The 119684-nt window shown below is 55.3% G+C and overlaps 3 protein-coding genes across 3 annotated transcripts; 2 read left to right on the forward strand and 1 right to left on the reverse strand.

Annotated features, from left to right (window-relative positions):
• Nucleotides 1-21768: 21768 nt before the first annotated feature.
• ARHGEF18 (Rho/Rac guanine nucleotide exchange factor 18) lies at nt 21769-89387 on the forward strand (the record flags this gene model as incomplete). The annotated part of the gene is made up of 30 exons (XM_080715451.1): nt 21769-21844; nt 27260-27384; nt 31964-32202; nt 33205-33355; nt 36371-36485; nt 37579-37636; nt 37883-37927; nt 39074-39151; nt 40559-40661; nt 40804-40945; nt 69801-69939; nt 71947-72059; nt 72199-72339; nt 72993-73243; nt 74314-74439; nt 75673-75790; nt 76345-76593; nt 77237-77313; nt 79255-79433; nt 80930-81021; nt 83050-83232; nt 83965-84099; nt 85806-85981; nt 86167-86346; nt 86591-86647; nt 86725-86772; nt 86851-87288; nt 87682-88003; nt 89022-89147; nt 89224-89387. 30 exons carry the CDS (start codon nt 21769-21771, stop codon nt 89385-89387), a joined length of 4446 nt encoding a protein of 1481 aa, XP_080571577.1.
• A 3309-nt stretch (nt 89388-92696) lies between these two features.
• Nucleotides 92697-101739, reverse strand: PEX11G (peroxisomal biogenesis factor 11 gamma; the record flags this gene model as incomplete). Its single annotated transcript, XM_080715452.1, has 5 exons — nt 92697-92940; nt 94117-94179; nt 96210-96388; nt 98092-98280; nt 101680-101739. 5 exons carry the CDS (start codon nt 101737-101739, stop codon nt 92697-92699), a joined length of 735 nt encoding a protein of 244 aa, XP_080571578.1.
• Nucleotides 101740-106289: 4550 nt separating this feature from the next.
• On the forward strand, nt 106290-111581 carry SAXO5 (stabilizer of axonemal microtubules 5; the record flags this gene model as incomplete). Its single annotated transcript, XM_080715453.1, has 8 exons — nt 106290-106842; nt 107886-107989; nt 108075-108175; nt 108394-108506; nt 108583-108692; nt 109642-109843; nt 111029-111114; nt 111354-111581. 8 exons carry the CDS (start codon nt 106290-106292, stop codon nt 111579-111581), a joined length of 1497 nt encoding a protein of 498 aa, XP_080571579.1.
• Nucleotides 111582-119684: the final 8103 nt, after the last annotated feature.

Consider the following 119684-nt stretch of genomic DNA (forward strand, 5'->3'; position numbering starts at 1 on the left):
CAGCTACTTAGGCCCTTTGCAACTCAGTGAGACCCTGTTTCAAAAGTAAAGAATAAAAAAATAGGGCTGGGGTGTAGCTCAGAGGTAGAATGCCCCTGGGTTCCACCCCCAGTACCACAAAGAAAAAGAAAGATAGAAAGAAAGAAAGAAACAAAGAATAAAGAAAACAAGGAACTTGGCGAGGCTAGGCCAGGAGGTGTGTGAGGACACCTTTAGAAGGGTGATCTCAAGCCAGGGTATGTGCCCTGGTCACTTCCTCTCTGGCTGTGGACAATGCTGGAGAGTCCCCTAAATTACAGTCTCCAGAGGTATTATGTCTGTCTTGCTTAAGCTATTTATTGGAGGATGATTAACAGGGCACAAGGTAATTTTAATAAGCGAGTAAATTTCCAGTGCCTATAAAATTGTTCATGAAGATTTGGAGATTTCCCAGAAATTTGGGAGTGATTGGTCTGGGAGGGAAAAGTGGCCGGAGAGGGGCTGTCTGGGGGCCTCAGCACCATGCTCCCTCCGCAGAGGTCTGCCTCCCGGTGCCTTCTGTCTCTTCCTGCCAGCTTCTTTTGTGTGTGTGCGGTGCCGGGGAAGGCACCCAGGAGCATTCTACCTCTGAGCCACACCCAGCCCTATTTTACTATTCCTATTTTGAAACAGGGTCTCGCTAGGTTGACGAGAGTCTCAGTACTTGCCGAAGCTGGCCTCAAACCTGTGATCCTCCCGTCTCAGCCTCCCAAGTACTGGGATGACGGGTGCCACCACCCGGGACTCAAGCTCTACTTCTGTTGGGCTTAAGTAGGGCCTGGGGAGGCAGGTGCCACCGCCCGGGGGTGTTCTGTAGCAGGCCTCTGGTCCCATCGCTCTGGATGAACCTGCAATTTTTTTTTTTCCAGAAGTAAGGATGGAACCCGGGGGCGCTCTACCTGCAAGCTACATCTCAGCCCGATTTTTTATTCTTTCTTCTGAAACAGGGTTTCACTGAGTTGCAAAGGGCCTCAGTAAGTAGCTGAGGCTGGCCGCGAACTGCCATCCTCCTGTCTAAGCTTCTCGAATGTTGGGATAACAAGCATCGCCACCACACCTGGCTGCATTTTGTTTCATTAGAGCAAGAAAGCAAATGTACTTGGGAGGCGGAGGCAGGAGGATGGCGCAGGTTCGAAGCCAGCCTCAGCTACGTAGTGAGGCTCTCAGCAACTCAGTGAGATCCTGTTTCCAAATAAAATAGAAAATAGGTCGGGGGTGTAGCCCGGAGGTAGAGGCCCCTGGGTTCCACCCCAGTACCACAAAAAAAAAAAAAAAAAAAAGTGCGTTTTGGTCCCTGTGTTGCTATGGCAACCTGACAACACACCAGTTCCGGAGCAGAGGGGGAGCAGAGGGGAGAAGTCTCCATGCGGAATTCCCTCGTAGACTGGGGCAAAAGCCCAAATATCTTGGTCTCGCCATCCCAGGCTGAGGCAGAAGGACGAAGTCTGAGGCCAGCCTGGGCCGCCTGGCTCTCCAGCTTAGGAGCAGGGCATCTGTGGACAGGCCGTCTCTTCTGGCTTCTGTTTTGTTGTATTTCAGGCTGTGGCTTTAAATACAACAGGCAAAATCATCCCTGAGCTTGTTCTTGGAACATGGGGCAGGGAGGGGGCAATAAAGAACAGCAGGGAGCAGGAGTGGCAGGAACAAAACAAAACAGCGGGCTCTGATAGCAGTAGTAACAGGACTGACTACCCGAAGGCCTAGGAAGAGCCCTGTGGCATGCCACTAGAGACTTGCTAGGCTGCGTCCCTCTCCAGAAGAGAGGGCAGATCTGGCACCCTCCTGTACCCGCCTTTTCACCAACACTGCCACCAGTTTTGGAAAATGAAAACCCCAATAAACTTAAAAGAATAGGATTGGTTTTTTTTTGTACTGGGGATTGAAGCCAGGGGCATCCTACCTCTGAGATACACCCTCAGCCGTTATTTCAACTTTCTTTTATTTTGAAACAGGGTCCCAATCGCAGGGCAGACTGCAGATGTCACGAGAGGACTGGCCGCTAGCTCCACCCCAAGATCTCGTCTAAATAAATACCCTCGCTTCCTCCCTGCCACATGACTCTGCCGACCGACCATGGTCTCTGCTGCTCGGTCTCTGGTCCCTTCCCCCATGGTCAGCAGACCTCGCCTGAAGATGCCGATTTAATTAAAAAGGTCTTTAATTAAAAAAAACAACAGGGTCTCACTAGGTTTCTGGGCGTCTTGCTAATTTGCTGAGGCTGGCCTTGAACCTGTGGTCCTCCTGTCTTAGCCTCCCAAGTACTGAGACTGCCGGCGTGCGCCACCATGCCCAGCCAGGGATATAATCTTTGATAGCACAGTTCTGCTACTAGGAAATAAGACTGAGGAAAATAATCCGACATTTAGCTTATTCAACTAATATTGATGAGCGTCGGCTGTGCCCACGCGACCCAGCCATCTTGGTCTCTGCCACTGTTCTGGGTTTACCGTGAACATCCCGTCTTGGGAGGGACAGTAGGGCGAGCCAGGTGAGCTGCGGCTGGAGGCTGCAGTGGACGGCACGCAGCCCTGCACAGCGTGTCGACAGCCCAGTGGGCCGTCGGAACTGCAGACGGCGGCTCCGCCTGGCTGCGCTGAGTTCCCAGAGAGCTCACACTGCAATGGTAGCGGGCGTTGGTTCTTTGCTCAGTTGTAGCAGAGCCATTCTAGAACATTAGACATTGCAGCCGGGCGCGGTGGACACGCTGCAAGCCCAGCACTCGGGAGGCTGAGACCGGAGGATGGCGGGTCACACGCAGCCTCAGCTACTTAGTGAGGCCCTCTGCAACTCAGGGAGACCCTGTTTCAAAAAAAATTTAGAATAAAAAATAGGGCTGGGGGTGTGGAGAAGTGACATCTTGACAGGTGTCCGCAGCCCTCCCCCGTGGGAGCCGAAGACGCTAGCCAGGGACCCTCGCTCACAGGGCGGGGCGGGCGGCACCGTCTCCTCCCGGAGTGGCTGAGTGCAGCTGACTATTTATTTGCTCTTGTTAACGAGGCTATAATTCCATAAAATCTGCCTGTAATATCTGATGGGAAATGGCCGTCTCTTGTTACAGAGTAGCTGGAGTGGAAGCCGCGGGGCTGGCTCGGAGGGAGGTAGGGAGGCTCTGAGCACCCAGCCTCGGGTTCCAATCCCAGCTCTGCAGAGAGGCTGCCAGCAGCCCGGGGTGAGGGAGACAGGGCAGCGTCCGATACTGTTGCTCTGCATGGACATTTCCACAGGGAAAAACCAATTAGCACAGAACTGGGAGCTAAGTGTGTGCCTGGCTCCATCCACCAACAGCCTGGCACCTCTCCGGCAGCTGTTGACCTTGTTGGGAACTTTCGGGATGCCCCCAAACTCACTTTGAGGGTCCCAGGGAAGAAAGGGGAGTGTATATACGAGCTGGCCCCAGAAACCCCGCTGTGGACTAAAACACACAGATAACTCTGCAGAAATATTCTTCAGTGCCAGGCACGGTGGCACATAACTGTCATCCCAGTACCAGGGAGGCTGAAACGGGAAGATCACAGAATGGAGGTCAGCCTCAGCAATTTAGCAAGACCTTCAGCAACCTAGGGAGACCTTGTTTCAAAAATAAGAAACAAAGCCAGGCGTGGTGGCGCACAGTTGTCATCCCAGCATTTGGGAGGCAGAGACCGGAGGATCGTGGTTTGCAGACAGCCTCAGCTAGTTAGTGAGACCCTGTTTCAAAATAAAAGGATTAAAAAATAGGGGCTATAACTTGGAGGTACAATGGACCTGGGTTCTATCCCCTGTGCTGAAAAATAAATAAATAAATAAGGCTCAGGAGTAGTACCAAAAATAAATAAATATAAATAAAAAGGGCTGGAGTTTTAGCTCAGAAGTGGGATGAATCTGGTTTCCAACCCAAGTACCACAAAAATAAATAAGTTGGGTGTTGGTGGCTCCTGCAGGTTTGAGGCCAGCCTCAGTAATTTAGCAACACCCTCAGCAACTTTTTTTTTTCCAAAAAGAAAAAAGGTAACCGGGCATGGCGGCGCACGCTTGTCATCCCCACACTCGGGAGCCAGAGACAGGAGCATCGCGCAGGTTCAAAGGCACCCTCGCTGGCTTAGGAGACCCTGTTTCCATATAAAAATATAAAAATAAGTCTGGGAGTGTAGCCCGGAGGTAGAAGGGTTTCCAGGAACCCCAGTACCACCAAAAAAAGAAAACAGGTATAGTTTTGGGGAGATGTCGTTCAGGGGTAGAATGCCTCTGGGTTCGATTCCACTTCAAAAGCAAACAAAGCTGGGCGTGGTGCAGCTTGTCATCCCAGCATTTGGGAGGCTGAAGCAGGAGGATCACGGTTCACAGACAGCCTCAGCGACTTAGTGAGGCCTTTGCAATTCAGTGAGACCCTGTTTCAAAATAAAGAATAAAAATAGGGCTGGGGGTGTAGCTCGGAGGTAGAATGCCCCTGGGTTCCATCCCCGGTACCACAAAAAAGCAAATAAATAAGTAAACAAATAAATAAATAAATGATAGCTGGGGGGGGGTTAACTCAGAAGTACAATGGCCCTAAATTCAATCCTTAGTACCCAGCATAAAACAAAAAGAGAAGCCAGACATGGTAGTGCACACTTGTAATCCAGTACTTGGGAGGCTAAGATAGGAGGATCACAGGTTTGAGGCTGGCCTCACAATGTTGTCCCAACTGCCCCCTTTATATAGTTCCAGAACATTCTGTTACCCCAAAAGGAAGCCCCACACCCACTAAGTAGTTGTCCCCATTCCACCCTCTTTGAAAACCAGCAATGCCTTTGTCTCTACGGGTTTGCCTATCCTGGTTATTTCCCGTGAAGGAAGCCAGACGAGAGGTGACTCTTACCATATGTGACCTTCATCTTTCACTGAGCAGGTTCAATCCCCTTGACCGCCATAAAAATAAACATATCCAACTTTATACGCTTTTGCGGAACATCTAGATAAACCTTAGCTGCACAGCATATTTAGTCCTCGGTGTATACATTTCTACATCACAGATAAATACAGTGTCAGACACGCTATCATAACCTAAGGCAACAGTGGTCAGGACGGGCTTTGGTGGATAGCGCGCTGGACAAGGCCAACAGGTCAGCGGGCAGACAAGATGTCCCCCTGCTGTCCGCTCAGCCCGTGCGAAGATGCAGACCCGGAAGGGCTGCCAATCACCCGAATGCTACCTCCAAGGGGCTCCAGAGGGCACCTGGCGCGCTCCCCCCGGGGCACTGCACACTGCTTCCCTCCCCGGGATCAGCCGGTCCAGAGCCCGCCCCCCCCCCAGCCTCCCTGTTGGGTTCTGTTCTGGGACGGCCCCGCCCACAGGCTTTGTCCCAGGAGAAGAACTTTCCCCCTCTCTACCGCCTTCCTCTGACCGTCAAGAGCCCCCCAGGCTTGGCCCGCTGTTTTCTTCTGTGGCCCTCTTGGGTCAGGCTCTCGTCTGCAGTGGGCCTCGGTCTCCCTGGGGAACCCTGTGGGACACTGGTCCGCAGGTCAATGTAACGCAGCCATCGGTATTATCGGCCCCCACACCCATCCTGCTTGTCCCGGCCCAGAGCCGGGTGCGCTCCTCGGCTCCCAGTATTGCCATCTCCCCCGGGCCCAGAGCCGGGTGCGCTCCTCGGCTCCCAGTATTGCCATCATCTCCCCTTCATGGCGCTCACGGGCTTGGCTCAGTGTCTTTGGGTCAACCCAGCTCCTGCTCCCCGAGCCACTGGCTTGGGCCAACACAGATGCCAGCTTGCTGAAGCCTCGGGCCTTCAAGGCCCTCTCGGGATCTCCCTATAGAGAGCGGTTGCCATGGGAAAGCAGGGTAGCTGGTGCAGCACGACCCGTCACCCCTTGTTTGGCCCTGCCGGCTGGGGCCACTGTGGCAGCCGAGAGCGGTCCTCACGGAGGCAAACTGGGTACTGGTCGGCCATTGGGACAGAGTTAGCGTCTTTGCACATCCAGTCCCGCAGCAAAAGCCAAGGGGTCTGCTTTCTCTGCGGCGTTCAAGCCACACCTGCTTGTGGTCTAGTGTCGGGGCCCACTCGGCAGGACCGAGGTGGCACCCAGGCTTGTTGCCAGCGTGGACTCAAGATGGCGCCTGGGCTTGCAGCCAAGTCACGAGGCTCACGAGGCTGGCGGTGCCCTGAGCCTGCGCAGTGAGCCCTATCAGGTGCCTTACGGATGATTAGTGACGCAGCGCCTCGTGCTACCACCTGCCCGCCCAGGAGAAGGTTAAAAAGCGCGCATGCCCTAGCGGGCGGAAAGAAGAGGGTTGGTGGACAGGAAGAGCAGTTCCTTGGCGGACTGCTCCGGGCTCCGAGCTGGGACGGACATGTTCACAAAGCCACCACTGTGACCGGTGTGTGCTGCAGCAGAGACGTAGAGTGCCACGGAGGAGGGTTGGTGGAGTGATGAGGGAGAGGATAGAAGACTGATGTTGTTTTTACCTGAGAGGGCGTTGAGAGAGCTAAGAGGGTTGGTGGAGTGATGGGGGAGAAGATGGAGAAGATCTACGGGAACTGTACAAGAACCTGGGGTAATAAAACTGCTTGAGGAAGATCGTGTAAGAGTCGTCACTGCGCACGACAGTCTAGTGTGGATGGAGTCTCCCTCCACATCCCTGGCCCCTCGTCACACCTGGATGCCCCTGCTCCATCCAGGTCCTTGCCTCCCTCAGAGACCAGACCCAAAGAGCGATCGAGCTTATTCCACTCCTAGTAGGCCTTGGCATCAACTCTGGAGTGGCACAGGGATAGGAAGTCTAATATCCTCCTCTTAGGGCTGCAAAAACCTATCTCTAGAACTAGCTGATGGGTGAGTGACTCCGCAGACCTGCAGCACCAGGTTGACTCTCTGGCAGGAGGTGTTCTTCAAAATTGATGAGCTGAGCCGGGCGTGGGGGCGCACGCTTGTAATCCCAGCGCTTGGGAGGCTGAGACAGGAGGATCGCGCGGGTTCAAAGCCAGCCTCAGCTACTTAGTGGGGCCCGCAGCAACTTAGTGAGACCCTGTTTCCAAATAAAGTATAAAATAGGTCTGGGAGTATAGCCTGGAGGTAGAAAAGCCCCTGGGTTCCACCCTCAGTACCACCAAAAACAAAAACAAATAAAGTATAAAATAGGTCAGGGGCATAGCCTGGAGGTAGAAGCCCCAGTGTTCCATCCCCAGGACCACAAAAAAAAAAAAAAAAGGACAAGCACTGGACATGATTGCGGTGGCCAGAGAGGAAGTATGCCTCACACTTCAGGGAGAACAGATCAGGTCAGGTGCAAGAAAGTGCTGGACACTTAACAGGAAGGACATCCGGCCTGAGGGAGCGAGCCACGGGGGGCGCCAAGGAAGGAAAGCCTGTGCTGGCCCTCGCCCGCATGGAGCCTGTGGTCAGCATGGAGCCTGTGGTCAGCATGGAGCCTGTGGTCAGCATGGAGCCTGTGGTCAGCATGGAGCCTGTGCTGGCCCTCGCCCCTCATGGAGCCTGTGGTCAGCATGGAGCCTGTGGTCAGCATGGAGCCTGTGCTGGCCCTCGCCCCTCATGGAGCCTGTGGTCAGCATGGAGCCTGTGGTCAGCATGGAGCCTGTGGTCAGCATGGAGCCTGTGGTCAGCGCTCCTTTCTCACTCTGGCTCTTCAGCTCCAGGCTATCAAACTGCAAATGAGGCTGGGCTACCAACCGCTCTTCACAGTGAGCCTCAGGGCCCTGAGCCAAGCTGCCTCCCAGGAGCCTGACTGTCCCAGGAGGAAGAGAAAGAGGCCCTCACAGGTCTGCATCCCCGTCCAGCTGGCGGAGCTGCAGAAGACAGCGCCTCGACCCTGTTCCCGACAGGGAATAAAATGGGATAGCAAGGAGCCTTCCTGAGAGAGGTAGGCCGCGACATCTTTTGCTTTGCGTGTGTGTGGTACTGAGGACGGAACCCAGGGACACTTGACCTCCAAGCTATATCCCAGCCCTATTTTTTATTCTTTTATTTATTTACTTTTTTGTGGTACTAGGGATTGAACCCAGGGGTGTTCTACCTTCAAGTTGTACCCCCAGCCCTATTTTTGTTATTTATTTTGAAACAGGGTCTAAGTTGTAGAGGGCCTCACTAGGTAGTGAGGCTGGTTGACAACCTTTGACTCTGCTGTCTCAAACTCCCACGTATTAGGAAGGATGACAAGCGTGCGCCGCCTCGCCCAGCTCTTTATTCTTTTATTTTTGAAACAGGGCCTCACTAAGTAGCTGAAGCTGACTGAGAACCTGCACGATCCTCCTATCTCAGCCTGTCGAGTGCTGAGATTACAAGTGTGTGCCAAGACATCTAGCTCCCAACTTTTTACTTTACCAAACTTAGATAAACTTATTTGTTAAAAATTTATAAGAGTTGGGCGTGGTTCACACGCTTGTCATCCCCGCACTTGGGAGGCTGAGACAGGAGGATCGTGCAGGTTCGAAGCCAGCCTCAGCTACTTAGTGAGGCTCTCAGCAACTTAATGAGACCCTGTTTCCCAATAAAGTATAAAATAGGTCTGGGAGTATAGCCCGGAGGTAGAAAAGCCCCTGGGTTCCACCCTCAGTGCCATAAAAAAAAAAAAAGAAAGAAAGAAAAGAAGATTTATAAGTCACAGCCGGGCATGGTGGAGCACACTTGTAATCTCAGCATTCGGGAGGCTGAGACGGGATGATCACAGTTCGCGGCCAGCCTCAGCTACTTAGTGAGGCCCTTTGCAACTCAGTGAGACCCTATTTCAAAATAAAGAATAAAAAATAGGTCTGGGAGTGTAGCCCGTGGGAGTGTATACCGGAGGTAGAAGGGCTTCCAGGAACCCCAGTACCACCAAAAAAAAAAAAAAAAAAAAGGAGCTTAAGTCAAACTATCCCCTTGGTAGAAAAGACCTAACGCTATTCTCACACTGAGATGGCCCTGGCTACTGATGAAGACGCTGTTGTGCACATGTGGGTTCCACAGAGGGTGGTGCGGCCGCTGCAGAGCTGGGCAGCAGCTCCTGGACAGCCTCGGTGCAGACCTGCCCAGCCACCCACCAGGATCAGCAGCCGGCCACTGACAGAGAGCCGGAAGAACTGAAAGCCAGGAGCCAGGTGGGGCGGCTGCCCGAAATTACAGCACTTGGGAGACAGAGACTCGAGGCCGGCCTCAGCAGCTTAGCAAGACCCTGCTTCAAAACAAAAAACAATTTTTGAAAGGGCTAGGGGTAAGCCGGGCGTGTGGCGCACACTTGTAATCCTAGTACTTGGGAGGCTGAGACAGGAGGATCGCAGGCTTGCAGCCAGCCTCAGCAACTTGGGAGGCCCTCTGCGACTTAGTGAGAGCCTGTTTCAAGATAAAGAATAAAAATAGCCGGGCGTGGTGGCACGCGCTTGTAATCCTCGTGCTTGGGAGGCGGAGACAGGAGGATCGCGCAGGTTCGAAGCCAGCCGCGCACACTGGCTTAGGAGACCCTGTTTCCAAATAAAAATATAAAATAGGTCTCGGAGTGTAGCCCGGAGGTAGAAGGGCTTCCAGGAACCCCAGTACCACCAAAAAAAAAAAAAAGAAAAGAAAAGAAAAAAAGAAGAATAAAAATAGGGCTGGGGGTATAGCTCGGAGGTCGAATGCCCCTGGGTTTCATAGCCATACCACAAAAATTAAACAAATTATTAATTTAATTTAATTAAAGGGCTGGGGGTGTAGCTCGGAGAAAGGAGGCCCTAGGTTCAATCCCCAGTATCACAAAAAAAAAAAAAAAAAAAGGAAAAACCATCCCTCCCTCGCCAGTTCTCGAGTCTGTCTGAGCCCTGGCGCACGTTCGAACCCTGGAGAATCTGAAGGTCAGATGTGAGATCACATCCTCTCTCCACCCGCCAGGTCAGCAGAGGCTGATAGCACGCCCCTGCTGAGTCAGTTCCCACACACACACCAGCCTCCCTCGTTCTAAAGGAAGACCCCACCCCAATAAGTTGTATGAATATAATGCACCAATAAAAAAAAAATAAGAAAATAAAATAAAATAAAGGAAGACCCCGATTTCCCTCACCGGGACCCACAGAGGGTGTCCTGTGAATGAAACCCAAGAATTTTTTTAACCCTGAAAACACAAAGCACCCGAGGAGAACAGCCTCGCCCTCGCCACTGCATATACTTGAAGTGGGGTCATGGGTTTTGTTTCGTTTTTTAAATTTATTTATTTAGTGGTACCAGGGCTTGAACCCAGGGCCCTCTACCTTGAAGCTGCCCTTAGCCCTCTTTTCTTTTCTTTTTTAAAATTTCAATAGATGGCTGGGTGTGGTGACACACGGTTGTAATCCCCCCCCAAAAAAAAAGAAAAAGAAAAAAAAGATTGCAAGTTTGAGGAGAGAAGAGGAGGAGGAGGAAGAGGAGAGCCTCCCTTCCATGGCGATGACCCCTGGTCTGCCTGGACACCCTGCCCTTCCTCCCGGGTTCCCAGAAGCCCTGGCACGGGTCCCCCAGAGGAAAAGGATGCTCGTCAGCCGGGCACCCTCGGCCCTCCAGGCAGCTCCTGGGGTGGGGACCTTCTCCCAGCCCCCTCCTCTCCAGGCTGGAAAATGCCAGGCTCCGGGAAAACACACATGGCCGGAATTGAGGCGGGGTGCAACTCCAGGCACTGCGGGAATTGAGGCCACGGCTGAACCAACTGCTGACCGCCACAGGCCTGGGGACCCCGGAGGAGAGTCTGAGTCCTCGCTGCCCACACCCCACGTCCCGCTTGAATCCCCCCTGTGTGTGCAGGCTCCCAGCCTTCCAGGATGGCAAGCCAGCCACACTCCTCACGCCCAGCCAGAGGGAGCCCCGGGCCGCTGCACAGAGCTCCCGAGGCTCCCTACGACCCTGCGGATAAAGACTAAAGCGCTCCCTGGAGGGACCCGGCACACGGCGGCCTCGGCTCTCCCCATGGCTCCCCTTGCTGCAGGCAGGGAGACTCACCTGTAGCCCTGTGCCTGTCCCCGGGGCCTGCCCCTCAACTCACCTGCCAGGCGTCTGCTGGGTCCCAAGCGGGGGCTCCCGCCTGGAGCAGCTCTGCGCCCAGCTCTCCTGTCTCCTCTGTGGAATCCTCGTCTGGTCCTGTGTCTGGCGCAGACATGCTCAGCAAATCACGTGCTAGGGATGTAGCCCGGGGCCTCTCCCACACCGGGTGAGCACTGTACCTCCGAGTTGCACACCCAGCCCTTTCAGTGTCCTGGTTAATGTTAAGCTGGGCGTGGTGATGCACACCCGCGACCCCAGCACTAGGGAGGCTGAGAGAGGAGGACCACAGGTTCATGGTCAGCTCGGCAACTTTGTGAGATTCTGTTTCCAAATAAAAATAAATAAAAGATGCTGGGGGTATGGTTCAGAGGTAGACTGTCCCTGGGTTCAATCCTAGTGCCGACGAATAAAACCAAAGGGGCTGGGATGTCTGCCTCAGTGGTAGAGGCCCCTGGGTTCAATCCCAGTACAAGGAAGCAAATAATATAAATAAAATGAGCCGGGCGTGGTGGGCACGCTTGTCATCCCCGCGCTTGGGAGGCAGAGACAGGAGGACCGCACAGGTTCGAAGCCAGCCTCAGATACTGAGTGAGGCTCTCAGCAACTCAGTGAGACCCTGTTTCCAAATAAAATGTAAAATAGGTCTTGGAGTATAGCCTGAAGGTAGAAAAGCCCCTGGGTTCCACGCCCAGTACCACAAAAAAAAAATGATTTTCCTAAGCTAATTTCTATATATGATATTTTACTGTGGTTACAAGAGCATATAATGTTTTTTGCAGTACTGGGGATGGAACCCAGGGACATTCTACCTCTGAGCTGCACCCCCAGACCTATTTTTACTCTTTATTTTGAAACAGGGTCTCACTGAATTGCAAAGGGCCTCACTAAGTAGCTGAGATTGTGTGCAAACCACGATCCTCCTGTCTCAGCCTCCCAAATGCTGAGATTACAAGCATGCGCCACCACGGCCAGCTAGCATATATATTTTTACTTATTTATTTGTTTTTTTGGTGGTACTGGGGTTCCTGGAAGCCCTTCTACCTCCGGGCTACACTCCCAGACCTATTTTATTATTTTTGGAAACAGGGTGTCTTAAGCCAGCGTGGCTGGCTTCGAACCTGCGCGATCCTCCTGTCTCAGCCTCCCAAGCGCAGGGATGACAAGCGTGCGCCACCACGCCCGGTTTAGCATATAATTTTTTTAAATAGGTATATCTGTTTTTGTCATTTATGGTTTCTAGATTTCCTTTCTTCAGTTTTGAGGGGTGTGTGTGTGTGTGTGTGTGTGTGTGTGTGTATGTATGTGTGTCTGGGGATGGGAATGGGGATGGGGATGGGGATGGGAATGGGGATGGGATGGAACCCAGGGGCATTCAACCTCTGAGCTACATCCCCAGCTCTACTTTTTATTCTTTATTTTTATTTCTTTATTTAGAAACAGGGTCTCTTGCCGGGCATGGTGGCACATGCCTGTAATCCCCACGCTTGGGAGGCAGAGACAGGAGGATCGCGCAGGTTCGAAGCCAGCCACGCTGGCTTAAGACACCCTGTCTCCACATAAAAAAGTATAAAAAAAATAGGTCTGGGAGTGTAGCCCATGGAAGTGTAGCTGGAGGTAGAAGGGCTTCCAGGAACCCTAGTACCACCAAAAATAATAATAATAATAATAATAATAATAATAATAATAATAATAGAAACAGGGTCTCACTAACTTGCAGTGGGCCTAAGTAGCTGAGGCTGTCCGCGAACCGCGATCCTCAGTCCTCGGTTGCGCCACCACGCCTGGCTCTATTTTTTTTTTTTTTTTCTGAAACAGGGTCTCGCTAGGTTGATGGGATTCTCACTAGTTGCTGAGGCTGTCCTTGAACCTGCCACCCTCCTGGCCCAGCCTCCCAAGTACTGGGATTACAGGTGTGCACCACCACGCCCGGCTCTGTCTTCATTTAACAAAACAAACATCATCAATCAGCTCTTAAATTGTGAAAACCGCCAGGCAGGTCCCTCCTCGTCTCTATACCGGGCCTTTTCCGCATCTGATCTTCAGCCTACCTGGACATTTTGGGTCGTTTTCTCGGCAGTACAGAACATTTCGCTTCCGCCGGCTCTTTCCAATGGGAGGAGGGTGGACCGGGGTCCTCGGCAGCTCAGCACTCACTGGTCCCCGCGCTCACCCGCCTCTCTCTTGCCTTTCTCGCCCTTCTTTTCTTTCTTCTCTTTATCCCCTCCCCAGGTTTCCCACGGACAGTCTACCACCAAGATATACTCCCAGCCCTATTTTGTTTTTAGTTTGAAATAGGGTCTCCCTAAAATTCTGAGACTGACCTCAGAATCTAGTCTCAGCCTCCCATACTGAGGTTATTTTTCTCTCTGGTTTTAGCACCAGGAAGGTAGAAGCCACGAGAAATACCTGCCCCCCTCTTGTGGCCACATGGGTGACTGCAGCTACGGTCAGAAAAGGCCCACCTTTAAATGCCGTTGTAAGGGATTGGGCCGGGCGCTCCACCACAGCACTGCAGGCTTTCTCTTTCTTTTTATTATTTTATTTTATTATTTCATGTGTGTGGAGGGGAAATGCTAGGGATTGAACTCGGGCATTCTACCTCCAAGCTACACCCCTAACCTGATTCTTTTTCAGTACTGGGGATAAAATCCAGGGGCATCAAATCCGAGTTAAAGCCCCAGCCCTGTTTTTTATTCTCTATTTTGAAAGCGCCTCACTAAGTGGCTGAGGCAGTCCTTGAACCTCCATCCTCTCATCTCGGCCTCCCAAATGCTAGGATGACAAGCTCGTGCCCCCACACCCAGATTTATTTTTTATTGTGAACAGGGTCTCACTAGTTACCCGGGCTGTGCCATCACACCAGCTCTCCCTTAAAACTTTTAAAGCCAGATGGGTTCAAAGTGGCCCCGCTTGACCACGCTCCACAAAGCCGGAATCCAGGGTCACGCAGCCACCCATAAGCCACGTTTTCAGCCGTGTGACTTGGGAGAGCCAAATGGCCAAGCCCCCCCCCCACTGTCCATCAGTGAGGTGTGACCCCTAGCTGCCTGTGGTGGCGCTATAACACCTGGGAGGCTGAGACCGAGGGCCGCAGGTTCAAAGCCGGCCTCGCATCTTAGCAAGGCTCTCAGCAACCTAGCGAGGCTCTCTCCAGCTGAAAAATAAAAGAGGGCCGCGGGTGGAGTTCAGAGGTAGAGTGCCCCTGGACTCGATGCCCAGCGCCACATTCAAATTTTACGCGCCACACATTTGCCACCCACACAAGCACAGAGGCGGTGGGGCGGGCAGAGGTGCGTCCCTGCAGGAGAAGGGTGAGGGAGAGCCAGGTGTGCAAGGCCCAGGGTTTGAGGTCTGGATAGGTCCGCCGTGGTCGATGGGACACAGGGACAGAAGCCGGGAAGTGCGGCAGCACTCGCAGGCCGCCCTGTGTCTGTCCCCCAGCCTGGCTCCGCCTCACTGGCCTCCCTGTTGCTGGGACCTCCGGAGCCCAGTCCTGCCTCCCAGCCTTCTACTGGGTGAGCCTGCCGCCCAGGCTGCCCGTCCCCGGGCTCCTGACTCACACACTCTGAGCTTCTGAGCACGCAGGTCTCAGCTCCAGCAGCCTCCCCGACCTTCTGGCTGAGGACAGCCTCCCCCACCAGCCTCCTACGCCTCTCAGCTCTGCACTTCCTGCCCTGGCAGCTGGCGCTGTCTGAGGTCACCTCCCGGCTGCTTCCTGGTTCGCAGTCGGCCTCCCCCACTGCACCCTGGGTTCCTCCAGGTCATCTGTCTCGTTCACTAAAAAGCGCGGCATGCAGTAGGTGCTCCATAAATGTGCATTGCACATGTCAAGGAAAATTATCAGTCGGGCACAAAATGTGTGCTTGCAAATCCACATGCGTCTGCGTCTCCCGTGTCCTGTGCGTCTCATTCGGGCGTCTGTGCGAGTCCCGGGCAGGCCCCTGGGGACGCGTGTGAGGTTCTGGGTCACCAGAGTGTTTCTGTTGAGGGTTTTTCAGGACTGAGTGTGACTTTGAGGGAGTCACGTGACAGTCGGCGTGTGAATCGGTGTCTCTGGGTGCCCAGCGTGTATGCATGTGTGTGTGTGTGTGCATGTGTGTGCATGAGTGTGTGTGTGTGTGTGCATGTGTGTGTCCTCAAGTTCATCCTGCCTCCAGTGTGCCTGTGTTTGGGGTCTTTGGGTCTCTCCCCTGTAGTCTCTACAGTCTCACATCTCCTGGGTCCTACGGGACTGTTGCACTCGTAGGTATCTGCGGTGCCCCATATATGTGTACAAGGTGCATGCTCCCACGTGCACCTCCATGAGCCCCGGCCTGTGTGTGGCCGTGGCTCACAGGCCCACCTGCCCACGTACCTGCTGTGCTGTGCTGTGCTGTGCTGGTAAGGGGCAAGGTGTCGATTCACAGCCTTTTCTGCCCATCCCCGTGGTGTAAACACTGTCGCCACGGCCCATTCCAGCCGCCTGGAGCGTCTCCACACGTACCACACCACAACGTGGTACACCCATCGCACAGGTCCAGTGAGTGCATGACCTCGAGAGCCAGATAACCCCAGGGAGGGTGGTGTGGTGGTGCACACTTGTAATCCCCGTACTTTGGAGGCTGCGACAGGAGGATCACGCAGATTCAAAGCCAGCCTCCGCTGGCTTAAGAGACCCTGTTTCCAAATTGAAAATATATATATATATATATTTTTTAGGGGTCTGGGAGTATAACCTGGAGGTAGAAGTCCCCTGGGTTCCATCCCCAGTACCACCACCAAAAAAAAAAAAAAATTCAGACTGGGGGTATAGCTTAGAGGCAGAATGCCCCTGGGTTTAATCCCCAGTACCACCAAGCTGGGCGTGGTGGCGCATGCTTGTAATCCCCATGCTTGGGAGGCTGAGACAGGAGGATCGCGTGGGTTCGAAGCCAGCCTCAGCTACTTAGTGAGGCTCTCAGCAACTTAGTGAGACCCTGTTTCCAAATAAAATATAAAAAAAAAGGTCTGGGAGTATAGCCCAGAGGTAGAAAGCCTCTGGGTTCCACCCCCAGTACCACTAATAATAATAATAATAACCCCCAGTGTACCACAAAGTATACATTTTTAATTATTTATCAGCAGGCCCTGCAGATCTGTGACTATTCCTAGTCCTCAAAAGTCCCCACATAAGCCAGGCGTGGTGGCGCACACTTGTAATCCCCGCGCTTGGGAGGCAGAGACAGGAGGATCGCACAGGTTTGAAGCCAGCCGCGTACGCTGGCTTAGAAGACCCTGTTTCCAAATAAAAATGTAAAAATAGGTCTGTTTGTGTAGCCCGGAGGTAAAAGGTCTTCCAGGAACCCCAGTACCACCAAAAAAAAAAAAAAAAAAGTCCCCACATGCCAGCGAGTCTGGGGGTTCGAGGGCTGGCACCTCTATGCCCCCTCTCTGGCTGTCACCTATGTGCCGGCTGAGGCCCCCGCAGCCTGCTCCTCTCTGGCAGTTAGTTCCGCAGGAAGCTGGGGTGGGGTGAGCGCTTCTAGCCTCCGCCCCCCAGTTCTACACCTGCAGGCACAGGCGGAGGGTGGGGGCAGGGCGCCCACTCTTCTTAAACCCTGGGGTTGGCTGCGGCTGGGCTGGGGACAGAGGAGGCTGGCGGTTGAGAAAGAGGAAGTAGGGGGCAGTTGGATCACCCTGAGGTTGGCCCCAGGCTCGGCCAGCCACCGCACCCCCGCGGCTGGCTTGAACCCCTGGCCGGGGTGCTAGAGACGGCAGGCGCCAGGCCGGAAACCACTTCAGCAAGAACCAGGTTCCATCTGGTGAGTAGCCATCCCAGAAAACGAGGGACCCTGGGGATGGAGCGCCTGTGGGCCTGCTGCAGGTCAGCAGGCAGACGCACGGCCCACCTACTTCCTGAGAGGCTGAGGGGGCCCTCTGCCCACGCTGGAGCCGCGGAGGTCTGTGGTGGTTAGAGATGGCCCCGGGCACTGGGTGCTGTGAGGACCCTAGGTAAAAAAGGAGGCTGGGGTCCCTTGTGGCCACGGACTGCGTGGAAACAGAAGGCAAGGAGTGAAGGGGGACCGAGGAGCCCTCGGCCAAAGCCACCAGGCTGCAGAGCCAGGAAGCACTTCACCCTAGTACTTGGGAGGCTGAGGCAGGAGGATCACAAGTTCGAGGCCAGCCTGGGAAACTCAGTGAGCGCCTCAGCATTACTGCTCAAAAATACAAAGGACGGGATAGCTAGAGACCGGGCTTAGAGAGCCGGGGTATCAAGGCCCCGCTTCAAAAGCAAAAAGGGCTGGGGGTGTCGCTCCCTGGTCCAATCCCTAGTACCAAAAATAACTAATAATAAACTGCAGGTTCTTGGGTGTCCAAGGTCCTTCCTGAACTAGGCTGGGGGGTGCAGTTTGCAAAACAAACACCCACTGAGGCGGCCTGAGGTCCAGAGCCCCCCTCCTCGGCTCCGAGGTCAGCCCGCCGCTCCCAGGCCCACCTTGGGCCTCGCCCTGCCGGGTGGGGCGAGGCCTGGGGTCTGTGCTGACACACCCAGGTCTCAGCTTCCTCCTCTCCCCAGTGCTGGGCCAGGCGCTCTGGGGTCCCAGAAGGCGGCCCTGGAGCCCGAGCGGAGGGTCGGAGCTGCCCCAGGAGCGGGCGGGCGCAGGCTGCCGGTGCAGGCTTCTCCCCGAGCCACAGCCGGGAGCGGGTGCCAGCGCCCGCCGCCTTCGGCACACTGAGCCTCGGTGCTGCGACTGCTGCCCGCGTGCCTGGGCGGGCGCCCCACTCCTAACACGGGCTGCACGCGCGTCACTGGCATGGCTGTTACACTGACGTGGGTTCACATCCTGGCTCCCTGCTTCTCTGAGCCCCGGGCAAGTGGCTCGCCCTCTCTGGGCTGCCAGGCTCTCAACCAAACACTGTCCGAAGGTCCTGCCTGGGAGATCGCCGCACGGAGCCCGGCAGCTCGGACAACGTTGCCAACTTCGTTTTTTTTTTTTTTTTTTTTTTTTTTTGCGGGTTTTTAAATGGAACCCAGGGGCATTTGACCTCCAAGCTACACCCCCTTCCCTATATTATCTTTTTTTTTTTTTTTTTTTTTCTGGTACTGGGGTTCCTGGAAGCCCTTCTACCTCTGGGCTACACTCCCAGACCTATTTTATACTTTTTTATTTTTGGAAACAGGGTCTCTTACGCCAGCGTGGCTGGCTTCGCACCTGCGCGATCCTCCAGTCTCTGCCTCCCAAGCGCGGGGATGACAAGCGTGCCCACCACGCCCGGCCTCTATTTTTTATTCTTTATTTTGAAACAGGGCCTCACTAAGTTGCAGAGGGCCTCACTAAGTAGTAGCTGAGGCTGTCCGCGAACCGCGATCCTCCAGTCTCAGCCTCCCAAATGCTGGGATTACAAGCGTGCGCCACCACGCCTGGCTTTTTCAATTTTGTCTTTTATACTTTGTTCTTGTGCCAAAACCTTCTTCCTGAGCCATTCCCACCCATGCAACGTGTGTGTGTGTGTGTGTGTGTGTGTGTGTGTGTGTGTGTGTCCAGAAACCATCTGGGCTGTACCTTAAAAGAAAGACCCATACCCATGTGTGGTGGCACACATTTGTAATCCCAGCATTTGGGAGGCTGAGAGCGGAGGATCACAGGTATGAAGACAGCCTCCGCTACTTAGTGAGTGAGGCCCTCTGCAACTCAATGAGACCCTGTGTAGCTCAGAGGTAGAATGCCGCTGGGTTCTATCTCCAGTACCGCAAAAAAAAAAAAAAAAAAAAAAAAAGGAGGAGGAGGAGGAGGAGAAGGAAGAGGAGGAGGACGACGAGGAGAAAAGTCCCATGCCAGATCCCAAACTCTAATCGAGTTTCTTCCCCCTTACCCCTGTTTCCTTCCCTGGGGCTTTGTTTACCAACAGTCAACTGAGCTCTGGAAATACTGCAAACCACAAAACACTCTGAGAGACAGTGACAGCACTGGCACACTGGAATAATCTCTGTTGTGGTCTATCCATAATCATTCTATTTTGTCATGAATTCGGTCACTGATCCTTTATTGTCTAATTTCTAGATTAAACCTCACTGGATCCGGGCATGGTGGTGCATGCTTGTAATGCCAGTACTTGGGAGGCTGAGACAGGAGGATCGCAGGTTCAAGGCTAGCCTTAGCAACCTAGCAAGGTCTCCACTACTGAGTGAGACCCTGTTTTAAAATAAGGAAGAGCGCCTGGCGTGGTGGCGCACCCTTGTAATCCCCACGCTGCTTGGGAGGCGGTGACAGGAGGATCGCGCAGGTTTGAAGCCAGCTGCGCTGGCTTAGGAGACCCTGTTTCCAAATTTAAAAAAATTATATATATATGAACCCCAGTACCACCAAAATTAAAAATAAAAAAATTAGGGCTGCCCCAATATGATGTATGAATATAACGCACCAAAAATAATTTTTAAAAATTAGGGCTGAGGGTGTAGCTCAGAGGTAGAATGCCCCTGGGTCCCACCCTCAGTGCCATAAAAACATTCTCATCAGGGTGTATGGACAGGGAAGGGAGCTGCCCGCAGTCCCGGGTGTCCTGAGGGTCTTGGCATGTCCGGAGGACAGGGGACCACTGTCCTCTGGGGTGGCTCCTTCCAGCCCTTCTCTCTAAACAAGAGCAACAGCAGCGTTTCGCTCCAGTTTTTTTCTTTTTCTCTTTTGGTTTGTCTTGTAGTTCTGGGAATGGAATGCAGGGGCGCTCTGCCTCTGAGCTACAGCTCAGCCCTTTTATTTTTGGTTTGAAACAGGCTCTTGCTAGGCTGCTGAGGTTGCCTTAGAACCAGGGATCCTCCTGTCTCAGCCTCCCAAGTGCTTGGGTTACAGGCGTGCACCACCATACTCAGCCGAGTCCGTTTATTGGGTTTTTTAACTTTATTTTTCGGTACTGGCGATTGAACCCAAAAGCATTATACCTCTCAGCTTCAGTCCTAGCCCTTTTTATTTTTAATTTTGAAGCAAGGTCTTGCTAATGCTGAGGGTGTTACTAAGTTGTCGGGCTTGGCCTTGAACCTATGATCCTCTGTCTCGGCCTCCTAAGTTCTGGGATCTCTGTTTCTGAGTCTGCCCCCCTCTCCCTCCCTCCCTCCCTCTCTCTCTCTCTCTCTCTCTCTCTCTCTCCCCCTCCCTCCATCTATCTACCCCCCCCCCCGCCCCAGGGATGGAACCCAGGAACATTCAGCCTCCGAGCTACACTCCCTGCCCTATTTTTTATTCTTTATGTCTCATTAAGTTGCAAAGGGCCTCACCAAGTAATAATGAGGCTGTCGGCAAATCACGATCCTCCCGTCTCAGCCTCCGGAATTCTGGGGTTACAAGCGGCACGTGCCCACCACACCTGGCTTCTTTCTCTGTATATTTCTTTTTTGACCTCTCCTTCCTTCTTTCTTTTTGGCACTACAGATTGGACCCAGGGACACCCTCACTGAGCCACACCCTATTCCTTCATTTTTAACTTGGAAACGGTCTCAGTAGGTTTCTGAGAGTATCCTTAACTGAGCGATCCTCCTGCCTCAGCCTCCCAAGAACTGGCGTTGCAGGTGTGAGCCACCATGCCAGCTTCAACTGTTTGATTGTTTGTTTATTTATTTATTTATTTATTTTGTGGCACTGGGGGTGGAACCCAGGGGCTTTCTACCTCCAGGCTATACTCCCAGACCTATTTTATATCTTATTTGGAAACAGGGTCTCACTAAGTTGTCGAGAGCTTCTCTAGGTAGAGAGGCTGGCTTCGAACCTGTGATCCTCCTGTCTCAGCCTCCCAAGCGCAGGGATTACAAGCGTGCGCCACCACGCCCGGCTTCAACACTTTATTTTAAAAGGAGCTTTGTGTGAGACGCTCCGTGGTTTCGCCCCAGTGTGGGTTCACTGACCCGTTCAGGACTTTTAAGGCAGGCCAGGCGGCCCCAGGCGCTCACAGGGCCATGAACCTGCCGGCTCCGCTTCTCACCACCAGGGGGCAGCACGATCCGGAAATCCAGACAGATCCGAAAACCCCTCACAGACCAGAAACCCCCGCCGCAGACAGCCCCGTGGATGGAACCAGGACAGCACCCGCATAATCCCAGGATTTGGGAGGCTGAGACAGGAGGACCGCAGGTTCAAGGACAGCCTCAGCTAGTAGTGAGACTCAGCAACCTAGCCTCAGCTAGTGAGGCCCTTTGCAACTTAGTGAGACCCTGTTTAAAAATAAAGAATAAAAAAATAGGGCTAGGGGTGTAGCTCGGAGGTAGAATGCCCCTGGGTTCCATTCCCAGTACTGCAAAAAAATAAATAAAAATAAAAATAGATTTGGGCGTGGTAGTGCACGCTTGTAATCCCAGTACTTGGGAGGCCGAGACAGGAGGATCACAGGGGCAAGGACAGCCTCGACAACATAGCCAATAACCTAGTGAGACCCTGTTTCAAACTAAAAACATAAAAATAAAAAATAGGGCTGGGAGTATGGTTCAGAGGTAGAACGCCCCTGGCCTCAATCCCTCATACCAAAAAATAGGGCTGGGGTTGTAGATCAGAGGTAGAACGCCCTGGGTTCAATCCCCGGCACCACCAAGTGTCCCGGGGACACTGAGGCACACGCAGAGGGTGGCGCAGACGCGCACACCCAGGCCCCGCAGGGCAGGCGCTACTTGCTGTCAGCTGGGAACGTCTGGTCTGGCAGGGCCGGGGCTGGGTGCTAGGGGCCGGCCCTCCCCCAGCTGGAAGGCCAGCCCCTTCCCAGCCCCCCACCATCAGGCTGGCGGCAGTCCCCGCCCTCGCTGGCAGCGCGGGCCTGGCAGGGGTTCCCACTTCCCCGCCCGCGGACCATGCACATCCCTGCCGCACGAAGCCCATGGCCGACTCTGCGCTCAACCACTCCTGGCCGGCCCTCTCCAAACTGTGGCTGAAGCGCTGGGCCTTCAAGAGAGGTAAGGGCGGCGAGATGGCCAGGGCACCACCCCCAGGCAGGGACCCTGCCTGCCATCACCCGCCAGCTCTCACGGCCGAGCCAGCCCCAGGTTCCTGGGCCCGTCCCCCACACACCCCACATGGCCGGCAGGCTGGGGGCTCCCCTTCTCAGAGAAATCGCCTCCCGGCCTCGCAGAAACTGGTCTCGGGGGAAGAGCCCCCCCTCTCCCCCGCCTCTGAACCCCTCCAGCAGCCGGTGACCCTAGGACCCAGATGCTGCAGGACAAGAGGCTCCGAAAGCGAACGGGATCCAGTCCTGGGCACGCTGCGCCCGCCAGGCCCCTGTCCTGGAGTCTTAGCACTAAGGGGCGAGGGCAGAAAGGACGGTTCTGGGGGTGCGCCTGCGGGGCGCTGGCCGCCTCTGCGCTGGAGAGGCCCTGGCATTAAACATACCCCAGTGCTGGGCGGAACTGTTCTAGGTTTTTATTTTCTTTTTTCGTGGTTCTGAGGTTCGTTGAACCTAGGTGCGTTCTACTTCTGAGCACCCTCATCCCTATTTTATTTTATTTTACTTTATTTTTGCGGTACTGGGGAGGAACCCAGAGGCATTCTACCTCCGAGCTACACCCTCAGCCCTATTTCTTATTCTTTATTTCTGAAACAGGGTCTCACTGAGTTGCAAAGGGCATCACTAAGTAGTGGCTGAGGCTGTCCGAAACTGCGATCCTCCTGTCTCAGCCTCCCAAATGCTGGGATTACAAGCCTGCACCACCACACCCGGCTCCCTAACTTATTTTTTTTTCTAACTTATTTTTTATTTGGAAACAGGGTCTCACTAAGTTGCTGAGGCTGGCTTCAAACGTGCAGCCCACGTGCGTGCGTTCGCCTCCCTGCTGGGAGGACAGGAGTGCGCCACCACACCCAGCTCATCTCTTTTCTGTTTTTGTGGTGGGGGTGCTGAGGATTGAACCTGGGGATATTCTACCTCCAAGCTGCACCCCAGCCCATTTTCCTTTTTATTTTGAAACAGGGTCTCACTGAGTTTCTGAGAGTCTCACTTGCAATTCTCCTGTCTCAGCCTCTCAAGGAATGGGATTACAGGCATATGTCACCACACCCAGCTCCTCCTAAAATTTAGAAAAAAAGTTCTCCTTTACAAAAATAGATTGAAATAGCCGGGCGTGGTGGCGCACGCTTGTCATCCCCGCGCTTGGGAAGCTGAGACCGGAGGATCGCACAGGTTCGAAGCCAGCCGCGGGCGCTGGCTTAGGAGACCCTGTTTCCAAATAAAAAGTATAAAAATAGGTCTGGGAGTGTAGCCTGGAGGTAGAAGGGCTTCCAGGAACCTCAGTATCACCAAAAAATAATTGAAATAAAGAAAATAAAAAGTGTTGGGATTATAGCTCAGAAATACAATGCCCCTGGGTTTAACCTCCAGTAAAAAGCAAAAAAACAAAAAATGATAGCTAGCTGATGTCTAGGCCCCCGGAGGCCCCCCGAGGATCGTGTGATGGGAACTGCCCATGCGCTTTTAGCCTCCACCACCCGTAGGAGCCCCTCCTGGCCAGGCCACTTTGCCCAGCTTCACCCAACCCTAGCCACCATCGCCTGCATGAGCCAGGTCCTTGTTCAGGGCAGCATGAGTTTCTGTGAAGGCGGGGTCAGGATGAGGGTTAGGGTTAGGGTTAGGGTGGGCTCAGGGAGCAGGTGAGCGTCAGGGACCCAGAGGCTGTGCCTGGGGTGGCCAGGGAACAGGGGCGCAAAGAAGAGTAGGCACGAGGATGGATGGTCCTGCCTGTGGTTGGCTTTTCATGAAGTTGGACTCAGAGAGGGTGAGTGACTTGCTTATGGGTCACACAGCTAGAGTGCACCAGAGGGGCTGGAGTTTGAAACTGATTCTGCTGTGGGGCCGCCTTGCAGAGAGGGTGGGTTCTGACCAGCAAGCAAAGCTGCCAGGGTGGGCAGCCCAAGCACCTGGGAGGGTTAAGCCATCAGCACACAGCAATCTGAAGAATGAGTGCGTTGGCCGTGGCTGACCAGGGTGTCCGTCTAGGGCTGGGGCCGTGGAGTCCAGCCATCCTGGCTCTTGTGGTTTACTGGCTGGCAGCCTGCAGGAGCGAGCAGTGAGGTCTGGGCGATGCTGGAGGGGGAGGAGGAGGAGGCTGCCTAGGACCTGAACGCAGGCTGATGCCTCGTCTGAGAAGGGGGGTGGGGTGAGAGCGGGGGCTGGCCTGGCTGGCCCTAATCCCTTCCTGCTGAGGACCCCACCTCGGGGCACCCCATAGGACTTCCTCGGGGACCGCGGGGTGGGCTGTGAGGCCCTGGCACGGCTTGGCAGCGCCAGTGAACCCTCGGCGGCTCCCTGGGCTGGCCCGCCCTCCCCTCACCTGCTCCTGCGCCCACCCTCATGGCCACACTCGCTCACTCCCAGGTGAGCCTGCGTAACGAGAGCGGCCTGCGTGCTGCCTGCCTGCCTGCTTGCCCGGCTTCTCGGCCCAACTCCTGCCCTTCTTCCTTCCACATCCCTCCCTCCTGCAGCCCCTCAGAGTATCACCTTCTGAATGCAAAGCAGCGCTGCCTCTGGACAAAGCCACCACCTTCCCACCCAGCTGCCTGCCACTCGTCCACACAGCCAGCCAGCCACTTATCTATCCCTCCATCCCCTTGCCACCCGTCCATCTTCCATCCACTTACCCACCCATCCACTTACTGTCATCTAACCAGCCAGCCAGCCATTCAAGCATTCACCTAACAATCCATCTACCCACCCATCCATCCGTCCATCCTACTGCCATACAGCCGATGCTCTGTCTACCCACCCATCTGCCCATCCCCACTTGCCCATCCATCCATCACCCAGCTAGTCAATCATCCAGCCATCCAGCCATCCACCCATGCATGCTTCCATCCACCTAACCAACTATCCTGTTCCTCCATTCACCCATCCAACTAGCTAGTTATCTATCTATCCAATGATGGCCAATTAACTGTCTAATTATTCAACCATTCATCCATTTAACCATTCATCCATCCATCAGCATCTAATTATCCATTCACCCATCCACTCATCCATCTAAAGCACCATCTATCCACCCAGCCAACCAGCCAACCAACCAGCTGACCAGCAGCCCATCTACCCAGCCAGATAGGCATCCATCCACTTACCATCTGCTCATTCACCCATCATCCATCCATCCATGCATTTTTCTACCCATCTATCTATTCATCAAAAAACTTGGAGGGCTGCCGGGCGTGGTGGCGCACGCTTGTAATCCCCGCGCTTGGGAGGCAGAGACAGGAGGATGGCGCAGGTTCGAAGCCAGCTGCGCGCGCTGGCTTAGGAGACCCTGTTTCAAAAATATAAAAAATAGGTCTGGGAGTGTAGCCCGGAGGTAGAAGGGCTTCCAGGAACCCCAGTACCACAAAAAAAAAAAAACCTTGGAGGGCTGGCATGGTGGCACACCACGCTTGGGAGGCTGAGACAGGAGGATCGCATGTGTTCGAAGCCAGCCTCAGCTACTTAGTGAGGCTCTCAGCAACTTAGTGAGACCCTGTTTCCAAATAAAATATAAAATAGGTCTGGGAGTATAGCCCAGAGGTAGAAAAGCCCCTGGGTTCCACCCCCAGTACCACACACACACACAGTTGGGAAGAGAAGGAGAATGCTAAGTGTGTAGGGACAGCCCGCTCTGCTGGCCTCAGTGGCCACGGGCACGGTGAGCCCATCATGAACCTTCCAGCTCATGCACTTTAGAGAGAGAGACCAGAGCACTGTAAGAAAATTCCCAGCCCCGCAGTAGAAACTGGGACTGTCCCTAGCAAACTAGGGGGTGAGCTCCAGCAGACACAGGAGCTGGGGTTATACAGGGAGCCGGGCCTGAGCTGCTCCCTTCCACACTTCCACAGGCATCCCTCATCTCTGCCCACTGCAGGCAGGCTCTTCCTGAGAAGGGGTTGGTCAGTCCACACGCGACTCCGCCATTCCTCCAAGCCCTTTTTCAAACTTCGTCTACCTCTTCTAGTCTCAACTCAAGTAATTTCTATCCATTTCTACCTGGCCACCCACCCTGTATCCATCCACCCACCATTCTGTAGACACATACACACATCTTTCCATCTACCTATCCATCATCCAGCCAGCCTTCCTCCCTCATGCATCCCTCCATCTCTCCATCCATGCACCCTTCTATATATGTACGTACATTAATCTTACCATCCGTCCACCCACCCATCCTTTTATCCAACAATCCATGCACCCTTCTGTCCATCTTCCTTCCTTCCCATTGGCCCACCCATCTGCCCACCTATCCACCCATCCGCCTTGGTTTTTGGGGGATGACACCAGGGATGGGATGAAAGGGAGCCCATTTATCCATGCAATGGCACGCATGCTCAGGAGAGGCACAAGAGACTCTGGGAGATGGGGACAGACTGAGACCTGCAGGACGTCTTAAGGTCTTCATGGCAGGGGGTGCTGGGCGGGAGTGGAAGGTGTCTCGGAAGTGGCTTCTGCAGTCAGGGGCCAGGCACAGAGGCACGTCCTAGGATACAGCAAGAGCTGACAGAGATTCCTCTTGCAGGTGGCAGGGAGCCTCCACGTGACCTCCGATAGCCGAGGGGTGACCTTCTTTAGCTGGGAAGGAAGGAAACACCTGTCCCCACAGAAAAGGCCCCAGTCCAAGGCCCAGGACTCAGCTGGAACAGCTCTGCTAATATTTGGTGGGGTGGGACAAGGAAGGTGGACAAGAATGGCCGACACCGTGGGCCACGTCTGACACATCACAGGCTCCTCTTCCTCATCAATGCCCTAAAAGGTGGGCACTTGCCATAGCCACCTCCAGGTGGGGAAAGCGAGGCTTGGAGGGGTCCTTACTCCAAACTAGTGCCGTCTTTATTGGTGGGTCCTGCAGGACCAGTTGGGTTGACCTGAAAGGCATTGTCTCCTCTACCCTGGGCGCCTGTGCCTGGCCCCGTCCCCAAAACTCTGGAACCTTCAGGACTCCAAGGTTAGAGGGGGATGAGACTACGGGGAGAAGAGGTTGAATATTACACCGTGGCCATTAAGAACTGGTTCCGGTTCGTGGATTTATTGGCACTATTGAATGAGAACTTCGTGCCAGAACTGGGAAAACAAATCGCTTTCATCTCAGGAATTAGCCTGGATCGACTGGTGATGGCTGCTGGAAATAGTGTGCTGGGGGAATTCCAAGGTAGAGCCTCGTGCTTGACTAGCAATGTCTGCCATGGGCTCAGGATGGGGAGGAGGTAGCACGCATGTTGGCTTCAAGGTGATTGTACAAAGACCTTTGCCAAGACCTCAGCCCCCTGCCCCAGCAGCCCGTTGTCTGGGGCAAGCAGTGGCAGGTGCAGAACTTGGGTCCGGGCTTCCTCTGCCCTCCACTTGGCCCTGACACTGGTCTCTCCTGTCTCCACAGGCTCTGAGCCCAAGCCATGTGCCCAGACCTTTGACTCTGCAGCTGCAGCCCTGGCCTCCAAAGGCAGCCGTGGCCCCTGGAGACCTGAGAACACAGACTTCCCCTGTACCATGGAGGATGAGCAGGCAGGTGTCCGCGGCTGGGAGGGGCAGGAGCTGATGCAGCAGAGGTGGCGAGAGCACTCTGGGCAGCTCTGGGCACTTCTGTATGTCGTCCTGAGCCATGTCAAAGTGCAGTGGAGTAGTCCTTAAAGTGTAGTACAGATGAGGAAATTGGAATCCTTTGTGAAGAAGAGAAAGGAGATGGCAGGTGGATGGATGGATGGATGGTTGAGTGGGTGGATGGATGGATGAATAAACAGTGGATGGATGGATAGGTGGGTGGATAAATGGATGAGTAGATCAATGGGTGGTTGGGTACATAGATGGATTAGTCAGTGGATGGATGGATGATTAAATGGACTAGTGGGCGGATGGATGGATGGAAGGATGGATGGATGGGTGAATGAACAGATGATGAGTGGATGGATGGGTGGATGGATGACTGGGTAGCAGGATGGGTGGGTGTATGGAAGGGTATATGGATGGGTGGATTAATAGAAAAACAGGTGATGGAGGGCAGGAAAGAAGGCTGTGGCTAAAACCAAATGCAACTTAGGAAGGCAGGCCAACTTGTTTAAGTTCTCATAGGGCCAGGTCAGAATTCAAGCTGCAGCTGGCTGCAGCTGGCACCAGTACCTCTACCCTTCTACTCTGGTACTTACTGTAAGTGCTCAGCCCAGACCCGTGAACGAGGCTCAGCCTCTGGCCTCCAGGGAAGACCCCGAGGGCTTCAGGCCCCTGGACAGAGCATGGCACCCATGGGGCCCCACGCTGTGTGGCTGGGCGGGGGCTGAGGTGGCAGCAAATGTCCTTCCGACACCCTGCAGCCTGCTTCTGAGGAAGTCCCACCCTCGTGGGCCCCGAGACCGGAGTGTGATCCTGAACAGGAGGGTCTCACGGACATGCTCAGAGTCAGCTCTGCCAGAGAGAGGGGGCGGCCACGCGGTGTGAGCCGGCTCCTCAGGAGCTGTCCGGCACCACCTAAGAGACACACAGTGGATACCTACTGACATTTTAAGAATGAAAGTGAAGCATCAGGAGTGGTGGCATACACCTGCCATGACAGCGCTTAGGAGGCCGAGACAGGGGGATTGCAGGTTCAAGGCTAGCCCCAGCAACTTAGACTCTCAGCCACCAAGCCAAACTCTGTTTCAAAACAAAAATTATTTATTTTTATTTCTTTATTTATTTTGCAGAACCGGAGATGGAAGCCAGGGGTATTCTACCTCCGAGCTACACCCCCAGCTCAATTTTTTATTCTATATTTTGAAACAGGTTCTCACTGAACTGCAAAAGGCCTCAATAAGTAGCTGAGGCTGTCCCCAAACCGCAATCCTCCCATCTCAGCCTCTTAAAAGCTAGTACTACAAGCGTGCACCATCATATCCAGCTCAAAACAAAATACTTTTAAAAAGGACAGGGGTGTAGCTTGAAGGTAGAATGGCCCAGTACCCCCCACGTACACACACTAGCAAAGCTGTGATTGATAGAAAACTGCATACGGCTAGCCCTTTTGAAGAACAGGAGCTCCTGGAAGGCTCTGCCTTCTGGGTGTGGCTTGGGGTAGCCCATCCCCCAGGCTCCCCAGGGCCCTCAGGGCGCCTACCATATCTGTGGGGTGTCAGGCCCAAGGTAGTGTTTACTCAGATGCCTAGAAAAGCTACCCTGGCTGGCCCTGCCTTTCCTAACTCGGGAAATAGGGCAGAGAATGGGTCCAGGCTCTAAGCCAAGGGGCCCTCCCTCTGTGTACCTGCCGGAGGTGGGCAGGGACTGTCTGCACCCCCGCCCCAGCTCTGGCCCGGCCCCTGCCTCTGCCTCCAGGGAGGGAGGCCAGACACGGGAAAAGGAGGGAGGCCCGGGCCAGCCTAGAGGCTGTCCTGATGTGTTTATATTACCAGAGGATGAAAACCAGAGACGGGAGCCTTGGGGCAGCGGGAAGAGGCGGCAGTCGGCAAGAGCTTGTCCAGGCACCAGCGTTAGGGACGGTGATCTGGGGAAAGGCCAGCTCTGAGCAGAGCCCCAGAGCCGTGGCATTTTGAAAACACTGGAAGAAGATAAAAAGACAGGGAGGGGGGGCCAGAGTCAGGGGCAACGGCAGGGGCACCCAGGAAGGACCAAGAAGGTGGGCTGTGGAAAGCAGCGCGGCAGGTCCTCGCCACGTCACACACGGCTGGGCGCCCCAGCTCTGCGGGCTGAGTCGGGAGGATTCAGCAAGCAGTGAGCCGCTCAGCAGCCTCGGAGGCCCTACTTCAAAGTCAAACTAAAACAGGGCTGGGCGTGGCTGAGAGACTGCCTCTGGGCTCCATCCCCAGTGCCACACACACCAAAACGAAGTATACTGCGACGATCAAAGTCTACTTAGGCAAATAAAGTATTTGCTATTCATCTAAACTTTGAATGGAACTGGGGTCCACATTTTCTCTGGCAATGTTGCCACGAGGCTCTTAGAATTCTAGAAAGGGCCGTCCCGGCGTGGCGAGCTTCAAGCCACCCACTGGCAGTCCACCAAGGCTGCCCGAGGCACTCAGGGGCCCGATCTCAGCATTGGCCTCTGTGGGGAATGGGAGTGGTCTGCCCTCCCAGCCCACCAGTCTAAATGGGCTAGGTGGAGAAGAGCGTTCCAAGGACGTGGAAAAGCAGAGGCTCCGGTAGGAAAGAATGGCAAACAGCTTAACTGGGAAGCAGAGAAAGAAATGGAAAATTAAAAAAGACAAAAGCAAGGAAGCCGGGCGTGGTGGTGCATGCACACTTGAATCCCGCGCTTGGGAGGCTAAGACGGGGGATCCAGGTTCGCAGCCAGCCTCAGCGACTTAGTGAGGCCCTCCAAAACTTAACGAGACCCTGCTTTGTTGTTGTTGTTGTTGTTGTTGTTGTTGTTGGGTTGTTTGTTTGTTTGTTTTTAGTGGTACTAGGGGTGGAACCCAGGGGTTTTTCTACCTCCGGGCTACACTCCCAGACCTATTTTATACTTTGTTTGGAAACAGGGTCTCACTAAGTTGCTGAGAACCTCACTAAGCAGCTGAGGCTGGCCTCAAACCTGTGCGACCCTCCTGTCTCAGCCTCCCAATAGGACTCTTTTAAAATAAGAAATAGCCGGGCGTGTTGGCGCACACTTGTCATCCCAGCATTCGGGAGGCTGAAACCGGAGGATCGCGGTTCGCGGACAGCCTCAGCTACTTAGTGAGGCCCTCTGCAACTTACTGAGACCCGGTTTCAAAATAAAGAATAAAAATGGGGCTCGGAGGTCAAATGCCCCTGGGTTCCATCCCCAGACCCGCAAAATAAATAAATTAATTAATTAAATAAAATAAAACTAAGTTCACATATAAAAAATAAAATAAGAAATAAAAATAGGGCTGGGAGTAGAGCTCAGAGGTTCCATCCCCAGTACTGGAGAAAAAAAAAAAAAAAGACAGAGGTAAGAGCGTACAACCTGCACAGGAGCCGCCAGAGCTGAGCCTGGCTCTGCCCTGCGCTGGCTGAAAGGCCCGAGTTCTGTCCTCTCAACCTCCATCTCGGGGTCCGGGACGCGGGGTGCCGGCGCCCCCTGCCGGACGCGCGGTGGAATTAGCGAGCGCAGGTTCGGGTCCCGGCGGGCGGTTTCCGCGCAGGGCGCATCTGGGCATCTTCAGTGGCCCCGTCCTGGCACCGGCCGCCTCCTGGGTGGGTTGCAGATGAGGAGGCAGCAGAGGGAGGCCGGAGGCGGCGAGCCTCGGGACGTGTCGTGCCTGGCCGAGGCTCACTGTCCTGCCCGGGAAGGTAGGACGGAGTCTCAGTTCTGCGTTGGCGGAGGGGCCCGCGCTGGGTAAAGTGGGCCGGCCAAACTGGGATCCTTACCAGGTCAAAATCCCCCCCCAATCCAAACTGCTACCACAGCCAGACTTCAGCGCACATGGTGGTGGCGTGGCGGCTCACGCTTGTAATCCTAGTACATGGGAGTCTGAGACTGAAGGATCGCAGGTTCAAGGACAGCCTCAGAAATTTAGGGAGCTGCTCAGCCAACCTAGTGAGACCCTGATTCCAAGTCAGAAATAAGATCGAAGCCGGGCGTGGTGGCGCACACTTGTCATCCCAGCATTTGGGAGGCTGAGGCAGGAGGATACCGTTTAGCGGCCAGCCTCTGCTACTACTTAGCGAGGCCCTTTGCAACTCAGTGAGACCCTGTTTCAAAATAAAAGAATAAAAAATAGGGCTGGGGGTGTAGCTCGGAGGTAGAATGCCCCTGGGTTCCATCCCCAGTACCAAAAATAAAAGAAGAAAGAAAGAAAGAAAGAAAGAAAGAAAGAAAGAAAGATTAGGAGATGTAGCTCAGAGGTAGAATGCTCCAGCTTCAATCTCCAGTACCACAAAAAAAAGAAAAGAAAAGAAAAGAAAAGATAGAAAGAAAAAGAAGAGAAAAAAAAAACCCAAACCCTTTAGAGGAGCGGCAAGGCTCTGCCAACTGAAGGCTGCACCCTGGCCAGGGGGATGGTCCAGTCAGATACCGGTGAGCTCTGAAGGCCCAGGTGGGGGACCAGCTGGGCCTGGCGGGGAGGGGGCAGCCAGGAGACCCAGCGGCCCAGCCCTGCCCCCGGCGACACCCTCTCCTCCCTCCACCCTGCAGGAGGACGGGCTCCCTGTGCAACTCATCGAGAGTGCGGAGGACCTCAGCCTGGACCTGGGGGCCCTCCAAGGCAGCGAGTATTTCCAGGACCTGGGCCTCGGGGCCCCTTCCCACGGCCAGCCTGGGGGGGCCTCGGAAAGCGCCCTCCCCAGCAAAGAAGATGGAAGCCACTCCAGCCTGGAGGGGGCCCGGAGACACAGCTGGGAGAGGTCCCGGAGCTGCTCAGACAGCTGGCAGAGGTCAGCCCCGGCCTCCTCCTGCCGCCGCTCACCTCTGAGATGGCCCCGGGGCCCAGGCGGGGATGGGGAAGCCTGGACACACCGTCCCGGACATGCAGCTGCACTGTCCAGCCACAAGGCCACCGGACGTCCACTTTGTCAGTTGCAGCCCAAACACACGCTTGAGCGGACACACATGCATGTATGATTGCCCATGTGCTACCTTAAAGCCCGTGTTATACAAATCACACGCATGGAGGTCAAAATGTGTTTGATATACACAAACTGGAGAATTATGCTGCACCCCGTAGGCACCCAGCCAGGCCCAGTGCCCACGCCTATAATATCGGTATTCAAGAGGCTGAGACAGGAGAATCACAGGTTCAAGGCCAGCCTGGGCAACTTACAGAGGCTTTCAGCAACTCAGCAAGACCTTGTTTCGAAACAAACAAATATAAATAATTAAAAAGGGGCTGAGGGTGTAGTTGGAGGTAGAATGCCCCTGGTTCAATGCAGTACCCCAAAAAAGTACACTTTCCTGAGCACACTGTGTACACACCCACAGATTTGCACATTCACCCGGGCACACCCATGTCTGTAAGCTGGAAGGGGTATGGTCTGCACACCACTTGCACACTTACCACAAGGTCACATGCGCTTGTGAATAAAACGTGGATGTGTGTTCAGCTCCGTGCACCCCACAGTAATAGCCGCAAATTGTGGAAGAGGAGCTTTGGCCACGCCCCACCCCTGTCCCCCCAGTCCCGTCCACATCACCCCCAGCAAAAACCTAGACTGGAAAAAGGGGTCTGCAGCGTGAACCTGGCCTCAGCACGTCTAACCAGGCTCAGGCTTCCCACCCTGCAGGCACAGACCCTCCACATCTGGAGGTCCAGACCTTTCTCTATAGCCTGCCCACCCCTCCCTGACCTGGAAAGGCCCCTGCAGGTCTCCTTGAGCCCCCAGATGCCTGGGTAGTGGTCAGCAAGACCCGCCGCAGCCCTGACACCCTCTTCCCACTAGGCTCAGCTTCGATACCTCCGTGACAGACGAGGGACCCTGTCTCACTCGGACGCTGGCTAGCCTAGCTCTGAACCTGCCCGGAGAGGGGACCAAGACTTGGACCAAAGCGTGTGTGTCTGGAGATGAGACTCCTGCAGAACACCCAGGCAAGGTGGGTGTAACCCGTATCCACCCCAAAAACTGCACCTCTGGACCCAGAGGCCAGCGCTGTGGGTGATGGGGAAGTGCCTTACCCGAAGCCAGTGGGACTCGCATGTAATGGGGGCAGAGACTGGATTGTCCCTAAAGGTGTGCTGAGACCCTCTGGTAGGACTGGGGGCATTGGATAAAAAGAAGGGGGCAGTTAGCCAGACATGATGGTGCACGCCTGTAATCCCGGTACTTGCGAGGCTGACGCAGGAGGATTGCAGGTTCAAGGCCAGCCTCAGCAACTTAGAGGGACCCTCAGCAACTTAGGGAAACTGTTTCAAATAAAAAGTAAAAAGGGCTGGGAGAAGCAGGCATGTTGGTGTGCACCTGTTATCCCAGTACTTAGGAGGCTGAGACCAGAGGATCACAGGTTCAAGGACAGTCTTGGCAAGTAGTGAGACTCTCATCAACCTAGTGAGACTCTGTTTCAAAATAAAATAAAATAGCCAGGCGTGGTGGCACAAGTTTGTAATACCTGCGCTTGGGAGGCGGAGACAGGAGGATCACGCAGATTCGAAGCCAGCCTCGCTGGCTTAAGAGACCCTGTTTCCAAATAAAAATATAAAATAGGTCTGAGAGTGTAGCCCGGAGGAGGGTTCCATCCCCGGTACCACCAAAAATAAATAAATAAATAATAAAATAAAATAAAATAGTGAGGGTATAGCTCAGGGGTAGAATGCCTCTGAGTTTAGTCCCCAGTGCCATAAGTAAATAAACAGGGCAGAGAGGGCCAAAAGGAAGGATCCTCTTGGGTTCAACCCTCATTACCAAAAAAAAAAAAAAAAAAAAAAAAAAACGACCTTTTTTTAAAATAAGGGGTAAAAGCACAGAGGTGGTTGCTGAGTGAGTTTATTTTCTGAAAAGAGTCTACGGCCGCCCACAAAGGCACCTCTGAGCCCTGAGGGAATGGCACAGCACCTCAGACTGGGAATGTTGCACCCGAAAGAGCGTTGTTTGGGCTCCGGCTCTGGAGGCCCACGTCGAGGGCCAGCATCTGCGGAATTCCTCCTCGCTGGCAGAGCCCCTGGGCAGTTCAGGCCCCAGGGGTGAGGTGTGGGGCGTGGACGAGGAGCTCCTGGTCCGGCTCTTTATAAAGCCACCAGGACTGAATCATGGGGGCACCCATCTTTTTTTTTTTTTGTACTGGAAATTGAACCTAGGAGCATTCTACCCCTGAGATACATCCAGCCCTTTTTAAAATTTTTATTTATTAATTTATTATTTTTGTGGTGCTAGGGATTGAACCCAGGGGTATTCTACTTCCAAGCTACACCCCAGCCCGGTTTATTCTTTATTTTGAAGCAGGGTCTCACTGAGTTGCAAAGGGCCTCACTAAGTAGCTGAGGCTGACTGAACAGATCCTCCTGTCTCTGCCTCCCAAGTACTGGGATTACAAGTGTGTGCCACCAAGCCAGCTCCCAGTCCTGTGTGTGTGTGTGTGTGTGTGTGGTGTGTGTGTGTGTGTGTGTGTGTGTGTGTGTGCTATACTGTGGATTAAACCCAGGGGCATTCTACCTCCGAGCTACACCCCCAGATCCAGCCCTATTTTATTCTTTATTTTCAAACAGGATCTCACTAAGTTGTGGAGGGCCCCACAAGTTGCTGAGGCTGGCTGCGAACTTTCAATCCTCCTGTCCCTGTCTCCCAAGTCCCAGGATAACAAGCATGCGTCACACACCCAGATATTTATTTATTTATTTATTATTTATTTATTTATTTGTTTGTTTATTTATTTATTTATTTTTGGTGGTACTGGGGCTCCTGGAAGCCCTTCTACCTCCGGGCTACACTCCCAGACCTATTTTTACATTTTTATTTGGAAACAGGGTCTCCTAAGCCAGAGCATGGGGCTGGCTTTGAACCTGCGCGATTCTCCTGTCTCTGCCTCCCAAGCGCGGGGATTACAAGCGTGCGCCACCACGCCCGGCTCAGATTTTTATTTTTGTTTTGAAATAGGATCTCACTGGGCTAATGAGTCTCACTACTTGCTGAGGCTGTCCTTGAACCTGTGATCCTCCTGTTTCATCCTCCCAAGTACTGAGATGACAAGTGTGTACCACCATACCCAACCACTCCCAGCCTTATTTCATTTTTTATCTTGAAATAAAGTCTCAATAAGTTGCCAATGCTGGCCTCAAACCTGTGATCCTCCTGTCTCGGCCCACCTAAATATGGGATTACGGTGTGCGCCACCACGCCTGGCCAGTTTCTACCCTCTTAATAACCTCACGCTGGGGCTAAACTCCAGCATGACTTTCAGAGAAAACAAATCAGTCAGACCCTAGCTCCATTCCAGAACAGTGACATCCCCACCCACGCCCACCCCGTGGCCGGCATCCCTGGAGACGAGAATCTTGTCATAAATGCAACCACTGAGCCGAGCGTGGAGGCGCACGCTTGTCATCCCAGCATTCGGGAGGCTGAGACCGGAGGATCGCGGTTCTCGGACAGCCTCAGCTACTTAGTGAGCCCCTCCGCAACTCAGTGAGCCCCTGTTTCAAAATAAAGAATAAAAAATAGGGCAGGGGATGTAGCTTGGAGGTCGAATGTCCCTGGGTTCCATCAGACCTGCAAAAAATGAATAAATAAAAGCAGCCACTGGTGGAAGGGGGTGTCTTCCTCACATCTCCAGCGGGCTTGGAGGACCTTTGGGCTGCCGCCTGCAGCAGGCTGGGGTCTGCAGCTGGGGAGGGGCCTCCACCCTGAGATTCTAGCTCACAGCTAGGGGAGGCATGCTTGCGGCTTGCCCAGGGGTGTCTTGGGAGTCTGAGGCTCCAGCCCGCAGCTGGGAATCCTGGACCTGGTTACGAAGGGCGAGGACGGCCAGCACCAACTAAAGCTGGGGCTGGGCTCAGCGTGTCCCTGAGTTCTGTGGCGTGGCCTGAGCCATGAGCACTTGGGGACCCTCTGTCCAGGGGCAGAGCTACCTACAGCCTGAGCTATCTCCCCAAGCTCAGGGAAAGTTTACTCCCCGCAGGAATGTGGCAACCCCGGTCAGAGGGTGAGGTCCCGGTCAGTACCTCTGTCCTGCGATGACATTGGCTCCCTGGAACTTGCTCAGGGATTGGCGGTGCCCGCTTCACCCACGCAAGGTAACCCAGCCCACAAGTTTCCTTCATTCAAACCAAGCTCCGGGGAGAAGGCAGGAAAGAGGGTCCTATGCACGGAGCCCATCAGGGCTTCAGGAAGGGAAAGGGGCTGGTGTCGGAGCTTAGGGTCCTCTGGACAGAATGCTGGAAAACCTTCAGGGAAGAAGGAAGGAAGGAAGGAAGGAAGGAAGGAAGGAAGGAGGGAGGGAGGGAGGAAGGGAAGGAGGGAGGGAAGGGGAAAAAGAAAAGAAAAGGGGAGGGAGGACGACCTTGCTAAGTTGCTGAGCGTCCTGCCAAGCTGCTAAGAGTTTCCTTGAACTTGCAATCCTCCTGTCTCAGCCTCCCAAGTATAGAATTACAGGTGAGTACCACCAGTCTCAGCTTCCTGTTTTGTTTTTAACCTTTCTCTTTGTCTCTGAATTTCTGTCCAAAGAGCTTGCCTCTCTCCAATTCAGTCCAGCCTCCTGTCCTAACCCAAGTCTAGGCAGGTACAGTAGCACACACCTTTAATCCTAGTACTTGGGAGGCTGAGACAGGAGAATTGCAGGTTTGAAACCAGCCCTGGCAACTCAGCGAGGCCCTTAGCAACCTAGTGATACCTTATTTCCAGTTCTTTAGAGGATGTAGCTTGGAGATCAAATGCCCCTGGGTTCCATCCCCAGAACCTGAAAAAAAAAAAAGGTATGATAAACCTGGAGCGGTGTACATGCCTGGAGTCCCAGTACTCCGGAGGCTGAGACAGGACGATCACAGGTTCACCACCAGCCTCAGAAACTTACCAAGACCCTCAGCAACTTAGTGAGACCCTGTTTCAAACTAAAAAATAAAAAGGGCTGGGGGGGACTCAGAGTTCAACCCCCAGTCCCCCCACCTCCGGAAAGGGACAGTGGCGTATCTCCTTAGTGCCTGGAGAGTCGGCTGAGCTCGCAGGGGTAAAGGCTTAGCATGCTGTAAGGATTGGTAAGGCTGGGCACGCTGCCCCAGCCCTGTCCTCTCCCGCCCCTCCCGGGAGTGGCAGGTGCACTGCGCAGTCCTGCGGGGCGGGGGCTGCCATGCACAGCTGGACCCTCGTCCTGTGCTCCTGGGTACCTCCCAGGTCTGGAGCCGCCCATGCTGGAGTGCCTGGAAAAGGAGCACGTGGAGCCGGACCACGTGTGAGTGTCCACCCTCCGCGGGGCTGCCTGGGGCCCGAGGTGGGCACAAGTGGCCAGGGCCCCGCTGACCCGCGTGGTTCCCCATATCCCGGAGCTTCTCCCCACCCACCCTCTCCCCAGGGGAGGGCCCCAGGCTGTGGCCTTAGGAGGAGGCACAGGCTCCCTGCTGGGGGTGGGCAATGGGCTCACACTGGGGAGCTGGTCTGCGACCAGCAGCGGCCACCATCTTGATCCTGCCCACCCCAGGCTGATGGTTCAGCAAGTGCTCCAGGAACTTCGACAGTATCACGGGTGAGTGGCGCAGGCGTGGGGGACGATTGAGGGGCGGATAGGAGGGGACAGGCACCACGACACCAGCTGGAGAGACAGGGAAGCTGAGCGCACGGCCCACGGCCTGCACCTGAACCCAGTGTTCCCGAGGCTGAGACAGGAGAGTCACAGTTTCCAGGCCGGCCTCAGCAACTTAGTGAGACTGTGTTTCAAACTAAAAAATAAAAAGGGAAGCGGGGCATGGTGGCGCACGCTTGTAATACCAGCATTTGGGAGGCTGAGATGGGAGGATGGCGGTTGGAGGACAGCCTCAGCTACTTAGTGAGGCTCTTTACAACTCAGTTAGACCCTGTTTCAAAATAAAGAATAAAAAATAGGGCTGGGGGTGTAGCTCAGAAGTAGAATGCCCTGGGTTCAATCCCCAGAAAAAAAAAAACTAAAATAAAAAAAAAAATAGCTGGGCATGGTGGCGCACGCTTGTAATCCCAGCATTCAGGAGGCTGAGACCAGAGGATCGTGGTTCACGGACAGCCTCAGCTACTTAGTGAGGCCCTCCGCAACTTAGTGAGACCCTGTTTCAAAATAAAGAATAAGAGCCGGGTGTGGTGGCGCACGCTTGTCATCCCCGAGCTTGGGAGGCTGAGACAGGAGGATCGCGCAGGTTCGAAGCCAGCCTCAGCTACTTAGTGAGGCTTTCAGCAACTTAGTGAGACCCTGTTTCCAAATAAACTATAAAAAAGGTCTGGGAGTATATCCTGGAGGTAGAAAGCCTCTGGGTTCCACCCCCAGTACCACCAAAAAAAAAAAAAAAACAGGGTCTCACTAAGTTGCTGAGAGCCTCACTAAGTAGCTGAGGCTGGCTTTGAACCCGTGCGATCCTCCTGTCTCAGCCTCCCAAGCATGGGGATTACAAGCGTGCGCCACCACGCCAGGCTTTCAAAAAATTTCTTAAAAAGAAGACCAGGAACAATGGACAAGAGTGAGGACAGGAGGGAGGCTGGTCAGGGAGCCCAAGTTAGGAGACGGCCAGCCTCAGCTGTGAGCCATGGCGTCCGCGTGCAAGGACTCACGGGAGCTCTGGGACCCGAGGGGCACCCGCACGCAGCCTGGGCCGGGGAGGAATGGGAGAAGGCCTGCGGCCAGACACTGTCCCCTCTGATCCTGCAGGGCCCGGCGGAGGGCTCGCCTGTCCACCAGCCCAGGAGGAACCCACTCAAACCTCACCTGGTTCGAGTTCCTGTCTGAGTAAGTTCTCGGCGCTTCTGTAGGTGGGGACAAGGGAGGAGGGTGGGTGTCTCTGTGCTGGGTCCCCTAAGCACAACGTCCCCTAGAGCAACGGGGCCGGTTATGGTGGCCCACACCCGTAATATCAGTACTCGGGATGCTGAGACAGGAGGATTGCAGGTTTGAGACCAGCCTCATCAATTCCGCGAGACCCCTTCCCCATTTAAAAATAAAAATAAAGGCCGGGCGTGGTGGCGCACGCTTGTAATCCCCGCGCTTGGGAGGCAGAGACAGGAGGATCGTGCAGGTTCGAAGCCAGCCGCGCACGCTGGCTTAGGAGACCCTGTTTCTAAATAAAAAAATATAAAATAGGTCTGGGAGTGTAGCCCGGAGGTAGAAGGGCTTCCAGGAACCCCAGTACCACCAAAAAAATTAAAAAATCAATAAATAAATATAAAAGTAAAATAGGGCCGGTAGGGCTGGGGATGTAGCTCAAAGGTAGAAGGCCCCTGGGTTCAGTCCCCAGGACCAAACACACACACACACACACACACACACACACACACACACACACACACACACCAATGGTGCTGGAGCTGGCCAGCAAAAGTACGGGTTCCGAAGAGAGGCATGAGGTTGAAAGAATTCAATTCTAAGAATTTAAAGACTTTAATTCCAGCATGGAAGGACCGCCAGTCCACTCCCGGGTCGACATCTGGCCGATCCCGGGTATTTATACAGTTTCAGGTCAATCAGTGCCCTCGCGCCGTCACCACCTGATCTTCTCGCAGACCTTTTACTTTGAACTTTCCATGACCCCAAACCTTGTTGACTCTGGGCGAAGGACAGTCAGCTGAGTCAGAAATATTCTTTAGGGGAAAACCTTAGTGGCTCCCCACAGACCAGTCTCAAAAACTTAGCAAGACTCAACAACACAGAGAGAACTTATTCCAAAATAAAAATTAGAAAGGGCTGTGGGTGCAGCTTGAAGGTAGGATGCCCCTGAGTTTAAGCCCTAGTACCAAAATAAAGAAGAGATTTATTATTTTGTGTGTGTGGTACCAGGGATGGATCCCAGAGGCATTCTACCTCCAAACTCCACTCCCAGCCTATTTTTTTATTCTTTATTTTCAAACAGGGTCTCACTGAGTTGCAAGGGACCTCACTAAGTAGCTGAGCTGAGGCTGTTCACAAACCGTGGTCCTCCTGTCTCAGCCTCCCGAATGCTGAGATTACAAGTGTGCGCCACCATGCCCGGCTAGAACCTCAGGCTTGAGACCAGGGCATCCCTGTGTGAACGCAGACCCCTGAGCGTCTGCAACTGTGCAGACACCCTCAGGTGGTGTTGAGTGAATGAGGGAGCCTCAGAAGGCTCCAGGGACCCCCGGCACGGCCGCACCCTCTGACCCACCTCCCCTCCTGCCCCAGGAGCGAAGGCAGCGCCGGTAAGGGGGACAAGACGGAGAAGAGCGCCCGGGTGAAGCGCAGCCTCAGCTCCCTCCGCAGCCGGGTCACCAGGCAGAAAGAGAAGGTAAGGGCAGGCTGGGCACGGGCTTCCTGGTCCTCCAGCCCCGTCGAGCGACTCTGACCCAGGAGTCCTGCGACTGGAGCGCAGGGTGGGGCATCAAAGGTCCCCACAGAGGGCATCCTGTGACCCGCTCCATCCCGTCTAGGGGAGGAGCCCGGCGCATCTAAAGGACAAGGCTCAGGAGCCCCGGGAGAGGCGGGAGTGTGCCAGCGGGCACCAGCTGGTGCGAGGGACCTTCCTGGGCCACTCGAACTGCCCCCTCTGCAGCAAGCCTTTTCTGAGCTCTGGTGAGTCCTGCAGCCGCCACCCCACGAGGGCAGCGTGCTCCTCTCCTCCCCAGCATCGCTTCTTCCACTCCACACGTCCTCCTGGCCCCGTTCTGCCCTCCGCCGATGATGGCCGGTCCTGGTAGCTCCCTGGAAAGGGTCTAGGGTCCATCACCAAGGACAGGGACCCTTGGATTATCTCAGAACTGGCAAAATTCGACAGCACGGTGGCACATGCCTGTCATCCCAGTACTTGCGAGGCTGAGACAGGAGGATCGCGGTTCAGGGCCAGCTTCAGCTACTTAGTGAGGCCCTGCTCAACTTAGTGAGACCCTGTCTCAAAATAAACAATTTTAAAATAGGGCTGGGGGTGTAGCTCAGAGGTAGAATGCCCCTGGGTTCCATCCCTAGTACCGAAAAAGAAAAAGAAAGGGCTGGGGACGTAGCCCAGTGGTAGAGCACTTGCCCAACATGTGCAAGGCCCTGGGTTCCATCCCCAGCAGCACACAGGAGAAAAAGATGAGGTGGCTGGGATGTAGCTCAGTGGTAGCGTGCCCCTGGGTCCAATGCCAGGCCCAGAAGGAAAGAGACACGGAGTGGAAGAGGGAAAGACGTGTGTGCAGTTTGTAGTGAGAGTGTAAAGCAGCGCCTGCTGCAGGCTAGAGGTTTCTGGACGGCACAGTATTGACATGTGAGCCGGCAGCTCCTCGCCGTGAGGGCTGCCCTGCATTGTAGATGCCGCCGGCATTCCTGGCCCTGCCCATTAGCCAGCCAGATGGGGCGGATCCCGGGGAGACTCAGCGGGCTCGGAGGAGGACCCCAGCAGCACCTCCATGTGGCCAGCGCTGCGGCTTCTACATTTCTTGGCTTCCTTTGCTCCAGACGCGGTGTTTTCCTTCTTCTTCCTTGCCCTCTCTCCCGGGAGTGCTGTTTTGCTGGCCAAGTGCCTGTGGGTGTCCTCTGGTGGCCACTGCCATCAGGGGTGCCCCGCTTTTGACGTTTCTCTCCACTGGTGGCCTCTAACCAGCTTTGCAAGGTCTCCCGCACAGTGACAGCTGTAGGGTCGTAAGAGCCCTAATTTTATTATTTTATTTTATTTTGGTGGTACTAGGGATGGAACCCAGAGGCTTTCTACCTCTGGGCTACACTCCCAGACCTATTTTATACTTTATTTGGAAACAGGGTCTCACTAAGTAGCCGAGGCTGGCTTCGAACCTGTGCGATCCTCCTGTCTCAGCCTCCCAAGCGCGGGGATTACAAGCGTGCGCCACCACGCCCGGCTTTTATTTTGTTTTGTACTGGGGTTTGAACCCAGGGGCATTCTCCTCCAAGCTACACCTCCAGCCCTTTTTATTTTTTATCTTGAAACAGGGTCTTGCTGGGGTAGTGAGAGTAACGCTAGGTTGCTAACGCTGTCCTCGCACCTTCCGCAGCCTCCCCAGTACTGATTACAGTGTGCGCTCAGGGCCTGGCTGGAGACCCTTAGTGTTGAGCAGCAGGTGGCTTCCTGTGTCTGTGCTCTCCTGCAGGGGCCGAGGCATGTCCGGCCTGTGTGAGGCATCGGATTCAAGGGGATGGGGTGCTGGCAGGAGGGTGGCAAACCCAGAAGACGCATGCGCAGGGCAGGTGCTCTTATTTGGACAGATGCAGCCAACCCTCTCCCTGCTTACTCACACTGCCGGCTTTCCTGCTCGCCAGTCTTTCTGCTTTTTTGTTTTTTGTTTGTTGTTTGTTGTTGTTGTTCCTCAGAAATATCCAGAGTCAGCCAGGTGAGGTGGTGCACGCTTGTCATCCCAGCCTCCTGGAGGCTGAGACCGGAGGATCACGGTTCACAGCCAGCCCCAGCTACTTAGTGAGGCCCTTTGCAACTCAGTGAGACCTGGTTTCCAAATAAAGAATAAAAAATAGGGCTGGGTGGCGCTTGGAGGTAGAATGCCCCTGGGTTCCATCCCCAGTTGTGCAAAAAAGGAAAAAAGAAAAAAAGAAGAAAAAGAGAAATATCCTGGGATCAGCCAGGCATGGTGGTGCATGCTTGTAATCCCAGCATTTGGGAGGCTGAGACAGGAATATTGTGGTTCGTGGACAGCCTCGGCTACCATTTAGGCCCTTTGCAATTCAGTGAGACCCTGTTTCAAAATACAGAATAAGCCGGGCGTGGTGGCGGACATTTGTAATCCCCGTGCTTGGGAGGCGGAGACAGGAGGATTGCGCAGGTTTGAAGCCAGTGGCTGGCTTAAGAGACCCTGTTTCCAAATTTTAAAAAAGTATAAAATAGGTCTGGGAGTGTAGCCCAGAAGTAGAAGGGTTTCCAGAAAACCCAGTACCACCAAGAAATTAGATGATAGATAGATAGAGAGAGAGAGAGAGAGAGAGAGAGAGAGATAGATAGATAGATAGATAGATAGAAAGAAAGAATAAAAAGAGGGCTGGGGTGTAGCTCAAAGGTAGAATGCCCCTGGGTTCCGTCCCCATCACCACACAACAAAAACCACAGACAACCCTGTGCCTGACCACAGCACCCTCCACACCTGGCTCAGGAGGCCTGGGCCAGCAAAACACGCACTCATTTCCAGCAGGGGCTCCAGGGACGCCGCCTGGACTTACACCCATCCTCAGAAGTATTGGGCGCCGGTCTTTTCTGGTGTCCAGTAGGGAAAGAGACCTGGCAGTATGCTCAAGAGAACACACAAGGAGTTAGGCTCCAGGGAGGTGTGTCTCCAGGGTGGCCCTGGGACTGGCCCAGAGATCAGCCTCATGGACTAAACACCCGCGCACAAAGTCTTCTTCCTGGCCTTGGCCTTTAGTGAGACCCGACCTGGCCCTCCGCCCTTCTCACCCACCACTCAGGCACCCCACATTCCACGACTCGGGACTCCCCAGCCCTTTTATTTCTTCTCTTTCTTTTTAAACAGAATCTCGCTAAGTTGCTGAGGCAGGCCATGAACCTGCAACCCTCCTGCCTCGGCCTCCCAAGTACTGGGAGGACAGGCATGTGGCCCCACGCCCAGATCTGGGAGGTTTGTCTGTCTGTCCTTCCTTCCTTTCGTGGTACTGGAGATTGAACCCAGGGGCATTCTATCCCTAAGCTATACCCCTAGCCCTTTTTAAATTCTTTTTATTGGAAACAGGGTCTCACTAAGTTGCAAGGGGACTCAGAAGTTGCTGAGGCTGGCCACGAACCTGCGATCCTCCTGTCTCAGCCTCCCAAGTACTGGGATTACAAGCAGGCACCACCACGCCCATCCTGGGACAGGTTTTCTGATGAAGTCTATCTGTGCATTTCCAGAATTTCCAATTCCTTAGACAATCTCCCTCTCTTGACCCCGAAGATTGGACTTAAACTGAGGGCTAGTTACTTGGGGACCGTGCCCCATTTCCACTGTGTGTGTGTGTGTGTGTGTGTGTGTGTGTGTGTGTGTGTGTGTGTGTGTGTGTTGTGGATTTGGTTTGAGTTCTTGGGCTGGTTGACCAGCCTGGACTTTGAATGAGCACTGCTTGGTTTCCTGCCCCGCCTGAGGGGTGGGTGGGGACTTGGATGGGACAAATAGCTTCAGGGCTGGGACCTGGAATCCCCTGAGGGGTGCTAGGACTGCAGCAGCTTCTGGCATGCCTACAGGTGTCTAATAACACCTGCACATGGGGGGTCTGGCAGGTGTTTCAGCCTCTGAACACCTGTTTACAGGTTTCTGAAAGCAACTATTTTGTACTGGAGGCGTCTGGTATGTGTTTGGGGTAATGGGAGTTTTCCATGTCGGGTCTCTGCTGGTTTCTAGGTGTTCAAAATCTCTTTGAGGGTATCTGACTGGTGTCTAGGATGCTTTTGGAACATTTGGCATGTTCTTCAGATTTTTGAATGTTAGTTTGGGGGTTTCTGATAGGTCTAGGTGGGGCCTCTGACATATTTGAAGGACACCGGAAGCCTGTTTTGAGTCTTTGGTGGCACCTATCTGGAATTCTGGGGTATCTGATGGCACCTCCTGGGGTCCCTATTGCTGCACCCACAGTCATCACGACCCCGCTGTCCCCCAGGACTCCCTCCCCAAGCCTGCTAGTCACGTAGGACCTCACTGACCCCACAGAAGGCCTTCCAGACCCCACTGCTCTCCCTTCAAAGTCCTCCCAACCCTGTTTGCCCTTTAAGGGTCCCCACCCCACTGATATCCAGGCCCAATAATAACCTCCAGCAGCCCCGCTTTCCCCTTCTCCAGGATTCTCTCCCTAGCCCCTACCTAGCGCCAATAATCATCACTATAAGACGCCCCCAGGGCCGATGATCTTCTCTCAGGAATCCCCAACCCCGGTACTCCCCACAGGAGCCCCCAGACCCACAGAAGCCCAGGCTACCGTGAGCACTCCTACAAACAGAGCCCTTCGACTCCGCTGACCCGCCCTTGGCTCGCCCTTGCCCTCATCACAAGGACCCTTCCACTCGAGTCCCCGCAGAGCCAACGCCAAGTCCGCCCCGCCGGGGCGCTCAGGGCTCAGCCTTAACCAAGTCCCTGCCGCCCCGGGGCTCTGAGCGCTCTAGGCCACGCCCTCCGGACACGCCCACCCCGCCTCAGACACGCCCCGTCGACCACGCCCCCTCAGACACACCTCCATTGGCTACGCCCCTCGCACACGCCCTCTTCCGGGCCCGCCTCTGGGCGGAGCCGCGCGTGCGCCGTGCGCCGCACGCTGCCCCCCGCTTCCGGCTCCCAGCTGCGGGCGATCGTGGATCCGAGGAGGCGGCGGCCGCGAGAGGGGCTGAGGAGAGGGCGGAAAGCGGCCGCGGGAGCTGGACCCAGGTGAGGCGGCGGGGCAGTCCGCGGAGAGCCGGGCTCGAGAGAGAGGCCTCGGCCCCCCGGGTGCAGACCCCGGGGCTGCCTCGGCGGGCCGCGGCGGCTCCTCCAGGCAGGTGGACGGGCGCCCGGCTCCGGCGGCCCCTCCCGCGCGTGGGGGCCGGGGCGGCGAAAGCTGGGTGCGGACCGTGCCCACCGGCCCGTCCGAGCGCAGCCGGCCTCGGGGCGCTGCACCCTGCTCCAGGCGAGGAGAGAAAGGCCACTGGGCCGCGGCCGCCGGCCCTGGCTGGGCGCGCCCGGGGCAGGACCGGGGATGGAGCGATACCCGCGAGGTGGCCAGCCCTCGAGGCTCCCGGGGAACCCTGCAGCCCGAGCAGGTGTCCTCCGCCCGCGAGCGAGCAGTGCTGAGCCACGCCAAGGGGTGTGTTTTGGTCCGTTCTCCTCCTTCTTTCCAGATTGTTTCTTGGCCGGACAACTCAGGCGGGTGCAACGCGCTTTTCGGTGGGGACTGGGATGAGAAGCCATTTCTGGGTGCTTGCGTGGTTTGCCGTAGCCCGCACCTTTTGCCTGTTGTTCTGTTGAAGCGATGGCTGGCAAGCAAGGGGGAAAGTTTCTCAGTCTTACCACGGAAGCAGAACTTTAGAGCATAACTTTTCCCTTTTGGCCTTGTTCTCAGAGAGATGCAACTCTAGTCTGTGCCCTTGCAGGGTCCCTTCTCTTCTCAGGCAGAATTTTCACCGTTGTGTGGAGACCAGGGCACTTTGGGGATGGTCTTTGCAGGTATCCGGGTGAATGATTAATCCTGGAACTTTTTTTTTTTTTTTTTTTTTTTTTGCGGGTTTGGGACTTTAAGGAGAACTTCCAAGAGCATACATAGGTTCTGGTCTGACGGCCACCACCTGCTGACCTTAATCTCCCAGTCTTTAAAATGGGAATAAGAATTGGTAGAGGATTGAGTGGATAAGTATGTGTAAGGTGCAGAGTGCCTTTGGGGAATGCTCAATTAAATGCTATATAGCTTATGCGGATGTATTTTTAGGTTGACATTCCAAGTAATACAGGGTCCCGAAAGCTCGAGCATTTTGGTCCTTGTGTGGACATGGACTGGCTTAGGGTTCATTCTTACCAGTCGTGCGCTCTTTCTAGGGGGGGAGAGAAGATATTCCAGAGTGAACAGGCGCAGACGGTTAGAAGGCATAATTAGTTTTGGGGTTTATGTAGTGTATTTACTTTGAAATGGCACGGCTTGAAAAATGGAAAAGAGCCGGGCATGGTGGCACAGGCCTGTGATCCCAGTGTTTGGGAGGCTGAGACCGGAGGATCACGGTTCGCGGCCAGCCTCAGCTACTTAGTGAGGCCCTCTGCAACTCAGTGCAACCCTGTTTCAAAATAAAGAATAAAAAATAGGGCTGGGGGGTAGCTCGGAGGTAGAATGCCCTGGGTTCCATCCCCAGTACCACAAAAAAGAAAGGAAAAATGGAAAAGAGATTCCGTAATTCCCTTGTTAAGCTGGCTCGGGATGCTCCGGCTCTGCCAGTGGAAGCGGTACGGAGGTTGCTTCCCGCAGAATAACGGGTGCTATGATTTTCATTCTTGTCACACGGTAAGAGTGAGGGCCCAGGCCACCACTGAGTTGCCAGCAGCCTGGGACTTGGGCTGCATGACCAGCTGTGCCTCCCTGGTGTTTACCTACCACGCGTTTAGCATAGTTCTGGTCTTGAGTCAAGGTCTCCGCGGTTCTCATGTCCTGGCTTATGTTTCTCCTTCAAACTCCACCTGTGACTTTTCAAACACTCTCACTTCTCGCTTTTTTGAACTAATTAATTTACTTTTGTGTTGCTGGGGATTGAACCTCTGAACTACATCTCCAGCCCTATTTTATTCTTTATTTTGAAACAGGTCTCACCAAGTTGCTGAAGCTGGCTGGGAACCTATGATCCTCCTGTCTCAGCCTCCCAAGTACTGGGATTACAAGTGAGCACCACCACTCCCGGCTTTGCTTTTTTGGTTTTTTTGTTTGGTGTTTGTTGGTTGGTTGGTTTGTCTTTGGTACTGGAGATCAAACCTAGGGTTATTCTACCTCTGACTATAACCTGTAGCTCTATTTATTATTTTATTTTATTAATTATTTATTTTATTAATTATTTTTATTTTATTTTATTATTTTTGTAGTCCTAGAGGTAGAACCCAGAGGCATTCTACCTCTGAGATACATTCCTAACCCTATTTTATTTATGTATTTATTTATTTTTCCTGTGGCACTGGGGACAGAATCCAGGGGCATTCTATCTCTGAGCTACACTCCCAGCCCTATTTTTTATTCTTTATTTTGAAACAGGGTCTCACTAATTTGTGAAGGGCCTAAGTAGCTGAGGCTATTGGGAACCCAGGATCCTCCTGTCTCAGCCTCCCGAATACCGGAATTACAAACTGAGCCAACATACCAGCCTTATTCTTTTATTTAGAAACAGTGTTCCATTAAATTGTTGAGGGCCTCACCAAACTGCAGAGGCTGGCCAAGAACCTGCAATCTTCCTGTCTCCGCCTCCCAGGTGTGTACCACCACACCTGGTTTATTTTTTATTTTGAAACCAGTTCTCAATGGGTTGCTGAGGTATCTGCTCAGTTGCTAAGGCTGTCCTGGAACCTTCAATCTTCCTGTCTCCGCCTCTCAAGTCCAGGGTCTCACCAAATTGATAGTTTATAAGTAAATTAAAGCCCAGTCGGGCCTGGTATGGTGGTGCATGCTTGTATTCCCAGTACTTGAGAGGCTGAGTCAGAAGAATGCCCCTGGGTTCCATCCCCAGTACTGGGGGGCCGGGGGGAGTCCAGTCAGTCACTGTTACATGTTAAGTAAACCTCACCCCCTCCCAAAGTTATCAAAAACTGCTACATTTCAGAAACCCTTTTCACCAAGTGCAAAACAATTACAGTCTGGGCTTTGGAGCTGCCTGTAGGAATTTTTTTTTTTTTTGGGGGGGGGTTGTTTTAGAATGCAACTGCTGACTGGGAGGGAGGAAAACTCATTAAAATAATGTCTTCCAGCCAGGCATGTTGGCCCACACTTGTAATCTTTGTACTTGGGAGGCTGAGACAGGAGGCGGGTCACAGCAGACAGCCTCAGCTACTTAGTGAGGCCTTCTGCAACTTAGTGAGACTGTTTCAAAATAAAGAATAAAGCCAGGGTGGTGCATGCTTGTAATCCCAGCACTTGGGAGGCTGAGACAGGAGAATCATAGGTTCAAGGCTAGCCTCAGCAACTTAATGAGACACTCCAGCTAGAGGTATAGCTCCGATGCAGAATGCCCCTGGTCCAATCCCCAGTACCACAGTAGATAAATTAATTAGAGAATAAAAAGGGCTGAGGATGGAACTTGGAGGCAGAATGCCCCTGGTTCAGTCCCCAGTACCTGATGATGACGTGGTGGTGGTGATGTCACTCTCCTCTGCAACTATGATCATTCTTTTGCTTTTCAGATCAAATTTCAGCTTACTTGCTTGCCTCTGCTTTTGTATGGATAGATTCAGAGTTTCAACTAATTACAAAGTTGTAATTGGCTATTAATTCAAAGTAGCCTGCTTAATGACACTGTTTTGTTTATTTGTGGTACTGGGGATTGAACCCAGCAGAAGTGCACCTCCAAGCTGCACCCTCGGCCCTTTGTTCATTTGTTTGAGTTTGTTGTTATTTTGAAACAGGGTCTCTCTGAGTTGCTGAGGCTGTCCTCAAACCTATGGTCCTCCTACTCATTCTCCCAAGTACTGGGGCAGGTGCCACCATGCCTGGCTATGATCATATGTTGAGAAAAATGTTCCAAACGTTTCACTGTCGGAGAATACACATTTAACATATTTTGGATAGTTGCAGCTTAAACTTATATCGCTGGTTTTAAATTTTAATTAATTAATTTACTTTGGTACTGGGGATTGAACCCAGGGGTATTCAGCCTCCAAGCTGCACCCTCAGCTCTATTTTTTTTTTAAACAGAGTCTCACTGGGTTGATGAGAGTCGCACTAAATTGCTGAGCCGACCTCAAACATTGAACCTCCTGCCTCAGCCTCCCAAGCACTGAGATTACAGTGTGCACCACCACACCCGGCTTCTTCCTGTTTTTCTTTCTAGTTTTCCACAGATGAAAGAAAACGTGACCCTTGATTTTCTGAGTCTGGCTGAAGAGGCTCTTATACACTGCTGCTGGGGAAAGCAGTCTGGGAGTTCCTCAAAAGATTAAACATAATATTAGCCGGGTGTGGTGGCACACACTTGAATCCCAGCATTCGGGAGGCTGAGACCTGGAGGAAGTGAGGCCCTCTGCAACTCAGTGAGACCCAGTTTCAAAATAAAAAATAAAAAATAGGGCAGGGGCCGGGTGTGGTGGCGCACGCTTTGTAATCCCCGTGCGCTTGGGAGGTGGAGACAGGAGGATCGCGCTGGTTTGGAGCCAGCCATGCTGGCTTAAAAGACCCTGTTTCCACATAAAAATGTTTAAAAATAGGTCTGGGAGTGTAGCCCATGGGAGTGTAGCCCGGAGGTAGAAGGGCTTCCAGGAACCCCAGTATCACCAAAAAAAAAAAATAGGGCAGGGGGTGTAGCTCGGAGGTCGAATGCCCCGGGGTTCCATCCCCAGACCCAGGAAAAAAAAATTAAACATAATATTAACATACAACCCAGGTGTGGTGGCAAACGCTTGTGATCCCAGCATTTGGGAGGCTGGGACCAGAGGATCGAGGATGGACATCCTCAGCTACTTAGTGAGGTCCTTAGCAACTCAGTGAGACCCTGCTTCAAAAAAATAAAAAGACGAAAAAATAGGGCTGGGGGTATAGCTCGGAGGTAAAATGCCCCTGGGTTCCATCCCCAGTACCGCAAAAAAAATTTAGTTAATTAATTTAATTAACATACAGTCCAATGATTTCAGTCGCAGGTACATGTGTAAGAGAAGTAGCCCACAAAAAAAACTCATAACTCTTGACTGAATGACCCTTGTAAACTAACAGAACTTCAAGTTGAACGTACACTGAAGGCCAGGCCTGGGCCCACGCCTGCAATTCTGGTACTTGGGAGGCTCACAGGAGGCTCACAGGTTCGCCGCCAGCCTCAGCAACTTAGCAAGGCCTTGTGCAATTTAAAGAGACAGTTCTATAATGAATGAAGTAGGACTGGGACTGCAGCTCAGAGGCAGCCGTTTGTTTTTTGGTACTGTTTTGGTTTTGTTTCTTATTTGGAGAGCATTCTGGGCCTCAGCCAGGTGTTTTCCCTGCTGGGATTTGGGTCTGCCCTCTGTCCTGTGGTGGTTAGGTGTCATCTACACTTTTCTTTGGGGCTAGAGATTGAACCCAGGTGCATTCTACCTCCAAGCTACACCCAGTCCCTTTTATTTTGAAACGGGGGGGGGGGGGCTCACTGAATTGCTGAGACTGGCCCTGAACCTACAGATCATCCTGTCTCCAGCTTTCAGTTTGGGGATTCCAGGGATTCTAGGTGTGTGCCCGCATGTCCTGCTTTGACCTCTAGTCCCCTGACAGTTGTTGATTCTTTCCCAATTCTGTCTCTGGGGAGACCGTGACAGGGCTTGGTGGGGGAGGGGTTCTTAGGCTGGTTCCTTTGCTGTTTAGAGGTGTGGGGATACAGTTCAACCCCGAACAAGTATTTGAGTCCATTGTAGAATAAATAGAAATAAACCAGGTGCTTGGGAGGTTGCAGTAGGAGGATTGCAGGTTTAAGGAGAGCCTCTGCAGTGAACAAGACCCTGTTTCAAAATTTAAAAATAAGCCAAATGGGCAGATGTGCTGGCGCATGCCTGCCACCCTAGTACTTGGGAGGCTGAGACAGGAGGATCGCAGGATCGCAGGTTCGTGGCCAGCCTCAGCTACTTAGTGAGGCCCTCTGCAACTTAGTGAGACCTTGTTTCAAAATAAAGAATAAAAAACAGGGCTGGGGATGTGGCTTGGAGGTAGAAGACCTCTGGGTTCAATCCCGAATGCCATATAACAACAACAACAACAACAACAACAACAAGCTGGCCGTGGTGGTGCACGTCTATAATCCCAGCATTCTGTAATCCTTGCATTTGGGAGGCTGAGACTGGCGGATCATGGTTCACAGACAGCCTCAGCTACTTAGGCCCTCCTCAACTTAGTGAGACCCTGTCCCAAAATAAAGAATAAAAAATAGGGCAGGGGGTGTAGCTCATAGGTCAAATACCCCTGGGTTCCATCCCCAGACCCGCAAAAAATAACAACAACAACAATAAAAATAAAATAAAAAGGGCTGAGAGTGTAACTCAGCGGTAGAATGCCCCTGAATTGAATCTCTAGGACCAAAAGAAAAATGGTGTAAATTGAGAGAGCAAACAAACTGTACCAGCCCAGCTCACAGTCTGACCTTGAGACATGGGGTGTGTATTTAACTATATTCAAGCTCACACCCCTGCAGTTATAAAAGGAATACTAATGAAGGTCTTTGCAAAGTTCTGGAATTTTTCTAATGGAGCTGACTGATGGCTCACATTAATAACTGCAGCAGGCATTGTACGATGGCTGGCAGGAGGCGGGAGATGCATGGGGACCCACCTGTGCGCTGTGTGACTCTCCACAGTGTCCCCACCCGCTCACTCACATTCTAAGCTTGAGGAACAGACCTTCCCGTCTAGAACAAGCCAGTTAGACACGGGAAAGCAAAGATGAGCAGGCTTTGCCTAAGATGCCAGAGAGTCAATGTTTTAGGCTGTGTAGACCATGCAGCTGCTCTGGGGTCCAAGGAGCCCCAGACAACATGTACATAAGTAGGTGTGTGTGGCTGTGTTATAATAAAACTTTATTCACAACACAAGTGGTGGGCCCATAGGCCGTAGTTTGTCAACCCTTGCAGTATGTATGGGGAGGATACTCCGAATTGAACCTAGCTCTCCAAGCTACGCCCCAATCCTATTTTATTTTTCACTTTGAAATATCTCACTAGGTTCCTGGGGAGGTCCTGCTATGGTGCTGCGGCTGTTCTTGTGGTACTGGGGATTGAACTCAAGGGCATTCTACCTCTGAGCTGCACCTCCCTACTTTATTTTTAATTAATTTATTTATTAATTTGTTTTGTGGTACTAGGGTTTCTGAAAACCCTTCTACCTCCGGGCTACACTCCTGGATACCTATTTTTTATATTTTAATTTGGAAACAGGGTCTCTTAAACCAGCAAGGTTGGCTTCGAACCTTCGCAATCCTCCTGTCTCCGCCTCCCAAACTCGGGGATTACAAGCATGCGCACCACGCCCAGTTATTTTTATTTTTTTAAAACAAAGTTTGGAAGCCAGGTATGGTGGCGCTTGCTTGTAATCCCAGCGCTTGGAAGGCTGAGACAGTAGGATCACACAGGTTCAAAGCCAGCCTCAGCTACTTAGTGAGGCTCTCAGCAACTTAGTGAATGAGACCCTGTTTCCTAATAAAGTATAAAAATAGGTCTGGGAGTATAGCTCGGAGGTAGAAAAGCCCCTGGGTTCCACCCTCAGTACCACAAAAACAAAAAAAAAGAAAAGAAAAAAAAGAGTTTGGCTAAGTTGATGAGTCTCACTACTTGCGGAGGCTGTCCTGGAACCTGCTATCTTCCTGTCTCAGCCTCTCAAGGACTGGGATTGCAGGCCTGCACCACCATGCTGGGTTTTGCAGTGTTTTTCATGGTTCTGTGTCTAGGGTTGTGGGTATGCAACTTTGCAGATTCACTGAGGCCACAGGTTGGGGGCAGGCTCTCCCTCCAGGGTCCCCCCTTTTTTTCTGTGGTACTGGGGAATGAAGCCGGGAGGATTCTACCTCTGAGCTATACCCCAGCCCTGTTGTTGCTGCTGTTTTAAGCAGGGTCTCGCCCAGGTGTTGAAATGCTCCCTGAGTGGCTGAGGCGGTCCTCAAACGCCAGTCCTCAAACCGCAGTCCTCCTGTCTCAGCCTCCCAGGTGCTGGGACCCAGGAACCCTCTTTAAGCTGAGTTTTGTAGGGGCATGACGATCTCCAGGGCTTTGGCAAATCTGGGAGGGGACTCAGCTTAGAGTTAGGGTTGGAAGGGATGGAGAATTGTTGGCCTTGGCATCCTAGGGCAAGGTCAGAGTAGAAACACCACAGGCCTTCCCAAGTTCTCCTTTCCAGAAATGGAGTGTCCTTGAGTTACTTCCCAGCGCATTCAAGGCAAACAGGTTTTTTCTGGCATTCTGCATGCGTTCTGTGCCCTGCCTCCCCTCACCTCCACATTTTATCTTTTTTTTTTCTTTTCTGCAGTACTGGGAATGGAACCTAGGGGCATGCTACCTCCCGAGCTACACCCCAAGCCCTATTTTTTATTTTTTATTCTTTATTTTGAAACAGGGTCTCACTGAGTTGTAAAGGGCTTCACTAAGTAGCTGAGACTGTCTGTGAACTGTGATCCTCCTGTCTCAGACTCCCGAATGCTGGGATTACAAGTGTGCGCCACCGCACCCATCCTCCACATTTTATCTGCTGGAAGAAAACATGCCATGTGCCCTCCTTACCACACTTACCCTGTGTGCTCTCCTATCCTGCCTTCCCACACAGAGGTTATCGTTTTATTTTCAATAAGGCCAGAAGGGTTTCCTGGAAGTTTGCAGGCGTATAATAGCTACCCTGAATTAATCTTTGTGAAGCAGTTGTTTTCATTAAAATATTTCCAGCCACATCATTTTGATGTGTGTGTGTGTGTGTGTGTGTGTGCGCGCGCGCGCGCGCGCGCAGGTCTGGGAATAGATCCCAGAGGCATTCAACCTCCGAGCTACACCCCCTGCCCTATTTTTTATTCTTTTATTTTGAGACAGGGCCTCACTAAGTAGCTGAGGCTGTCCTCAAACTGTGATACTCCAGTCTCAGCCTCCTGAATGCTGGGATTACAAGCGTGCCACGCCCGGCTTCTGTTCCCTGTTTTGAAACGGTCTCACTGAGTTGCTGCGAAGGGCCTCAGTAAGTAGGCTGTCCTCAAGTACGAACCGCGATCCTCCTGTCTTAGCCTCCCACGTGCTGGGATGACAAACGTGCGCCACCGCTCCTGACATCATTTTGATTTCTGCCCAGTCCTTTTGATGTCATTATTTAAAGATGCCCCAACCTGGGCGCACACCTGTAACTCCAGTATTTAGGAGGCTAAGACAGGAGGATTGGAGATTTGAGGACAACCCCATGGTAATTTAGGCCCTGTTTCAAAATCTAATGAAAAGGACTGGTAGTGTGGCCTATGATAGAGCGCCCTCTGATTCCATCCTCAGGGGGACACACGTGCACATACATAGCAATTTGAACTATTTTTAAGTGTGCAGTTCAGTAACAATAAGCAAGCTGGGTATGGTGGTGCATGCCTGTAATCCCAGTCCTTGGGATGCTGAGGTAGGAGGATCATAGGTTCAAGGCCAGGCTTAGCAATTTATCAAGACCCTCAGCTACTTAGGGAGACCCTGTTTCAAAAAAAAAGGAACTGGGGGTGTAGGTCAGAGGTAGAATGCCCTTGGGTTCAATCCCTAGTAACACACGCACACACGCACGCACAAACACCAAAAAGTGGCAGTGAGCATCTTTACGATGCTAAGCAGCTATCCCACCACCTGTCTCCAACTGAAACCCCGCCCCTGTTCAGCGCCGACTCCGCAGCCATCCCCAGCGCCTGGCCCCCAGCCACGGCATCTCTGGGGCTCTACCCTGGCCACCCGCAGTGTGTGCCCTGCTGTGTCACCTCATGTCACTCAGCACCCGTCTTCAAGGTTCCTTGATGTGGTAGCCAGTGCCAGGGTGTCCTTTTTTTGTGTGTGTGTGTGGTTCTGGGGTTCCTGGAAGCCCTTCTACCTCCGGGCTACACTCCCAGACCTATTTTATATCTTTATTTGGAAACAAGGTCTCACTAAGTAGCCGAGGCTGGCTTCCAACCTGCACATCCTCCTGTCTCAGCCTCCCAAGGGGATTACAAGCGTGCGCCACCACGCCCGGCTCAGGGTGTCCTTTTTAAGGCTGAATAATATTTCAGCCTTTATAGTAATATTCCGGGGTGTGTGTGAATGTATTGTGTGTCCCCCTTGGTTTAGCCATTTATCTGTTGGCGGACACTCGGGTTGTTCGCACTTTGGGGCTGTTGTGAATGAGGCAATGTGAGTGGGAGTACAGATACCTGTGCAAGTCCAGACTTCGATTCTGCATGTATGCTCAGAAGTAGAATTGCTGGGTCACAGGGCCACTCTCTCCAGCAGAGACTTGAGGAGCTGCCAGATTGTTTTCCACAGCGGCTGGAACATTTCCCACCACTGCTCTGTGACCCTAGTGTCTCTACATCCCCACTGAGAGTGTGTGTGTGTGTGTGTGTGTGCGCGCGCGCGTGCATGCACGCATGTTACTGGGGACCAAACCCAGTAGCATTCTACCCCAAGTTACAGCCCCAGCCCTATTTTAGCTTTTAATTTGTAATGGGATCTGGCCAAGTTGCTGAGGGTCTTGTTAAATTGCTGAGGCTGGCTGTGAACCTGCCCTGCGGTCCTCCTGTCTCAGCCTCCCGAGTACTGGAATTGCAAGCATGCACCACCGCGCCCAGTGCCTTAGCCAGATTTTGAATCTGAGTGTTTGTATTTTGAGTAGAAGGAGGTCTCTGCACTACATTCCTCTGACACCTGGGATTCTGCAAGAACTAGAAAGTGAGTCACAGGTGGACGTGACTCTCAGTGTCGCGCTGTGTGACAGGGCCAGGGTCTCACCACGCGGGCCCAGGGCTGGGAAGGAAGTGAGACCTGCACGCACAGTCACTCAGCTGACGCGCCCCGTCCTGGGGCACCCGCAGAGTGGGGTTTAAGAGACAGGCTGCAGCTGTGCACCTCAGGAGAGTGGACTTGGAATCCAGCTGGCATGCCCCACACTACCTGGGGGCAGGAGGAAACGCACGCGAGGTCTTCCTGAGCCTCTGGCTGCGGCCAGGACTAGGTGAGTGAAGTCCCTGCAGCTGCTCAGCAGCACACAGCACCAAGTTGATGGGGTCCCGCAGGTCCTCTGTGCCGACCAGACGCTTGCTCAGCATGCCACTGAGACGGACACCGGTGTAAAGAGTGTCCTCGCCTAAACTGGATGCAAAGCCTGTAATCCCAGGACTCGGGAGGCCAAGACAGGAGGCTCACGGGTTTGAAGGCAGCCTCAGCAATTCAGAGAGGCCGTGTTTCAAAATTAAAAAGTAGGAAGGACTGGGGGTATATCTTGGAGGGTTCATTCCCCAGTGCCAACAAATAAAGAGGAAGCAAACAATTATGTAGCTATAGGATGGGAGAATCAAGCCTACTCAGAGTTTATGAGAAAACGTCTGCTGGAATTTAGTCGATAGTAAAAAAGAACTGCACTCCCTGAGCCTGGGGCTGCGGCCGCTCGCCCAGGTGAGTGGCTGCTGTGACCCGGCTGCGCTGGGCCCTCAGGGCAGTCGCGCAGCTCCTTACTTCTGCCCCTGCGGCTCCGGTAGGCCTCCTCCTGGCCCCAGAGTCTCGTCCACTGCTGGGACTCAGAGTCCACACCCCCCCCACCACCGTCGGCCCAGCTCCCGCCTCACTCTGCCTCTCCCTCTACCGCTCCCCACGCCGCAGCCCTGCTCTCTAGAAGCCACGCTCTGCCGCCGCCCAGCATGAACCTTTCTGCGGCTTTTGCTTCAAGGAGAAACTCTCCACCCAAGGTTCTCTAAGGCCCAGGACAGAACCTCCCAGAGGAAGGCTCTCCACCTGGTGCAGACCCGGCCCCTCCTCCCAGCAGACACTGCGCGGTGGCCTCTGGACAGGCCCATCTGCAGGAAAATTCCTCCCGAGTGAGCGTAAACATGCCGCATTGTGTACGCAGGCTTGCTAGCGTTTCTCTGTAACCCCAGATCGATAGTGTGATGGCCAGATTGCGGCCCTGGTCCAGGGCTCTGGCTGCAGGGACGCAGCCCGTCCAGGCCCCGAGCGCTCAGCTGCAGTTGTGCGCTTTGCTGCAGAGCCTGGCTCTTGTGCGCAGAGCGAGGGTGCCATCTCGTGTCCCTGGGCCAGGTGGCAGCGATGTTCCTCACAGAGAAAATGGGGACGTTCCAGAAGCTTCTGGGTCATGAGTGGTAGTACTGTTATCCACCAGTTCAGTGTGGGATGGATCAACAGCTATATTAAATAAGGCATCTTTCAACAAAAACACATGTCAAGCAGGGTCATGTATTGACTGGTTGACAGAAAACACGGTGAGCTGGGCACGGTGCCTGCCCTGTGGATTCAACCCTGCGCCCTCCACCCTGGCCCTGTGTGGGGTGTCCCGGCCGGCGGCTCCTCAGTGGCAGGTCCTTCCTGCCTCTCCCTGGCCAAGACCCTCCTGTGGCCCCACCAGGAAGGGAAAGCGCTTTGCCTGGTGGCTCTGAGATGCCACGCCGCCCAGCCTGCCGAGCACCCACCCATCCTCCACGGGCCCCACCCGCCACCTCTGCCCTTACCCTCTCCCTCCTCTGGAATGCCCTCCCTTTCCTTGTTTTCTCCTTACAACCTCCTAAGCATCCTTCAAAGCCCAGTGCAGATGACCTCATCACCCCACCCCCAGAGGACCTAGATACTCCCAGCTCCCATCCCAGGAACGATCATGATTTCTGGCCAGCACAGAACCCCTTGGTCACCAGCTCCTCTGCCTGGGACCAATTTCACCAGGTACACCATCCCTCCCGGAGTTGCGTTTTAATTTTCCTTTTTTTTTTTTTTTTTTTTTTTCTTTTTATGTGGTACTAGGGATGAACCCAGGGGCCTTCTACCTCTGGGCTACACTCCCAGACCTATTTTTATATTTTACTTGGAAACAGGGTCTCACTAAGTTGCTGAGGCTGGCTTTGGTTTGTTTTTTGTTTTGTTTTTTAATTTATTTTTATTGGTGCATTGTAATCATACATCACATTGGAATACAAGACTTGAGAGGATATACAAGCACAAAACATCCAATCAGCCCTCATCCAGTCCCCATCCCATTCCCTCCCCCTCCCTGGATCCCATGCTTATTTGGTGATTAACTTTGACACATGTGTTTATGTACCTCCTGCTTTTTAAAGAGGCCCCATCCTCCCCTTTTCCATACCCTCTGATTGGTCACCTTAATTGCTTCACTATAGGGCCCTTTCTATAGCTCGACCTCTTCCTGTTGCCCCTTTCCTCCTAGTTATTGCTGATTAGGGGAAGCATCTGATTTTTATTTTCTGCGATATTTCTCTGTGCATGCCGTGTTGCAAGTACCGATCCCACTCTTGATGGCCCCAGTAGTGGCCTGGCTACCCAGTGGACTGATCCAGACCTCGCTGGCTCAAGCAGCGGCCTTGTCTCATGGGAGGCCCCGATTCTGGTCTCTCTGGCCCCGACACCGGCCTAACCCCTCAGCTGGCTCCGATCCCAGCCTCAAGGCAGCCTCCGATCCCGGCCTCGGAGGCCTCAGTAGTGGCCATGCCTCATGGAAGGCTCCGATGTCAGCTACTGGCCCCGGCACCGGCCTAACCCCTCGGCAGGCTCCGATCCCGGCCTCAGAGGCCCCAGCACCAGCCTTGCCTCACAGCAGGCTCCGATCCCAGCCTCGGAGGCCCCAGCACCGGCTTTGCCTCATGGCAGGCTCCGATCCCAGCCTCGCTGGCCCCGGAACCAGCCTAACCCCTCAGCAGGCTCCGATCCCGGCCTCGGAGGCCCCAGCATTGGCCTTGCCTCCCGGCAGGCTCTGATCCCGGCCTTACTGGCCTTGGCACCAGCCTAACCCCTTGGCAGGCTCCAATCCTGGCTTCGGAGGCCTCAGTAGCAGCCTTGCCTCACGGCAGGCTCCAATCCCAGCCTCGCTGGCCTCGGCACCGGCCTAACCCGTCGGCAGGCTCCGATCCTGGCCTCAGAGACCTCAGTAGTGACCTTGGCTGAGGCTGGCTTTGAACCTACGTGATCCTTCTGTCTCAGCCTCCCAAGTACTGGTTTTACAAGCGTGTGCCACCATGCCTGGCTCGGGTTTTAATTTTTCTAAACAGATTAGTAAATGGTTTCTGGGTTGCTTTGTTGTGGTACTGGGGATTGAACTCAGGGGCATTGAACCTCTGGGCACAGGCCCAGCCCTCTTTTTTTTTTAAATTTTGTGTGAGGCGAATGTGATAACCACTACACTACGCTATGGAAACCAACTGGCTTTTTTAAAGTTTATTTTGAAACAGGGTTTTGCCAGGTTGCTGAGACTGCCCTCGAACCTGTGATCCTCCTATCTCAGCCTCCCAAGTACTGGGTTCCAGGTGTCCACCACCACACCCTGCTGTTGTGTTTTGAAGCACAGTGGTTCCTAAGAGTGCCTTCCTGGACAGCCTGGGACCACGGCACGGAGGGGCTGAGCCCAGGTCCCAGCCACCAGTGCCTTGCGTTGTGCGGACGTGTCCCCAGCCCGCCCGCATGGCGTCTTCTGTGCTTGGAAGGCATGCAGGTCTCTTCAGTGAGGTGCTTGGGCCCCAGGGGCAGCTCGCGCCTCCTCGTTCAGTCTCAGTGTCCAGTGGAGGAGCAGGGGCCATTTTGTATTCCCACAGGCAGCCAGGTGATTGGCCACAGCACCCAGGAGGTGGCAGCTGGTGGCAGGGTGAGGCTGAGGAGGGCCTGGCTCCAAGCGCACAGGGGCCACCGCACATGAGGAAGTCCTTCTTCCCTTTGCCCAGGTTTCTGCGAGGAAGGCTTTGTTCCCAGAAGGTGTCCACAGATGTCCTCACGGTCATATTCACAGGGTGGTTTGGTTATTTATTTATTTTGTATTATGGGTTAAACTCAGGGGCATTCTGCCTTTGAGCTGCACCCAAGGGCGCCATTGCTCCGGCCAAGTGGCCAGGGGCAGCCCCAGAGCCCATTAGGTAAGCCAAAGTCAGGGCCAGCGATGGGGCCTGGGGTGCTGAGGAAGCAACGGCCCGCCCAGGACACGATCAAGGCCCAAGCTCCCAGGTAGTGTCCTGCAGCCGGCCCCGGTAGGCCGCAGGTGCACGGGTAGAAAGCGCCTGAGGACTCTGCCCGAGGCCGAGACTGGACGGGGGACCCACCCTGCTTCCAGGAAGCTTCCGGAACTCAGCCAACCTGTTTGTGAGGCAGGCAGGGCCGAGGCCAAAAGACCCAGTTGTCTGGGCGTGGGGCTTGTGCGTCTCACGCTCTGGAGCCCCAGCTCCTTCCGTGTCAACCTGGATGGTTGCAGGAAGCTTAGTACAAGGAAGTTCTCCTCCCCTTTGCCCAGGGTTTCTGCTTGGAAGGGTTGTCCCCAGAAATGTCCACAGAGTATTCACAGGGTCGTTTATACTGTGGGCTAAACCCAGGGGCACTCTCCCTTTGAGCTGCTCCCGAAGCCCTGTTTTATATTTTATTTTGAAACAAGGTCTCTAGGTTACTGAGAGTCTTGGCTAAGTTACTGAGGCCGGCTTCAAACCTGCAACCCTCCTGTCTAATACTGGGATTACAGGTGCGCCACCACACCCCTGCAGTCCTGGGCCCTCACTCCGTGGTGGGTGGAGATGTGTCTGCCGCATGCCCTGAGATGATACCGACATTGTGCGTGCCAGACTGAGGCATGACGTAGCCAGGGGCCTGGGCGTGCCGCCGCTGTTGCCTGCTCTCCTCCTGGACCGGCCGTTGTTACCGCCACGCTCACTGCCTGAATGTAGGGCAGTGCAGGCCCATGATAGAGGATGGACAGGTGCCTTGCAACCATTGCAGGATGTCTCTGAACTGTTCTCTTGGGAGGGTGGGGTACTGGAGATGGAACCAGGGGATTCTACCTCCAAGCTACACCCCAGCCCTATTTTTTATTCTGTATTTGGAAACAGGGTCTCACTGAGTTGCAAAGAGCCTCATTAAGTAGCTGAGGCTGGCTGTGAACCGCAGTCCTCCTGTCTCAGCCTCCCGAGTGCTGGGATTACAAACCAGCACACCTGGCTGCTCCCGGTATTTTCAGTCCAAGATTGGTTGGACCCCTGTATGCGGCGCCCACAGGTCGGGGGGGGGGGGGAGTACCAGGAAGAATATTCTTTCTGACTCACATGTACCTTCTGAGCTGCAGGATTCTTTTTTAATTTTTCTCTGTCCCCTGAGGTGGAGTTAAGTGGATTTCTTTCCCTCCTGCACTTTTGGTCTTTATACTGTCTGGCTTGTGCCACTTCAGAGGAGGCCAAGCGGAGAAATCAATGGCTGCCTTCTCATCGATCCAGCCAAGCGCTAGGAGCTGTGAACTGAAAGCTTCGCTTGGTCAGAATCTAATTGTCTCTGGAACCCCAGGCCGAAGCTGGTGCCTGCTAGAACTCTCCAGAGCCAGAGCTCAGCCCAGAACCGAGCCTTCACCCAAACAAAGCTTGATGGCTGGGTGCAGGTGCAAGCCCTCCCTCCGTGCCAGAAAAGGAGCCCTTGCTTCTCAGCGGGAGCCGGGGCTGCTGCTCAGAGGGCCTGCGGGTGCCAGCCCCTGCTCTGCCGCCCCCGGGCTTTGTGTAGAAAGCAGGGTGGCTTCTGAGCCAGGCCCAGCCACCTCTGAATGGTGTTTCCAGGCACGCTGCCACTGAGGGGCGGCCTGCAGTTTGGAGTTTACGGTGGTTACCTGCTGACATGTCTGGGGTGGGGTGCCCAGGGTTAGCACGAGCAGTGCCCTGGGTCCCATCCCCAGCACACATGCGTACATACACAACGCCAACGTTGCTCAAAGCCATTGTGCTTCTGGGTTATATGAAAAGAAAGTTTAAAACTGATAAAGATTCGGAGCCAGCCTCAGCTACTTAGTGAGGCTTTCAGCAACTTAGTTAGACCTTGTCTCCCAATAAAATAGAAAAATAGGTCTGGGAGTCTAGCCTGGAGGTAGAAAGCCTCCAGGTTCCACCCCCAGTACTACAAAAAAAAAAAAAAAAAAAGAAAGAAAACTGATAAAGACAGTAAACACATCATGGTGGGCTTCCTAGAAAATTACTTTCCATGGTTAGTAACTATTCAGCTGCCACCGCGGCCTCTGCTCCTCCTCCTGCTCCGGGACTGAACCCAGGGGCATTGTACCTGTGAGGAGCCCTCTGAGGTGAACGGTCTTGTGAGGCTGCTGAGGGGCTTCCTAAGTGGCTGCACCTGTCCTTGACGCTGCAGTCCTCCTGCCAGGCCTCCTGCTGTTTACTCACTTTTTTTTTTTTTTTTTTTTTGGCAGTGCTTAGGATTGAACCCAGGGCCTTGTGCATACTAGGAAAGCACTTCTTCCCAACCCTTTTTTAAAAAAATCTCAGAAGGGTTAAGTAAGCTGTCTGGGCTGAGAGCATGGGAGGCCATGGAGCCAGGAACTTGCTGTTGCTCGTGGTGCTGAGGACTGAACCAGGGCCTGTGCGTGTTAGCTCCTACTCTGGCGTCTCAGTGGAACGTCTTTGTGGGCCAGTAGGATTCCTACAGGAGCAAATGTGGCTGGCACTTGTCCTCTGAGGGGAAGCCTGCGGTTTAGAAGGGCTTATGAGAAGCTGCCCTCCAGGGAGCAGCGTGGAGCCCTTGGTCAGGTCGTTAGGGTTCTTGGCTGAGTGGCGTTGATGCAGACATGTGCTCTCTGTGAGCACACAAGCTCTGAATTGCCCCCAGACTGCTCTTCATCCAGGAAACCAGCCAGGTACAGCAGCACACCCTGTCATCCCAGCAGAGCAGGAGACTGAGGCAGAAAGATCGCGGATTCGAGGCCAGCCTAGGCAACGTAGCAAGACCCTGTCTCAGAATAAAAACAGATAAACGGACTGAGGCTGTAGCTCAGTGGTAGAGCGCTCCTGAGTTCTGCCCTCAGCGTGTGCGTGCGCACACACACACACACACACAAATCCAAAAGATGAACAGCATTTTAAAAATCACCATGGAGCCGGCGTGGCGTGTCATCCCACACTCGGGAGGCTGAGACCGAGGATCGCGGTTCAAAGTCAGCCTCGGCTACTTAGTGAGGCCTCTGCAACTCAGTGAGACCCGGTTTCAAAATAAGGAATAAAATACAGGGCAGGGGGTGTAGCTCAGAGGTCGAATGCCCCTGGGTTCCATCCCCAGACCTGCAAAAAAAGAATAAAAAATGGGGCTGGGAGTGTAGTTCAAAGGTAGAATGCCTCTGGAATCCATCCCCAATACCACAAAAAAAAAAAAAAAAAAAAAAAATCACCATGAAAACAGATTGGTGTCCAAAGGTTGCTGAGAATTATTGTATTTTTTTCCAAAGAACGTTTTCCATCGTCACTGTTCATTTCTTGTTCTCCTCCCCGCCTCCCCCCGCCCCTTGCAGAAAGCAGCCTCCCCAAAGATCAATCACGCCTCTCCATAGGGTGCAGACAGTGCTAATTGGGCTCCAAGGCCGCTTCTTTTTTTTTTTTTTAGTTTTATTTTTGCAGTGTTGGAGATCAAGCCTAGGACCCTGTGCATGGCAGACAAACCCTAGCAATGCCCCCAGCCCAGCCAGAGCAGCTACTGTGGCTGGGGGTGTAGCTCAGAGGTAGAATGGCCCTAGATTCAATCCCCAGTATCAAAATAAAAAGCAAAGGGCTGGGGCTGGAGGAGCTCAGGGGTGGAGAGCCGCTGTGCTCTTCAGGCCCTGGCTCTCGCCGCGTGGACGCGCTGTGGTCCACTCTCCGCTGCAGGGCGTTGGGTCCTTTCCCCTCCGGGCCCCATGCGCCGGGCTCTGGGCGGCCACATACAGTGTGTGCGTGCCTGTGAGTCCCCACCTGGGGCACACACCCAGGAGCAGGCGGCTGGCAGACTCCTTGAGGAACACAAGGCTGTGTTCCGAAGCAGCGCTTCACGTCTCACTGCAGCTGGTCCACGGCGTGGAGAACGCTCGTGGGGACTGGGAGGCTGCCCTCGCCTGGCAGGCAGGCCTGCACACTGGGCCGCTGCTGCATTGCTGGCGGCTGGGATTTGTTTTAACCAGGCCTGATAAGACATGCAAACACGGAAATGACTGTGAGCTTTTTTTTTTTGCAGAACTAGGGATTGAACCCAGGTTCATTCTACCTCTGAGCTGTACCCCCCACCCCTGTTTTTATTCTTTATTTGAAACAAGGCCTAAGTAGCTGAGGCTGGCGGCAAACTTACGATCCTCCTGTCTCAGCCTCCCAAGTACTGACTGGGATGACAAATGTGTGCCACCACACCCGGCTTCAGACCTGAGCCTTTGAAAGAATGGGGTGAGCCAGGTGCGGTGGCACACCTGTAATCTCAGTACATGGGAGGCTGAGACTGGAGGATCGCGGTTCACGGCCAGCCTCAGCTACTCAGTGAGGGCCCTCTTCGACTTAGTGAGACTCTGTTTCAAAATAAAGAATAAAAACAGGCTGGGGTGTAGCTCGGAGGTAGAATGCCCCTGGTTTCAGCCTCTAGCACCCGAAAATGTTTTTTTTTTTACAGGGAATGTGTGAGGAGAGTGCAGGCTCAGGATTCCCGGGATTGGCTGGTTTGATTCCAGCAGGGCTAGAGTATAGAAGTGGGCCCGGGTGACGGGCAGGGACATGCCCCAGAGCGGGGCCTGATGCAGGGTGGTGGCCGCAGTCTCTGAGTGGCCATGTGAGTCCTTTGTGGTCTCCAAGAATTGAGGTGCCTAGGGAGGAACGGCCCCCGGGACTCTAGGCCCCAGATGTGAGAAGCATCCGGAATACAGAATAAACAGGCAGGGTTCATCTTTTGAGTTACCACTGTAGCTGCAAGTATTACAGAGACTCGATTTGTGACTGTCCTCTCCAGACAGGAAACTGCGCGCGTCTCCTGCGTCTTCTGGGGCCAGACGCCTATTTCCAGAGCTTTAGTGTCACCAGTAGTTGGTTGGCATTTTTGGAGCTGGCATTTCTTTATTTTGTGCCGTGGTGGGGGTTACTGGGGGTTGAATGAGGGGGCTGTTCTGCCTCTGAGCCACACCCCCAACACTTTTATTTTATTTGGGGACGGGGCCTCACTGAGCTGCTGAGGCTGGCTGTGAACCTGCGACCCTGTCTCAGCCTCCCAAGTACTGGGACCACAGGAGCCTGTAGAGCCTGAAATTCCCACAGAGTGTTGATAGTGACATTTTCTTCCGTGGACTCTTGGATTAAAGCTGACTTCAGGCCAGACCAGGCTTCAGGAGAACCTCCCTGCTGCGCCCAGAGGCGAGCAAAGGCCACATCGGGACGCTCGAGTCTCCGGCAGCTGCCTGGGTGGGGCCCCACCGCTATGGGGACGGCAGGAAATGCCCGCCCTGCGCTGTGTAGACTTTGCCTTTTGGTTCTGCCTCTGTGCCTGGGGATGTGAGGACATCTTGGTACTTTAGTCTCCCATCTTAATGGCGCCTGATAGCCACCTGGCACGTCCGTGCCCTTCTGCCCTTCTGAGCGCCACAGAATGAGCCGCCCGAGAACGCTGACCTGCTGCACAGGAGGATTGCGCAGCTGGTGGGGAGCGTCCTCCTTACCAGACGTCCTCGTCGCCCCTGCCAGTACATCTCCAGTCCATTCTGCTGTAGTCCTCCCGCTCTCACGGGATGATTGGTGCTGGGGACACGGGTGACAAAGAGCCGGGAGTCACGAGTGGGGCGCCGCTCCCTCGAGGGTCTCCAGGCTGCGGCATGCCGTGGCAGGAAGAAGAGCCAGGGGTCCGTGTGCCCTGCGACAGACCCCCGGCGGTGATGAGCTAATCAGTCATGAGGGCAGAGCAGGCACAGCGCATGCCTGTGTATTGGGAGGCAGAGATGGGAGGAGTGCAGGTTTGAGGGCAGCCTCACAAACACAGTGAGAACCTCACAGTGAGAACAAACATAGCAACCTAGAAAGACCCTGTTTGCAAACCAAAAATAAAGCCAGACGTGGTGACGCACGCTTGTGATCCCAGCATTTGAGAGGCTGAGACAAGACGATCTCTGTTATTGGACAGCCTCAGCTACTTAGTGAGGCCCTTTGCAACTCAGTGAGACCCTGTCTCAAAATAAAGAATAGAAAATAGGCCTGGGGCTGTAGCCCGGAGGTAGAATGCCCTGAGCTCAGTCCCCAGCACCCCACACATGCAGATGGGCAGAGCCCTCCTGGCCTAGTCACCTCTCACTTGGCCCCACCTCCCAGTATTGTCAAGTTAGGGATTAAATTTCCAACACACACGCTCTGGGGAATGCACCCAAGCCATCCACGTCCCCACCCGCACACTCAGTCACCCTAAATTCCCACCGAAGTTATCGCTTACTCAGAAGTCCAGGCACGCCCAGGAAGCTGCTGGGGGAGTCTGCTTTCCTCCTGGGCAGGCTCCCGTCCACCCCCAGGTCCACTCCCTGCTGCTCAGGCCAGCGCCTCAGCTGCCGCCTTCAGACTCCTGTGAGTGGGCCCGTCGCCCGAGCCAGGTCAGGAGGAAAAGCTTGTGTGTGGGAGGGCTCACGGGGGCTCAAGCCTGGGGCAGTCTGCCACTAAACTACCCCGGCCCTCTTTTTATTTTTTATTTTGAATCAGTTCTCACGGATTTGCTAGAGTGGCCTCGAACTTGACCACTCCTGTCTCAGTCTCCCCAAATTCTTTTTTGGTGGCACTGGGGATTGAACCCAGGGACATTCTACCTCTGAGTAACACCCCAGCAGCCCTATTTTATTTTTATTTGGAAACAGGGTCTTACTAGGTTGATGAGAGTCTCATTACTTGCTAAGACTGGCCTCAAACTCGTGATCCTCCTGTCTCAGCCTCCCAAGCACAGGGAATATAAATGTGTGCCACCATATCCAGTTTATGTTATTTTATTATTAGTTTTGTTTTGAAACAAAGTCTCACTAAGTTGCAGAAGGCCTCCTAAGTAGCTAAGGCTGGTTGTGAGCCTGCAATCCACCTGTCTCAGCCTCCCAAGTACTGGGATTACAAGCATGTGCCTCCATGCCCACCTTAGTTTTCTTTTTATAACCCAGGGTTATTCTACCTCCAAGCTACGCCCCCAGCCCTTTTACTGTGAAGCAGTCTCGCTAAATCTCTGAGGCCTTAAACCTGTGCTCCTCCTGTTCAGCCTCCCAAGCACTGGGATCATGGGCATGCGGCGCTGCCACCGGCCTGGTTCTGGATTTCTCTTCAGTGTTGCCTTTTGACCTTCTCTACAGCAGTCTTGTTTTAAGTTGCTACTGCTAGCCAGGAACTTGAGATCCTCCTTTCTCAGCCTCCCAAGTGTGAAGGGTGTGTGTGTGTGTGTGTGTGTGTGTGTGTGTGTGTGTGCGCGCGCGCGCGCACGCACGCACGCACGCACATGCATGCACGCGCATGTGTTTAGTGAGGACTAAACCACCCAGGGACATTCTATCTCTGAGCTACACTCCCAGCCCTGTGTTATTGTTTTATTTATTTATTATTTTTGTGATACTGGAGATGGAACCCAGGGGCATTCTACCTCCAAACTATACCCCCAGCCCTATTTTATTCTTATTTTGAAACAAGGTCTCACTAAGTTGCAGTGCCCTCACTAAGTAGCTGAGGCTGCCTGAGAACCTGTGATCCTCCTATCTCAGCCTCCCCAAACCTGGGATTACAAGCATGTGCCACCACAACGGTTGAAAACTGCATTTTTTTTTTTTTTAGGGTGTGGGGATGGAACTCAGAGGCATTTGACCTCCGAGCTACACCCCCTGCCCAATTTTTTATTCTTTATTTTAAAACAGGGTCTCACGGAGTTGCTGAGGGCCACACTAAGTAGCTGAGGCTGTCCGCGAATCACGATCCTCCAGTCTCAGCCTCCCAAATGCTGGGATTACAAGCGTGCACAACCACACCCAGCTATGAAAACTGCATTTTAAGACTGCTCCGAGCTGTGTGTGGTGGCGCACGCTTGTCATCCCAGTACTTGGGAGGCTGAGACAGGAAGATTGCGGGTTCTACGTAGATTGGTGCCTCTGCAACTGAGACCCAGTTTCAAAATACAGAATAAGCTGGGCGTGGTGGCACATACTTACAATCCCAGCATTGGGGAGGCTGAGACAGGGATCGCACAGGTTCAAGGCCAGCCTCAGCTACTTAGTGAGCATCTCAGCAACTTAGTGAGACCTTATTTCCAAATAAAGTACTAAAAAAAAATAGGTTTGGGGGTATAGTCTGGAGGTAGAAAAGCCCCTGGGTTCCACCCAGTACCACAAAATACAGAATAAAATAGGACTGGGGCTATAGTTCCAAGGTAGAATGCCTCTGGGTTCAATCCCCAGTACCACCAAAAAAAAAAAAAAAAAATTGCAGTTTTCACCCTGGGAGCCTGTTGTAAGGAGGCTGAACTGCAGTGGCAGCTTGACAGTGGTGGAGACTGAGCCCAGTGGGCAACCCAGAGCACTCGCCTGGCACGTGTGAGGTCCTGGGTTCCATCTCCATCACTGGAAAAAAAAAAAAAGGATTGCTTATTTCTATCAATTGAAAACATTTCCACCAGCCTGTAGTCCAGACCCTTTCATACTGTGACTGTGTAAACAGCTGGAGCCTCCGGTGCCCTTTGATGGTGGAATGGCGTAGCTGAGGAGCAGGGGCACCTGGGCTCAGTCGGCGCCTGCCCCGCCGTCATGGCCCCCGCGACATCCTGACATCCAATCTCAAGCTAATTATCTCGTGTGTGCAGCGCCCAAGCGGGAGTACAGGGCTCCCTGTTGGACGTTTCTAGATCATTTACGCTGATCACACCCCCTGTGATGACCCAGGGGAGCGTCGGAGGGCTATTTATTTATTTATTTTTATTGTCTTACCAAAAGAGAAAACGCTGTGCGGGCTCCGCACTAAGTGGCTGCCGCGGGGACCGATTTCCTACACTCCGGCCCTGCTGCTCAGCCGATACAGTGAGGGCAGGCGCAGCTGTCTTTCTAGAAGGATCCCACCGAGGCATAAAGCGGCATAGCCCAGCCGGCTGGTGGTGTGCCCGGGAGCCCAAGCCCCAGCATGGGGAATGCGCGCTCCAAGGACGGCGACGGGCGTGGGGCGCTGCGTGGCCGCCCCGAGCTGTCCTTCTACGGCTCCTTCCCCAGGAAGTGGAACGAGCAGGTGTTCCTGGACCGTGAGCTGCTGACCTCCAGGATCCTGTCGGCGCTGCGGCCCCAGGCCGAGCGGGGCCTGGGCGCCGGCCACCTCCGCTGCCCCGCCCACTTTCTGAGCACCAACTCTGTCTTTGGCTCCATGGCAGCCTCCCTGAAGGAGCACCCCAGGAGCGCCCTCCCATCCGATGGCAGCCCGGTCCCGTCCAGGAATGTCGGCATGACAGTCTCTCAGAAAGGGGGTCCCCAGCCAGCACCGAGCCCAGCCGGAACTGGGGCACGACTAGGGTAAGCCGGGTGGGGGCTGGAGAGCGGGGTGACGCGCAGTGTCCTCTGGGGAGGAGACGCTTCCTCGGGCTGGTAAATGCTTTTGGTCACCAGGTGACATCCAGTAGCTCCTGGTTCAAGGTTCCTGCCTTTTCGTTTTTTCTGGGGTGTGTCCGGCCGCCGGCAAGCCAGTTTGCTTAATGTACTTGGGTCTCGTTGTCAGGACTCCCTGCAGTACTCAAGACTGCTCAGTCTTATAACCCAGTGTCTGTGCCTTACTCAGCATCTGCAGGATGTTGAGGGGGAACCCTCAGTACGCCTTCATATCGGGCATGGTAGCACATGCCGGTAAGCCCAGTACTTGAGAGGCTGAGACAGGAGGATCGCAGGTTAGAGGACAGCTTCAGCGACTGAAGTGAGGCTCTCAGCAACCTAGGAAGCCCCAGTTTCAAAACATAAGACGCAGGCAGGCACAGTGGCACACACCTGTGATCCCAGTGCTAGGGAGACAGACAGGAGGGTCATAGGTTCAGGGCCAGCCTCAGCAACTTAGCAACACCCTATTTCCTAATAAAGTCAAATAAGAAATGTTGGGGTGTAGCTCAGAGGTAGAATGCCTCTGGGTTTCATCCCCAGAACTAAAAATAAAAAAGGCTGGGGTGTAGGAGGTACAATGCCCCAGGTTCAACCCCAGTACCACAGCGTACATATATATGTCGCACTGAGCGACATCGGGTAGAAAGTGGTGCCGAACCTGCACCGCGCCCTCACGGCGCCTCCATGGGCTGGCTGTGAGGAGACCAGGGCCTGCTTCCTCTAGGAAGAGACCTCCTCCTGATCCGGGCACGGTGGCACACGCTTGGAACCCCAGCACTGGGGAGGCTGAGACAGGAGGATCGCAGTTCGCAGACAGCCTCAGCTACGTATTGATGCCCTCTGCAACTCAGTGAGACCCTGTTTCAAAATAAAGAATAAAAAATAGGGCTCTGGGTGTAGCTTGGAGGTAGAATGTCCCTGGGATCCATCCCCAGACCCACCAAAAAAAAAAAAAAAAAAAAGACCTCTTCCCTCCCAAAGCTGTGTCCCAGAGTCTTGTAGAAAGGACTCTGTGGGCTGCAGTGGGCCCCGGTGGTCAGTAAAGGAAGCCCACGGTTCATGCCTCATAGCATGAACAGCCTCTTGGCTGTTAAAGTTAGTGATAATAGTAAGTCCAGGTCCTAATTTTTCTAATTCTTTTTTTTTTTTTTTCCTTTTGGTACTAGAGATGGAACCCAGGGGCATTCTACCAATAAGCCATACCCCCAGCCTATTTTATTTTTTTATTTTGCAACAGGGTCTTCTTAAGTTGCTAAATCTGGACACTAAGTTGCTGAGGCTGGACACGAACCTTCGGTCTCAGCCTCCCAGGTACTAGGATTACAAGTGTGCGCTGCCACACCCTGATGGCAGTGACCTCTGATCAAGGCTTCTCCCAGAATCTAGAAAGATCTCCAGTCATAGCTAAGAGGTGCATGCATAGATTAAACTAGAGTTTATGTGCGTATATATATGTATATGATTCAGGTTTTTTTGTTTGTTTCTTTTACGGTACTGGGGATGGAACCCAGGGGCGTTCTACCTCCGACTGTCACCCCCAACCCTATTTTTTATTTATTTTGAAGCAGGGTCTCACTGAGTTGCAAAGGGTCTCACTAAGTAGCTGAGGCTGTCCTTGAACTGTGATCCTCCTGTCTTAGCCTTCCGAATGCCGGAATTACAAGCGTGTGCCACTACGCCTGGCTGATTCAGTTTCTTTTTTTTTTTTTTGGTGGTACTGGGGTTCCTGGAAGCCCTTCTACCTCCGGGCTACACTCCCAGACCTATTTTATATATTTTTTGAAACAGGGTCTCTTAAGCCAGCACGGCTGACTTTGAACCCGTGCGATCCTCCTGTCTCCACCTCCCAAGCGTGGGGATGACAAGCGTGCACCACCACGCCCGGCTCTTCAGTTTCCTTTTTAAACAACCATTTTGATTATTTCCATTTAGACCAGCCACAGGAGAGATGGATGAAGCCGACTCTGTGTTTTTAAGATTTAAGCAAGCTACTGAAGACTCCCTCCCAACTGCGCCCTCCAGCGCTGAGTCTGTTTTTGTGGACGGTAAGGTCGCGTCGAGGCTCGGACGCCACGTGGTCCCCACTCTCTCTGGGGAGCCAAGCCTGCCTCTGTGCACCCCAGGGACTCTGTGCAGTGTCTGGGGTCAGCAGGCTCCAGGCCCAGCAGCCCTGTCCTCCCCCAGATCCCTACACAGCCTCCCTGAGGAGCGAAGTCGAGTCTGACACCCACGAATTCGAGGCCGAGTCCTGGAGCCTGGCCGTGGACCTGGCCTACGCCAAGAAGCAACAGAAAGAGGTGGTGAAGAGACAGGACGTCGTGTATGGTAAGACCCCCGCCGGCCCGCGCTCCTCCCGCTTCCTCTTCCTCTGTCTTTTCTCTCAATTCCATTCTGCAGTCTAAGTCCCGCAGCCCCTCCCCAGGCCCCCACTCACTGCGGCCCCGCCCGCCCAGGGCCTTGAGCCACCATGAGGCTGCGGCTCCCTGTCCGCTGGCAGGCCGCAGTGGTCCACTGGGCTGCCCCAACCCAATCCCGTTGACCCAGTGACCTGTCAACGACAGAACTGTATTGGGAGACAGCCGGGGACGCCCTGAGGTCAGGAGCCGCTTCTCGGCTCACAATGGCTCCTGCTTGTGGTCTCCTCGCCTGGTGGGGAGCGAGAGAGCTCTCTGGAGACTGTTTTATAATTGCTCCGAGTCTACTTAGGAGGCTGAGGCAGGGGGTCACGGGTTCGCAGCCCACCTCAGCAACTAAGCAAGGCCCTCCGCAGCTTAGTGAGACCCTATTTCAAACTAAAAAATCAAATAGGGCTGGGGTGTAGCTCGGGTAGAATGCCCTGGGTTCAACCCCCATGCCAAACGAGGAAGGGAAGGAGGGAAGCCGCCGGGGCAGGGCCGGGCCTGGGCAGAAAGTGCTGAGAGGCCGTCGGTGGGCAGGCTGGGACTGGAGCCAGCTCGTCTGCCGGTCCCTGTCCCCAGAGCTGATGCAGACGGAGGCGCACCACGTGCGGACCCTGAAGATCATGCTGAAGGTGTACTCCAGGGCCCTGCAGGAGGAGCTGCAGTTGAGCAGCACGGCCATCAGCCGCCTCTTCCCCTGTGCCGATGGCCTGCTGGAGGTGCACGGCCTCTTCCTGGCCCGGCTCAAGCAGCGGCGCCAGGAGGCGCTGGAGGAGGGCAGCGAGCGCAACTACGTCATCCAGAAGATTGGGGACCTCCTGGTGCAGCAGGTGCGTGAGCCGCGCTGACCCGCCTGTCCCTGTCCCTCTTCTAGGGGAAAAGCCCCAAACACGCAACCCAAGCGCCTCCTCCCGGCCGGCGGCTCCAGCCTGGGCACTCGGCTGCGTCACGGGCTCCTCGTCCAGACTCATCTCAGTCGGCCTTTGGTGTGGCCCATTGGTTTCCTGTGGGTCTGGGGATGGAACCCAGGGGCATTCAACCTCTGAACTAAGCCCTCTCCCCTGTTTTTTATTCTTTATTTTGAAACAGGGTCTCACTAAGTAGCTGAGGCTGTCCACGAACTACAATCCTCTGGTCTCAGCCTCCCAAATGCTGGGATTACAAGCGTGCGCCACCACGCCTGGCATCGATTGGTTTTTAATTTGGGGTTCCAACTGTTGTTTTTGTTGTTGTTTTTGATTGTTTGTAGGATTTTGTTTTGTTTTGTGTGTGTGGTACTAGAGATTGAAACCTGGGGCATTCTACACCCCCAAGCCGATTTTTAAATTTTTTTATTTGGAATTATTTTATTAATTACTTTATTAGAATTAGTTTAAAGAATACCCCTTTGACTTTTTCGAGGTGTACTGGGGATGGAACCCAGGGGCATTCTACCTCTGAGCTACACCCACAGGCCAATTTTTAATTCTTTATTTTGAAACAGTATCTCACTAAGTTGTAGAGGACCTCACTAAGTAGCTGAGGCTGGTGTGAACCCGGATCCTCCCGTCTCGGCCTCCCAAGTACTGGGATTCCAAGCGTGCGCCACCGCGCCCAGCAGCTTTCTTGCTTTTCTGACATCTGTGGCCTAAGGTTTTCTTTTCGTCCACCACGCCCGGCAGCTTTCTTGCTTTTCTAACATCTGTGGCCTAAGGTTTTCTTTTTGTCCTTGGAGATCTACAGGTTCTGCCTCTGGGAGGCAGCTGAGCCCCAGAGCCTCAGTCCCTGGCTGAGGCTGTGTGAGACGTGAAATTGCAGGTCCCACCAGGGTTCATTTTAGCACAGCCAGGCAGACTAGACGCACGCCCTGATGGCTCCATTTCGTCTCCGTGACGTTTCTGTCTGTCCTCTTTTCTGATAGTTTTCAGGTGAAAACGGAGAGAGAATGAGAGAGAAATATGGTGTGTTTTGCAGCGGCCATAACGAGGCACTCAGTCAGTACAAGTTACTTCTGCAGCAAAACAAGAAATTTCAAAACTTGATCAAGGTAAAATTGTCTGTTTTAACTAAAATCTCTTTCTCGCCTAGTGTTTTTCACAGAACTGTTGCATCTTAGGCCTCAAGAACAGTAAGGTAACACAGCTGAGATTTTCACAGACTGGCTTTTAATCACAAACCCATTCAGACATGTCAGTGAGCCCTCACCCTGCACGCCAGCATGTAAAACAGATCAAAGCGGAGGCTGAGGCGGGCGGGTCCCGGTGCACAGCCAGCCTCAGCAGCTTAGGGAGCCCCGTTTCAGAAGGGCTGGGGGTGAGCGGGCGTGGCGATGCACGCCTGTAATCCCAGTTCTTGGGAGGCTGAGACAGGATGGCAGGTTTGTGGACAGCCACAGCTACTAAGTGAGGCCCTCTGCAACTTAGCGAGACCTTGTTTCAAAATAAAGAATAAAGCCGGGCGTAGTGGCCCAGAGGTTGGATGCCTTTGAATTTAATCCCTAGTACCACAAAAATAAATAAATAAATAAATAAATAAATAAATAAATAAATAAATAAATGAAAGGGCAGCGAGCCACAGAACGTGGGCCCGGAGTGCAGGGAGCGGCTCTGAGCAGCCGCTTTGGTTCTCACCAGAGGTGGGTGTGCACCAGGTGGCCCCGAAGCCAGCCCTCCTCCAAAGGCACACGCTGCTCTCATTCCAGAAGGCTCTGGAACATCGCTGTCCACCGGCTCAGGTGTGTGCCTGTGCTGGGCAGCTGGGCAGTGATTCCCATCATTGCCCCATGCTGGTTCTTGTTTCTTACTCCTTTTATGTGTATTTATATGTAAGTTAACCCATTTACTCTAGGCCAAGGATGTCTCAGGTGGCCGTTCAGTTCCTCCTGCCTTCTGACGGTCAGAGCCGTGGTGGCCTGGCCTCGCATGGCACGGCTCTGCGCAGCCAGGCTCTTCATCTCAGCTCTGCCACAGAGGAGCAGGAGTGCTGGGCGTGCGGGGCAGTGCCAGCCTCGCGGTGTGTGAAGCCTGTGGGCGCCGCCCCGGCCTGCACACAGAGGACGCTGCTCTTGCTTCTTTCCTAACGGCTTTGCAGGGCGCGCTCACCCTTGCCTGTGCGGCCCCTGCACACGGCAGGTGGCCCCTGCTCCTGGTGTGCGAAAGCACAACCACAAAGCAGCCCAAAGAAGGTTCCGGTGTGCAGGGAAGGCGGGCGCCCCTGGCCGAGGGCCGCCGAGGCAGAGATAGGAGGCTGACCTGAGCATATGTCATTTTCTGTGTCATAGAAAATCGGCAACTCTCCGGTCGTGAGGCGGCTTGGCGTGCAGGAGTGCATCCTCCTGGTCACCCAGCGCATAACCAAGTACCCGGTGCTGGTGGAGCGCATCCTGCAGAACACAGAGGGTGAGGCTGCAGCAGCCAGCTGTCCGCCGCCACGCTGGCTCTCGTGGGAGCCTGTGTGCGTTTCCCTCAGAAGCCACTGTGCTGGCCCTGGGGCTCTCTCCCGGGGAGAAACCCCAGTCGCTCCCCGGGACGCCTGGCCCCGAACTCCCGAGCACAGGCCCTGGGTTGGTGTCCTTGGCCTGGGTGAGTGGGTGGAGGTAGGGCTGCTCCTGGGCTGCCCAGAAATGACCTCTGGAGCCAGAGGAGGAAGGCGGCGCAGCTCCTGGGAGTCCCAGGGTCACACCTGCTGTCCAGGCCCCCGCGTGAGAGGAGCCGGCATTGGGCCAGGGTGGAGGGATCTTCCATGAAGAACTGGGGGGACCCTCCGCAGAGCTTGAGTGCACCCTGGCCTCCGCGCCAGACAGAAGCTCTGCCCTGGTGAACACCACACTTGGCAGTTGCGTTTATTTGGGAAGCTCTCCCCCTCAGGGCTGTAGTTGGGAGGCACCGGCGGGTCCTTGGCCGCAGCTCCCCGGCTGCGTTCCTGAGCGAGGAACTCTTCCCGTGTGTGGCAGCCGGCACCGAGGACCACGAAGCCCTGACCCAGGCCCTGGCCCTCATCAGAGACGTCATCTCACAAGTAGACGCCAGGGTCAGCGAATGCGAACGGGGCCAGCGCCTCCGCGAGATCGTGGGGAGGATGGACCTCAGGCCGTCCGGTAAGCTCAAGAGCGGGCTGGCCTTCCGCAAGGAGGACGTGCTGCAGCGGCAGCTCCACCTGGAGGGTGCGCTGTGCTGGAAGACCACGGCCGGCCGCTTGAAAGGTGAGGCCAAAGCTGGAGGGGCGCGGGGTCGAGACAGGCCTCAGCCCTGGCAAGACCCTGCTTCAGAGTGAACGCTGAACAGGGCCGGGAGTGGCTCGAAGGTAGAACCCCCAGTTCAGAAAGGAAAACAGAAGCCAGGTATGGTGGTGCACGCTTCTACTCCCAGTACGTGGGAGGCTGCAGGTTCGCAGCCAGCCCCAGTTACTTAGTGAGGCCCTCTGCATCTTAGTGAGACTCTGTTTTAAAATGAAGAATAAAAATTGGGGCTGAGGGTGTAGCTCAGAGGTAGAATGCCTCTGGGTTCCATCCCAGTACCACAAAAAACGCAAAAGAAAGAGAAGAAAAGAAAAATAGCCCTAGTACTTGGGAGGCTGAGGCAGGAGAATCATGGGTGTGAGGCCAGCCTTAGCAATTAGTGAGACTCTTGGCAACCTCGTGAAACCCTGTTTCTAAACAAAAAATTGTAGCTCAGAAGTAGAACGCCCCTGTGTTCACTCCCCAGTACAAAAGAGGAAGGACACAAACTTGTAGATTCAGACAGAAACGTCCTGGTATTAGCCTCCTGGGGCCTGGCCACTGTCGGCTGCCCAGAAGACGCGTGGCCGTGTGACCGCTGACGCTCATCCTCTGCACTGTCCCTCAGATGTCCTCGCTGTCCTGTTGACCGACGTCCTTTTGCTGCTGCAAGAAAAGGACCAGAAATACGTCTTTGCCTCCGTGGTACGTAGCTGGTGTCCTCAAACAAAGGGGCCTGCTGGCCGGGACCTTGTGCGGCAGCCCCACTGAGCGCAGCGACCAGCCCACGTCGAGGCGCACCGTGGCTGCCTGCTCACCAGGCCCGCCAGAAGGTCCCAGCTGGGAAGGAGGAGAAGTTCCCGAGAGAGAGCGCGGCCGACGCCTCAACGGGATGTCACGCTGGCTCCTGGCCGCGTATCGGGACGTGTATCTGGCCGCACTGGAGCTCAGCCTTGGTGGCTCTTCCTGTAGCAAGCACTCGTGGGTGCTCACGAGCCCCAGAGCCCTGGCCAGAGAACCCCTACACGCGCACGTGTGTGTGTGAGACTGGGGGTGGCATCCAGGGGAACTCCACCTGCAGCTCTGTTTTATTTCGGTTTTTGAAACAGGGTCTCACTAGTTGCTGAGACTGGCTGCAAACCGTGAGCCTCCTCACCCCGTCTCAGTATCCCAAATACCAAGACTCCAGGCGCGCACCACTGTTGGCCAGCCGCTCCCTTTTCTGTTTTTATTTAGAGAGACAGACAGAGAATGTGTGGGGTGTGTTTTGCTGGAGATTGAGCCCGGGGTGTTCTGCTTCCAAGCTACACTCCCAGCCCTTTCTGTGTTTTGTTTTTAAACAGGATCTCACTAGGTTGCTGAAAGTCTGAGTTTCTGAGGCTCTCCTTGAACCTGCGATCCTACTGTCTTGGCCTCCCAGGTGCTGGGCTGGCAGGCATGTACCATGTTCACTGACCCTTCTCTTGCTGAGGATTTACTAGCGTTATCATGGAGGACCGTGACTTTTCCCCAACGAATCCCGACCCCAGAGCATCCTCAGGGGAGCCGAGCCCTTCCCCGCCCAGACGAGTCCACCCAGGACCTGGCTTCCTCCCTGCTCATCTAGGCCCTTTGTGTCTTAACAGCACAGGCCCAGTGCAGAATGCGCAGGTCAGGCCCTCCCACTCTGGGCGCCAGCCCCTGGCGGGCCTAGAAACCCTTTTGCCGCGGTTCCTCTGGAGAGGAGGCCCTTCATCACTGAAGTCTAGGACCCCACAGCTTACCCAGAGAGGTGCAGTGGCTTCTCGAGGCTGGTGTGGCTCAGTGGAGCCCTTACCCTGCATGCCCGAGGCCCTGGGCTCCGTTCCCAGCGCGAGAATGAGTGGATGAGTGGGTGACTTCTCGAGATGCTCCAGCCAGGCATGGTGCACACCTGCAATCCAAGTTCTTGGGGACTGAGACAGGAGGATTACAGGCGTAAGACCAGCCTGGACAACTTAGTGAGACCTTTCTCAGAATAAAAAATAAAATGGGGGCATGGCTCGTTGATAGCGCATTCCTAGTACCACACAAATCGTGTCAGCTGGGCTTGATGGCACACGCCTGTCATCCAGCACTTGGAAGGCTGAGATAGGAGTACTACAGGTTAGAGGCCAGCCTCAGCAACTTAGTGAGACTTTGTTTCAAGATAAAAAATAAGCCAGGCATGGTGGTAGATGCTTATAATCCCAGTACTTCAGAAGCTGAGACAAGAGGATTGCAGGTTTGAGGCCAACCTCAGCAACTTTGCAAGACCTGTTTCAAGATAAAAATAGAACAACCCTAGGGTCAATGCCCAGTACCAAAAGAAAAGAAAGAAAATCTACCAAGTCTGTAATCCCAGCCGTTCAGGAGCTTGGGATATTGAGGCAGGCATCTCCCTGGGAGCCAGGAGTACAAGGTCAGCCTGCGCAATACAGCAAGACCCCATCTCTCAAAGAAAGAGTCAGCATGGTAAACTGACACATAAAACAAAGCAGGATATCATCCCAGAAGTATTTTTCTCCCCATCTGGAAAAATACGTCTGCTTTGAATCGTTTGCAAAGAAACGGGCGCGTGGCTGTCCCTGTGGCTCACTGCGCCCGAGGCAGTGGGATGAACGGTCGCTCCCGCCCTTGCCCGAGCAGGACTCCAAGCCGCCGGTCATCTCTCTGCAAAAGCTCATCGTGAGGGAGGTGGCCAACGAGGAGAAAGCCATGTTTCTGATCAGCGCCTCCCAGCACGGACCTGAGATGTACGAGATCTATACCAGCTCCAAGGACGAGAGGAACACCTGGATGGCCCACATCCGGCGGGCCGTGGAGAGGTGAGCGGGCACAGGCCGCTGCCACACCCCGGGCTGGGCGGGCACAGGCCACTGCCACACCCCGGGCTGGGCGGGCACAGGCCGCTGCCACACCCCGGGCTGGGCGGGCACAGGCCGCTGCCACACCCCGGGCTGGGCTGGACACTGGCCGGCCAGCTGCGGCCTCCAGCTCCCCAGCTCGCTCTCCCGGTCTCATCCCACCCTGGCATTCTGTCCGTCCGCTTCTTAGAAACAAGCAGATGGCTGCTGGGCGCCATGGCACACACCTGTAATCCCAGGCGTGTGCCAGTGGAAGGCTGAGACAGGAGGCTCTCAGGTTTGACCAGCTCTGGCAGTTTAGAAAGATCCTGTTTCAAAGTAAAAAGGGGTTTGGAGCGTAGCTCAGTAGAACGCCCCTGGGTTCAATCTTCTGTTCAAGAAGGAAGGAAGAAAGGGAGGGGACATCCTCAGAGCAAAGTTATTCCCTGAGCAACACAGTGTAGCAGCTATGTACCCCGCATTTACATTGTGTTAGCTGCTGTGAATGACCAGGAGCAGGCTGGCGGCCACGCCCTTAATCCCAGTACTTGGGTGGCCGAGACAAGGGGATCACAGGTTCAATACCAGCCTCGGCAATTTAGCAAAACCCTGTCTAAAATAAAAAAGGGTTAGGGTACTGTGGTTCAATGGCAGAGAGCCCCTGGGTTCCATTCCCCATGCTTTAAAAACATGGGGGCAGGTGGAGCCATTCTGGCCCCTTCTGACAGCGCCCCAACCCATCAGATACTAAAATGGCCTGGAAGCCTCTGGCCAGAGCAGGTGCGGGGCCAGATGGATGTGGAGGGGGAGGGAGATACACACACGTGCATACACACTCACGCACACTCATACACACTCACTCAGGATTGAACCCAGGGGCATTTTACCTCTGAGGTACACCCATCCCTTTTTATTTCTTACTTTGAGATAGAGTCTCATTAAGTTAATGAGGGTCTCACTAATTCGTTGAGACCAGTCTCAAATCTGCAGTCCTCCTGTCTCAGCCTCCCAAGTACTGGGCTGACAGGTGTACACTACCATGCTGACCTAAGCTGGGCCTTTCCACATCTGTGGGCCCCTCAGCTGGATACAGGAGGCTGTGCCCTCCCCAGCGAGGCCAGGCCCCTCAGAGCAGGTTAAGGCATCCTGTCTGGCCCCACGGGGTGAGCCCAGTGCCAGGTAGATGGGTAGAGGGAGACTGTCCAGGACCCAGCCCCTGCCGGCCTCCTGCTCCCCTCCTGTACCCACTCCGAGTCAGCTCTAAGGGCGCGCAGCTTCCCACGCCTGGCAGTGTCCACTGAGCACGGTCTCCTGGCCGCCGTCTCCACGTCGCAGCAGGCACTTGGCACCTTCGCTGGAGGCTTCCTACATGGCGACAGCTCTCCTATCCCCTCCCGTCACGAGCTGGCTCTCCCAGAATCAGAGGCAGCTGATTCTGCAGAGCCGGGGGCCAGTGACGCCATTCGTCCTCTCTGCAGCTGTCCCCATGACGAGGAGGAGCCCTTCGGCGAGGCGGAGGAGGAGAGGAAGGTAGTGGAGGCCCGCGCCGTGAGGCTCAGGGACTTTGAAGGTGAGGGTCGCTCAGAGGCCGCGCCGTCCATCCCCTGCACATGAGGCGTGGCCACCATGCGAGCTGCAGCGCTTCCGTGGTCTGTCCGCGTCCTGCCGCCCTGTGGTCATTTGGAAGGACTGTGCCACGCCCTGTGGCAAGGCCTGGAGGCCGCACGGCCTGCGTGAGGTGTGGGACCGGGAGAGCAGGCCCGGCCACCACCCAGCTCCACCAGGCAGGAGCTATGTGGCCGCCACCACGGCGGCATTAGGATACTTCTATCACAGCCAGGGTGGTGGCGCATGCTTGTAATCCCAGCGCTTAGGAGGCTGAGACAGGAGGACCGCACAGGTTCAAAGCCAGCCTCAGCTACTTAGTGGGGCTCTCAGCAAATTAATGAGACCCTGTTTCCAAATAAAATATAAAATAGGTCTGGGAGTGTAGGCCGGAGGTAGAAAAGCCCCTGGGTTCCACCCCCAGTACCACCAAAAAAAAAAAAGGGGGGTTACTTCTACCACCCCAAGAGCAAACCCATCCCCACGAAGTCAGCCCACCCGCTCCCCCCACCCAGCGCCAGGACCCACTACGTGTCTGGATTCGCTCTTCTGGACGTTTTATCCCTGAAGTCTTGAGCTGTGTGGACTTTTGCCTGGCTTCTCTCAGTGGGACTGCTGCCCGCAAGGACCGTCCACTGTACGGCGATCAGAGCCCGCTCCTTCTCAGGCTGGGCAGTGCCCGCTGGGCCTGGATCACGCTGTGCCACTCAGCTCCTCCTCACAGATGATCGAGCGAGTTCAGTGTAGTGACTGAGGACAGGGCCTGGTCCCTGTGGCCTGAACCAAGTCTCTTCTTTCTCTTCACTAACTACATTATTTATTATTTATTCTGCAGTACAGGGGATGGAACCCAGGGGCATTCTACCTCCGAGGTACACCCCCAGCCCTATTTTTTATTTTATTTGAAACAGGGTCTCACTGAGTTGCAAAGGGCTTCAATAAGGCTCAATAACACGAACCATGATCCTCCTCTCAGCCTCCCAAATGCTAGGATTACAAGCGTATGTGCGCCACCATGCCCAGCCTCGTGTGTGTGTGTGTGTGTGTGTGTGTGTGTGTGTGTGTGTGTGTGTGTGTGACTGAGGATTGAACTCAGGGCAGTCTAACTCCAAAGTACAACCCTGGCCCTATTTTTAGTCTTTATTTCAAGTCAGGGTCTCACCAAGTTGTGGAGAGCCTCACGAATTAGCCGAGGCCGGCCGTGAACCTGCGATCCTCCTGTGTCAGCCTCCCAAGTACTGGGATTAGAAGCCTGCTCTACCACCCACGCCCCGCTTTATTTTTATTTTATTTTATTTTCTGGTGCTTGGGACTGAGCCCTGGAGTATTCTACTGCTGAGCTACACTCCCAGCACTTTTTATTTTTCATTTTGAAATAGGGTTTCACTAAATAGCTGAGGGTCTCACCACGTTGCTGAGGCTAGCCTCAAGCCTGTGATCCTCCTGCCTCGGCCTCCTAAGTAGTGGTAGAGTGCTTGCCTAGCACCCATGAGGCCCTGGGTTCAGTCCCCAGTATCACAAAATAACGGTAACAAGTCTTAGTCACAGCAGCAAAAAGATAAAAAGCATAGAACTCAGAGGTACCTAAGAAGGAATTCTTTGGGAAAACAGCAACTGAGAGGCCTGCAGGGAAACGCTCACGACTAGAAAGCCGTCCTCAGCTGGGCGGCGCCGACACGGGGGAGTCACGGGCGTGACGCCGCCTCGCAGCTTAGTGACACGGGAGTCCCGGGCGTGACGCCGCCTCGCAGCTTAGTGCGGCCCTGCCTCAGAATGAAAGAGGGCGGGGGGCTCAGGCAGAACGCCCTGGGCTCACCCCCAGGAACAAGGAAGTAGTGAGGAGAGCCGCCAGGTCCTGGCCCGCGACGCCCGGCCGGTGCCGGCCTCACCTCGGCGGCTCTCCTGGGCTCGAGAGGGGCGGGGGTCCCCGTGCTGCCTGGCACCGGGGCCCGGCAAGGCCGAGGGCTGGTCACACCACCGCGTGCCTCTGCAGAGCGGCTGAGCCTGAAGGACCAGCTGATCGCCCAGAGCCTCCTGGAGAAGCAGCAGATCTACCGGGAGATGGCCGCGGCGAGCGGGCTGGAGGACGCGCCGCAGGGGCAAGGCCTCTTCCGCGCGGGCGACCGCTCCGAGACCCCGCAGGGGGAGCAGATCCTCAAGTCGGCCATGAGCGAGAGTGAGTCAGGCCCCACCCTGCCGCGGCTCCGTGTGGCCGGCTTCTGTCTGAGCGTGGACGGAGCTGACCCCGCCAGCGTGGGCAAGAGACAGGAGGCTCTTGCCCACCGACCAGCCCAAACTCCTGGGCCAGCACTTCTACCGGGCAGCAAACAGTCCCTGTGTGACTCTGAAATGGGACCTTCATGACTGCCCAAGAATCTCACGCACACACCCATGGGAGCCCAGAGCCCGGCGGCCGTCCTCTGGGCTGCCTCTGAGCAGGACCTCCATCCAGCCCAGCAGGCCACCAGGCACACAGCGTGGCAGAGGCTGCTGGCTGGGCGGGGCCGCTGTCAGTGTGGCTGGGCCGGTGCGTCCAGCAGCCCCGTGTCAGGCAGCGGGGTGGGCAGCCGGGTCCTCTCAACAGCCTCAGCCCTCCCGCCACAGCCCTCCCGCAGAGTAAAGAGCAGGAGCCGGGTGGGGGCACCTGCGCCTCCCGGCGACCCCGCTGTCCTGTCTCCACGGCGCCCTTCCGTGGCTGAGGCCCGCTGGGCTGGGAATTTGCCCCACTCTTCACTGGCCAGAGGCTGCCGGGGCCAGGGCCGCGCTCCCAGGTGGCCATGCACTGGCCACCCTGCTCCTGGCCCTGCAGCTAAACAGGATGGATAGGTCCTAGAGGTGGTGCCAGAGTGGACAAGCGCGTGGCGCTGTGGGCTGGGGTGGGCGGCTCATGCCTCCGCTCCTTCCGCAGTCGAGGGTATCCAGAGCCTGATCTGCCATCGGCTGGGCAGCAGTGGCCAGGCAGAAGAGACGGGCAGCTCCTCGGGCCTGCCCCGGAGGGCCGAGACCTTCGGGGGCTACGACCGCATGGGCAGTCCCAGCACGAGTAAGTGGCGTCCAGGCCTCCTGTCCACCTCAGGCTCGTTGGCGACAGTCCTGAGCATCCGGAGGTGGTGTGGTTTCTTGGGAAGTTCTGGAGCCTTCTGGTGTTGTAGTCATGTTCTGAGCCTGCTTCTCTCTGCTGGTTCCTGGCCAGAGGCTGCTGTCTTGGCACACCTGTCGTACCAGCTGAGGCAGGAGGATCTCAAGTTAGAGGCCAGCCAGGGCAACTTAGCTAGACCCTGTCTCGAAATTAAATTTTAAAGAAGGTTGAGGTTGCTGGGCGTGGTGGCGCACGCTTGTAATCCCAGCATTCAGGAGGCTGAGACCGGAGGATCGTAGTTCGCGTACAGCCTCAGCTACTTAGTGAGGCCTGCAAGTCAGTGAGACCCGGTTTCAAAAATAAAGAATAAAAGCCGGGCGTGGTGGCGCACGCTTGTAATCCCCGCACTTGGGAGGCTGAGACAGGAGGATCGCACAGGTTCGAAGCCAGCCTCAGCTACTTAGGCTCTTAAACCCTGTTTCTAAATAAAATATAAAATAGGTCTGGGAGGATAGCCCGGAGGTAGAAAAGCCTCTGGGTTCCACCCCCACTACCACCAAAAAAAAAAAAAGGTTGGGGTTGCCGGGTGTGGTGGCGCACACCTGTAATCCCAGCATTCGAGAGGCTGAGACAGGAGGATCATGTTTCACATACAGCCTCAGCTACTACTTAGTGAGGCTCTTTGCAACCCAGTGAGACCCCGTTTCAAAATAAAGAACAAAAAATAGGTTTGGGGGTAGCTCAGAGGTAAAATGTTCCTGGGTTCCATCCCCAGTACCAGAAGAAAAAGGGGCTGGGGGGTATAACTCAGTGGTAGGGCACGTCCCTAGAATGCAGAAGGTCCGGGGTTCAATCCTCAATACTGGAGGGAAAAAAATTTTTTTAATAAGCTGGTGATGCACACTTGCTGTTCCCACACTTGGGAGCCTGAGACAGGAGGCTCATAGGTTCCGTCTCAGCAACTTAGACCCTCATTAACTTGGCAAGACCTTGTTTTTGGTATTTTTTTGTTTTGTTTTGTTTGTGGTACTGGGGATGGATCCCAGGGGCATTCTACCCCCAAGCTACACTCCTAACTCTATTTTTTATTTTGAAACAGGGTCTCACTGAGTTGCAAAGGGCCTCACTAAGTAGCTGAAGCTGGCTGCAAACCTGCGATCCTCCTGTCTCAGCCTCCCGAATGCTGGGGTGACAAGCCTGCGCACCACACCTAGCTCATAAGACTTTGGTGTTTGTTTGTTTGTTTGTTTGTGGTACTGGGGGTGGAACCCAGAGGCTTTCTACCTCCGGGCCATACTCCCAGACCTATTTTTGGAAACAGGGTCTCACTAAGTTACCGAGAGCCTCACTAAGTAGCTGAGGCTGGCTTCGAACCTGTGCGATCCTCCTGTCTCAGCCTCCCAAGTGCGGGGATTACAAGCGTGCGCCACCACGCCCGGCTTGACTTTGTTTTAATAATAATAATAATAATAATAATAATAATAATAGCAGCTGGGGGTATAGCTCAGAGGTAGAATGCCCCTAGATCCAATCCCCAGTGTCCCCTAAAGAGAGAAATAGCCACCTCCTTGCCCGCCCCGGGTCTTAGTGGGGACAGGCAGCGGTAGTGGAAGAGGGCTCCAGACCCTTGGGGTTCACCATCTCCTCATGCACCACCTTGGGCTTCCCAGATGGCAGTTTTAAGAAGGTGTACAGCAAGGACCCCCAGCCCCAGGACTGGCGGGGGCCCTCCCACGGCCCAGACCCAACACCCGGAGGCAGCAGCGCCCCGTGGGACAGCACGGAGTCACCTCAGGCGGTACGTAGCTTCCGGGACATGGTCCACGCAGCGTCGTCCAAGCCACGGGTATCACTGACCGTGTGGCCGGCTTCTGGTGGGGCTGTCTGTTTCTCTGTCCTGTGCTGCTGAATGGATTACCATGTGGCCAGGTGACGTCTTGTCTCTTTTTTTGGAACTGGGGATGGAACCCAGAGCGCCACACCTGTAAAGCAGGCGCTTTGCCACTGAGCTACATTCTGGCCCGTGGGCAGGTGATTTTCAAGGAGAGGCAGGGTGCCCGGGGCAGCCAGGAGGGGACAGGGCAGAAGCCTCACACGGGGCTGCAGGCTGTCGTCCAGCGTGGGGTAGCCATGCCTGCCCTGTGCTCGGACATCTTGCTGCCTGCTCCACCCCGGCACTCGGGCACCCATTGCCTGCCTGACCTGGCCGAGGTCCGTGCCCAGGGCTGGCATGGAAGTTTCAGGACAGAACCCACTCCACGTGGCCAGGCGGCAGGCGTCTCCCACCTCCCAGGCTGCCGTCATTGTCTGCAGTCCCAGATTGGCGTCAGATGACTGGCCAGGCCTGCCTTCCGCGGTGGTCGGCCCGTCCCTTCCGTTACCCACGCGAGGGACAGCTTGACAGTCGGCGGGCCACGCCCGTTTGGATCCGTCCTTAGTGCCGCCATCCCCACAGGAGGAGGTGCTGGGAGCAGAGACTGGCCCCCGCCTGCCCGGCGCCCTGGAGTTGGAGGTAGGTAGCCGCGTGCCCGGGTGGCGTGTGGCCCAGGGATCTCGGACGGAAGCCTGCGTTTGTCTCTCTCCCTGCAGCTTGTCCAGCGGATCCAGGCGTTATCCCAGCTGCTCCTGAGCCTCCAGGTACGCACGGGGAGGCCGGCCACACGCCCTTTCCCCTCTGGCGGTGGCTCTCATGGCCGCCCATGACCCTGCCCGCAGGCGGTCATCGCCCAGCAGGACAGCTACGTGGCGCTGCAGCGGGCGGCCATCCAGGAGCGGGAGAGGCAGTTCCGGCTGCAGTCCACGCGCGGGAACCTGCTGCTGGAGCAGGAGCGGCAGCGCAACTTCGAGAAGCAGCGGGAGGAGCGGGCCGAGCTGGAGCGGCTGCAGGGCCAGCTGCGGCAGGAGCGGCAGGAGCTGGCGCGCGTGGGCGCGCAGCTGCAGGAGCGCGAGGGCGAGGTGCGGCGGGAGCGCGCACGGCTGGAGCGGGAGCGCGCCGAGCTGGAGCACCAGCGCCAGGCCTACCAGCAGGACCTGGAGCGCCTGCGGGAGGCCATGCGCGCCGTGGAGCGCGAGCGCGAGCGCCTGGAGCAGCAGCGCCGGCTCAAGAAGCAGAACACGGTGCCCGGCGCGCTGCCGCCCGGCGCACTGGTGGAGGTGAGCTGGATGCACCCTGGGGGCTGGGGAGGTGCGAGCCGGCCGTGCTGGGCACCCCAGTACTTGGGAGGCTGAGACGGCAGGATCGCAAGATCGAGACAGCCTCCACAGTTTAGCAAGACCCTGTTTCTAAGTCACTGGGGCTGGTGTGTAGCCCGAGGTAGAATGCCCGTAAGTTCAGTCACCAGCACCACCACCAAGTAAAAACAGTGAATCTGACTGTCCAAGCCAGGGCCAGCCTGAGGAGCCAGCAGCCCTGGCCCATCCTCACACCCCTGGGCTCCTCAGCCTGCCCCAGACTCCTGACGGTCAGGAGAGCGGACCCTGGGTACAGCAGGGCAGGGTCCCTTCGGTTGCGAGAGTCCTGGACCGGGTCTACTGTTGCTCCTGCAGGCCCAGCCCCCCAGCTTCAACGGAGAAGGGCAGGAGGGGCCCTCGGCCCTGGCCAAGGCACCTGGGCCCCGAGTGAGCATGCTGCTGCCGGCTACGGGCCCTGAGTACCCGGACCGCCCGGAGGTGGCTCGCCGGGACAGCGCCCCCGCGGAGAGCCGGCCGGGCAAGAGCGACGTGCCCATCCAGCTGCTGAGCACAACCAACCAGATCCAGAGGCCGACGGCCGTGCAGCAGCAGATCCCCACCAAGCTGGCCGCCTCCACCAAGGGCGGCAAGGACAAGGGCGGCAAGAACAGGGGCTCCCAGCGCTCCGAGAGCACAGGTGGGCCCCGTGCACTGCCCCAGCTCACGCGGCCCAGGAGCATGCCTGGAGCAAAGCCAATGGCACAGGCGAGCGCACCCCCTGAGACAGGAGGATCGCAGGTTCTAGGCCAGCCTCAGCAACGCAGGCCCTGTCTCAGAAGAAGGGCTGGGGGTATAGCTCAGAGATAGAATACCCATGAGTTCCATCCCCAGTACCAAAGTAAGTATTGGAAACAGGTCATTAGAGCAGCCTCTCTGACAGGCAGAGTGCTACACTGGGGCTGGATACATTCTAGTGCCTCATCAACACCTGATTGCTGGGTTCAGTAACTCTCCAGGTAAAAGATGCTAGCAGCCAGCTGGGCGTGGCAACACATGCCTTAATCCCAGTGCTTGGGAAGCTGACAGGAGGATTATAGGTTCAAGGCCAACCTCAGCAATTTAGCAAGACCCTGTTTAGAAATAAAAAATAAAAATAAAAAATAGGCACAGGCTTGTAAATTTGTAATCCCAGCATTCGGGAGGCTGAGACAGGAGGATCAAGGTTCGTGGACAGCCCCAGCTACTTAGGCCTCCCTGTTTCAAAATAAAAGAATATAAAACAGGGCAGGGGGTGTAGCTCGGAGCTAGAATGCCCCTGGGTTCCATCCCCAGACCCGCAAAAAAAAATAATATAGGACAGCGGGTGTACACTAAGAGGTGGAATGCGCCTAGGTTGTCTCAAGCAAAGTTGAAATGACAAAACAGTCCCCACATCCTTTTCCAGTGTAGACCTCAGCTGGTGAGGAGGGCTGGGGGCATCAGACAGGGCCCTGCCTGGCATGCTTGTCCTCAGGGGGCCTCTGGGCCTTTGCCCCCAGCCCCAGCTCCTGGGTGCCCCACCCCGCTGGGCAGTGATGCCCAGGACAGCCAGGGGGTCTGAACGTTCTTGAGGCAGGAGGGTTGTGGGAAAGGCATTGCCTGGGCTTCTCCTGCTCCCCACCTACCCTGGGACGGGGACCTGGGCAGGCCTGAGCCAGGCTCCTTGCCTCCCACAGCCTCTTTTGACCTGAAGCAGCAGCTGCTCCTCAGCAAGCTGGCGGGCAAGGACGAGCCCGCCTCACGGGGCCGCCGCGCGCTGAGCCCCAGCCTGCTGGGCAGCCACAGCTCCGCGCCCGCCTCAGGTGAGCCCGGGGCCGGGCAGTGGGTCCCGCCACACCTGGCGGCCTCTGACACCCCGTGTCCCTCTCTCTCTTCCAGACCCCAGCTTTCCAGCCGTGGGTCCAGCCCGGGCTGACGTCCCACCTGAGGCCGGCTCCCTCAAGGCAGGGGCCGCCCCCGTGCCCCCCTGCCCCTCACCCCTACCGGGCACGCCACTGGCCGTCAGCGAGGAAGCCGGCAAGGAAGATGTCATCTTCTTCTGACGAGCTGCGGCTCCAGGTGTTACGGGCGCCACAGAGGTGACCATGCCCACCCAGCTGCCCCTGCCAAGCACACCCACCCACGGCCCTGGCGTGGCCTCGCCGCTCTTTCTGTAGGATTAGCAATGACGCCTGACTTCCTGAACCTCTTGTTTTTATACATAATACAAAAGAAAATTTTTCATTGAAGGTTGAGCCCAAGCTAAGCCAAGCAGCTGTTTTAAACAATAGTGCACTGTGGGAAGGGAGAGATGGACTCCCAGCTGTTTCTCTGGCAGCAAGGGGGTGGTGGGCTGCCCAGGGAGCCGGAGGACAGGCCAGACCGCGTCTGGGAGCTGCTGGCCCTGGTCAGGCCCCGCAGCTCCCGGGATGTCCGTCAGGGCATCCGAAGGAGTGGTGTGTGTTCAGTCAGAATCCCCTTGCAGAGCAGAGACCCGTACTGGCTGTGGAGAGCGGGCTGGAGAGCAAGTCCAGCAAGAGCAGGGCCAAGGCCAGGCAGGGCACCCGGGGCAGCTGTGTGGTCTGCAGGTCATCTTGAAGGGGCTAACCCGCCTGCAAGCTTCCTGAGGACACTCGCTTGCCCCCCTCGGCGTGTCTACAGGAGCCGAGCTTCAGGCACCCCAGGCCCTGGGGAAATGGGCACCCCACCCTGGGTGGTGTCCCGCAGGGACACAGGAATGCTCGGGGACCGTGCCGGTGGGTGGGCAGGTGGCCATCGTGGTCGTCCTCTTCTGAGCCATGGCTCCCTGCAGGTGGGGCAGAGCTGAGGGTGCTCCTGAGGACCCAGGGCCGGCCTGGTGGTCAGATCCACTTTCCAGCCTGTCCTACACGTCAGGCTGCCCACTTCCGGAGTGTTGCCCGGGACCCAGTGCAGGGGCGTCTTCCGCTGGGGCAGGAGCTGCTCAGCGGGGCGGAGCCCGTGGCGCAGGTACTGAAGGCCGAGGCGCCTGGGCCTCCTGTAGCAGTGCTCTGCCCCTGCTCTGGGAGCCCCCACCCCGGGGCTCTGTGCCATGTCGGTAATCAGTGTTTTGTATTTTTGTACTGAGATTTATCAGAGCACTTTAGAAAAGCTGACTTTACATTCCCGCTTTGGCAAGAAGGGAACGTTTCCAGACCCTTCTGCCGGGTGGTCCCAGCCTCACACCCCAAGGCCTCGTGCCCTGGCCAACCCCAGGCAGCAACTCCACAAGTGCAGAGGCTCCCTGGCGGCCATGCGGGGCCACTCCACGGGCACCAGCACTGCCCTGCCAGGCGGCTGGCGGGGGTCCCGGCCACGCTCCGCTCACAGGACAGCCCTGTCAGCATGTCTCTGGCGCCCTGTCACTCCTGGGGGCTGGCAGCCAAGCAGTGTTCCTGTGCCTGGGGTCATGCACGAGGGCTTGGCCGAGGGCGACGTGACTGCCCACCTGGTGACCGTCTTTCTGGTGGCGTCTCCACCTCGGGATGTTTTGGAGCCACCTGAACATTAAGACCAGATCCTAGCAATAAAGGTGTCCGAGATGGCGTTCGTAGGAGTGGCTGTTCTTGAGGCTGGGGGCCCACCTCCCGGCCAGGCATCAGCCGCGGGGGACACGGGTGCAGGGAAGAGGCCGGTGGTGCTGGGGGCGATTGCTCCATCGAGAAGGGCCACTGCAGCCCAACCCCAGGCCACAGGCGCCGGCCTGCCTCGCCCTCCTCCGTGCCGCTGACCCGCAGGCCCCGTGGGGTGGGGTATTCATGTGTGTCCTACAGGAAGGTCCTTGGTCACTGGCAGGGTCATGGGGGTCCCAACCCCAGAAGTTGAGAACCACGGAACCAGGCAGGAGGTGGCAAGGCGGCCCCCAAGCCTGGGCAGCAGGGTGGGTAACGGGCACACGGCTGAACTTACTAAGGCTGTTCAGGACGCCGTGGTGGGCAGGCTTGCTGGGATGTGAATGTTTTGATAAAACTTGAAAGAGGCCAGGTGTGTGGCACTTGGGAGACTGAGACAGGAGGGTCGTAGGTTCAAGAACAGCCTCGGCAACATAGCAAGACTAAGCAACCTACAAGACTGTGTCTCAAAAGAGTAAAAAATAAAAAGCCTGGAAGGTAAAAGGCCACCAGGTTCAATCCTCAGTACTACAAAGAAAAAGAAGCTGGGGGTGACTCCGTGCATGAGACCCTGGGTGCCATCCCCAGGAGGGAAAACAAGAACTGCAAAGCCCGCGACGGCTCGGAGGGAGGGCGGACTTTCTGGAAGCCTGTGTGTCCTGGCTTCACGTGCAGCCAAGGCCACCCTGCCTCACACACTCTGGGCACCGTGACTAGTAGGGCGCCACCCTGGGGCTTCACTGGCCACCCTTGAGTCTCCAGGTGGGTCACCCGCTGTTTCAGGACCCTACCCAGAGGAGAGCAGACAGCCCAGCCCAGGGCTGGGGCCCCGCTACACTCCCCCATCACCCTGCGCGGCCCCAGCAGTCCTGGCGGCCAGCATCTCCCTTGCAACGTGTAACGCGGCTGGAGACACGTGGGGCTCCGGGGCACAGGGCAGCTGTGTTGGATCTGCCCGGCTGGCGAGGTCTCCAGACGCTGCCCAAAGCCACACGCAGCCTCACGCACCCTTCCCAGAGGAGCCCACTGCCTTCAGGTGCCCCAGCTTGGAGCCCGTGAAACACCGTGGCATCAGCAGCGCTGGGTGCGAGGTGTACCTGCAAAGGCCAGGCGAGCACGGAGACACACACCCGCCATCCCAGTACCTGGGAGGCTGCGACAGGATCACAGGTCCAGGCCAGCCTCCGCCACTAAAAAACATAAAGCAGGGCTTGGAGCCAAGCTCTGGGTAGAATGCCCTGGTTCAATCCCTGGTACCAACCCCCCCCCAAAAAAAGAGGCCCTGGCCCCTGTGAGCGCCTGGCCCGTGCCGAGGGTCCAGCAGACAAGGAACAGGCCCACGGGCTCAGAGCTGGAGAAGAGCTATGGGGCCAACGGCATCCCGGAGGGGGGCTGAGGCCCTGTGATTCCTGACCAGTGAGCCGGCCCTGCGGCCTTGGGCAATGGGAGCCAGGGTGTCATCAACTCAACTCACACCGGAGCCCACACCAGCACCAAGGTATTTAATCCACTCTCATCCCAGCTTTCCCAAGACCCCACTCGCATGCCGCCTCTCCTGCCGGCCAGGGCAGGGCGCCGGCCTGGGGTCTTCTCCAGGGGCCTGGAGAGCTTTCCCCACTGAGCCCTGGCTGGGGCCGAGGGGCATTCTGCGCCGGCCATCCATCTTCCCTGCTGCCAGGGCTGCTCACTGACACTCCCGGCCCGGGGCCCTCCTTCCGTGGGGTCGCTGTGTCCGCCTGCGCCTCAGGCGGTGTCAGGGCCAGCAGCTTTGGGCTGCGCCCCAGCCTGGGCTGCCTGGTAGATGCTGAGCAGGGAGGAGACCGTGCCCATGAGGCCCACCAGCCATGGCGGGAAGCGGCCTGCCCACAGCACGCCTGGGGGCAGCCAGTGTACAGCGTTGGCCAGGTCGGCTAGGTTGCTGCCCAGCGTGAGCATCTCTGCCCGCATCCGCGTCTCCAGGGCCCGCCGCTTGCTCCGGGGCAGCCGGCTGTGGGCACAGAGCAAGAGTGAGCCTTTGGCCTGACCTTGCACGGCCCTGGACCCGCCGCGCCCAGGGGAGCCCTCAAGTCCACACCTGTGCCGTGTGTCCCGTAAGACACAGGCGGGGAGGGGCTGCCTGCAGGATGACCGAGGGAATGTCCACTGCCCTCGGGAACGGGCTGTCTGCAGCCGTCCTCTCCCCCTGGGTGCGGCCCTGAGGGCCCGGCCCACACTGAAGCCCTTGCTCCAGCAGGCCGCGCTTCCCAAAGATGCTACGAGCCAGGTGCGGTGGGCACTCCCGTGATCCCAGTATATGGGAGGCTGAGACTGGAGGATCACAAGACTCAGCAACTTAGTGACACCTTGTTTCAAGATGAAAGTTTTAAAAAGTGGGCTAGGGGTATGACTCAGAGGTAGAATGCCCCTGGGTTCAATCCCCAGTACCTCACACAGACACACACAGATACTACTAGCCGGCACAGTGGCACATGCTTGTAATCCAGTACTTGGGAGACTGAAACAGGAGGATCATAGGTTTGAGGCCAGCCTCAGCAACTTAAGAAAACGCTGTTTCAAAATATAAAGCAGGGCATGGTAGTGCACGCTTGTAATCCCAGCATTTGGGAGGCTGAGACCGGAGGATCACAGTTCGCGGACAGCCTCAACTACTTAGGCCCTCTGCAACTCAGTGAGACCCGGTTTCAAAATAAAGAATAAAAAATAGGGCAGACGCCAGGCGTGGTGGCACACACTTGTCATCCCCCCCACTTGGGAGGCTGAGACAGGAGGATCGCACAGGTTCAAAGCCAGCCTCAGCTACTTAGTGAGGCTCTCAGCAACTTAGACCTTGTTTCCAAATAAAACAGAAAATAGGTTTGGGAGCTTAGCCTCAGTACCACCAAAAAGAAAAAATAGGGCTGGGGGTGTAACTCAAAGGTCGACCTGGGTTCCATCCCCAGACCTGAAAAAAATAATAAAATAAAAAAAAGGACTGAAGGCAGAGCCAGATTAAATCCCCAGTACCAGAAAAGAAAAAAATACTTCCTGTCTAGAGGCTGAGAGGAAGCTCAGCCCACCCATGCACACGTGCGTACGCTTGCACACACACACACACAGCCCGCGGGGCTGCTGCTGCTCACTGGTGGCCTCGCTGGCTATCTCCCGGGTAGGGCCAGGCATCTACCTGGTGAAGGCAGCCGTGGGGCTCCGCAGCCTCTGCCTCAGCCTCAGCACCATCCACAGGGACCTGCAACACCGCAGACCATGAGGGCTCCCTGCCAGCGCCGCGGGCACACGGGGCCACCGATGACCTGCGGGGCACACGGGGCTGCGGGGGGGGGGGACTGCGCGGGCACACCGGGCCGCCAATGACCTGCGGGGCACACGGGGCTGCTGATGACCTGCGACCTGCGGGGGCACACGGGGCTGCAGATGACCTGTGTGAGGTACACGGGGCTGCCTGAGGGGCTGCGGGGGGCACACGGGGCCGTGGGGGGTCCTGCAGGACACACCGGGCCACCAGAGATGCGGGGGGCTGCACACCCTCAGAACCTAGCTGCTCCTGGACGCGTCCCTCCCACAGCTGCCCTGCTTGGAGCTGCAGCCCCAGGCACGTTCAGAGCCCAGCCACGGCGCCCAGGCAGACAGGGCGACTTGAGGGGACCTCAAGGTCAGGAGAGCGGAGGCGACAGCAGCGAGGTCGAAGGCAGGGGGAGAGGGTCTACTTCGGGTGGGTCTGGTTTTGATCGCCTTTGGGGAGCAGGTCATCCGCATCTCACTGGAGAGTCAGCAGGGCCTGACGCTGCCCCAGGGCCCGGCGGGCCTGCCTCCCTTCACCGGCCAGGGCGCCCGTGCAAGGCCTCAAAGGCCTCCTCGGCCACCGAAGCACGGAGACCTCTTCTCTCAAGTGAGGTTCTTTGGGGGTTTTTTTGGCACATGTGGTTCTAGGGGTTGAACCCAGGGCATCCTACCACTGAGCTGCATCCCACCCTTTTCATTTTTTATTTTGAGATAGATAGGGTCTCACTAAGTGGCCCAGGCTGGCCTCAAACTTACTATCCTCCTGCCTCGGCCTCCCAAGTGAGGCATGCACCACCGCACCTAGCTGAACGGGATTCTGAACAGAAATCCACACGCTGGCAGAGGAAAGCATTCCAGAGGAAGCCGTTGATGCTAAGTTCCAGAACCCGATGGCTTTATGGGGGCCTGAAGCCAACCGGGGGACCGCTGGCCAGGCAGGCAGGAGCCAGGCCCCACGCAGCCACGCTGGGCATGTAGCTCAAAAAAATTTGAACTCCCTGATTCAATGCCCAATACTGAAAAGAAAAAAAAAGCCGTGGTGGCACAAACCTGTAATCCCAGCGCTGGGGAGGCTGAGACAGGAGGACCGCAGGCCCTCTGCAGCTCAATGAGGCTCCCAGCAACCTCGCGAGACCCAGTTTCAAAACAAAAGAAAGGAGCCGGGCGTGGTGGCGCACCCTTGTAATCCCAGCATTTGGGAGGCTAAGACCAGAGGATCACGGACAGCCTCAGCTGCTTAGGCCCTCTGCTACTCAGTGAGGCCCTGTTTCTTTTTTTTGGAAACAGGGTCTCTTAAACCAGCTAAGGCTGGCTTCGAACCTGTCTCAGCCTCCCAAGCTCAAGGATTACAAGTGTGCGCCACCATGCCTGGCTTAGACCCTGATTCAAATTAAAAAGAATAAAAAATAGGGCAGAGGGTGTAGATCGGAGGTTGAATGTTCCTGGGTTCCGTCCCCAGACCCGGAAAGAAAGGAAAGAAAGAAGAAAGAAAGGAAGGAAGGAAGGAAGGAAGGAAGGAAGGAAGGAAGGAAAGAAGGAAGGAAGAAAGAAAAAGAAAAGGTGGCTAGAGGTGTAACTCCAAGATAGAATACCTCTGGGACCAATCCCCAGTACCAAAAAAAAAAAAAAAAACTACCACAAAAAAGAAAAATGAAACAGACAGCCAGTTGTAAAAGAAGGAAGAAAGCTGGTCCTGGTGGTGCACACGTGCAATCCCCGCGCTTGGGAGGCTGAGACAGGAGGATCGCGCAGGTTCGAAGCCAGCCTCAGCTACTTAGCGAGGCTCTCGGCAACTTAGTGAGACCCTGTTTCCAAACAAAGTATAAAATAGGTCTGGGAGTGTAGCCCGGAGTATAGCCCTCAGACCACAAAAAAAGGGAAGAAAACTCCAGGAGACGGAATCCTACACCTTGGGCCTTGGGCCTGCATGGAGCACTGAGCCCGGTAGCCCTGGGGCCCTGGGGCCACAACACTCACCTGGCAACCCCCAAGAGCAGGGAGAGGCCCCAGAGGGCCGTGCTCAGCGCCCACCACCGGGCTGAGTCCACGTGGAGGACCTTGGCGTCCGCGGCCCAGGCGATGTGCTCACACGGGTAGTACAGCTGGTCGGCCATGTTGCCCAGGACAGACATCCAGCGGACAAAGATGTCCTCTTCCTACGGGACAGGAGGGGGGCCTGCAGTCAGCCTGCCCACCGCCCACTGCAGCGCTGTGACCACCCCAGGGTCTTCCAGTCTTTGAATGTCCGGGCCGGCAGGCTGTCCCGTGGCTCCCTGCTGCAGAGATGGCAAGCTGCTGGGGTCCACACTTGCCCTTCCCAGATGAGCCTGGGTCCCCACCAGTGGGGCAAAAGAATCCCCTGGGAAGCTTAAGAGACCCCACATGCCCAGCCAGATATGGTGTACACACCGATCATCCCAGCAACTTGGGAAACTGAGGCAGGAGACTGTGAGCCTAAGTTCAAGGCCAGCCTAGGCCATTTAACCAGACTCTGTCTAAAAAACATTAGCCAGATACGTGGCACACCTGGGATCCCAGTGCCCGGGAGGCTAAAACAAGATCGGCGGTTCAAGGACCAGTGTTCATGGTAACTTGCTGAGATCCTGTTAAAAATAAAAAATAGCCTTTGGCGTACTCACTCGAGTCACCCCTCCATGCCCATCTAGTATGGAGCTGTACATATCCTCTGTATTTCTATCTTTTAATAAACTTCTTTAAATCTTCAAAAAAATAAAAAATAAATTAAAAATAAATTAAAAGGGCGAGATGGAGCCGGAGTGGTGGTACATGCTTGTAAACCCAGTACTTGGGAGTCTGAGACAGAGGATCACAGCTTCAAAGACAGCCTCATCGACCTATCAAGACTGTTTCAAAGCCGGCCGTGGTGGCGCACGCTTGTCATCCCAGCATTCGGGAGGCTGAGACAGGAGGATCGTGGTTTGCGGACAGCCTCAGCTACTTAGTGAGGTCCTTTGCAACTCAGTGAGACCCTGTTTCAAAATAAAGAATAAAAAATAGGGCTGGGGTGTACCTCAGAGGTAGAATGCCCCTGTTTCTATCCCAGGACCCCCTCCAAAATAAAAACAGGTACAACAGTAAGCTGGGTATGGTGGTGCACACCTGTTATCCCAGCTATTGGGGAGGGTGAGGCAGTAAGATCACAAGTCTGGCCGGGCGTGGTGGGCACGCTTGTCATCCCCGCGCTTGGGAAGCAGAGACAGGAGGATCACGCAGGTTCGAAGCCAGCTGTGCTGGCATAAGAGACCTTGTTTCAAAAATATAAAATAGGTCTGGGAATGTAGCCCGGAGGTAGAAGGGCTTCCAGTACCACCAAAAAAAAAAGATCACAAGTCTGAGGCCAATTTGGGCAACTCAGGGAGACCCTGTCTCAAAAAATAAAAAGGGCCAGGCGTGGTGGTGCACGCTTGTCATCCCCGCGCTTGGGAGGCGGAGACAGGAGAATCCCACAGGTTCGAAGCCAGCCTCAGCTACTGAGTGAGGCTCTCAGCAACTTAGTGAGACCCTGTTTCCAAATAAAGTATAAAATAGGTCTGGGAGTGTAGCCTGGAGGTAGAAAAGCCCCTGGGTTCCACACTCAGTACCACAAAAAAAAAAGAATAAAAAATAGGGTTGGGGGTATAGCTTGGAGGTAGAATGCCCCTGGGTTCTACCCCCAGTACCACACACACAAAAAAAAGGTAGAGTGCCCCTGTGTTCAATCACTAGTACTGCGGCAGAAAAGTAAATCCTAAACCGTCCAAGAGGAGGCTTGGGGCACACGTCCGCAAAACCCAACAGAGGCAGAGCCCAAGCTCCCCAAGGCCAGACCCCTGTCCCTACAACCGCACAAGCCCGTTACCTCTGTCCCCAAGCCATACTGCTTGGTGTAGACAAACATGGCCAGATCATCAAAGAGTCTCAGGACCGTCCTGCAGTGGCTGAGCTGGGCAGACACCACCAGCAGGCGCGACCCCACTTCAGACCTGGCAGGACATCGTTCGACCAGGATCCCACCGACCAGCTGGCAGCAGTACCCCAGCGTTCGGATCTGCAGAAACCAGAAGTAGTCGATACCACCTGCTCCGAAACTGAGCAGGATCAACCTGCCCGGCCGCGGGCCCTGCAAGACGAACTCAGACCCGGAATCGACGGCTCCCAGGCCATCCCAGGACCTGGGGGTGAGACGGGAGGATGGCAGGTTCAAAGCCGGCCTCAGCTACTCAGTGGGCCTCGGCAACCTAGCGAGGCGCTGTTTCAAAACAAAACATAAAAAGAGCTGGGAATGTAGCTCAAGGTGGAATGCCCCCTGCCTGGATTAATCCCCGGTACCACAAAGCAAAATAATGCAAAAGAAAGAAAGAAAGAAAGAAAGAAAGAAAGAAAGAAAGAAAGAAAGAAAGAAAGAAAGAAAGAAAGAAAGAAAGAGAAAGCCAGCTCCCAACAAAAACTGGAGGCTTTACAGGGACCAATGCAGAATCGCACTGTGGGGCCCAGCAGGACTTGGGTGCTGCACACAGAGGCACAGCCTTCGGGGACAAAGGAGACCAGGCCCCCTCTGCCTGAGGGAGGGGCAGGCCAGGGACAAGTAAAACACACGTCTGCTGGCTGGGCAGGAGGTGCACGCCTGCAATCTCAGTATGGAGGAGGCTGAGGCAGGAGGATCACAGGTTTGAGGTCAGCCTCAGCAACTCAGTGAGAGCATTTCAAGACCTTGGGCTGGCGAGGGAAGGCCAGGCTGGTGGAGCGAACATCAGTACTTAGGGCCAAGACTGGAGGGTCCGGGCTCGCGGCCGGCCTCAGCGACTCAGCGAGGCCTCTGCAACTCAGTGAGACCCTGTTTCAAAATAAAGAATAAAAAATAGGGCTGGGGGTGTAGCTCGGAGGTCAAATGCCTCTGGGTTCCATCCCAGATCCGCAAAAAAAAAAAAAAAAAAAAAGAGACTGTTTCCAAATAAAAATATAAAAATGGGTCTGGGAGTGTAGCCCAGAGGTAGAAGGGTTTCCAGGAACCCCAGTACCACTAAATAAATAAATAAATAAAATAAAGAAGTAGGGCTGGAGGTATAGCTCAGAGGTAGAGTGCCCCTGGATTCAACCATCAATACCAAGGGAAAAAATATATATTTGTTTGCAACTACCGGGCTGGACCAGAGTTCTCAGCTGAGCTGCAAGGCTGGGAGCTGGTGGTCCAGCCTCAACCCAGTGAATGAAACAATAATTTGTTTGAATTACTGCAGTGGAGAAGAAACCTGAGCACTAGGTGAGTGAGCCAGGCGTGTGGCGCAGGCTTGTAATCCCAGCACTTGGGAGGCTGAGACAGGAGGATCACACAGGTTCGAAGCCAGCCTCAGCTACTGAGTGAGGCTCTCAGTAACTCAGTGAGACCCTGTTTCCAAATAAAGTATAAAATAGGTCTGGGAGTATAGCCCGGAGGAAGAAAGCCCCTGGGTTCCTTCCCTGGTACCACCAAAAAAAAAAAAAAAAGAATAAAAAATAAGGCTTGGGGTAATAAATAGCTCAGAGGTAAAAGGCCCCCGGGTTCATCCCCAGTACCACACACACACACAAATGATAAGTGACTGAAATGTCATGAACTACATCAGGCCACTGTATCTTTTATTATTTCATCTATTTTTCAGAAACTGCTGGTCCCTGTAGGCTTATATATACTGTCCAGACCAGCTGCAAGGGCAAAACGCAGCACTTGAAATGTCCAACTTAGGAGGGGTGTGCAAACCTGGACACAACCACAGAGGATTTGCTTCCACAACCTGTGTCACCTTTGAGGGACTGGTAGGCACGATCTAAGAGGCCACCCTGAGGGACCTGGGTATTTACGGCCTCAATGCCCAAGTAGAGGGAATGTGATCGGAACCTAAATGTCTAGACAGGGAGCCCTGCGGCCATCCCCAACCCCCATGAGACTGCCTACAGTAAGCCAAGGACCAACTACAGTGGCCCAGTCACACACACTAACGTCCACACACGGGAACAGGCTGATAGTAAATGTGCAACCAGGCTGAATGGGCAGGGACAATCTTTTTTTTTTTTTTTTTTTTTTTGCAGTACTGGGGATGGAACCCAGGGGCATTCTACCTGGAGCTTCACCCCTAGCCCTATTTTTTATTCTTTATTTTTAAACATGTTCTCACTGAGTTGCAGAGGGCCTCACTAAGTAGCCGAGGCTGTCCTTGAACCGCGATCCTCCGGTCTCAGCCTCCCGGATGCTGGGATGACCAGCGTGCGCCACCACGCCCGGCTTGCAGGAGCAATCTAAATCCCCTACTACAGGGGACTGGGCTGGAAGCAGAAACAACCTAAATCCCCAGCTAGAGGAGTTATGGCCAGGACCTACATGTCGAGCCACAGGAGGAGCCCTGTGCCGTCCTTTATAGCCATCATAAGACATTGTCTAAAGCTGGCGTGGTGGCACAGGCTTGTAATCCCATTTTACGGAATGCTGAGACAGGAGGATCACGCAGGTTTGAAGCCAGCCTCAGCTCCTTAGTGAGGCCCTTTGCAACTCAGTGAGATCTTATTTCAAAATAAAGAATAAAAAATAGGGCTGGGGGTGTCACTTGGAGGTAAAATGCCCCTGAGCTCCATCCCCAGTACAGGGGGGGGGAGGATAAGATATTGTCCAGGACTCTGGGGAGCAGTGGCCATGCCTATAGTTCCAGTACTTGGGAGGTTGAGACACGAGAATCACAGGTTCTAGGCCAGCCTCAGCAACATAGAGAGGCCCTCAGCAACTTAATGAAATATACAGAGGGCTGGCAGTGTCACTTAGAGGTAAAATCCCCTGGGTGCAATCCCCAGTACCAAAAGAGAGAGAGAGAGAGACGGGGCAAGGTGGTGCACGCTTGTAACCCAAGCATTCAGGAGGCTGAGTCAGGAGGACCCGGGGTTCGCAGAAGCCTCAACTACTGAGGCCCTTTGCAACTCTGTGAGACCCTGTTTCAAAATAATAAATAAAAAAATAGGGCTGGGGGTGTAGCTTGGAGGTAGAATGCTCCTGGGTTCCATCCCCTCAAAATATAAATAAAACAAAATAAAAGAGAAAGAGAAAAAAGAAAAGTGTCCGAGACATTGGGCCACTGGGCGCGGTGGCGCACTCCTCCAATCCCAGTACTTGGGAAACTGAGATTAACTTGGGTTAGGGGTGTAGCTAGGCGGTAGGGCGCCCCTTAGTTCAAATCCCAGTCATAGAGAGTCCAGGACAACCCAGAAACTAACTTCGGTGGCCTGATCAGATCCGAAATGTCAAACACGGAGATCTGGGTGGTAGGTCAAAGTGCAGCCAGGCTGGGTTGTCGGGAACCACCTATGTGTCCAACGCCGGGGGACCGGGTCGGGGCTTAGCACGATGGAGGATCCTGAGCGCCCCTGCCCCCTGGCGGCCTCAGCTTAACTCCAGGACTCCAGCCCCGCTCCGCCCCAGCCTCACCAGGCGGTCCCGACCCCGGTACGACTCCAGCGCCGACGCCAGGCTGTCCAGCGCCGCCATGGCAACTCTGCCGTGACGTCACCGCGTCGTCGGCGCGGCGCGGAGGGGCGGGGCTGGCGCCGGACACTGCGCCTGCGCGGCGCGCGAGGGGAAGAGCGGGGCTGACTCCTGCGGACACTGCGCCTGCGCGGCGCACGAGGGGAGGGGCGGGGCTGGCTCCCGCGGACACTGCGCCTGCGCGGCGCGCGAGGGGAGGGGCGGGGCTGGCTCCCGCGGACACTGCGCCTGCGCGGCGCGCGAGGGGAGGGGCGGGGCTGGCTCCCGCGGACACTGCGCCTGCGCGGCGCCTGGTCCGCAGCATCTAGGGGAAAGGTGTGCAAACGTGGGGTGATCTCGTGTGTGCTGCGCGGTCCTAGGAACCCAGGATGACCGCTTGCTGCGGTTTTGCCCCGGGGAGACCCGACCGACTACCCCACTCAAATATTTTAGAATTAACCAGTTTTGGCCGGGTGTGGTGGTCCACGCTTGTAATCCCAGCATTGGCAGCTGAGACGAGGATCAGGGTTCACTGACAGCCTCAGCTACTTAGTGGGGCCCTTTGCATCTCAGTGAGACCCGGTTTCAAAATAATACAAAAATAGGGCTGGGGGTGGTGACGCACACCTGTAATCCCCGCGCTTGGGAGGCTGAGACAGGAGGATCGCACAGGTTCAGAGCCAGCCTCAGCTACTTAGTGAGACCACAGTGAGGCTCTCAGCAACTTAGTGAGACCCTGTTTCCAAATAAAGTATAAAATGGGCCTAGGAGTATAGCCTGAAGGTAGAAAGCCTCTGGATTCCACCCCCAGTACCACCAAAAAAAAAGAACCAGTTTTCACAATATATGTATATTTTGAACAAATCTTGCATCTGTCAGCAGTGGCACTGGGAGGGATTTCTGATTATAACTCCTGTAGCACGCTTATTACATTGTTTGCAATGAGCATGCGCGACTGCTAGAAGAGCATAAAGCACTTTTAGAAGTTAAGATGAAGCCGAAGCCGGGTGTGGGCAGACGCTTGTCATCCGAGCATTCGGGAGGCTGAGACCGGAGGATCGCGGTTCTCAAACAGCCTCATCTACTTAGGCCCTCCACAACTGAGTGAGACCCTGTACAGTTTCCCTGGGCACCTCCTGGACCCTGAGACACAGCGCTGTGCTTTGCAGGGCTGTCCGGCTGGCCCACCACCCTCCATCAGGCTGGAGCTGAGCGTGACCAGAGAGAGACCAGCCCTCCTGGCCTCCCAGCTGGCCTGGCCGTCGACAGGCGCCGGAGCCACAGCAGGACCCCAGCCAAGGCCTCTTGCTCAACATAAACAATCCACAGAAGGCCAGCATCTGCAAGGCCACTCTGCAACAGTGGGAGGGCCAGACCAAACAAGGGCCCTGTGTAACTGCCTGGGCCGGCAGAGCATCAGCCTCCACCGCGCCTGCCTGCCAGGGCGATCCGCCACCCCTCACTGCCAGGCCGGCCTTTGGCCTCTTCGTTCCTTCTACCAACAACAATTAGGAAACTCAATAGAAGCCAGGCATGGTGGCGGATGCCTGTAATCCCAGGACTTGGGAGGCTGAGACAGAAGGATCACAGGTTCATGGTTGCTCTCAGCAACTTCTCAGTGAGACCCTGATTCAAAATAAAAAATACCAGTGGTGCATGCTTGTAATCCCAATATGTAAGAGGCTGACAGAAGGATCAAAGATTCCCAACCAGCTTCAGCTGCTTAGTGAGGCCCTCTGCAACTTGGTGAGACTCTGTTTCAAAATAAAGAATAAAAAAATAGGTCTGGGAGCGGGTCATGGTGGCGCATGCTTGTAATCCCCGCGCTTGGGAGGCTGAGACAGGAGGCTCGCACAGGTTCAAAGCCAACCTCAGCTACTTAGTGAGGCTTTCAGCAACTTAGCAAGACCCTGTTTCCAAATAAAATATAAAAAAGGTCTGGGAGTATAGCCCGGAGGTAGAAAGCCTCTGTGTTCCACCCCCAGTACCACCAAAAAAAAAAAAAAAAAAAAAGAATAGGTCTGGGGATGTAACCCAGAGGTAGAATGCCCCTAGGTTCAATCCCCAATACTGCAAAAATATAATAATAATAATAATAATAATAATAATAATAAATAATAATAAAAAAAAGCCAGGCAAGGTGGCACACGCTTGTAATCCCAGCAGTCAGGAGGCTGAAACAGGAGGATTGTGGTTCAAGGACAGCCTCAGCTACTTAGTGATGCCTGTTGCAAGTCAATGAGAGCCTGTTTTAAAATAAGGAATAAAAAATAGGGCTGGGAATGTAGCTCGGAGGTAGAATGCCCCTGGGTTCCATCCTTGATATCACACACACAAAAAGAAATAGAGATCGGGGTGTAGCACAGAGCAGAATGCCTCTGGGTTCAATCCCTAGTACCGCAAAATAAGTAAATGAATGAATAAATCATTAATTTTTTATTTTATTTTATTTTATTTTTTGGTGGTACTGGGGTTCCTGGAAACCCTTCTACCTTCAGGCTACATTCCCAGACCTATTTCATATTTTTTTATTTGGAAACAGGGTCTCTTAAGCCAGCTTTGAACCTGCACGATCTTCCTGTCTCCGCCTCCCAAGCGAGGGGATTAAAAGCATGCACCACCACGCCCAGAGTTTCCATTTATTTATTTATAATGTACTTAGAACGTATTTACACACACACGTCATGTTACTTGCCTGGGTCTCTGGAGCTCTGGGGGGGGGGCAGGTCAACCCCAGGCCCTCCGCCCTGCTCCCAAAGGCACCAGGAGACCATTGTGACAGTGTTCTCTGGGGAAGCTTCTGGGTCACAATGGGCTTGGACATTAGAGTCTTGGAAGGATAGTGAGTGTCCTCCAGGAGATCAGGGAACGAGGGAGTCCAAGGCCCAGCCTGTGGCCAGGTGTGAGATTCAACAGCGTCCTTTGCGGTTCTTTGGGGGTAGGTCTCTGTCCATGTGTCTGTCTGTTACCCTGCTATGAATCTCAGGTGTCAGATCCTCCCATATGCCATTCTGGGACCTTCTCAACCCTCAATTTCAGGCTGTAGGTTACCGAGGAGCAACATAAGCAGCGATGGTGGCCCACACCTCGAATCCCAGTAATTGGGAGGCTGAGGCAGGAGGGCTGGGGGTATAGCTCAGAGGTAAAAGGCCCCTGGACCATTTCTCAGTACCACACACACAAAAGTCAGTACACTGAAGAACTGGCTTCATTCAAAATATGTAACCTAGCCAGGCATGGTGGCCCACACCTCGAATCCCAGTACTTGGGAGGCTGAGGCAGGAGGATCGTGGTTCACCGACAGCCTCAGCTACTTAGCGAGGCCCTTCCAAACTCAGTGAGACCCTGTTTCAAAATAAAGACTAAAAAATGGGGCTGGGGGTATAGTTCGGAGGTAGGATGCCCCTAGGTTCCATCCCCAGTACCAAAAAAAAAAAAAAAAAAAAAAGGGGGACTGGGGATGAAGGTCAAAAGTAGAATGTCCCTGGGTTCAATCTCCAGTACCAAAAAAGAAAAAAGAGCCAGGTGTGGTGGCCCTTGGAATCCCAGCATTTGGGAGGCTGAGACTGCAGGGGTGTGTGTGTGTGTGTGTGTGTGTGTGTGTGTGTGTGTGTGTGTGAAGGTTCTTAGCCATTTGGGAGGCTGAGACTGCAGGGTGTGTGTGTGTGTGTGTGTGTGTGTGTGTGTGTGTGTGTGTGAAGGTTCTCAGCCATTTGGGAGGCTGAGACTGCAGGGTGTGTGTGTGTGTGTGTGTGTGTGTGTGTGTGTGTGAAGGTTCTCGGACAGCCTGGGCTACTTAGGCCCTCCGCAACTACCCCAGTACCATCAAAAAGTAAAAATAAAAATAAAAATAAATAAAGAATAAAAAATAGGGCTGGGGGTGTAGCTCAGAGGTAGAATACCCCTGGGTTCCATCCCCAGCACTGCAAAAAAAAAAAAAAAGAAAGAAAGAAAAAGAAAAGGGCAGGACTTGGCCTGGCGTGGAAGCGCGTGCTTGTAATCCCCGCGCTTGGGAGGCGGAGGCAGGAGGATCAGGCAGGTTCAAAGCCAGCCTAGCAGCCGGGCGTGGGGACACACGCTTGTAATCCCAGCATTTGGGAGGCTGAGACCTGGAGGATCGCGGTTCGCGGCCAGCCTCAGCTACTTAGCGAGGGAGGCCCTCTGCAACTCAGTGAGACCCGGTTTCAAAATAAAGAATAAAAAATAGGGCAGGGGATGTAGCCCCAGGCCCACAATAAAATAAAATAAAATAAAATAAAATAAAAATAAATAAAAACAAAGCCAGCTGGCTTAAGAGACCCTGTTTCCAAAAAAATAAAATAAAATGGATCTGGAGTGTAGCCCGGAGGAAGAAGGGCTTTCAGGAACCCCAGTACCACCAAAAAAAAAAAAAAAAAAAAAAGGCAGGGCTCTTGGTCCGGCTGGACACCAGGACGGGGCTGCCCAGCAGGCCCCCGGCAGAGCCCTCGGCCTTCGCGGGAGCGCGCCGGGGGGGAGGGCCGGCTGCGGTCCTTCCGCGGGCCTCCCGCCCGCAGTAGGCGCACCGGTCTCGCCCTTGCAGGCGCAGCGTCGCGATGGCGCCCGGCCCGGCGTCCCGGCTGGACTTCCTCAAGGCCTCGCACTTCGCGCTGGGGCCGGACCTGCGGCTGAGCCAGGGCGCGCTGCTGTCCGCCACGCACCGCGACTTCCCGCACCGCCCGGCCGCGGCCCGCCAGCCGCCCAGCCCGCTGCCCCCGCGCGCGCCGCTCTTCCACGCGGACGCGCCCGGCGCGGCCGGGGAGCGCGTGCCCGAGACGCGCCGCGAGTTCGCGCCCCGGCCCACGCCGCCGCGGGACCGCCAGTGGGAGCGCGCGCTCGCGCGGAGGGCCGGCCTGCGCATGCGCCCGCACGCCGACGCGCGCGCCCGCGCCGGCGTCTCCAGCGCGCGCGCCGCCTACCGCTGGCCCGAGTCGCCCGAGCCGCCCGAGCGCGCGCGCGAGCGCATCCGCGGCGCGCGCCTCATCTTCGACCGCGACTCCCTGCCGCCCGGGGACCGCGACAAGCTGCGCATCCCGCCCACCTCGCACCAGGACTTCTTCCCGCCCCACGACGCGCGCCCCGAGCCCCGCGCGCCCTGCCGCCACCTCGGTGAGCGCGCGCCGCGGTGCCCAAAGGCGGAGGGCCGGGAGGCGCGCTCCGCGTGCCCGCGCCTGGGAGGCTGAGACCGGAGGGCTCCTTGGGCCCTTTGCAACTCAGTGAGACCCTGTCTCAAAATAAAGAATAAAAATAGGGCTCGGAGTGTAGATCGGAGAATGAATGCCCCAGGACTGCAAAAAGGGGGGTGGGCTTGCACCACTCTCCCTTGCACCAAGGGACACTATATATAGATATATTCAGGCATGGATGCGCTAAACATTCTGCCATGCAGATCGCAGGGTGGCGCAAGCCTGTTACCCCGGGACTTGGGAGGCTGAGACCCGAGGATTTCAGGTTGGCGGTCAGCCTTAGTTTAGCGAGACCCTGTTTCAACATAAAAAAATAAAAAGAGGACAGCTAACTCGCAGCAACTTAATGAGACCTTGTTTCAAAACAAAAATAAATAAATAAAAAGGACCGAGAGCGCAGTGTAGCTTGTAGCTAGAATGCCCCTGAGTTCAAGCCCCATTGCCACAAAGAAAAGAAAAAAAAAAAAGGTAAATACATAAAATGGAAATTATGGAAATTTACTCAGTCATAAAGAACAGAATTATGTCATTTGCAGGAAAGTGGAACTAGAGAATATCATGTTAAGTGTTATTAGTCCCAGAAAGAGTGGTATTGTTATTTTTCTTATGTTTGGTATTTTCCAAACCATCCTCAGCTTAAACTGCCCTGCTCCCCTTCCCGGGCAAGACATCAAGTTGGGGGGGGGCGTGGTGGCGCACACCTATAACCCCGGTACTGCGGAGTGGAAGAGAGGAGGACCTCAGGTTGGAGGCCAGGCTGCACAACTTCATGAGGCCCCAAGAAGCAGCACTGTAGCCACAACTTGTTTCAAATGTAAAAACAAAACAACACAGCGGTGAGAGCATAGTGTAGCTCGTAGGTAGAATGCCCCTGAGCCCACACTCTCTCTCGCCCTCCCCAGAGGTTGGGGGTTCTGGGGGTACAGTGAACCAACCCTAGTCTCCCTGCCCCTCGTCCATCCTTAGGAGGGCCCTCCACCCTCAAGTGGGGCTACAAGAGACAGGATGGAACCTCCTACCGGAGTCAGTTTCAGGCTCTGCCAGGCCCACCTGCCTTGATGTGTAAGAGGGTAAATTGAGGCTGGGCTGGGGCCGCTGGGGAGGGCAGCCATAGTGGCCGGCGGTCTTGGCCTTTCTGTCCCTCTCTGCCCACAGGCCTCCTCTTCTGTGAAGATGGGAGGCTGCAAGACCAACTACAGGTCCATGTGTTCGGTGCTGAAACAAACCCACAGTCCCCAGGAGCTGCCCCCAGACAGGTACAGAGGGCCACTGCCTCCCCGCCGAGAGGGGGCAGAGGCTACCAGCTGCGCATGCATGTCCCACCGAGGTCCCAGAGCCGGCCTCCTCTTTTGGGGTCCCTGTCCCAGGCAGGCAGGGCCCACTCTTAGGTCCCTGGTTTGACCAGCGGGCCAGCCTGCCCTCTTCCGCATACTTGACAAGGGCCCAGCGGGATCTCACCTTAGCTTACCGGCAGGTATGACAAGACCCAGGCCGTGGCCCACATCCACCACGTGAGTATCTGTCCCGGAGACGGCCTCTTCCAGGACAGGACCACCAGTACTGACCACTTCCACCCCCAGCAGCCAGGTGAGAGCTGGCGGCCCGGCCTGCCCCAGGCTCCTCCGCGCCTGCCTTCCGACAGCATCCACTCTGCCGCCCGCAGAGCCCGTCACTCTTCACCAGGATCAGACTCCGGAGTCACACATCCTGAAAGGAAACTGGTGCCCGGGCCCAGGCAGCCTCACGACCACCATGCACTACTTCTTTGGCCAGGTCAGCAGGGAGGGAGGGTGGAGGGTGGCAGGGCTTATCAGGAAAAAGGCCCTAGAGGTAGCACCAAGGCCCTGCAGCTCACCCTCCAGTGAGCTGGAGGTGTGAGGCTCTCCTGGGTGGGTGTGACTGCCTGGAAGTCACAGAAAACCTCTCCCCTCAGGCTGAGACAGGAGGATCGCAGGATCGAGGACAGCCTCAGCAAGTAGTGAGATTCTCATCAACCTAGCGAGACCCTGTTTCTTCTTCTTTTTTTTTTTTTGCGGGTCTGGGGATGGAACCCAGGGGCATTCAACTGCCGAGCTACACCCCCTGCCCTTTTTTTTTTTTTAATTCTCTATTTTGAAACAGGGTCTCGCTAAGTTGAGGAGGGCCTCACTAAGTAGCTGAGCCTGTCCACAAACCGCGATTCTCTGGTTTCAGCCTCCCGAATGCTGGGATCACAGGCGTGTGCCACCACGCCCAGCTGAGACCCTGTTTCAAAATAAAAAATGAGATAGGGAGCCAGGCGTGGTGGCGCGCACTTGTAATACCAGCATTCCCGAGGCTGAGACGGGAGGATCTGGTTCGAGGACAGCCTCAGCCAGCTACTTAGTGACGCCCTTTGCAACTCAGTAAGACCCTGTTTCAAAATAAAGAATAAAAAAGAGGGCTGGGGGTGTAGCTCGGAGGTAGTATGACCCTGGGTTCCATCTCCAGTTCCGAAAAAAAAAAAATAGGGCTGAGGGATTGGAGGTAGAATGCCCGTGGGTTCAACCCCCGGTTTCCCCCACACTCACAGACAAAAAACCTAGCCTCAGTGGCCTTGTCTGCAAAATGAGATAACAGGGCCCAGTTCCAGCACTGCCCTGGAGCCCGAGGGAAGGAGCTGTCCAAGGTCACACGGTGCCGCAGCCTCCCTCCGCGGGCTCCTGGAAGCCGCAGAGCTTCTAGAGACCACACCGTCCCACAGCCACCTCCAGCGACCCAGCCGAGCCCCCGGCACGGGAAGCCCGAGAGACCGCAGAGTCCTGTGGTCCTAGGAGAGCCGAGGCTTCTGGGACACTTCTTCCAAACTACCATGGCCTCGGACTACTGCGCCCCGGACGGGGAGCCAACCCAGAAAGCACCCAACCTGCATTTGCTGCCGAGCAACCTGCCCCAGGGCACCTCCGGTGAGGGGTCCTGCCAGTCCCCTGCCCGTCCCAAAATGTCCTCTCTGTCACCACTATGCTATGTTCCCGAAGGATTCAATCCTGCCCCAAGAATTGGGGTGGGGGCAACGCCAGTCATCCCAGTACATGGGAGGCTGAGACTGGAAAATCGCAGGCTCGAGGCCAGCCTCAGCAACTCAGCAAGGCTCTGCTTCAAAATAAAAATAAAATACGACTTGGGAGTGTGGCTCAGAGGTAGAGCGCCCCTGTGTTCAATCTCTAGTTTCACCAAACCAGACTAAAATAGCCCCCTGTGGGTGGCGCACCCTTGTAATCCCAGCACTTGAGAGACAGGAGGATCACAGGTTCATGGCCAGCCTCAGCCCTGATTCAAAGTAAAGATAAAAGCCAGGCTGGTGGTGGCGCACCCTTGTAGTTCCACCATTCGGGAGGCTGAGACAGGAGGATTGCGGTTCACAGACAGCCTCAACTATTTAGTGAGGCCCTTTGCAACTCAGTGAGAGTCTGTTTCAAAATAAAGAATAAAAAATAGGGCTGAGGGTGAGGCTAGGAGGTAGAATGCCCCTGGGTTCCATCTCCAGTATCACACATTAAAATATATTTTTATATATATTATATGTAATATACTTTATATTATATATCATATATAATTATATATAATTATACATATTATACATTATTTTTAAAATTTTTATTGGTGCATTATATTCATACATCATATCGGGGTAAAAAACTTGTGTGTACAGACATGTACACATCACTGATTTAACCCCTACCCAATTCCCACTCCATTCCCTCCCCGTCCCTCCCTCCCTTGCTCGGCTTAGTGGTTGACTTCGTATAATATATATTATATACATATATTATAGACAGCACAACTGACCAGGACCACAATTGCACCTATGAATAACCTCACCCCTCGCGGCCTTGCAAAGACCCCGCTGTAGCCCCTCCCCTGAATGACCTCGCCCCTCCTTCCATCCCTAGCCCCTCCCCTTTGCTATTTCCCCTTCGGTATTCTCTGGCCCCGCCCCCAGCTCCTCCTGCCTGGCGGGTCTTCACCCCAGGTCAAAAGCCCAACACAACCCTTGGCTCTGAACCCCGCTTCTCTCCCTGAGCCTCCCGCATCCTGCCTCGGCCCCTCCCTCAGCCCCTTGCCTTGGTCGCCCCCACCCACATTTCCAGAGTCCGACTTTTTGACCACGAACCAGAGGATGCTGAAGCCGCACGGATTCGCTCAAGCCTCCTTGACCCAAGAGATGCTCCAGCGGGTGAGAGAGAAGGAGAGGAGACATCCTCCCGGGCAGCCCCGCGCTGCTCCGGCCGGGCGCCTCCAGGTTACCAGCCTCCCGGCCGTCCCTAGCTCGTCCCCGGGCCGGGCCCCTGAGGGCTAAACCTAGGGCGCTTCGGGGGCCCCCCGGCGTCTCTCCATCACTGCGTCCCCTGGGCCCCGGCCCAGTCACCTGCCCACAAGGCCGGCCATCCGGGCTGACTCGCCCCTGCTCCACAGTGCAAGGACAGCCACCTGAAGGCCCCCCTGGGCGGGCAGCGCTTCTTCTCAACCCAGTACCGGGATGAGTTTCCCTTCAAGTATCAGGGCCCAGCCGTGCTGAAACGGAGCCACTCACAGGAGAGCTACGTGCCGCTGGGCACGATGCCGCACCAGTGGGCCTGCAGGGCTGGGAGGGGGGCCCCCGCCCCCCGGCCGCCCCTGTACCCTTGCCCCAGCCAGCAGTAAACTCGCCTTGGCCGCCTCGCCACGCGCGCCTACTTTCAATCTCAGTATTTTACGATTTCTAATCTCGGTTTACTAATGCATTGCGGTATTCCAGGGAACACATACACACATGTAATGATGATATATTAAAAAAAAGTTTCAGTGCCGGGCGTGGTGGCGCACGCTTGTAATCTCCGTGCTTGGGAGACTGAGACCGGAGGATCGCACAGGTTCGAAGCCAGCCTCGGCTACTTAGTGAGCCTCTCAGCAACTTAGCGAGACCCTGTTTCCAAATTAATATATATATATATATAGTCTGGGGGGAGCATAGCCCAGAAGTAGAAAGTACCACCAAAAAAAAAAAAAAGTTTCAGCCTCTGAACTACACCCCCAGCCCTATTTTTAATTCTTTATTTTGAAACAGGGTCTCACTAAGTTGCAGAGGGCCTCACTAAGTAGCTGAGGCTATCCTCAAACTATCATCCTCCTATCCCAGCCTCCCAAATGCTGGGATTACAAGCGTGTACTACCACGCCTGGTCTTTTTATGTTTTTTTTTGTTTTTGTTTTTGTTTTTTTTTGCGGGTCTGGGGATGGAACCCAGGGGCATTTGACCTCCGGGCTACACCCCCTGCCCTATTTTTTATTCTTTATTTTGAAACCGGGTCTCACTGAGTTGCAGAGGGCCTCACTAAGTAGCTGAGGCTGTCCGCGAACCGCGATCCTCCAGGTCTCAGCCTCCCGAATGCTGGGATTACAAGCGTGCGCCACCACGCCCGGCTCTTTTTATGTTTTTGAAACCGAGTCTCACTGAGTTGGGAAGGGCCTCACTAAGTAGCTGAGGTTGTCTGCAAATCGCGATCCTCCTGTCTCAGCCTCCCAAGTGCTGGGATTACAAGCATGGGCCACCATGCCCAGCTGGCTCAAGACCCTGTTTTATATAAAAAGAAAATAAGGCTGGGGGTGTAACTCTGAGGTAGAATGTCCCGGGGTGGTTCAATCCCCAGTACAAAAAAAAAAAAAAAAAAAAAAAGAAAGAAAGAAAGAAAGAAAGAGAAAAAGGAAAAATGTGAGGTCCATTTAGCTTGCTTTAGTAAGGAAGACCGTGTGCTGGGGAGCCATAGGGTGTGTCCAGAGAGGGAGCTGGGTGAGTTCTTAGAGGATGTGCGGGTGGGTTTTCTTTCATTTTGTTTGTTACTAGGGACCAAACCCAGGGCATCGTACCATCGAGCTCCTCTCCCACCAGCTTTTTTTTTTTTTGAAGCAGGGTCTCTCTAAGTTTCTTACTAAATTGCTGAGGCTGGCCTCCTCAAACCTGGGATCCTTCTGCCTGAGACTCCCAAGGGATGACAGGCGTGCTGTGGTTCTAGAGAACGCAGTTCCAAAATGTATATCTGGAAGCAGAGAACGGATCTGGGACAGGGGCTTGGGCGACCTCTGGCCTGGAGGGTAGAAAATGGGGTGGGGTTTGTGCAGCTGCAGGGACCACGGTAGTCCGGGGCCCTGCCTGGTCTCCGTCTTGGGTCAGATGTGGTCAGAGTTGTCTGATCATTGCTTATATCCCGTGGCCATCGTTTATGTTCAGCACAGAACACCGTGGCCCAGCTGCCAGGCGCTCTTTTCCACCCCCGGCTGGCTGCTGGGGGGGCTCCCTGTCTTGGGTGGTTTGTCCAGAGCCCTCCCCAGTCCTGGCTGCTAAGGTTTCCCAGAAATCAGCCGTCAACACCGGCAGGAGGAACCCCCAGGGACCACAGAGGCCAGTCATCTGGGTAGGAGGCGAAAACTCGATGACAGTGTCCCAACCTCTGCCCCTCGGAGGGCGGGGGCACTTAAAGGGTGTCACTCAGAAATAGTGAAGGGTAGCCGGGCGTGGTGGCGCACGCTTGTCATCCCAGCATTCGGGAGGCTGAGACCTGTCACAGACAGCCTCAGCTACTTAGCGAGGCCCTCTGCAACTCAGTGAGACCCAGTTTCAAAATAAAGAATAAAACATAGGGCAGAGGGTGTAGCTCGGAGGTCAAATGCCCTTGGGTTCCATCCCCAAACCCGCAAAAAAAAAAAAAAAAAAGAAAAGTGAAGGGTTCCACTGTGAAATCTGTTTGGGGAGAAATGCTGGATTGGGGGAGGGGAGACATGCTTTCAAGCTTTGGCTTCTGGGGATGAAGGGGCTTGGGCCTGGGGGTGGTTCTGTGCTGGTGGATGGCCAGAGCAACATCATATTTGCTGGGGGGGGGGGGTTGTTTTTATTTGTATTATTTTTATTTTTTATATTTGTTTTATTTTTTTGGTATTGGAGTCTGAATTCAGGGGCATCTCTGAGCAACACCCTCAGCCCATTTATTTATTTATTTATTTATTTATCTACTTATTTATTTTGAGGTACTGTGGATGGATCCCAGGGGCCTTCGACCTCCGAGCTGCACCCCCAGCCCTAGTTTTTTATTCGTTATTTGGAAACAGGGTCTCACCGAGTTGCAGAGGGCCTCACTAAGTAGCTGAGGCTGTCTGCGAACCCTCATCCTCCTGTCTCGGCCTCCCGAACGCTGGGATTATGAGCGTGCGTCCCCACGGCCGGCTTTATTTCATTTTTTTCGTTGGAAACAGGGTCTTGCTAAGTTGCTGGGGTGCTTTGAACCTGCCATTCCTCCCAAGTCCTGGGGTCACAGGCTCGGCGCCTGGGGGCATGTCTGCTGATATATATATATATATTTTTAACACAGAGCGGGGCAGATGGGCCGAGACAAAGACGGCTCAGCCCGGCGGGCCGGTGGCCGCCCGGAGGCTGGGAGCTGGACAGCGGCGCCGGCGGCCGGGCGGAGGGCCGCAGACAAAGGGCGGCCGGCCGGGACAAAGGCTGCCCGGGGGCGGGGGCCGCGATGGCGGCGCGGGGCGGCGGGCGGACTACAAGTCCCAGCAGCTCCCGCTGCGGCCCGCGGCCGGCCCCTCGCTCCCGGGAGCGCCTGGCGGGGCCGCTGGGCCGAGGGGCCGCCGGCGGGGCTGGCGGGCGGGGGGCTTCCTGCGGGCCCGGGGGCGCCGGCGGCCGGGCCGGGGCGAGGGGCGCCGGGTGAGTGTCCCCGCGGCGGCGCGGCCGGGCCGGGCGGGGGGCGGGCGCGGCCCGGAGCCACCTCCGACGGCCCCCGCCCCGGGGGCCGGCCCGGCTGGGGGGGTGGGGGCCGAGGCCGCGGGAGGGTCCCGGGGGTCCCCGCCTCGCAGCCCGCCGGCCGCCGCGGCGGAGGGGCCCCGAGCGCGAGCCGGATCGGGAGGGGCGGGGGCGCCGGCTCTGCAGACCAGAGGGGCCCCCGGCCCCGGCCCCCCACCTCCAGCGCGTCGGGGAGGGGTCCCGAGGCCCTTTCCTCGAGAGGCGGGCTGGGGGCTCCCTTTATCCCCAGGAGCCCGGGAAAGGGCTCAGCTATTGTTTACCTCCCCTCCAGTGCTGGGGTCTAGAGTTCTGGAAGCTCCTTCCAAGAGGTAATTCAGCCCCCCCAACCCCACCCCCCTTCAACGCTTTCTCCTACTTTCTTCCAGCTAAGAGATGGAAACTGGGGGGTGCTTTCCTCTGAGGGTTTCCCTGCACCCCCCCTCCCCCGGGAGTTGGGGAGGGGACCTGGGTATGCCCCCCCCTCCAGTTATGGGGTCTAGGCCGTGGAATCCAGACTTAACCACTTTGCAGCAGCTGGTGGTTGTGCAAGCAGTTGTGTTTCAGTATGTCTCCCTCCGGACAAGGGACTCGGAGGTCCCCCCACTCCGCAGCACCCAGCCCTGGGGTGACTCTGCCTCTCCCTCCCCGCCTGTTCCCCAGCCATCAATCTGGATCCCATTCCAGATCTTTACTCAAGGAGCAAAGGTAAGGGCACTACCCAGCCCCTGTGCCCTAGCTGAAGGTTCAGCGGCTCAGGACCTCCCCTTCCCAGGAGAGGGCCCAGGGGTCCCCCGTTAACCCAAGGGGGTCCCCGATTCTGCCCCCAGCCAGGGGCGAGGATTCACACTCCAGCTAATTGGGAGGATGGCTGTAACAGGCTCCACTCTCCAGGCTGTGGTCTGTGAGTCTCCCCACCACTTCTCCACCAGGAGGGGTCTCATGTTTTCCCACTAGCTTTGGGAACAGGCATTTCGGGTCTTTTGTCTAGGAGAGATTTTATCCCCCCAGCTAGGAAGTCTAGAATTCAGATGACCTCCTTTCGAGGAGGGCTACCAGCTGTTTTAGCCCCCAGCCATAACTCCAACTTGGGAGACCATTCCTCCAGGAGGTGAGCAATCCAAGGGTCTTCGCCCTACCAGGAACCCCCAAATCTGCCAGCTCCGAGTGCTCGGGAGCACAGGAAACCCAGGAGGAGAGCCCAGTGACAGGGGTTGGAACCTAGGACTCCTCTCTTCCACAGGACCCAAGCTTCCCACCAGCAGAGCCCAGGATGGACAGAGGGGCAGAACCGTGGAATTGTACACTGAAGACCTCTAGTTCAGGGTCCTGTGACATCCATCCAGGTTCGGGGCTGAAAGGGGAGGGTCCCACCAAGTCCCACCAGGGTCCCTGCACTCCACATCCTGGTTGGGGGCAAGCAAGAAAATTCCTGGGGTCAAAACACGGGGAAAAGCCGAGCGTGGTGGAGTACGCTTGTAATCCCAGCATTCAGGAGACTGAGACAGGAGGATAACGATTTGCAGACAGCCTCAGCTACTTAGTGAGGCCCTTTGCGACTCAGTGAGACCCAGTTTTAAAAAGTAAAGAATAAAAACTAGGGGTAGGGGGTGCAGCTTAGAGGTAGAATGTCCCTGGGTTCCATCCCCAGTAACACACACACACACACACAGAGAAAAATCTATGTGTATGTTCAGGCATGAGTTTTGGGGCCACAGCAGGATCACCTCTCCCAGCCATGTCGAGACTCCCAGAGAGACTCCCCCATCTCCCCAGAAAGTACCTCCACCCGCTCTGTGCTTGCCCTGCAGATCCGGTCCCCGAGGCCGCTGGAAGTTCCACGCCTGGGATGCGACGCTCTGTTCTGGTCAGAAACCCAGGCCACAAAGGCCTGAGGCCTGTGTATGCAGAGCCCGCCTCTGACTCAGAGGACGGGGCCCCCAGTCCAGAGGACGTGGACCCCGTTTCCGAAGATCCTGAGCCCCAGCTGGGGCCAGAAGAGGCGGACGCCAGCTCTGACGACGGGGAGCCGGTGGAGGAGGATCTGGAGCCGGATGCCAAAGCTCCAGGCCGAGACTTGGCTCCCCAAGACCTGGACCCCATGTCTTCGAGCTTCGACCTGGATCCAGATGTCATCGGCCCCGTTCCCCTGGTTCTCGACCCTAACAGTGACACCCTCAGCCCCGCTGCACCAGACGCGGACCCCCTTTCCTCGGGCCTCACTGCCACCCCCGCCCAGGCCCTGGCCCCCAGCCCCGAGGTGCTCGCGGCCCCCGCCAGCCCGCCCCGGCCCTTCTCCTGCCCCGACTGCGGGCGAGCCTTCCGCAGGAGCTCGGGGCTCAGCCAGCACCGCCGCACCCACAGCGGCGAGAAGCCGTACCGCTGCCCCGACTGCGGCAAGTCGTTCAGCCACGGCGCCACGCTGGCGCAGCACCGGGGCATCCACACGGGCGCGCGGCCCTACCAGTGCGCCGCCTGCGGCAAGGCCTTCGGCTGGCGCTCCACGCTGCTCAAACACCGCAGCAGCCACAGCGGGGAGAAGCCGCACCACTGCCCGGTGTGCGGCAAGGCCTTCGGCCACGGCTCGCTGCTGGCGCAGCACCTGCGCACGCACGGCGGCCCGCGCCCGCACAAGTGCCCGGTGTGCGCCAAGGGCTTCGGCCAGGGCTCGGCGCTGCTCAAGCACCTGCGCACGCACACCGGCGAGCGCCCCTACCCGTGCCCGCAGTGCGGCAAGGCCTTCGGCCAGAGCTCGGCGCTGCTGCAGCACCAGCGCACGCACACGGCCGAGCGCCCCTACCGCTGCCCGCACTGCGGCAAGGCCTTCGGCCAGAGCTCCAACCTGCAGCACCACCTGCGCATCCACACGGGCGAGCGGCCCTACGCCTGCCCGCACTGCTCCAAGGCCTTCGGGCAGAGCTCGGCGCTGCTCCAGCATCTCCACGTGCACTCGGGGGAGCGACCCTACCGCTGCCAGCTCTGCGGCAAGGCCTTCGGCCAAGCTTCCAGCCTCACCAAGCACAAGCGGGTGCACGAAGGCGCTGCTGCGGCCGCCGCGGCCGCCGCCGGCCTGGGCCTCGGGCCTGGCCTGAGCCCGGCAGCCAGGATGAGGCCCGGGCAGGTCCCCTTCCTGGGTTCGGATGCTGTCTCCGTGCTTGGCTCTAGCCCAGACGCCAGCTCCGGTGTGGGCTCCCTCTCCAACCCCGGCCCCCAAGCCCTCTCTGGCTCTGCATCCCCCGCTAGCCCTGTTCCTGTTGAATCTTCTGACCTTAAGCCTGGTCACGATGATGACGCTGGCCTTGGGCCCAGCTCTGACCAGGAATCTGGTCCTGGCCCCGACCCAGATCCTGTGCCTAGCCCCGACCCCAGTCCTGAGTCGCACCCTGACCCCTGCTCACCTGCTGGCAGCAAGAGTCCGGGGTGGATAAAAGAGCAGGGGGCCCTGCTGGGGCCCGGCTGAAGGGGACTCCGGCAATTCTGGCCGGCCGGGGAAGTTGTGTGTTGTGCAGTTAGTAAAATCCGCCCACGGCCTCCCGGCTCTGTGTTCTGATTTGCTTTCTGTCTTTCTCCCCTGGTGCCCAGCCCTGTGCTCCAGGGTGGGAGGCCGTGGACAAGGCCGGCCAGGTACTGGAGCGAGGCCCCAGCTTCCTTAGCAGGCCTCACAGTTGGTCCGCCCTGCTAATCTCGACTCTGCTGCCCCCGGTCTGGCTGCCCCAGATAGGAAGAGATTTGCCGCGCGTGGCCCTGGCAGAGTCCCCTCTCTGGCACTCACACGGAGGCTGGAATTTTTGGCATGCTGACGGTCTAGGAGGCTGTAACAGAGGTGATAATGGCCGGAGGTCAGCCAGACCCCAGCTCATCCTGTTCCCTTGAAAGCCCACATTGTAGCTACACACTGGACAGCTGGGACCTCCGCACAAGTGTGTGTTCACAAATACCTGCTCATGGTTGGTATCTCAGGCGCAGATAAACAATGTTTGCCCAAGGGCGTTCTACGTCTAAACTCCATTCCAGCCTGATTTTATTTTTTCTTTTGAAACAGGGCTCACTAATTGCAGAAGGCCTAAGTGGCTGAGGCTGGCCTCAAACCTGTGATCCTCCTGTCTCCATCTCCCAAAGGTGTGTGCCACTAAACAATGGTCTTTTTTTTTTTTTTTTTTTTTTTTTTTTTTGCAGTACTGGGGATGGAAGACAGGGGCATTCAAACTCCGAGCTATATCCCCAGCCCTATTTTTATTCTTTTTTTAAATTTTGAAACGGTCTCACTGAGTTGCAAAAGCCTCACTCAGTAGCTGAGGCTGCCCGTGAACCGCGATCCTGTCTCAGCCTCCCGAGTGCTGGGGTGACAAGTGTGCCCACCGCGCCCGGGGTGACAAGTGTGCCCACCGCGCCCAGGGTGACAAGTGTGCCCTCCACGCCCGGCTCCTGGCCTTCATCCCGAGTGCTGGGGTGACAAGTGTGCCCACCGCGCCCGGGGTGACAAGTGTGCCCTCCACGCCCGGCTCCTGGCCTTCATCCCGAGTGCTGGGGTGACAAGTGTGCCCACCGCGCCCGGGGTGACAAGTGTGCCCACCGCGCCCAGGGTGACAAGTGTGCCCTCCACGCCCGGCTCCTGGCCTTCATCCTGAAGTTCACCAAAGTCAAAAATACTTCAAAACAGTTTCAGAGGACGGCACATCCCAGGAGAAGCATAAGGACAGAATTTGGGTGGAGGGACAGACGGCTTTCCAGCACCACTAGCTGAATAACCACCAGGTTGCCCAGCCTATGTGAGAGATAGTCATGCGTCCTCTCAGTGGCCCCTCAGGGCAGGGAACTGGATAGCCCCACTTTACAAATGAGGAAACAGGCCCAAGGAAAACGGATATACGTATACGTGGCAGGTGTCGATGAATTCTCTACCCTGCAAAACTGTTATGCTCTGGGGTAAAAATCTGCAAAGCCCCTGTGGCTGCTGAGAGGTGCGCTGTAAGCAGCAGGGCTAGACCA

This window comes from Muscardinus avellanarius (assembly GCF_963383645.1).
Source record: "Muscardinus avellanarius genome assembly, chromosome: 18".
In the NCBI taxonomy this organism is placed as follows: Eukaryota; Metazoa; Chordata; class Mammalia; order Rodentia; family Gliridae; genus Muscardinus; species Muscardinus avellanarius.